Genomic DNA, 144,179 nt, shown 5'->3' on the forward strand with positions numbered 1-144,179 from the left:
AAAAGATCCACAAATCTGAAGTAATAACCAATTTAAAAATCATCGGTCTGCTTTTAATGTGATGGAAATAATACAGTCAACCAGATGTACATTATTTTAGAATTTTAATATTACATAATAACTGTAATTGCAGCCTATGTTTATTCAATTATAAAAATACAATTATTTGCTTCATTATCGTTTTCATCATAAGGAAGTTCTTCTGCATACAGTTTCAACCGATAACTAATGCCTCCAAGATATCTGTCAATGTCACCTTTTCTCTATATACATAGTAATTTGGCACCATTTCCTCAATGTGTCTTGAATTTAAAACATAGGACTTCTTTATGGGATGACGTATTGCCATATGACCTTCCATTAATTGATATATTAATAACTGATTATCATTTTGATCCTTCTGCAAGTTTTCGATGAACTTCCGTATGTTAGCATGGTGAGTTACTATACATTTTTGAAATTTGGAGTGTCATCTTTCTATTGTATTAATTGTCCTTTGATTCTCATTCAAGACTAGGTTATAAACATTCCAGACATGCGGAGGAAAGCGAGGCAGCACCTCTCGTCTTCTTCTTCTGGCAGGTATCCCTCTTACGAAGGTCCTTTCTACGTATAATGATAAATCTAATACTGATTCCTCTACACTATCTGAAACTTCATCAAATTTATTCACAATATGATCCAGTGATATGAAAGGAATGGATATTAACTTTCGGATGTCATTTCTTACTCTGTCATTTTCCCTGTTATTATAAGCAGCCTTTAATCCAAGTTGAACAACATGACGCCAAATAGCCTGACAGAAGTGGAAAAGACAACCTTTTATTTGTGTTCTGTAAGATGTATTACGAACATTATAATTAAAGTAAAAGTCATTGTATATAATGAATATGGACAAAATTTCTTGTGGACATATTTGTTTGTCGATTAAATGTCTATGGACGTTATGTTCACTGAACAAAACGCTTGTGGACATAACGTGATTATAGACATTTGTTTCTTTGGACTTGATGAAATTAATTGTAATTAAGTTAATATGTAATTAATTAAGATGATATGTAATTAAGTTGATATGTAATTAATTAAGGTGATATGTAATTAAGGTGATATGGTAATAATTGGATGAAAAAATAGAAGAACTTATAAGAAAAGTGGACATAGCTGTAGTGGACCAATCATCCTGGAACCGTTGAAACTGTGCCTTCCGTTATGCAAGGTGTACATATTACTTTTTAAACACTCTTACAGGGGCGAGCTAAAGTTTTTCTGTATATATTATATGTTATGTTATAATTATTAGCAAATAATAAATAAATAAATAAACAAAACAAACCCAAACAAACAAACAAATACATTTTAATACTTTTAAACTGATAAGTTTTATAAGTTAAAAATTAATTCAGGTATTAAGAAAATGTAATGGTGATTATAAAAGGGATACATAATGGGAAACCTGAGCCTATTTTCATAGAATAATGTACCGGTAATTTATTCTTCTCTTAACTGCCCTTACAGCTAAAATTAAATAGTTTTCTGTGTTTAAACCGTTTCGTACCTAACTTTTCACTTCAGTTAGAGTAAGTAAGTTCCGCGACGCACTGGCAACATAAAATCGTAATATATAATGATTATTTATTTATTTATTTATTTATTTTTAACACCTGCCACATTTACAATCTGTCTACAATAGACAATAAGTAAATATTATAAAAGAATATGACATGAGTGGAGATGTTATTCCATGACAACACTCCAAAAGAAAAATAACAATATTTGAAATAGCTGTAGTGAAAATGAATGGAAGGTCAAGAGCATTGGTTCTTTTACGTCTTCTTATTGTTTGACTATTATCCAGCAAATTTAATGCATAATGATTGGAATGTTGATTTAATCAGTGCAGGTATTTTATACTGAACTTAGAGATTTCACAGTTGGAATATTTAGGTCACGATGAATGACATCATTACGGATATACCATGGTGCAGTGGCAATGGAACGTAAAGTTTTAGACTGATATCTCTGAAGTATTTCAATGTTTGAGTTGCTAGCAGTCCCCCACAGTTGAATGCCGTATGTCCAGATTGGTTTTAGTACGACTTTATAAACAAGAAGTTTATTTTCTAATGACAGTTTTGACTTAGATCCCAATAACCAATAGATTTTTGATGTTTTAAAATTTAATTCTTTACGTTTAGTTTCAATATGTTTACGCCATGTTAATCGGCCATCTAAATGCACACCTAAATATTTAACATCGTCTGCTTCGGGAAGTTCTTTGTTGTAAAGTGTTACAGGAGGACAGTTTTCAGTTCTGGTTCCAAAAGTAACAATATAATGATTATGCAGTAGAATATTAACAGTATTATAGTACTCGTACAAAAAATTTCACCCCTTCCAACCTCTCCATGTACCCTAAGGGAAACACTTACTACTGGAGTGAAAATTTTAAGGCGTTCGGAACGAAAATTGATAAAATTAAATAGACCTATGGTAAAATAATACAGCGCCAGTGTTTAGTTATAAAACAGCCTGTTATAATCTAATTCGTGTTCTTAATATTGAATTTATTTAACAGTTCATTATTATTTTCTGCTTTATTATGGTTTATAAAAAGGGTTAAGTTTTTCAAAGATATGATTATGATGTATACATAATAGTTTCCATCTGAATCTGGTTTTATGAAGTATTAGTTTTGTTGACTACACTCCTCTTGTTATTCCTGTAGCACCCTCCTGGTGATTCCCCTTGGATTTGTCTTTCGGCTGCCCTCTCTACTTGTCGTTTTTTCCCGTCCCTTTAACTCACTCCCTAACAAAACTCTTTACTTTTTAAACCCTCACCATGAAGTTGAGGATTTTCTTTTTTATAATATACCATATTCCGATCAGTCTTTCAATTCCCACCTGAGGTGCGATTTTCTACTAGTCATGCTGAAAATATAGTACATTTTTTCCTTTACAATACAAATAGCAAAATGTTTATCCTCTTTATTTTCGACAAGTATGTTATTTGAAGAATTTACTCAGTTGTTGGCAAAGGTTTGTGTTATTTTTTTCCTTGTGAAAAACTAGGAGCTGTAAAATATGTTTCAATGGAAACAGTCTGGAGTTATACTGTATAATGTTGTATGTTTTCATATTTCTTATCATGGTAACCGGAGCTTTTACGCCGAGAAAGGTTACGGTCATGGGTGCGAATCCCACCTAGGAAACGGATGTTTTGCCGTTGTTAGTGTGATGTTCATCGGTGGAGGTTAGGAGTCGTGTTGATCCCACGTCACGAGAGTCTCGGCGTGTATCTGCCTAATGTAGCCTATTAGATCACGGAAGTTTCTGAAAATGGCCAGGACCCATCCTGGACTATTCAGTCGTTGATTATGATAAAATAATGATGATGGTTTAAAATTTGTTGAAGTGGAATGCACCGGTCAGCTATGTATTCTCAAGTCTCGAGAACATTTTTCCTTTTATTTATTCTTTTATTTTGTCTTCTTTTTTCAATTTTGTTGCTCTTTTCCGTTTATTTTACTTCTCTCTTTTTCTTGTTTCTTGCTCTGCTCCATTGTCTTGCATTTATAATTTTTTTTTATCTTACTACATCACGTCTTGGATTTTCTCCTTGTTTCTTGCTTTGTTTCTTTGTTGCTTGTATTGTTTATTTGTTTCTTGAATTGCTTCTTTGTTTTTTTGCGTTGTTTCTTTGTTTATTGCATTGCTTCTTTGTTTATGGTATTACTTCTTTGTTTACTGTATTGTTTTTTTCTTACATTGTACCTTTGTTTTGTGCATTGGTTCTTTATTTTTTCATTACTTCTTTATTTTTAGCATTTATTCTTTGTTTATTGCATTGTTTATTTAATTCCTGCATTGTTTCTTCTTTTTTGGGGATAAAACATGCATAATACATATTTAAACAATTTTTAGCTTAACATGCATATGATATATATTATATTCATTTGAAATTCATATTTTAATCACAGTCTACTATATACAGTCACAAAGCTTGAGTTTTGAGGGTGCTAGAAACAAAAGACTGTGACAGTTCTATTTTGCATTGCCTGTAATGAGGCGATATTAGCGATCCTAGTGGTGAGTAACTACCTAATGTTTGCATATTTACTACGTATTGAGCTTCGCGATTGTATATACTAGACTGTGTTTTAATGGTTTTGAGTGGACACTTCAGTTTTTCGATTTCTATGTCCCTTATTTTAGCTTCAGGGATCAGGAGTGAAGAAGGAAAATAAAGAAAAAACTAAATAACGGGAAAAGGTTCAGTCATGTTTCCACCCATAATTTCTTGCGAGTCAACCTGGTTGGCGAGTTGGTATAGCGCTGGCCTTCTATGCCCAAGGTTGCGTGTTCGATCCCGGGCCAGGTCGATGGCATTTAAGTGTGCTTAAATGCGACAGGCTCATGTCAGTAGATTTACTGGCATGTAAAAGAACTCCTGCGGGACAAAATTCCGGCACATCCGGCGACGCTGATATAACCTCTGCAGTTGCGAGCGTCGTTAAATAAAACATAACATTAACATTTCTTGTGATGTAGAGAGGTCATTCTCTGCCTCCAGGAACATATTGACTGACAAGCGCAGGAACCTCACAGAAACCAAGTTAGAAATGTTGTATGCTGTTAGTTAACTGTGCAAAAAAAGTGAAGTGAAATGAAATAAGAAATTTGGAACAAAAATTAAAGTGCATATTTTAGTGTATATTTAGTTGATCGTGCATGTTTCATAGTTTGATAGTGCATGAATGCATGCATATTTTGGAATTTTATAGTGCATGAAATTGTCATCTCTAGTTATAAGAAATTACAGATTTTAAGACGTGGTACACCAAGACAGTACTATAATCATAAGAGTGTTTCTTTCTGTCTTAAAGCATACTTCGAAGATTCTAGTTTGAAGCTTTTCCAAATATTAAAACTCATATTGGCAGTTATTACAAAACTGCCCGATCTCAGTTCATAATGAAGGCCTGGATTTAGAATGCATTTTGTTCAATTGAAGACTGGACGATACTTAAATTTCCTCTTAGATGTTTCTGTATTATCAAGCGACGGTTACTCAACAAATACCAGCCTTAGTCTGCAGTATCGAAGTGTGACTGAAGCTCACTCACGAGGGACAAAAGACGGGAAGAAAGTTAAGGAGAAAGGAAACTACGAGAGTGGATTTATTTGCTCCGTAGCTGTCTTCGAGAAGAACAAGGCTGGTCATGGAAGGAATAAAAAAAGGAGAGTAGAAAAAGAAGTCTTTTGAGAAGTGGATTTATGTCCCGATTTAGAGAGGAGATGGTGGCCGGGTGAGGAAGGGACATCATGTCCGCGAAACTTGCGGACAATAGCGCAGAAAAGTGAAGATTGACTGACATTCGTGAGAAACTTTCTACCTAAACAGACGTCCGGGTAAGGCAATAAATATAAATATAACTCGGATAAATCCCATCTATGAAGCGTGTTTGTGGCAGTGAACTGTGGCGGATAGGAAGGTAAAAGGTTTCATTGTTTATGAAAGCGAGACAAGGAATTACATGTGAACACAGCTATCTACATGATAATTTATCCCGAGAAAAGTGTGTTCTTATTCTACTTGTGAACGTCCAAAATCTATTGGTCATTGTGAAGAATTTACTGGAAAATAAATATTCTACTTTCCCATTATAAAACGTGTCCCGCGCCGTGGCGTCGTGGTCTAAGGCATCCTGCCTAGGACTCGCGTTACGGAATGCGCGCTGGTTCGAGTCCTCATGGGAGAAGAAATTTTCCCATGAAATTTCGGCCAGTGTATGGGACCGGTGCCCACCCAGCATCGTGATGCACTTGGGGAGCTACGATAGGTGGCGAAATCCGGTTACGCAAACCATCTATAACGGCTAACCACACGATATCTCCATTCTGGTTGGATGATCGTCCACCTCTGCTTCAGCATGTGCGTGAGGCCAGCAGCCGGCTGGTCGGTCTTGGCCCTTCGTGGGCTGTAGCGCCACGGATTAAAAAAAATTATTAAACGTAGAAGATAAATTATTGTTATGCTTCAAATATCGACTTCTAGATTTTCACCTATATACATTTTTTTAGGAAACCTATAGCGTACTCGGAAAAGTGGTACCCAGTATGATGTCCGCCTGCCTACCCTTCCGTGTGCAGCGATTTTTGCTAACTTATTGATTTCTTCTCTCTCCCCATATTCACTATCTACGAAATAATTAATCATAAATACATACATACTGTAATAGGCTATACATACACAATCGTCCTGGGTAGCGTAGTCGGTATAGCGCTGGCCTTCTTTGCTCGAGGTTGCGGGTTCGATCCCGGGCCAGGTCGATGACATTTAAATGTGCTTAAATGCGACAGGCTCATGCCAGTAAATTTACTGCGGGAAAAAATTCCGGCACACCGGCAACGCTGATATAATCTTGGCAGTTGCGAGCGTCGTTAAATAAACCATGTCTTTTAGATAGATAGATAGGTAGGTAGATAGATAGATAGATAGATAGATAGATAGATAGATAGATAGATAGATAGATAGATAGATAGATAGATAGATAAGTGCATTTATTGATGCATGATAAATTATACAAACTCATGTACACAAGATCCTTCGCACGAGCCCGTACGGCCATTCGTGCTATAACTATGCACAGTTTGAATCTTCAAAGAAAACAAAAATATTACTACTAATAATAAAATAGTAAAACAACAGTTATTATTATTACTACCGTTATCATTATCACAATTACAACTAATCTAACTTCAAACCAAATTTCACAAAAATAATAAAAAAAAATAAAAAAATAAATGCAAGATATGAAAAGAGAGAGACATACATAGGCCTACATAAGTGTTCTGCCCGTGAGTAGGTCTTTCACTGCAAACCCAGCATTCTCTAATCCTTCCTATTTTCAGTCTTTCTCTTAGTCTCCGCATATGATCTACATATCTTAATGTCGTTTATTATCTGATATTTTCTTCTGCTCCGAACTCTTCTCCCGTTCACCATTCTTTCCATTGAATTCCTTCCAGGCAATTTCTTCACAGCCAGTGACCCAACAAATTCCTTTTTCTCTTTCTGAACAATTTCAGCATCATTCTTTCTTCACCCACTCTTTCCAACACAACTTCATTTTATTATTCTGTCTGTCCACTTTACACGCTTCATTCTTCTCCAAATTCACATTTCAAATGCTTCTATTCGTTTCTCTTCACTTCGTCATATGTCCACGTTTTTGCCCCAATACAATGCCACACTCCACACAAAGCACTTCACTAGTCTCTTCCTTAGTTCTTTTTCCAGAGGTCCGCAGAAGATGCTCCTTTTTTCTATTAAAAGCTCATCCAGAATATTGAAAGTGATATATCTGTACATTCATTTTTACTAAAAATAAGCAGTGTTACCAAGATAACACATATTTTCGCAACATACAGTGAAACCCTACTAACTCAGACTTCACCAATTCGGAATTCGCAATAATTCGTACAGATCTTTTTTTTTTTACACAATACACTTGAAGATTAGTATTCAACGTATTGAAGGTAGAAGTGAATGCGAACAGTATAAATATATATTTTTCTTTTTCTTTTATTTTTAGTGGGTTATTTTACGACGCTGTATCTACATCTCTGGCTATTTAACGTCTGAATGAAATGAAGGTGATAATGCCAGGGAAATGAGTCCGGGGTCCATCACCGATAGTTACCCAGCATTTGCTCATATTGGGTTGAGGGAAAACCCCGGAAAAAACCTCAACCAGGTAACTTGCCCCGACCGGGATTCGAACCCGCGCCACCTGATTTCGCGACCAGACTCGCTAACAGTTACTCCTCAGGTTTGGACTCTTTCTTTCTTAATCGATGTAACCTTCCCCTTTTCCATGTTGCACGTCACTGCCGGTAGAGGAGTGAGAATCACTAAATCACACACTAGACATCTCACAAGTACGGGTCTGCCTGATCATGGGATTAGTATGGCACAGGGACACTGCAGAGACATCACAGGACAATCACAAAACAACGGACAAACACCCAGTTCCGTGGACGGAAGATAAATTTTTTCTTCCATTGTCCACGCAGGAAATCAAACCTCGGACCGTTTTTTGGTTTTCATAACATATTGAATCCTTAATATCACATCTCCCTCCTCACAAAATACTATTTCCCTCAAACAAACACAGCTTCGTGCAGAAACATTTGAATGTCGTTCCGTGCAACGCTGTTATACGCCTACCAGATCTAAAACATTTGATGCTCTGTATCTCAAATTCAAGATTTCGCACTTAAGTTGTTGATCCAGAGGACATCTCAGTTGTTTTTAATATCACGTGAATAAGAGCAACAAGAAAACTCAACGACAGATAGAATATGTCAACCTTCGTGTTGGTTGCGAAAGTATAGTGATCACCAGGGAACGGATTTATATGGACTAAAAATATATGAAATATGTAAATATATATGTAGTTATTTTTACCAAAATATGGAATTAAATATGGATTTTTACCAAAATATGGAATTAAATATGGACTTAAAATTATAAAAAATGACTATGTACGTTAAATATTGGTACATTTTAATCAAACTAAACAAAAAATATAATGGACGTACCTTATCTTCCAATGTAGTTTCAACAAAACACAATTTTTATTGTCTGTTACCATAACAATAGGTTACAAACATTTCTTTCAAGTGCTGAAAAGTGAATCTTCTTCTATTGTCTCTGAGGATAGATTTATACTGACTAAAAGAGCGTTCGACGTCACAAGAAGTAACTGGTACATAATTCAATTTCACAATGTCTGCTGGGGATAAGTCCAAGTTAATCTTCACTGTTGATTCACCACTCATCACAGCAACAACCTTTTGTAGTTCTTCATATCCAGGGTTTTTTGAAAGTACAGTGTCCACCTTAGCTCTTACTGCATCTGCAACTTTACCTCTACCACGATTCAGTTGTTCCACAGTACTATTTATAATTTCAAAACTTTCAGATAGTGAAAGGTGCCTATTTTGGAGACTTTTGAGCGTTTTTATGATGCATGAAAATGTATGCTGAATGTGAGCTAAGTCATTCTTCACACTTATGTCACAGGTAACTGTTTTCGCAGTATCAATTGAGACTGCATCTTCAGAGTCCAATGCAAGGAGAACATTGTTAATAGAGTCTATATGTTCGGCATAATATTCAACTGCTTCTAGCCATGTACCCCATCTAGTTAAAATTGGCTTTGGTGGCAATGGAATTTCAGGGTACATTTCTTTCAACACGTTAACTCTACTGGGAGCTTTGAGAAATACTTTTTTCACTGATGAAATCAACAAATCTACTTTAGGGAAATTGTCTCTGACCACTTCTGCCACACGATGAAATGCATGCGCCACACAAGTAAAATGAGTCAATTTAGGATATACAACAGATAATGCTTGTCCAGCTTTGACCATATAAGGGGCAGCATCGCTAATAAAGAATAACACACATAATGCCCTTTGGCCACAGGATACCCATAGCTTCGTTGAACAGTTTAACTATAGTTTTGTTATTGCACTTTTCTAGAACATCACAATGTAAAAGAATTCGTTCAGAATATTGTTCACTTAACAAACCGGTAACTACATTACCAACAAGTCTACCTTCTTTGTCGGGAGTCTCATCAATGGAAACCCAAATTGAACTATCTTTAATTTCATCTCTTATCTTCTGTATTGTCTCATCGTAGATGGATGGAGCATACGTCTTCCTAAGTGTTGACTCATCCGGGATTGTATGTTGAGTATATTTTTCAAGGAATTCCCTGAAGACCTTATTCTTTAGTTTGTAGAGAGGAATATCAGCAGAGATGAGAGAACGGCACAGGTCGATGTTAAACTCAGATCTTACATTCGATGTTGTTGGTTGTGTTAAAAACAATTGTCTCTGCTTGGAATTTAGTTGTTTGTTGGCCTGATGTTTACTAGTTGTAATGTGTTGTTGCACCAGGAACTTTTGTGTAGATGATACTGCACACTGACACAAATTACAAAATAATATTTTATTGTCAGTTGATAAACCATCTTCTTTAAATTCTGAAATGTAACTTGTTAGTTTTGATTTTAAATTGACTGAATGACGTACTTTTGGCATATTTACCGTCTTTATAGTATGATTTACAAAACTGAACCTATGTGTACTCTGACTGGCATTTAACTGTTGAGCTGCACAACTGAAGTCTGTTAAAAATTTTAAATTAAATTAATACAGTTTTGTAACTTACTTTCCCATTGTTGATAGGACTGCTAATTTTCAAATAACTCTGATGTTAAAGGGATTACTGAACATGTGTTTAAATCTCTATTGTTGAAATGTATTTTTAAAAGTTAATGGAATTTTGTTTTGTTTTATTGTTAAACCTAATATAATATGGACTGTTTTATATGAAATATGGAAAATATATGGAAATTAACGAAAATATGTACTAAACTCTAAAATATGGAAAAATATGGAAAATAAAAGTAGGATTTTTCAACCCTACACATTGTGAAACATAAAGATAATGCAAAATATAAATTATATTAGCTTTATAAGTAAATATGTATTTACATATAAATCCTTTCCCTGGTGATCACATAAGAGCAGTTCCTAAAAGGCTAATTTGGCCGTCTCTTCAGTGTTGCCAACCAGTACCAGATATCACCAAAATGGGTAAAATCACAATGATCTAATATTAAAATGTATTTTGTCTGACAACATGAAATTTATTGTTTTGACTAAACAGTTTACGATTCACGAGATCTAACCTAAAAATGTATTTTGTTTGATCACGTGAAATGATTACCGCAGTACAAACTCCGAAAACCGAATGTCAGTTTGAAATGTATGCTTAAGAATACTTATTCCTAATAATTTTGTTATTCTAGTTATAATTGCTGTCTCCGTACGCATAATTTCTTCTTCATTATCTTCTTCCTTCAGTTCATTATACATATGAACTGTAGATTCCTTAAGAGTAACCTACTCTGAATGGCACACACTTTTTTTTTTCTTGAAGGAGTCACTGCCATGCTATTCCCTCTCTTTGACATTATTGTAATAACAATCTAAACACGAGAGAAATTAATTAAAAACAATGTGAAATGGTATTTCTATTGATTACTCAAGTGCATGTATTACACCGTTTGTTATATTTATTTACATATTTACACTTACCTGGCTATAATCTTGAGTTGTAACCACAACGCAACGCTACACATAAAATAACTATTATGTATTAATATTAATACTTACTTACTGGCTTTTAAGGAACCCGGAGATTCATTGCCGCCCTCACATAAGCCCGCCATTGGTCCCTATCCTAAGCAAGATTAATCCATTCTCTATCATCATAACCCACCTCCCTCAAATCCATTTTAATATTATCTTCCCATCTACGTCTCGGCCTCCCTAAAGGTCTTTTTCCCTCCGGCCTCCCAACTAACACTCTATATGCATTTCTGGATTCGCCCATACGTGCTACATGCCCTGCCCATCTCAAACGTCTGGATTTAATGTTCCTAATTATGTCAGGTGAAGAATACAATGCGTGCAGTTCTGTGTTGTGTAACTTTCTCCATTCTCCTGTAACTTCATCCCTCTTAGCCCCAAATATTTTCCTAAGCACCTTATTCTCAAACACCCTTAACCTATGTTCCTCTCTCAAAGTGAGAGTCCAAGTTTCACAACCATAAAGAACAACCGGTAATATAACTGTTTTATAAATTCTAACTTTCAGATTTTTTGACATCAGACTGGATGATAAAAGCTTCTCAACCGAATAATAACAGGCATTTCCCATATTTTATTCTGTGTTCAATTTCATTAATATTAATACTGATATTAAATATTAGTATGTTCAAATTTCACTAGCTTCCAGTAATCGGCTCAGAAATCTAGAACAATTTGAATTTTGAGAATTTGCAGTACCGACAACTGCTGTCACTGCTGCCAACATAACAGTTTGAACATAGATGTCCAATTATAACTCGTACGAGGTAATCTGGCTTAAGCAACCCGCAGCGCATATTCTTTAAGGTCGTTTTTCCTATTTTATATGGAAAGTTATTGACCTTAGCAGAGCATGCTTGACGTACAATATCTCCTGGTTCTATAGGCGTTTGGACATCCATGAGTTAGAATATCACTACAAGTTGTAATATTTCTCAGTACTGAAGTTCGAAACGAAGTTGGCAAAAGAAAATTCAACCTTCAAACTAGAAAATCACCATAATCCAGTTGGGGGGGGGGAAATGGTTATGTTTCACCCTTACGGTATTAAGTAAGCTGATCCGGACTATACTTCTCGAACATCACGTGTATAGTTGAGTCGAGAATCTGCCATTGTTTTCTATTTTGGAATTGGTTTTTGTTCTCACAGTAAAATGTTCTCATGTTCTCTTAAATGTCGTATGAATAATAGTGAGAAATATGAAATGTCATTCATGCCAATATTTATCTTTTTCTGTGGAAGTGTTAACATAATTCATATGGCGTAATGTGACGCGGAAGAAAGTTTCTCACGTTAAAGTACCATCTTGAGGACATCAGTCAAGCGCTGGTCACGAACTGCAGTCCATTGCCGATTTTAAATAATGAAGCCATTTCTTTTTGCATCCTAATCGGAATACATTTTAAGTACACACTGACTTACCATTTATGCTGTTACGGGAAAATTAATTTTGTAGATTTATTAGTACAATATTTTGAACTTTTATTGAGAACATAATTGTAAATATATATAAGAGGTTTTAGAGCTTGAACATCCCGGCTCATACTAGCTATAAAGAATTTCATCCAATATCAGTGATTTATTTTGTTGAAATTTAAGGCTGCTAACAATATCTCTAGCAAATATCTTCCTTCGCAGTTTGACACACGCAGTGCTGGTAGCAACAGATTCTGCAACAGTTGGATGCTCCGTGACTGAAACAAAAAGTGGCCGTCTGCCACGGAAAGTAGCGACATGAATTTTCAATTTAAAACCGACATAAAGTGAGAGGAAACGAGAGTTTTTATGTGTCTGAAATAGCAGGCATTTTTATTTTTGGTTAGCTGAGAAGTATCTATCCTCGAGGAAATACCTTCTTTCTCACTAGACACAGCGAAAGCGGAGGCAACGATTCTGTAAAAAAATCGTATTCGAAATCCAGTTTTGAGGAAAGCGAGTGCTGATATTAAATTTTCGTTTCTCAGCGATTTGTGGTTTACATGACACGAGCAACGATAATATGTGAAGCTTTTGTATTGCCAAACGGATTTCCGCTAGCTAATGGGAAAAGTTACGCGATGTACAAAAAAATTGGAACATAACATAAGTCAATTAGCTAGCCAGCATCTAAAATGCAAACTTAAACTTCTCTGACAAGAAGTTATGCTTTTGTAATCACTGATTTAAATAATCCAGTGTTTCAGTTAGCTTGGGAGCTGTAATTTTTTTTCTAGCATTGGCTGGTACAATGCCATATATACATTTATTTTATTTACTCTGGTGGAGTTAAGGCCATCAGGCCTTCTCTTCTACATCACAAAAAATGTAATACACCTACAAGAAAAAAATTCTTAGTTTTCAGAGAATTGTGAAAGTTTTAATTATGGTTTCGTGAATAAAATGATCCATTGCAATATCATTTTAGTATCTGATATTTTAAAATACTTTAAAGTAACTTACATAACAATATGGCTTTTAGTGAAACCCGGAGGTTCATTGCCGCCCTCACATAAGCCCATCGTCGGTCCCTATCTTGAGCAATATTAATCCAGTCCCCAAAATCTTAACCCACCTCTCTCAAATCCATTTTAATATTATCTTCCCATCTAAGTCTCGGTCTCCCCAAAGCTCTTTTTTTGCTCAGATCTTCCAACTAACACTTTATATGCTTTTCTAGATTCACCCATACGTGCTACATGCCCTGCCCATCTCAAAAGTCTAGATTTAATGTTCCTAATTATGTTAGGTGAAGAATATAATGGTGCAGTTTCGCGTCGTGTAACTTTCTCCATTCTCCTGTAACTTCATCCCTCTTAGCCCCAAATTTTTTTTAAACATCTTATTCTCAAACACCCTTAACCTCTGTTCCTCTCTCAAAGTGAGAGTTTAAGTTTCGCAACCATACAGAACAACCGGTAATATAACTGTTTCATAAATTCTAACTTCCAGCTTTTTCGAGAGCAGACTGGATGATAAAAGCTCCTCAACTTATAATAACACACGCTTAGGCTACCATATATATTCTGCGTTTAATTTCCTTTCGAGTGTCATTTATATTTGTTACTATCGCTCCATGGTATTTCCACCTCTTGAAAGGATAAATTTCCAACTTCTATATATTTACATTTAGTACTATTTTTTGGTCACGAGACATGATTATATACTTTGTGTTTTCGGGATTTAATTCCAAACCTATCTCAATACTTCCTTCAAGTGAAGTTCCCGTGTTTTCCTTAATCTTTGTGGTTTTTCTCCTAAAATATTCACGCCATCCGCATGAACAAACAGCTGATGTAACCCGTTGAATTCCAAAACCCCATATGTTTTCCTGGACATTTTTAATGACATATTTTACAGGAAAGTTAACTAAGGAAATATTTTCCTTGGTGATTGTTAGTAACTAGGTATGTTAATAGGAAAAATGCTGCATCATTTATCTAAGCCAGCAAGTTGATGAAGTACCTATGTACTTTACTAGAGTGTAATTAAAACTTTCCTTTGAAGGAAAACTATGAACATTTTTTGTTGTTTTAAAAATTCACTTAGCACATATGACATTAAACTTCGTTAAATAACGGACTTACAGTTATGTGCTATGCAGTGCCATTCGAGACATACATAAAAACAAATTTTCCTTTTCAATTTATAGGCTACACAGAAGTAATTTCTGCAATCCCTAAAGTTTAATATTTGATTTAATTGATAAATTATGCTATTGAAGTCGATATACGTAATTCATGTTTGCAGAAATACACATAACATTGCTACTGTGTATATCAATCTCTTCTGATATTGTATTACCATTTTCAGAAGTCTCTATTTAAAATTGATAGATATATTGCCATTTATTAATTTTTGCAATGGGTTTGTTTATTACTTAAGGAAAAACCTACCAGTATGTCTATTATAAAGGGAATTACTATCTCGTTTATACATTTTTTCGAAGAGTAATGAATTAATATAATATATATTGATCCGTCAACGCGTAGTACAGCTATCTCTTAACAACTGTCTGGCTTTTAATTTACTTATAACATTAAAGAAACTTACAGCAGAGTCCGCATAGGCCAGTTTCTTTCTGATGCTTTTCCAATTCAGTGCGGGTTAAAGCAAAGAGATGCACTATCACCTTTATTTTTAACTTCGCTCTAGAATATGCCATTAGGAAAGTTCAGGATAACAGACAGGGTTTGGAATTGAAAAAATTATATCAGTTTCTTGTCTATGCAGATGGTGTGAATATGTTAGGAGAAAATCCACAAACTATTAGGGAAAACACGGAAATTTTACGATGAAAGAGTAATAGAACGGAGAAAAATTCTCTCCGGCGCCGGGACGTGAACCCGGGTTTTCAGCTCTACGTGCTGATGCTTTATCCACTAAGCCACACCGGATACAACTCCGACGCCAGATAGAATCGTCTCAGATTAAGCTCCAACTCTTGGGTTCCCTCTAGTGGCCGCCCTCTGCACTACGTCATAGATGTCTATGACGCAGGACCGAAGTCCACACATGTGCTGAGGTGCACTCGTAATGAGTGACTAGTTGGCCGGGATCCGACGGAATAAGCGCCATCTTAAATCACGAAGTGATTTACGCATACCATATAGTCACTAGTCACTCATGCGAGTGCACCTCAGCACATGTGTGGACTTCGGTCCTAAGTTCATAGATATCTATGACGTAGTGCAGAGGGCGGCCACTAGAGGGAACCCAAGAGTTGGAACTTAAAACTGAGACGATTCTGTCCGACGCCGGGGTGGAATCCGGTGTGGCTTAGTGGATAAAGCGTCTGCACGTAGAGCTGAAAACCCGGGTTAAAATCCCGGCGCCGGAGAGAATTTTTCTCCGTTCCATTACTCTTTCATCGTATGATGACGCAGAATATCTGCATGGAAATATCATATGTACTTCGGTACATTAAAATAATATATACGGAAATTTTACTTGAAGCAAGTAAAGCGATAAGTTTGGAAGTAAATCCCGAAAAGAGAAAGTATATGATTATGACAGAATGTTGTACGAAATGGAAACATAAAAATTGGAGATGTATCCTTCGAAGAGGTGGAAAAATTCAAATATCTTGGAGCAGCAGTAACAAATATAAATGGCACTGGGGAGGAAATTAAAAGCAGAATAAATATGGGAAATGCCTGTTATTATTCGGTTGAGAAGCTTTTGTCATCTAGTCTGCTGTCAAAATATCTGAAAGTTAGAATTTATAAAACAGTTATATTACCGGTTGTTCTGTATGGTTGTGAAACTTGGATTCTCACTTTGAGAGAGGAACAGAGATTAAGGATGTTTGAGAATAATGTGCTTAGGAAAATATTTGGGACTATGAGGGCTGAAGTTACAGGAGAATGGAGAAAGTTACACAGCGCAGAACTTCACGCATTGTATTCTTAACCTGACATAATTAGGAACATTAAATCCAGACGTTTGAGATGGGCAGGGCATGTAGCACGTATGGGCGAATCCAGAAATGCATATAGAGTGTTAGCTGGGAGACCGGAGGGATAAAGACCTTTGGGGAGGACGAGACTTAGATGGGAGGATAATATTAAAATGGATTTGAGGGAGGTAGGATATGATGATAAGGAGTGGATTAATCTTGCTCAGGATAGGGACCAATGGCGGGCTTATGTTAGGGCGGCAATGAACCTACGGGTTCCTTAAAAGCCATTTGTAAGTGTGTAAGTATAATATTAAAGAAATACTACAAATGTTAAAATAAACACTTGATCTCTAAAAATTGAAACTTTTACAAAATAATATATGCTTGCTCCGTTTCCCTATAGTTTGAGATATCGGTATGTTAATTTTATGTACTAATTCTTGTAGATATCTTTAATCTTCAAATTTTGTTTCAAATGGTTACAGTTGAAGTAATAATGTGTCATTACTTAATACTTTTATATAAAATCGAAACATGTTCTTCCTTTTTTTGTAACGTCTAGGAATACTTTAATCTTGCAAAGAAATTACCAACTTAGCGTTAAGTTCTTATTCTTGTCTGAAATTTTTTATTTGTATGTATGTATGTATGTATGTATGTATGTATGTATGTATGTATGTATGTATGTATGTATGTATGTATGTATGTATGTCTATGTATTTATTCACACTGCAAATGGGTATATACCCGTTGGCAGTGGTAACTAATTACACTCAATAATGACAATTAATAATAAACACAACTAATAAAAACAATAATTAATAATAATCATAAAATAATAATAATAATAATAATAACAACAAGGAGCATCCTAAATTTAATGAAGCATGGTCACTTAAAATAACATTTAAAGTAAATCTAATTTGTATCTTAACCCTAAGTTCGAACTAAGACCCACGAGTGTGACAGGTTCATACCTGCACAAGTACCTTTCGGCACTACATTTATTTCGCTGTCAGCTCACTCACTGCACTGGTTCTACCTGATTTCACTAACACTTCTAACCATTTCACTGTTCAAATACTTCGTACAACCACTTCACTGACACCAACACACTTCACTTACATAATAGACTTCACTGACACTACACACTTCACTGACACAACACACTTCCTCACTGATAGAAAACTTCGAATAACAAGATATCAATTACACCCTTTAAGTAGTGTGTATAATATGCTACCGTCTATTAGTAAAGTCCTTAAGTCTATTTTTAAATACATCTTTGGTTATTGGTAAAGCCTTTAGTAAGTCTGCAGGTAAAGCATTCCAGTCCCTGATAGTACGATTGAGAAAAGAAAACTTTCCAGTGTCCGTCCTCTGTCTTCTTTCCCTCAATTTATATGAGTGGTCGTTCCTTGAAGAGTAATTTGGCGGCTGCAACCAATTTTTATTTCTCTCCAGGCAGGCTCATCTCTGTATGTTTTGAACATTGCGCATAATCGAATTCGAGGGATAATTATGTAATTTTTCTATCATATATGTTTCTGGAGATGTAATGTGTATGGGTATTATTTCATTTATAACTTCACCTTGTTATAAATATATAGAAAAAATGTTGGAGTTTATTATTATATTATTTTATAATGCAAGTAATAGCATCACTTTGATTAAACATTTCAACCTTCTTGTCTTAAACCGTTTTACCATTTTCGTTAACATCTGTTGATATGAAATCTCCGGATTCGCTCTTGTATTTAAAAATTCATATATCCAATTATTCTCCTAATAATATTGTAACTGTCCCATTCTAAATTGATCTCCTCACAGTTTAGTATCTCGCAATAATAAACTTACGTTGGGATGAACATGTTCTTTTTCTGTGCAGTATATTAAGAAAAATTATACACTGTTTTGTTATACTACGAAATTACTTGACTATCCATAATTTACGAATGATTTACCTCGCATTAGTACAAGCTATATTACAATACGGCATTATAGGATGGGGTAGTGCTTATAGTACTTCCCTCATGCCAATAACACTGCTACAAAAAAATCTTAATAAGGCATTATCCCTCAGAACTGTTCTATTCTGAATTTAAAGTATTTAATCTCCATGAAATTTATGTCAATGTCTTATTGAATTTCGTTCATAAAAACCGTGATATATTTAATGTGTATTCACATAAATCTGTACCTCAGAGCGAAATGGATGGAAGGCACAAAGAATAACTTTTCAGGAAAGCAAAAACACCCCAAAGCAAGTATATGAAGATCAATGGTCTTTCCATCCTTTGACATCTGAATTTAAAGAGAATACGGATTTTGTGCACTTCCATCTTTTTCCAGCTGACAGAGGAAGAAATTCTGATCAAAATGATGCGCTTATCTGAAAATCAGTACAACTGAACTTCCATTCTTTTCCCTCTTAGGTACAGAAAAATAAAACTAAAAGATCAGACAACATATGCTTGGCAGAACCTAAATGTACCACAACTGTGGCTTATAATCACAATAGCAACTCCGGTCCAAGACTCTATAACAAGATAACAGCTAAATTACCAAACATTCAATTTGCTAATGCTCCTTACTTTAAAAAGTCAATTAAAATTATTGTTTAGGGAGGAAATATTAAGTTTATATTACTGTAATATCTGTGTTTTTATTTTTATATTTCTATTTTTTATGTTTGTTAATTAATTCAATACTTTTAAAATTTTGTGTAATGTTCCCTGAGCATGAGTATGTACTCTTTCTGGGCGTGATAGAGCGATTTTTATTTAAAAAACAGTATGTATCTTTATTCTAACAATAAAAATTATTATTATTATTATTATTATTATTATTATTATTATTATTATTGTTGTTGTTGTTGTTGTTGTTGTTGTTGTTGTTGTTCACATGTGTGGAGTAACGGCTAGCGCGTCTGGCCGCGAAATCAGGTTGCCAGAGTTTGATTCCCTGTCGGAGAAGTTACCAGGTTGAGGTTTTTTCAGGGGTTTTCCCTGAAACCAATATGAACAAGCGCTGGGTAACTATCGGTGCTGGATCCCGGACTCATTTCACCGGCATTATCACGATCTCATCTCATAATCTAAGATGTTGATAAAGCGTCGTAAAACTACGTACTTAAAAATAAAAATTATTATTATTATTATTGTCCACACCTATGGAGTAACGGCTAGCGTGTCTGGCCGCGAAACCAGGTTGTCAGGGTTCGATTCCCGGTCGGGGCAAGTTACCTGGTTGAGGTTTTTTCCGGGGTTTTCCGTCAACCCAATATGAGCAAATGCTGGGTAACTATCGGTGCTGGATCCCGGACTCATTTCACCGGCATTATCACCATCTCATTCAGACGCTAAATAACCTAAGATGTTAATAAAGCGTAGTAAAATAACCTGTTTAAAAATAAAAAAAATATTATTATCATTATTATTATTATCATTATTATTATTATTATTATTATTATTATTATTATTATTATTATCCACACCTGTGGAGTAACGGCCAGTGCGTCTGGCTGCGAAACCAGGTGGGCCGGGTTCGAATCCCGGTCTGGGCAAGTTACCTGGTTGAGGTTTTTTCCGGGGTTTTCCCTCAACCCCATATGAGCAAATGCTGGGTAACTATCGGGCTGGGCCCCGGACTCATTTCACCGGCATTATCACCATCTCATTCAGACTCTAAATAACCTAAGATGTTGATAAAGCGTGGTAAAATAATCTACTAATTATCTAAGGTAAATAACCATTTTGTGTTTCTCTTAAATGAAGGGACATTAATGTTTAGGAGGGTTTGTTACATTTTATTCCCACCACGGTCTGTTGAATTTATTTATAAATATTGAATATGAATAAAATTCGTCCAATAGTTTAATTTACTCGTTGTACAGAAAGACAGGTAGGCCTAAACAGGCAAGTAGGTATAGGCTACAGAAAACTGATTTTTTTTCCGGTATAAAGATTGCTGAATTAGTATATTTCTGCGAGATTCTTGTAATCAATTATTTTGAATGAATGCAATACTTTTTAATGCTAATGAGAAACTGAAAACCTAATTGCAGTTTTATAGATATAAAATTCCTATCGCTATTGTATTATTTATCCCTATCATTCAGATATTTTACTTCATAATGTGAAAACAGGTTCTAGAGTAAGTATTTAATGCAGTCAGTCGCTTAAAATGTTAGGTGCTGCAATATTGCGGCTTAAAGGTTCCCCTAAATCATAACTGAAAACTTTCCTACAAGCGGATTTTAAAGCAATTACGGTGCCTTTATGTAAAGCACTCTTCAACTTTAAGATACTTCAATGAACAAGAGTCTTCGCTTTCACGCGCTGGCCTAGACAGCTCTGGTAATGCAGTCTAAAGGTTATGAAGCTCGTTCTAGAGATCCCCTCGTTCAATAGCTGCTAAGCTCGTAATTGGTAACAGGAGTACATGTGCTTTAACCCCCTCTTCCTCATAGTTTACCGTTCGGATGCTTCTATATGGGACGGTTTGTTTCAAAGTTAAATTCAGTTTGTATGGCGGGTTGCAGACAGTTACTGAACTGCACTGCAAGGAAGGGTTAGAGTAATTCCTTGCTGCATGTTGCCATCAACATCTCCCGTTGACTTGTTTTTGAATGTTTCCTCCCTCAGGTATTTCCAGAGTTTGGACGTACGTTCTAACATTTACTCATCCCCGCTTCTCAGTTCCTATTTCTCTCGTGTTCTTCACTGTACAGGATGGTTCATAACGTGTACGTTTAATTACAGTTTTGAATGTTTTGCAAGCTGCGTCTGTGGCTAAGCGCTAGCGCTCTGGTCTTCTGTGCTGACAGCCCGGCTTCGTTTCCCGGCCTGAAATTTGCTGTGGCAAAAGTACACGTTGCAGAGAGTTTTCTCAGGGGAATTCAGTTTTGGGGTCTGGCTCTGTGAAGGTTAGGGAAGGGTAGTCCGTCTGTCAGCATCTAATGAGCGAATACCATTCTGGCTCCTTGTTAGAATGGGCGCAAAATAGAGCAACTTAAACCTTAAGGGGTTAGGTACAGCTTACAGCAGTAAACTTTTGGAAATATTCAACATTTTTTCCCTCCATTACTGTATCTTGTACAATAATGAAAATTGGTATGTGTAAAACACTATCTCTCTGCTATATGAAAAAATATTTTTACGATAAAAAAAAATACATTTTTTTTTCAAAATTAATTTCACTGTGCAGTGATGAAGCTTTTCCCATATAACTCAAAAACTATCCAACATTCTGTGATGAAATTTTTTGTGTGCATTTATGCATATTATATCTACAATATGATACAAGATCACTTCTCTACCTTTGATAGATTATTTGATAAAAAATAAATTCATTTAAAAGTGGTGAAGTATCAGTACTTTCTTCTAACACAAAATTTAAAAAAAAATATATTATTTATTAAAGAAAGAGCATAATATTGTAAATATGAGTTCCAGTAATAAAATAAAAGAGAGAGAACATGTAAAGTTAACAAGTTTATGAGTTATGAGGGGAAACGCTTCATCACTGCACAGTAAACTGCCACCATTTTGAATTTGTAAAAAGATATAAATAATTTTTTTTAAATCGTAAAAATATTTTTATTTCATATAGCAAAAGGATAGTATTTTACACATATTAATTTTCACTATTGTAAAAGATGCAGCAATGGAGAAAAAAAATGTTGCATATTTCCAAAACTTTTACTGCTATAAGCTGTACCTAACCCCTGAAGCAGAATCTAACTCGGGTTCGGCCTTCCAAAACAAGGTAGTCAGCCATCTTTATACAAAAATAGGCTAGTCAAAGTAATGGTAGACTAATGCTAATTTGTTATGTATATATATGAACGTCATGATCGCCGGAAAACTCAGTTGATAGAAGAGCTGGCTTCGGACTGGAAGGTCCGGGGTTCGATCCCTGGAGATGACGGGATTTTATCGTTGCCAAACTTCTGTCAAATTGAGTACTGGGTTTTTCACGGAGGTGAAATGTGATCGTAGCGTGGTGCCGACCAGACCAACTCATTCTAGTACGTAGGTCAAGAAAACCTGATGCTCTACCTCCATGTTCCTCAAGTGTCTTCATGGCATGTGAAGGGACTACCGTTACCGCTTTATGAACTACATACATTACATTGAAGCAAACGGTAGAATTTAAAATACTTGGGGGCCCAAAAATGTATACACACTTTCACAGATGTTATACAGAGTGGACCAAATAAAGTGAACCCTTTTCTTTTATTTATTACTAAATAACCTTAAGAGGTACAACAAAAATAGAGATGTGCTTTGGAAACCAATATATATGAAGATTATTTATGAAAAATAATATTGGGCATATGACCACTATTCATGTCTTGACATTGACGAATTCTAGTCACCACTCCTAGTATAACCTTCTCTCAGCCATCCCTTGATGTATCAATTTCGTAATACAAATTTTACTCAAATATTTTGCACCTTGAAGTGTGTACAGTATGTATAACTACATTTTTGGAGCCTTCTGTATATGTACTGTAGAAATATTAATCCAGAAAACTCTATCATAGAACTTGTTAAGATCCATTCAGAATATTTATTTTGGTACAGCACCATCGAAACCAAATGAATTAAATTTTAGTAGAATCTTTTCGACTTCATCCAGTATTTTTCTTGAAAAGCCTTTATTTTCTCTAAATATTTTGTTTGGTTATGTTCATGTATGTATTATTTACTTTAGGTTTTACTTTAAATCATTCTTTCAGTTTATCATAAAGAGAAAGAACTGTGACGCTAAAGTTCTATTTAGTAATTTTTTTCGGAAATATAGGTTTTTAACATCGCTGATATCGAAAAAGTGGTTCCGGTCTTCCCGTTTAAGGAGTACCTATCTATGCACACCTATTGCTCCTGAACTGTTGTCGGATATTTTTATATTCAATAGTCCTATCTCCAAATCAATTTACCCTAGAATGATGCTCATAAGATGTAATAATTTTAGAAAAAATTAATGGATTTTTATTTTAAATCGGAATCACACTCTAACGATCCAGTCCAAATCAAATTTAAAAATTCTCTTGCTTTAGTAATTTTTTGTATTAAATAGATTGTGAAATAAAACGAAGTGATTTGTATTAAAAAGACTCTATAAATAAATGATTGTGTACAGAATTCTTTATGCATTTCGACTCGCAGTTGCAGTCTAAAAAATGTTACCCTCTTCGGTGAGGTGGCTGTACACGTAGTGAAAAGACCGTTCTTATCATGAAAGATAAATAAACGATAGGCTACCAATTGAATAGGGTATTTGGAAAAGGTCATTCTTCCAAATTCTCAAGTTTTACAGGAGAGAATAAAAATTAGACAGCGTAAAACCTGTAAGTGAATAATTGTTTTCTTTCGGATTTACTAAATCCTGTTTAGTACCAGTTTTGTTATAAATTTTCCATAAAAAGAATATCAGTGAAAAAAGCACATTTTTATGAAATGAAAAAAAATAGTCTTTTCTAATTAAATGTAGACACATTATAGTGTAAATAATCAACTTAGTGTTAAGAAACATATATAATAAAATAAACGATAAAGAAAGATAAAAAAGTAAACAAATTCCACATTCTTCAGTAAATTAGAATCATACTGTCATGAACCGCTTCAGTCTGTAGTAAAACACTGACTCAGGTTATTGTATAGAGGAGTCTACAGCATTCTGATTTCTCATTGTAGACATTTTATATTAAAATAATTTGATAATTTCTTAAGTTAAAATGACATCGTGTAATTATTCATCTTCAGTTCTAGATACCACGACACGGTTAGTTGCAAAATTAATATTGTGAAGATATTGTTAATTGGAGAGATTGTCCTCCATAGAATTACCCACTGTTCTTCTACTTCGTGATTGCAAATGTATGTCGTTTGTAAATTATACAGTTCTGAATTGGTTACAGTATGTTATATTCTTGACCAAAGGGAAAGGTCCTTTTGTTGTGTCATAAAATGTCAAGTGAGAATATATTTTTATAATTGCTTTTTAATTTAGTTGGAACTTTCATGTCAGTTGTGACTGCAGGTGCTGATAAAAGATTTATAAGGAAATACTATTTTAATTTTGAAAATATAAAAAATGCTTCAGTTAAGAATTTAATAAATAGCCTACAGTATGGTCGGTGAAATAAATTAAGTAACATCTGGCGAAATGAATGGCGAGTACAGATTCACACATGATATGTATCTTAAATAAAAATATGTATGCTAATAAAGGGAGCTGGCTAAGCAGATGAAGAAATAGCGTGATGCATTCACTTAATTCAGGATCGGAATTTTAGTGACCTGTATTTTTTTTAGTTCACATAGTCAAAACTAAGCTTCATAATGTCTTGTAATAGTGTCCTGCCCGCGTCTGTGAGTCAAGTGACAGCTAGTTTTCAATCCAGGCAACTTGGATTCGGTCCTCATAGGTTGTGATGGATTATGTGATGCAAAAGCAGGCGTTTAGGTTTTTCTCTGGATAATCTCGTTTCCGTTTATCATTCCACTAATACTCTTTCCTATCCCCTCATTTCATCTATTATCTATCATCTACAATAGTTGAAAATAAGCTGGCGTGAAATCTTTGGAGTATTAAGGACTTCCGAGGTTTATATAGGAAGGACTTGGACTTCCGGGTCCTGATACTTATTAGGTACTCGTCTGAGCATGGGACGTGTCTCTGTCAGGGCTGAGGTACGATGGCCCATCTGTCAACTTAGGATTCACAAACCCTATCCAGGCCATATGTTCAACTTGGACAAAGCGGGAAGAGTGCTTCTTGTGACATGCCTATGGTGTTAAAATAATCTCCGGTTTAGATGGACATGAAGCATTCTTTTTCTGTGGCCACCAATTTTCAAAGCGACTTTCCATACGACTCGTATGACCTGTTTTTGCGTTTCATGTATCGGTATGGCATAGTTGCGCCCGCGGTCAATTGGGAGACCTAGGCATGGCATAATTGCGCCCCGAAGAAATCAGGTAGCAGAAGGGACATGGCATAGTTGCGCCCCGAAGAAATCAGGTAGCAGAATGGATATGGCATAGTTGCGCCCCGATGGGCATAGTACACACGAAAGTGATTGTCATAAAATAAATAAATTACTTAAAAATATTACAGTGATAGCTACATTAAAATCAGGTAGGCCTAACATATGATCAATTTTGCTATTTAAAATAACACTTTTTTATTGATCACACACAATAAATGAATTGAATTTTTGTTTCTACATCGATATGTTAACCCTACGGTACAGGGTTTCGAAAATTTAAACTTAGAACTATTGTGAATTAGTAACTCTTTACCCTTTTCACTAAACTTAACATTCATTTTAAATTAACCTCACTATACGCCACAGACGGTGTGAAAATCACTAATAAAGTGTCAAGACTGCTAAGGCCCCATATTCAAACGGCTCACTTATTTGAATAATTATGCCAGTTAATAAAGTACTGCCAACTTCATGGTGTTCATTTTAACAGTAGGCTATTGATAATCACTGCATAAACAGTAGAAAAACAGTCAATGAACTACTGCCAACTTCATGGTGTCCATTTTAATAAATATTAAATCGAATAAGAAATCAATAAGGTTGGTTGATTATGAGACTCGATTTCCCGTAGTGTCTTTTTCTCTACCTATTTCATCGGGGCGCAACTATGCCATCCCCTTTTCTCTACCTGATGGAAACGGGGCGCAACTATACCCACAAAACAGGGTCCCTTTTTTATGTGCTGCATCTTATCTGACCGTGGGGCGCAACTATGCCCTGCCCTCATGTATTAGGCACGTGATAGTGTTCATGTTAAGCCTATAGGCCTATACGGCAGCATCAGCTCTTTTTGCAACGAAAAGTGGATATGGAGCATTTCTCCTGCTTGGTTTTCATATTATATATATATATATATATATATATATATATATATATATATATATATATATAGGCCTAATGGGCCAAAGTAAGCTTTAAGGGTAGGGATCTGTCCCGAATTGATCCTAGAAAAGCCAAGTCAAGCCGAACAGTGTCCTGATTGCAAAGATGTATAGTTAAGTCTTTTTATTTTTGCGTATTTGAACACTTCTGCAGTTTTTTTATCACTCTGATGTCGTATTTTCCAGGGAGTTGCTTGTATATTTATACATATTTTTGTTCAACTTTAATTTTTATTTAATTATAATTTTAGCTCATGTCTTTCAGTAAAATTCTTAACAAATGTCAAACTAACTCACCAGTTCTACAATATCTCGTCCCAGTTTAAGCAACGCGTAGAAATGATTTAATGAGAAGCAATATAAAGCACATAGCCTATTTGAATAATTCAAAAGAGAATTAAATATGTGTGTACAAGAAATACACTGTTTAGGCACAAGATAAATTACTGAAGCACAAGAATTTTTTCTTACATTTTAAACATTAAAAGACATTTATTTAAAGTGCTCTAAAATGAAACTTATCTGCAATAGATGTAATATAATATCTTAAAATATTAACTGAATATTTAATTCAGTACAGACATCTTCAAAACCAGATTTCTGTGAATGACATCGTGGGAATTATATCTATAATTTAACTTGAATTTAGGTACTAGATAAATTACAGAAGCACGAAACTTTTTTCTTACATTTTAAACATTAAGGGCCGTATTCAGAGACATTCTTAGCGCGTGCTTCCGGTGGATGATCAGCGAACTAAAGTTTTTCATATTCATAAACCAGTGTTAGCGATATGAATTGATATGAATCCCATAGAAGTAACCAGTCGATAGTCGAGGCTAGTTTAGCACGCTCGTAGCGCGGGCTAGCGAAATGTCTATGAATAGCACCCTAAATGACATTTATTTGAAGTGTTCTAAAATAAAACTTATCTGCAATAAACGTAATATGATGTCTTAAAATATTAACTGAATATTTAATTCAGTACAGCCACCTTCAGAACCAGGTTTCTGTGAATGACATCGTGTGAATTCTATCTGGTATTTAACTTGAATTTTAATACCTTTACCTGGTCTGCATCTCATTCATTCACCATCTTTCGTTTCTTTTTTAATTTGACTTATCCGACTTACAACATTTTTATTAATAGGCCTATACGTACGAATTGAATAAATCTGATTCTATTGATATTTCTTTTCGCCAATTTTGTTTCTTTTCATCATTATCAATTTAAAACGTGACTGTTGATTGCATCCTCTGATTGAGATTCTGACTGATATGTACATCTATTATCAGGCAGTATATCTCACTTGACGATATGTGTTAGAGGAAGAACAATTGTTTGTATGCATCTGAAGTCTGATTAGTGTAATATGTAGCTAGTCGGCGATGTATGCAATGGAGGAGGAAAGGAAATGGCCACATTACTCCATTATCTCCTGGCCTAGTTGCCTTATAAGTGGTGCCTTGTTAGTATCGCTTGCGAGGTTCAGACCTGTCTTCGGACAGTTTACTACACAACAACAACTGTTGATTGATTACAACTGCACAGTGGGCATACACACGCATTAAAAAAGAACGACTTTTGGAGTGTATAAAATATGAAATGTTACTGCAATGTAGGCTGTTAGCATATGTTTTGTACATCGTTCACTAACTGAGGATGGATAATATTTTGACATGTTGTATAGCATAAAAAACTTGCATAACATCGAAATGTTTTTCTTGAGATTTGAAATTTTATAACGTGAAGTAACTTGCTATATGCTCGTATGTCATATTATAAAGACTAAAGCTGGTTTAAGACAAAATGGGACATATTGTACAAATTATGTATGTATGTATGTATGTATGTTATTGTATTGTATTTATTGTGTTTTGTGTGTATGTTCAGTAGGCCTATGTGTGTGTGTGTGTGTGTGTGCAGTAAGAACATATATATGTGAATGTGCACCCATCATGTATGTACATATATTCAGTATGTGCGTGCGTATTAGCTCATAAATTAAGTTACTACTTTACCTTATAGGTTTATCTAAATTTAAATAAATATGTAGTCTACTAGTCGTTAAAATTGAAGAATATAGCTGGAGAACCTTTTAAGTGTAGTGTAAATATTTGTAATTTAAATATGTATTGTATTGATTAAGGCTGGTTGAGTGGAAGAGAAGGCCTTATGGCCTTAACTCTGCCAGCGAAAATAAAACATTATTATTATTATTATTATTATTATTATTATTATTATTATTATTATTATTATTATTATTATTATTATATGTATATCTGTGTACTTACTGTGGTGATGACTTCAGAATAGATTTACTTCTTTCTGGGCGAATAATTTTATTTGGTTCGTGTTATCATCAGATTATTGAAGACTAATATTTTGTCCCTTGTTAACCGGAAATAAAAATGTAGAAAGTATGTACGATTGTGTTGCTGAGTCCGTAATGTCCATATTCTGTTTGCTTTTGAACGCTATGCTGTCATGCTGAGAAAAACGGGGAAGTGTGAAAGGATTTTGAACAAAGTAATACAACTTTAACAAAAGAAATGATAAATAGTAATGTAATGCCTACATTGAAAATATTATATCTGTTTTACTTTGTGACTATTGACCGTTTTCTTCGTGTGAACTCTTTGTCATATCTTCCGTCAAACAGGAAGCAACGTTAAGGTTTTGTTACTTTAATTGCCTACTGATGTCGCATTCTGAAGATGCTTTGTAATATTTCCATCCGCTGTCTTTTATCTAAACGTTATGCTAATTAAGTATACGCTATAATTTTCTTTCTTCTATTTTCATCGAGCCTTAATTTTTGTTAATATTCCTTGTCGAAAATTTCGACATTTCGTATTCTCTTCCCCTCTTTCTTTTAGCCTTAAATTTAATTTGAACATTTCCGCACCAGTAACCAAAGGAAAGAAAGGAACGAACAGTAGTTACGTGGCTTCACGCTAGAGTGCAGCTCCTGCTATATTGCGACGTGGTAATCTTCAATCACGTGACTCCTTGACGAATAATTGATTGTCTCCATATTCTTCCGTCTTCAAAGGGAGAGAAGAAAAGTTGGAAATGGCTTATTCAGAGACACAATCATCGTATCTTTCTCAAACTATTACTTTATTCCAAGCTATGTATTCTGTTAGAAGCATGCGAAGATAAAGCTTTTGGTTCTGTTATTAGAATGTAAATTCACATTTCATTCTGTCAAGCAGCTGAAAGTTTCAACCGCTTGATTGAAGTTTGAAGTATCACATTAAGATCAATGATGTAAACATTAGTGTAGGAAATTCATATTTAATAATAATAATAATAATAATAATAATAATTGTTCTTTCAGATCCTTATTTTAACCAGAAATTCCCAAACTGAAATCGCAGAATTAAGACTGCCATCAGAATTAGTTTATACACCGTGTCCCGCTTAGAGGGATCGAGAAATAAATGCTCACTATTTAAAATCAGTTGAAGATATTGTTTTGATTTATATCTGACAAGATGCAGAAACTGTCCAAGTTTATGCACAAACTGTTTTTGACAGTTGCATGTTCATGCGCATGTGCACTAACGTTTATATTGGAAACAAGCCTGACGCCATTCAGTAGAACATTCCGTCATTGGACCATTCTCCTTCTTCGAGGCGACAATCATAGGAAGTGTGTATCTGGACATGTGCAGAACTTTTGTTATTGATCAACTCCCTTAGGGTCGGTTTTTCAGCAACAAGGAGAACCCTTGCCTGGCCACCTAGGTCACCCGATTTGACGCCCATTGATCTCTTCCTGGCACTTTATGACGAATTTTTTTGTACCAATGTGGTACAGTTGACACTTTGGAAAAACTGTGACAACACATTTTAACTCCAGCTGCGTTAATCACTCCACAAATGTTATGAAACACTTGGCAGAAGGTTGAGTACCTTTTGAATGTCGTCAGGGTAGCTCGAGGCGCACACATCGAGTTGCACTGACCATTCTCCGAAACTCTGGGAGTTTTTACATCCAGTTGTACAAAAAGTTATGTTATAAAACCATTATTTATACTTTAAATGAGCAATTATTTCTCGATCCCTTTAAGCGGGGCACGATGTATTTTAGAACCATTAATGGGGAGAGTGGTTTCTTATGCAGCAAGTTGTAGAAACTGGTTCCTGTGGTTTGGGTAGCGTTGCATCAAGGAAGTTTAGCTAAATATTTTATGTACCAAGGATGGAGGCATGACGACAGTAGATATAGATTGAATGCGGATTGTGCAAACAGGATTGATTCAGAATATTAAAAACAGCAAAGAGGATTGGATCAGAACATTACGCAGTCATCGTGCACGTAGAGGAAAGAGCTAAGAAAAAAGTTCTTTGTTAAACTCAACAACGTCAACGAATTTAGATAAACGTAATAAATGACCAACATATTCCATTAATGCGGTCACATGTCGAAATTGTGTTTACATTCAGTACTTCATTCCCTCCCGCTGCTATGCTAGCAAAGTATGTATGCAAGACATACAGATAGCCATTTCTATGAGCAGTGGCATCCACTGCACCTCTGAAATGTTGGCGTACTTCGCTAACGAATTCCAATTTGTGATGATGGCGCAGCTGCTACTCTAGCATGAACACCACTGAAAACCAGAATACACCATACAGGTGAATCAAGCAGTATTTGCACGGTAGGGATGGTGAGTCGAAGACGTAGTTTCGTTGTGATTAAAGAACGAGACGGTATTAATGAAATCCAGTGTGCATGCAGGCTATTTTATGCCTGTTTTTCGGCAGTAAATAAATGTAGTTACTTACCATAGCATGAAGCCCTTTATTTATTAAAGCGAATAAATGAAGCAATGTAAAATTCATTTGCAGAACGAAGAGTTACATTTGTTCGGATCAAATCTCTGCACATTTAAAGGACAAAACTAAAATTATTTACTAATTTATTATCATAATACAGCGCTTTCTTAAATTGACTGAGCATATTGGGAATTCAATCAATGGCTTTCCCGAAACATGTTGTTTCAACACACAAACAACACAAACAAATATAACCACACAGCCGTATACGAACTCAAAGGCAACACCTGCAACAACTTCTACATAGAACAGACAGGCAGATCATTTGAAACACGTTACAAAAATCACATCACAGCTATAACAAAACTACAAAACACTTCCACATATGCAGAACACATCACAAATGCTAATCACACCTACAGCGACATAAACACAGATATGAAAATTCTACATATTCAACCAAAAAGGCAGAAACTAAACACACTAGAACAATACGAAATATACGCCTATAGATACACAAAAACACATCCAAATGAAATTCACGATACACAACACAAATTCAAAACACACACACTCCTTGACTCCACATTACACTACACAAACACACCCCCACAGGAAACACAAACAAAAAGTGCCAAGACCAGCATCAACCAGTTCTGAAGATGGCCCATAACAGGCTGAAACATGTTAACCAGCTACGGTAAAATTTAACACGAGAAAGACATGTAATACACATTCCGTCGGAAAGAAAGCACAAAACGAGCAAAATTGTATTAAACTTTCTTATTTGAAATATCTCAAAGAATAACTCCCTGAAATTAATGACATTATTTGCGATTCAGTCTGTATATGTTTAAGATTTATTCTAACGTTTCATCTTTTTATTCATTGATTTTGGCTATGAAAATATCTGAATATCACCTTATAAATCCTTATATCTACTCTGTTTCGTTTTCTAGTGTCATTTACGAATATTAAGCTAATTTTTAAGACTCTTGTACAAAAATAACTAGCAAAATATCAGAGGTGTTGAAGAGACGTTGTAGGACACTGAAATGCCCAGCTTCGTCTGAAGACACAACAAACCAATTAGGTCTCATTTTTTTTAAGTTCTATTGACAATGATAATGAAGGTGTTTTTGATTATGATGACACCCATAAAGAATTTTTGCTTTAAATTTTGAACTGCGGGGGAAATGAACTGGTTACAAACTTTTCACCTTGAGGAGCCAGAGTACAGGAGATTTTTAAGTCATTATAAAGCTCGTGTGTAGCAGCGCTTGAGTTCCAGGAATGAATCATTCGGGGATCTTTGATCAAGCTCCTTCTCTTCATCAAAGAAGAGGTTTCCCCATTGTATGGACTCTCTGCATCTTGAAACCATTTCGACGCAACCGGTGTTGAAAATGGAAAGCAAATCGTAAAAGGAATCGAGGCAAGTGGAATGGCGCACAAGGGGAGGGTGAAGGAAGTGCGGCACAAGTCATTTAAATTAAAACGTTGGTACTAATTAGTACCGTTAATTAAAAAGCTATTCAAGGTACGTTGCATCCATTGTGCGTGCTGGTATTGGGGGATGAAAAGGAACAAATCAGAAGGAGCAGAGGTAATGAAAATTGGTGTAGTCTGTCTTTCAGGGCTGTCTAATCTCAGTTGTGAGATTTGAATTGTAAGACATCCATAGTTGGCCATACATTTTGTAGTATAACACTGTATATGAATTACATTAGAACCTACCCTTCCTATAGCCCTATAACTAATGGTAGTTCAGCCAGCGAATAGGGATTATGTGGAATGGACACCAAGCGAATTTTCCGGTGTTGTTTCTCTGTGCGCCGGCGTTTAGTTCCACTTTCAAGCGCTAGAGGTTAGTGTAATCTAGCACACACTAAGATAATAATTGAGTATAGGGTTGAGACACAGGATCCAAACATCGCCTACCTTATTGCATAATCCAGTAACGCTTTGCTTCAAATAAATTTGAGTTAACAGCTTTTCCTTATTTCTCAATGACAAACTAGTTGTAATAATAATTTTCTATATTTTATATATAATAAATTATATTATAAAATAATATACATTATAAAATTATGTATCAAATTCGTTTATTATTTGTATATACAATATAATATAGGTATATGGTTTTACATAGGAATTTTGTTTTTCCATTTTCAGCGCTATCAAATCATTAGGCCTACATATTTTAATTGTTGTTGCGATCAACGTCTCAACTCTCATTATAAAGGAACTCTAGAGTCTAGACATTACAGTTAATGACGGATTTATTATTTCATTGGTTCAATTTATTTTATTTGAGTACATGATTTACCTAGATGTAGTAATTGTGTTATATTTCCGCTGTGTCGACTGCTAGCTGGTGTGATGTCAGTGCCAACTCATGGGAGAAAGCAGAAGCTCACGCTCAAACTGGTTTGAAGGTCATTGAAATCAATCCTCCTACATCAAAGATACCGACGCGAAGTGTCCATACTGTATAATTATCTACACGCTGATTCAGCTGCGTTGTCCAATTATAATAGTGCACTCTTTCACTGTGTTTGGGTCCACACCTGTGGAGTAACGGTTAGCGCGTCTGGCAGAAAAACCAGGTGGCCCGGGTTCGAATCCCGGTCGGGGCAAATTACCTGGTTGAGGTTTTTCCGAGGTTTTCCCTCAACCCAATACGAACAAATGCTGGGTAACTTTCGGTGCTGGACCCCGGACACATTTCACTGGCATTATCACCTTCATTTCATTGAGACGCTAAATAACCTGAGATGTTGTTAATACAGCGTCGTAAAATAACCTACTAAAACAATTTCACTGTGTTTGGATTATTATTTATTTTAGTGTGCGGAGAAAAAGATGTACTCACCGTAAGTTAAATTAAGAAATGTGGTTGAGGAGAGCTATTTACACCATGTCACTAAAGTCCCATTTTCAGTAATTTATAGCAGGGGCTCCCAACCGATGTGTCGCGAAATTTTGTAATTGAAAAATAAATTTTATGCCATCCAGAAAGGCTCTTTACAACGTATTTTTTTTATTTACAACGAAGTCTTTGATATGCTACATTTTATTTTGAGACAGACTTTACCAATGAAACGTGAACACGTTCACCTGCAACAAAGCTCAGTTTAATTTTTCAGCCTTGCGATAATTCGAATGAAAGTGAACACTACAATTATGCTTAGCAATTCGTTTACTCTTCCCACTTAGTAGTAGAGTTTAGAATCGTCAGAACATAGTATTGGTCACTTTCGTATATACGTGCGACTATTTTATCAAAAGTGCTTTACTCAGATTTTATCATGGACAAATTTTTAATTCGAAAAAGACAATTTAAATCAAGTTCTGGGTGAGATGACAGCAGTGCTAATTCAAATAATGTGAGCGAAAATTCCCTTCAGGGTTCACAAAAACGTAGTGCGTTTCGTAAATATAGTGATGAATACTTGCAATATGGTTTTACGTGGCGTGGCGATGAATATAAGCAAAATCCCGAGTGTCTTATATGCGGAAGTGTTTTGTCAAATCAGTCGATGGTGCCGAGTAAACTAAAAAAATATCTATAGCTATAGTTTTCATTGTCATAATTGTGTGAATCAGCATTTTCTACCATGAAAATAGTGAAATCTGAACAAAGAAACAGACTGCTGCATCTTGAAAATGATTTACATGTTGGTCTCAACCATAAGGCCACCTATAGAGAAACTCTGTGCAACCCACCAAGCGCAGACGTCATATTAATTTAAATAGGTAAGTTTTCAAAAACGATAATAAAAATATTTTGTCAGACATCCAGCATAGATAGGTTGGGAATTTTGACACATACCTTTGTTTTTTTTAATGCCAATCAAGTTGCTGCTTGTTTTTTTTTCTATAATATTCGATTGCGTGTTAACATCGACTTATGTACAACACTTTTTTTTTTCTGGCGGAACACGCTTAAACGATGTTCCGGCACCTTTTTCTTGCGTTTTTCATCGTGAAACCGAAATATGTGTGAATAACTAAGTGTTTAATATAATTTTTCTTTGAATTCCGCCTAGACCTTGAAAGTTTTAGTTGGACGAAAAGGAGGAAAAAAAAAAAAAAAAAGACAAAATTCCCGTGCAGTGAATAGTAATAATCTCCCCGTCCGCTGTAAACTATTTACACAGGGTTCCACCATCTTTTTCTCCAGAAGAAAATCATTCGTTTTCATTATTATATTATCTAATATATAAAAGTGAATGTGGGTATGTATGTATGTATTGTATTGTATTGTATTGTATTGTATGTATGTATGTATGTATGTGTGTATGTGTATGTATGTATGTGTGTGTATGTTCTCTATCCAAATCTACACGCTTTGACCGATGTGTCAGAGTTTGTACCTTTAACCTTCATAACCAGGAGAAGAAAATAGGCTATATTAAAATTTTGCAAATGGACGTTAAATTAATTAAAAAATAAAAGTAAATACGATTAAATATTCATGTGTAATACTAAAATGCAATTTCTTACAGTCGATTTTTTTTATAATTGTCTGTTGTATTTAACATCGACTTTCACGAGGCCATGGAAATTATAACACGAAATTAAATAACATTGCTGATACATATCATGAAGGCTAAAACTAGATAATTCGTGCAATAAGTAGGCCCTACATATTGATTCGATGCTGAAACTGACCAGAAAGAGGAAAATGAATCATGTTTTCTTTGGGTTTTACTTTGTTCATAGTTTGATTTTTCTATTATTTTATTTGTATTTCTGGCGATGTGGAAGAGAAGGCCTAATGGCCTTAATTACACGAGAATAAATAAATGGGTAGATAGATAGATTAGATTAGATTAGAATAGATTAGATTTAAATAGATAGATAGATAGATAGATAGATAGATAGATAGATAGATAGATAGATTAGATTAGGATAGATAGATAGATTAGATTAGGATAGATAGATAGATTAGATTAGGATAGATAGATAGATTAGATTAGGATAGATAGATAGATTAGATTAGGATAGATAGATAGATTAGATTAGGATAGATAGATAGATTAGATTAGGATAGATAGATAGATAGATTAGATTAGGATAGATAGATAGATTAGATTAGGATAGATAGATAGATTAGATTAGGATAGATAGATAGATTAGATTAGATTAGGATAGATAGATAGATTAGATTAGGATAGATAGATAGATAGATAGATAGATAGATAGATAGATAGATAGATAGATAGATAGATAGATAGATAGATAGATAGATAGATAGATAGATAGATAGATAGATTTAAAAAAACCGTTGAATGTCAGGCACATGAGATATGTTTTCTTTTCGGTGCCTGATTAGAACTGTTTTATATTGAGTTAACACTGGCAGGCATTTCGCTAAGGAGTTCATCAATTTATGTAAGTGACGTTAAGTAAAGATTCATCTTAGCTTAGTGAAGACAATTCGTTTCGGTTCTCTATAGTTAGGTTTCCGAGATTTCCGAAAATGTAATAACCAGTTTAATTAAAAATAGAAGCGGAAAGGAAAACTCGTGCAACGCCGGGTGCTTTCAGCTAGTTATTAATAAAAACAAATAAGTGTGTCGCGATATAGTGGGCGTTTAGCAAAGTGTGTCATCAGTCAAAAAAGGTTGGGAACCACTGATTTATATAGCAAATGCCTGGCGGACAATTTATGGTTGAATCAGGTACAGTTTCTCTGGTTACGCACAAGCGGCGCTGTGCGTAACAATCCAACAATGGCGTTTAGTGACACAGAAAAATCATATTGCATCTTGCAATTCGATAAAAATGACTGTGCTACGCAAGTGTAACGCTCTTCTAGGATGAGATGTGGAGAGGAGGCACCTAGCAGAAAGGAGATAAAGAATCGTCTGACTTTGACCACAGAAAAAGATCGGACGTCCAGGAGTTTCTAATGAATGTGTTGAGCGTGTACGGGAGTGTTTTCAACGCGCCGTCAAAAGTCTTTGCGGAGAGCCTCTCGTAAGCTTGGAATACCGCACCAGACAGTGTGAAAGGTGCTACTTAAACCCTTATAGATCAAGCCGTATAAATTGCAGCTTCATCAGAAGCTCAATATAACGATAGAACAACTGTATCATTTCGCCTGTGAATTTAAAAAGTTTGAGAAGGAAGATGGGTCTATTGAGAACGTCATATTCAGCGATGAGGTGACATTTCAGATAAGTGAGAAGATGAATCGTCACAATTGCCGAATGAGAATCCACACACTATCATTGCACATGAACGAGGCTTACCAAAGCTCAATGTGTTTTGTGCCATGTCACATCGCAAACTCCCGTTTTTTTATGGAGGCCACAGTCACTGGCATAACTTACCTTGACATACTCCAAATGTGATTAGTGTCTCAAATGAATGAAGATTCCAATGATTGCCGGTACCAGCAGCATGGCGCACCTCTTCAATATGAGTGTGAAGTTCATTATTATCACAGTCTAGTATATACAGTCGCGAAGCTCAATACGTAATAAATAAGCAAACATTAGATAGTTGCTCACCACTAGGATCGCTAATATCGCCTCATTACAGGCAATGCAAAATAGTACCGTCACAGTCTATTGTTTCTAGCACTCTCAAAACTCAAGCTTCGTGACTGTACAGTATAGACTAGACTGTGTTATTATCTTAATCTCAACTTCTGCAACGTTGAATAGGACGAATAGGAGACATGGACAATGCTTACATGAAATGACCGTCTCGATCTCCTGATTTAACCACCTGCTGTTATTTCTTATGGGGTTATATAAAGTACAAAGCCTATGTGTCACATTTACCACGAGACCTGCAGGATTTACGAATGAGGATTGAAGAAGCAGCAGCCACGGTGACGTCTGACATGTTATCCGAAGTCTGGCAGTAGTTGGAATATCGCGTCACACATGGCGCTTATATCGAATCGCTGTAATGAAACAAAAACCAGTGAACCTTGTGCATCGTATGACCCATCAAACATTGCCTAAGATTAAGTATATTTGAATAAAAAGAATATTAAGGTGAGACCTACTTCAGAGACACGGTGTATTTTGATCCTAAGTATCCAAGAACAAAATTTCTGCGATAAATGGTTCGTGTTCTGTCGTGTCCAGAATAAAAAATCAATTCGCATTATAAGACATTGAACTATTTTTCTGTCTATAGTGATTATGGTTTTACATGTAGAGTAGCCACCGGCATGGCTAAGTCGATTAAGGCGCTTGCCTGCCGGTCCGAAGTTGCGCTCGGACACGAGTTCGATCCTTGCTTGGGCTGATTACCTGGTTGGGTTTTTCCGAGGTTTTTCCCAACCGTAAGGTGAATGACAGGTAATCTATGGCGAATCCTCGGCCTCATCTCGCCAAATACTATCTCGCTATGACCAATCTGATCGACGCTAAAGTCGACCTGGTTGGCGAGTTGGTATGGCGCTGGCCTTCTATGCCCAAGGTTGCGGGTTCGATCCCGGGCCAGGTCGATGGCATTTAAGTGTGCTTAAATGCGACAGGCTCATGTCAGTAGATTTACTGGCATGTAAAAGAACTCCTGCGGGACAAAATTCCGGCACATCCGGCGACGCTGATATAACCTCTGCAGTTGCGAGCGTCGTTAAATAAAACATAACATTAATATTCGACGCTAAATAACCTAGTAGTTGATACAGCGTCGTTAAATAACCGACTAAAAGAAACTACACGTGGAGTACACTGGCATTCAAGGATACCTGACTCCTACTAATGGATAGTGTTGGTCATTTGTTCGTGTAAGTGTGGCTTCATTTGTTAATACTTGTACGAATAGATATCGTAGATAATATTCAGGGTTTCCAACTGTATGTAAACTAATGTTATAAAACATTTTTGAATAGACGCTGTTGCTAGCATTTGATCCCCTTCTTAATTGTCGTTTTTAACCTTAGGACTGCAAAGTGTATGATGTCGACAGGACGCCCTGCTCCCCACATGCCCAAAGTGCGCCCTCGGGTGATTTCGTTAGTAGATCTATAACTAGAGTCTGTAACGACAGAACTACGAAAATGAATATAGCATATTGCACTTCTTGTAATAACCCCAACCGTTTCTTACCCTTCCCAACTCTTTGTAATGAATTATCTTATAGATGCCTATATATGAACAAAATGTGGAGTATGTTACGAATAAGTAAATAATGGAATTTTAAGTTATTGTTTCCAGTCTACAATTTTATACATTTTAATATTTTAGAGACGGAGAAATATATTGTGGCACCAGTTTAGATTGTTCTGGTTGCCTCAGGAGTGTGCGCGCGCATCTAGCGAGAAGGAAGGCGCGGGAAAGGGGAAACTTGGACTTCGGTAGGAACTGTAGCGCGGTACGGAGAGAGGGGAGGAGAAAAGCTATGGTTAAAGCAGAATAAACGTCACAATATTATTGTACGAATGTGCTATAATGTTTAAATTTCCTTTAGATATGAATATCGGTTTCAATGGTCAACTCATCAGTCACAAGCCATATAACGTGTTGATGGGTTGACTTCAGCATCTAACTCTGCTCCATCTTCAACATCGTATTACTAGAAAAACACTATTGATGCTTTCCAATTAATTCTCTTTTCCAACTATTGTTCTTAAATTACTTATTTCAGATGTCTTAATCACCTCATCGACTCGAGTGACAAAATTCCATAGAACTTCCATAAAATTTTCAACTACCATAAAATATGGCATCTTAAATTGTAACTTAGCATACACATATTTTAAGTTTACATTTTATAAATTATTAACAATCCAAAGGTTATATATGTATATGCATCACTTGAATACATCTCATCATTGATTTTTAAGTTGTTTTAATATTCTGACATATGATAGTGTTTTCTTACTGTTTTACTCATTATGTATGCATTTTATATACTTTGTTTGTGTTTCATTTGTGTTCGACTAATATATTGCTTCCACCTGATGATGATTTCTTGTAAAATCGAAAATATTTGTGGATATTACTAAGAATTATAATGTGACCATTGTAACAAAACTTGTTTTTGTACCAATCTGATAAGTTGTTGACTGAAAATGTGATAATGTAATAATTTTTATTATCAGGTAACTTGTCCCAATCAGAATTTGAACCCGAGCCCGCTCGTTTCACAGTTAAACATGCAGTGGATATAATAAAACCAGTGGATATAATAAAACCAGTACAGCGGTAGTGTTTTTATCAAGAAGATTCTGGCAGTCATGATAGCTGGCTTGCGAAACCGGATTTCACTGTTCACTGTAGCTTCCCCAAATTCGTCACGATACCTGTGTGCACCGGTCCCATACGCTGACCGAAATCTCACGAGAAATGTTTTTCTCCCATTAGACTCGAACCAGTCCTCATTGCATGTTCTCTAGTCCAAGACATGACGTCTTAGACAACGCGTACGGTATCTTGGAATAACGCGTAGGTTCGTTCGTTTGTTCGTTATTAAGTCTAGAAAAAAAGTTAAGTGCAAAATTTCGTTAATGGAAACGTAAGTGACTTATGTGTCTCGTTAAGTTTGGACATTCATGTTTCTCATTATAAGAGCGTATGAAATTGACAGAATTTGTGTTCGTCAATATTTTTCCTCATTACACTCAGTAATATAATTGGAATTACAGATAATCAGGCATGATTAAGGAAAAAACTTGATACGCGAGTACAACATTGCAATTACGTATTTTTTTAAGGAATTTTCTTGTGAAAACGATAGGGTAACAGCGGGTTTTGTGTTTACTCATAAACGTAAGCTTCAGTCTGAGGCGTAAATATTTTATCGTGCTAGAAGTTAATGATAGAATTATTATCAGTACTTGAATTCTATGAAACAAAATTTCTTAAAATGATCATGACTATTTTAGGAAAATGATCTCAAATAAAAAATATATAAACTAAGTTCATTAAATGAAACCATTATCAAAATATCAATGCGTTTGAAGCAAATTAAGTTTAATGAAGCATTTTTTCTCTTTTGAAAACTTTACTGTAACACATCAACATATGAAGTTTCTAAAAATTGAAAAATATAATGTGTAACGATCCTCAGAAATTCAGCAAGATTTCTCATTGTAAATTTATTTAAATATTACATACTTACTTACTGGCTTTCAAGGAACCCGGAAGTTCATTGCCGCCCTCACATAAGCCCGCCATTGGTCCCTATCCTGAGCAAGATTAATCCAGTCTCTATCGTCATATCTCACCTCCCTCAAATCCATTTTAATATTATCTTCCCATCTACGTCTCGGCCTCCCTAAAGGTCTTTTTCCCTCCGGCCTCCCAACTAATACTCTGTATGCATTTCTGGATTCGCCCATACGTGCTACATGCAAAACAAAAATAAAAAATATATACAGTAGCTCATAATTTAGCATTACAGTAGGCTACATCACTGTGAATGTGTGGATACTGTCAAAGGTCGTGGTCACTTTAGGCACAGTTAATTAAATGAGAGAAAACAACGGCTGCTCTTTCAATTCCAATACAAAACGAACTGTCCTGATTGAAAATATTTTAACAACTGAATGTCAGTGTTTGTTCATTATCTGTGCTAACAACTACGTATAAATAATAATAAAAAAGTGCCAAAAATAGAGTATATGCCGAGAGGGAAAATTTAAATCGTAAATGATTTTATTATGGTTTACCATGAAACTCTCACATTTTCTGTTTTGATCTGTTTATGCCTCTACGTTCCATATTGATTAAATGTGTGGAAGTGATGGGCACTTGACTTTTTCAGAATACCTAGATTTGAAATGTTATCTAAAATATTCAATGCTAAATCAAAAATATAAGAAAATTGATATGTTATAGAATAAATGCTCAATATTGACCAAAAACTTTGTAAGAAATTTAAATATGCTCACAAACTTAAAAAATAGCGAAGTTCCAAAATAATAACAAATTACAAAATTAGCCAATGAATAGCTTATTTATTAGCCATTTATAATTACATTATATTATAATGAAAATATATTTTTTTAAAATATAATTTATGAAACATTTATTTGATTTAGGAAAGCCGTTGATAGTCTTCAAAATCCCTGGATCTGTTGGTTATAAACTTGCAAGATATGATTTTAGGGCAGCGGTGGCGAAAATGCGACTCACGAGCACATTGTGGCTCGCAATGGTAGCTGTGCTTTCTAACTCTTACAACCCCCAGCCTCTCACTCACTGGAGTCAAACTCCGTTCCATTTGTATTTGTCTCTGACCTGCGAGTGGCGTATCGTCGCAATGTCTCTCTCGAATACATGTACATCTACAAAAACTAAAGTTTCAAGTGGGATGGAAGGACGCATTTTTTTGCTGTCGATATGATGAGAATATTAAATGTATGATTTGTTCACAAGTATTACGAGGAAAACGGTGGTATAACATAAAACGGCATTATACTACATGTTACTGATGAAACATTAAAAGGTTAAGTGTTGTTGTTATTATTATTATTATTACTATTATTATTATTATGATTATGATTATTATTATTATTATTATCTCTGTACGTCGATCCTTTTTCAGTAGATGTACGAATTATGTGGTTAAATCTTCAATTTAAACTCACAGATTTACAATGTGATGTTAAATGAAAGCTAGATGTAAGGACTTGACAAATGTTGAACTTTTCAAATCTTTGCCAAAAATAAATATCCGAAGCTTCGTTCTTTTGCTTGCTCTGTTGAAGCCCTGTTCGCTACAACTTTCGTTTGTGAAAAATTATTTTCAACAATGAAAATAGTAAAACCCAAATTTAGATCACGACTGACAGACAAATACCTTCGTGATCAACTACGATTGGCAGTAAGTGACATAATTCCTGATTTTGAAACTCTGTCGCAGAGACATTCTGAAGACAGTTAATTTTAGGTTGTGATATTGTTCATTTCTTTCTTCGTTACACGTACTAAACATTAGTTTGTAGCCTTGTATTGTATAAAATTATATTTAAGTTCTTGACGTAAGGAAAATGAAAATCCGTTAATAAGTCAGACAGTTGCTTGACTTCCCCTTCGGGTGTCCGCCTCCCTCCATAGGTGCTATGCACGTTGCAGGTTACACAGTGACTCGGCGCACGATTACATTTTCGCCACGGCTGTTCTAGAGACGACAAGGAGACTGTACGAAAGAGAAAGCTGAAGATGATGATGGTGACGGTGGTGATGATGGTCGTGACGACGATGTTGATTACGATGAAAACTGGTGGCTATTCCTTTTAGAGTGACTGCATTTTAATAATTATTATCAGAAATTATAAACAATAATTATAAAACCTTTTACTTTAGAGGCATTTGTTACTTTTTGTATTCGGTTCATGTACGGTGCAGGCAATATAAGGCTAGTCTTTTATTACCTATCTTCTTTCTCTCTCGCTGTCTTACTTGCGCGCGGTAACGAAGTGATTAAGGCATAACGCTACAAGTCGGAAGGTCATGGATTCGGTTTATGATGAATTCATGGATATTCTCTATTGATCTAAATCTTCTGGTCACACTATGACCCTGGGGTTTACTATGTCTCTAATAGGAATGAGTACCAGGCGTATTTCATAGGAGTAAAGGTGGCGGGCACTTAAGATTGACTTCCCTACTGCCATTAATGTCTTATCTCTACAGATTGGAGTCTTAACCTCACGCTATGCTGTAGGCATTAATGGTCTGTATTGGGGTTACTTTTACAATCACAAATTGTGGTGATACTTTAGCTTTTGTTGAAAAATATACAGGATGTTTCTAAACTATTGGGGCAAAATTATGGAGGTTTGACAGGTGAAGAAAAAAAATCAGTTCCATGTACATATGTCCGAAAATGCACAAGGAAGCCACAATATAGCGTTTATTACATTACAGTACATTGTAGAACAGTGTGACATACTGTATATATTTCTGTCCAAATCACAGTAGATATTCAAAGTGTCCTCCAGAGCAATGCAAGCGCCCACATCTTCTCATTATGGATTGACGCATCATTTTGTCCTGTACCGTATCCGGACGTGTCACACGTTGTTTCAGAGTCTCCACATCAGGAACTGGCTCCATTTACACTACAGTTTTGAGATACCTCCACATATAAAAGTCAAGGGGAGTTAGATCCGGTGACCAGGCGGGCCATGCAAAAGGATCTCCTCGGTCGAGCCAAGTGCCGAAAAACATGTTGTTCATATGCTGGTGAACGGTAACACAGTAGCCATGTCGCCCGTCATTGAGACATCTTCAAGCGAGACGGAGGAACGGCAGACACAGTAGGCCTTTGAGTCGTTTCGGCAGAACAAAAATTTCAAGTAGGAGAATCCGAGCGAAGACTTTGATGCAAAACTTGTGATGACGAGCTTCGACCATTCCGTGGGATTTTCCTCAGCGTACAGGTGGCTGTTGTGAAAGTTGTTGATGCCATCCTTATCAAAGTTTGTTTTAACCGATAGGATATGGGGATATGACACTGTGGCTTGTTGCAAGAAACAGAGACGGAACTTTTCGCTTGGGGAAGATCAGCTGGTGCACACATTGCAGGTAATATGGATAATAGAGGTTCTCGTATAGCATATACAACACAATATTAGAACTTACACTACGCTGACGAGCCACATTCCTGGAAATTACACTGGGAATCACAATCTCTTGTAGAGCAGGTCAGGTGTACCTACTTAAACTGAAGCGACCGCCCTTCGTCTGCATGTACTTCCTAGGTCAAATGAATCCATCAAGCACAAACAAAGATACAAATTCTGAAAATTTTTATGATGGGATTGCTGTCCGTGAGAGTGTGTTTCTTGGTACCATATTCGTAGGTACACTCTCCAAGCAATTCTCATTCCCTTGTCTATAAGTGAATATCGTCTCCGCTTGTCTCCGATAGGAATAACAAGCCATTATAACAGCACTTTACAATACACGTGTGCAATGTGCCTAAGACAACGCGTGTAGACTCGCTTTCACTAATACGATCGCTGTTAAGGAAGACCAAAGCTGTAAACCACAGTGTTGCCGTCTGTCTTCCAAGAGGTGCATTTCCGATACATGTTCATAAAACCATAAATGTTTTTTTATTGCTCTGGGTGGTGCAGTCGATATAGTGCTGGCCTTCTGTGTCCGAGATTGTGGGTTCGATCCCAGCCCAGGTCGATGTAATTTAAGTGTGCTTAAATGCGACAGACTCATGTCAGCTGATTTACTATCATGTAAAATAACTCCTGCGGGACAAAATTCAGGCTATAACCTCGGCAGTTAAATACAACATAATTTTTTTTACATGTTTCTTGTCCTGTCAAGAATCGCTTTCCGGAAGTTTGTCCCCACAGTTAGGAACCACCCTGCATATTTTGTGTAATGAAGTAGTTTAAGATAAAGGAAGTGAAATGACTATGTGAAATTTAGGGCTCTACAAAATTTTCGATCCCAAAGAATCCATGACATACTGGTGAAATGGATACATATTGTATTAAATACTATTGATGAATATTTTGAATAAATTCACACAGTAAACTCTTAACCTTTAAACGTCGGAAGATAGCCAGGAGTTCGTATACCTGCATAATCGGGAAAGTCGTGTTGAGTTCGTTAGCCAGGCGGTTTAAGGCGCAGAAGGTATGCCCGACCAACACATCGTGCCTAAGGACGCAGGTTCCCATCCCAGCCACTGTAGTCAATTGAGTCTGTGGTAAAGGATAGGTAGGACCAATGTAAAGCAATCGGTGTAGGCTGACTGAGTTTCAGTTGACTGCAGTTGAAATGATTTTAGTTATTGTTTAATGGTTGTAATTAATATTAGAGGAGAAAAATTCGCTCCGGTATTGTTTAATGAGTTAAGAAGGGAAAAAGTATTACAATATAAAGAAAATTTAAATTATTTTAAATTAGTTTAATTAAGTCTAATGTTACATAAAATTTAAGAATACTAACGTGGTTTATAAATAATACATACTATTACTACTACTAATATCCTGGCTAACTCATACAGTATGTTGTTAATATCTAACCGCCAATACGTAAAGGGTTGAGAAATCGAACACTAATTTATGGTGTAAACGTACTTTAATATATGATACAGCAACATGTCTCAGCACAAGGAGACGTGAAATGACGTTATGCACTATGAATAAAGCTTACGCATGAATTGCATATAAGGAAGCAACTACAGTACAGTCTATGAGTAGATTTGCATGAGAAGTTTATAATCCTACTTTACATTGTTACTTGAAAGAATGAAGCTTCATGTAAAAAGGAGGAGAGATTAAGACTAGTTTTAGCGTACAGACTATGGATCGGCAGGCAAGATAGGAGACTGAGAATTCAGTGTACATTAGGCTTCAAGCCTTAGAGAAGACAGCTTGTCTGCCGAAAGGGAAGTTCTGAAATGAGAAACTCTACCCCATAGAAAAGATGTAACTTGCTAAGCTTCTTCTCTCGTGTGGAACTCTTCACTCAGCATGGTTGTAGTGTATTTTAAGTAAACAGTGCGACGGGTGAAGAGATGCTGTTGCAAAATTACTGTGGGATTACTGCAGTTGAATGAGATAGCCTACTCATCGGACGTTGACACCGATATTACTTTAAAATCGAAAATTTTGAAAATATCAAATGGTTAATAAACAATAAAATAAAAGAAAACAGCATAAAATATCGAAATGTTTTAATAATAAAGAAAATAGCTATTCATAAATTTCGAAAACATTGCTTATGACTAATTCGTTTAAGTGATATGGAAACCTAATTAAACTTAAACTAAATTCAATATTTGACATTTCGAATGCAATCAGTTTAATCACTTTTACTGAAAAAGAAATGTATTTTAGATTTAGCTTACATCCTTTTAGTTAAAGACTTGTCCGACCTGATTATTTTTCTTTCTGATGTTTCAGGTTGTTGAAAAGCCTTCATCTACGAACCTGCGCTAGACGCAAAATTTAAGTCACGCTGGCAAATAACATCTTTACTTACTTACTTACTTACTTACAAATGGCTTTTAAGGAACCTGAAGGTTCATTGCCGCCCTCACATAAGCCCGCCAGCGGTCCCTATCCTGTGCAAGATTAATCCAGTCTCTATCATCATATCCCACCTCCCTCAAATCCATTTTAATATTATCCTCCCATCTACGTCTCGGCCTCCCTAAAGGTCTTTTTCCCTCCGGACTCCCAACTAACACTCTATATGCATTTCTGGATTCGCCCATACGTGCTACATGCCCTGCCCATCTCAAACGTCTGGATTTAATGTTCCTAATTATGTCAGGTGAAGAATACAATGCGTGCAGTTCTGTGTTGTGTAACTTTCTCCATTCTCCTGTAACTTCATCCCGCTTAGCCCCAAATATTTTCCTTAGCACCTTATTCTCAAACACCCTGAACCTTTGTTCCTCTCTCTGATTGAGAGTCCAAGTTTCACAACCATACAGAAGAACCGGTAATATAACTGTTTTATAAATTCTAACTCAGATTTTTGGACAGCAGACTGGATGATAAGAGCTTCTCAACCGAATAATAACACGCATTTCCCATATTTATTCTGCGTTTAATTTCCTCCCGATTGTCATTTATATTTGTTACTGTTGCTCCAAGATATTTGAATTTTTCCACCTCTTCGAAGGATAAATCTCCAATTTTTATATTTCCATTTCGTACAATATTCTGGTCACGAGACATAATCATATACCTTGTCTTTTCGGGATTTACTTCCAAACCGATCGCTCTACTTGCTTCAAGTAAAATTTCCGTGTTTTCCCTAATCATTTGTGTATTTTCTCCTAACATATTCACGTCATCCTCATAGACAAGAAGCTGATGTAACCCGTTCAATTCCAAACCCTGCCTGTTATCCTGAACTTTCCTAATGGCATATTCTAGAGCGAAGTTAAAAAGTAAAGGTGATAGTGCATCTCCATGCTTTAGCCCGCAGTGAATTGGAAAAGCATCAGATAGAAACTGACCTATACGGACTCTGCTGTATGTTTCACTGAGACACATTTTAATTAATCGAACTAGTTTCTTGGGAATACCAAATTCAATAAGAATATCATATAATACTTCCCTCTTAACCGAGTCATATGCCTTTTTGAAATCTATGAATAACTGATGTACTGTACCCTTATACTCCCATTTTTTCTCCATTATCTGTCGAATACAAAAAATCTGATCAATAATCGATCTATTACGCCGAAAACCGCACTGATGATCCCCAACAATTTCATCTACGTACGGAGTTAATCTTCTCAAAAGAATATTGGACAACATTTTGTACGACGTCAACAAAAGTGATATTCCTCGAAAGTTACCACAGTTGGTTTTGTCCCCTTTTTAAAAATAGATACAATTATGGACTTCTTCCATTGTTCTGGTACAATTTCCTTTTCCCAAATAGCAAGTACAAGTTTATAAATTTCGCTATATAATGCACTCCCACCCTCTTGTATTAATTCTGCTGGAATTTGATCGATACCTGGAGACTTGTACTTTTTCAGATTTTCTATCGCAATTTCGATTTCTGAAAGCGTGGGTTCGGGTATAAATGGCTCAGCAGTTTGTATTTCAATTTCGTCCCGATCATTTCTATTTGGCCTATGTACATTTAGTAGTTGCGCAAAATAGTTTTTCCATCTGTTTAGGATTGATGGAGAGTCTGCAAGCAAGTCACCATTCTCATCCTTGATCACGTTTACCCTTGGCTGATATCCGTTCTTAAATTCCTTTATACCCTTATATAAATCTCGAATGTTTTTATTCTTACTATTTGTTTCTGCCTCATTCAGTTTTTCCTTCAAGTAACCTCTCTTTTTATTCCTAAGTGTACGACTTGCTTCCCGTCTTTCATTGAAATAATTATCTCTCTTCTCCTCAACTGGATCCTGTAAGAATTTCAATTTTGCCTGTTTCCTTCTTTCTACTACCATGCAACAATCTTAATCAAACCACGGTTTCTTTTTCTTAGTTTCATAATAACCTATGCTCTGCTCAGCTGCAATTTTGATACTATCTCTGATATTTTCCCACACGCTATTAACATCTAATTCTTTCTCAACTTCGTCGGAACTTTCTAAAGTGGCAAACCTATTCGAAATTTCGACCTGATAATTTTGCTTAGCTTCCTCGTCCTTTAATTTCAAAATATTGAATTTAGTAATATTAACTTGTTGCTCTACTCGCTTGGCTACTGATAATCTTTCTCTTAGTTCTCCAATCACCAAATAATGGTCAGAATTACAGTCTGCACCCCTGAAAGTTTGAATATCTACTATACTGTAAAGCACTATAGAATTTTGTTATTGTAGGTTTAATTTGTAATTTAGTAAATACAAAAATATTCTTTGTTCTTAACTTCTATGATAAAATGTCTAGCTTTCATTAATCAGGTATTCTTGTCGTACTTTAATTTTTATTGTAATTGTAATTGTAAATTTAATATTAATTGTAATCTTATTGTTCATGTTATAGTTGTAATCCCCTGGTAGAGGGGCAGAGAAGGCCTGACGGCCTTATCTCTACCAGGTTAAATAAATAAATCTAATCTAATCTAATACTAGTATGTCTCCGTTTATCTATCAAGATGTGATCTATTTGGTTGTGTGTCAATCCATCTGGAGAAGTCCAAGTATATTTATGTATATCCTTATGGGGGAATGTTGTACTTTTGACAATTAAATTTTTCGATGTGGCAAAGTTGACTAATCTAACTCCATTGTCACTACTAATTGCATAACATCTTTAACTGACAATAATTCAATACTTGTAAAAGATACACACCTATAAGTATATTAAACAGTGAAATAAAGAGCTTTCTATCTCCTGGCCTAGTTACCTCATAAGTGTTGACAGTTTAGTATCACTTGTGAGGATCAGACCTGTCTTCGGACAGTTGACTAAACAACAACAACAACAACAACTATCTATGTAATTTTATTCTATAATGAATATTTTACAAAATGTTATATAATTACTGAAAACATGCAATAATTTTCGTTCACTCTTCATCTTCAATTGCTTGCCACGCTCAAAGTACAAGAGTTGGATATGTACGTAAAGGCTAATATTGCAAATAAAATACATAAGTAAACACGAGCTTTTGAAATACGTACTTTCTGACTCTACTAGCATAAACATATAGCCGGGACGGCTTTGTCATCGAGATATGGCAACATTGTGAGACGCTCGAGCTGGCGTTAGGTCGAAGGTATTCATGCATCAGTCACCCAGACGGTTAAATTTTGTGTTAAACTCGGTAAAACATTTACTGAGACTTTGGCTGTCACGAGCCAAGCATATGGAGAAGAAGCAATGTCTCGGACCCGAGTGTATGAGTATGTACTGGTAAATCTTGGTTATTACTGGCCTAGTTTTCTGGATTGTGTTTCATATAACTACTAGAAACAATTTTCGTTTAGAGAAGACTTGTAATACAGTGCAGATTCGTAAGTATATTCAAATATACCAAATTTTGTCCTTGGGCTAAATCTTTTCTTCCATAATATCTTCATCATTATCAGTTGATTCTGAAGACATTTTTTTTTACAATTTTGTTTCTTTTACTTACATATTATGCACTAGTAAGTAATTTTACTCTGCTATGGAGTTTAGTAAGAAACCTTAGCATTTAATTAAAGTAAATTGTCATAGTAAAATATACGAAAAACCTTCTTATTTACCTTAGTAAAAAACCAAAATAAATGAGTATCTCTTGGTAGTTACTATAGCAATAAAATTATTTTTATCCAGGTAGTTACATGAAACACAGTTTAGTAAATACCATAGAAGGGGAAAATTTACTGTAGTAATGATTTATTTTAATGTTACCTCTATGCTCTTTCAAGCTCATTTTACCACATATAGCTACACGTCTTCACTAAACGAACTACTAAGAAACGAAGCTACAGTACACAGTAAATAGAGAGAAATGCTACAGTCAGTCAACAGGTGCTACATATTTGTGCAGACAAAAGTACCGGAACTTCGGGTGACAACACCATGCTCTATAGGCAACTTCTCTGCCTTGTCCGTGTGGTACGTGACCTACTCTCCAGGCGTATAGACTGAGTGCGGCTGCGCATGAGAATGGTGGAGACTAACGTAACCAGAAACCAATCGAAATAAAGTGTAATTCTCGACTTCTCAAGTGACGTCTTTCAACGGATGATGATCCATCCAATTTCAGGAAGATCCAGATCGGCAAGAACGGAAGAAATGTATGTATGTATGTATGTATGTATGTATGTATGTATGTATGTATGTATGTATGTATGTATGTATGTATGTATGTATGTATGTATGTATGTATTTTATTGGGTTATTTTACGACGGTGTATCAACATCTCAGGTTATTTAGTATCTGAATGAAATGTAGCTGATAATGCCGGTGAAATGAGTCTAGGCTTTAGCACCGAAAGTTACCCAGCATTTGCTCGTATTGGGTTGAAGGAAAACTCCGGAAAACCTCAACAGATAACTTGCCCCCCCCCCCGGGATTCGAATCCGGGCCACCTGGTTTCGCGGCCAGACGCGCTGATCGCTACTCCAAAGGTGTGGACTGTATGTGTGTATGTATGTATGTATGTATGTATGTATGTATGTATGTGCATTTATTCACACTGAAAATGAGTAAATACCCGGTGACAGTGGTAACTAATTACACTCAATAATGACTAATTACACTCAATAGTTCGAGTTGCACAAGAAACCAGACGAGACCGCAGACAGTCAATAGATGATGTGGCTACTTTGTTAGGCATTTCGCATGGTTCTGTGCAGTCCATTCTCCACAATGATTGGAAAATGTAACGTGTGTGTGAGCACGTTATTCCAAGAAGCCTAACAAATGAGCAGCGGGAAGAGCGGCAACTGGTTAGTGGAGATCTGATTGGCAGGGTGGACCAAGATCCAACCCTCTTACACAAAGTGATCACAGGTGACGAGACATTGTGTTTCCTTTACGACCCGCAGCCAAAGCGACAGCTTCAACGTAGAAATCTCCCGGCTCACCACGGCAAAAAGATTCCGTGCCGACCGATCAAAGGGGAAAGTAGTGCTTTAAGTGTTCTTTGTTATCCAGGATCTCGTACATTTCGAGTTTATTCCTGAGGATTGAGCTGCCCGTAAGGAGGCGTATGTTACAATTCTTCGGCGTCTTCGTAGAAGACCCAACTTGTGGCAAGGACAGAATTGGTTGTCCATCATGGCAATGCCCCAGTACATCCGTCGTTCTTGGTGGGCGAATTCCTCGCACAACACAAACTACCTGTCTTTTCACAGCCACCATATTCACCAGATCTTGCTCCATAAGATGTCTACTTATCTTCAAAGGTCAAATCCCTGCTCAAGGGACGGCGGTTTACGTCAGCCGAAGAGGTGAAAATTCATGCGACAAGTGCTCTGCGGGAAGTAACCAAAGATGCGCTGCAAGAATGTTTCGAGAAGTGGTATGGACGCTGGCAGAAGTGTGTCACTACCCAGGAGGCGTACTTTGAAGGCGGTGTTGTGTAAATGGTTACATGCCATCTGCAACAAAGGTTTCTACACATCTTCGCACTGAGTCTATACGCCTGATGAGGTCACATACCACACGGACAAGACAGAGAAGTTGCCTATAGAGCATGGCGTTGTCACCCGAAGTTCCGGTACTTTCTGACTCTAGTATGACAAAATCTATTTATTTCGGAATACAGAATACTCTGGTATGATCACTAAAAATAACAAAGGGATTTCGTATGAGATGTGTATATGATAAGCTAAATGGATGAAAGGATGTATGGATGTTTAGATATATGGATAAATTTATGGCTCAAAAAGGGAATGTACATACAGATCGTCGAATTTGTGAATCAGTGGCTGGATGAACATATTGGTAGGCGGAAGAAATTACGAAATTTTCTTCAGATAAACTAAGAGTATTTAGGGCACTCCTCTATCTCCGCCATAACGTATACACTCATTTCAATACACAGGTAAATTACCACTGATTAATTAAATTAGAACCTAACCTATTCTCCCGAGCTGCATACCGTAACAAACCGCCACTGAACTCTACTATATTGTCTCTACGTGATTGCTGTGCTCCTCTGCAGATACTCTCTGTCTATGGAGAAACTGTTAACATATCTGATGTGAAACGAGCGGGCTCCAATTCAAATCCTGGTTGAGACAAGTTACCTAGTTGGATTTTTTTCCCCCCAGGTTTTCCTTCAGCCAACAAAAGCAAAATTGCTGGATAACTTTCGGTGTTGGGCCTCGGACTCATTTCGTCATCATTTATTAACATATAGTCAGGGGCGGACGCAAGATTTTTTTTTCGGGGAGGGATTTGATGAGATAATAAAAATGGAGTAATGAGAAGTAAGTTTATATACTCACAATTTGTTTCCGAGTCACAAATATTTACAAGTTGGCCTGAGTAGCGTAGTCGGTATAGCCTTCTGTGCCAGCTCGATGGCATTTAAGTGTGTTTAAATGCGACAGGCCTCATATCAGTCGATTTACTGGCATGTAAAAGAAGTCCTGAGGGAAAAAATTCCGGCACACCGGTGACGCTGATATAACCTCGGGAAATGCGAGCGTTGTTAAATAAACCATATTTTTTTTTAATTTTAACATTTACAATGACTGCAATACAAAAACAATGACAGAATGACATTTACAGAAGAAGGCGACGAGGCTTCTTAGAAATTTCATCCAGTACTTCATGAGCTTTTACTTCTACATTTTTATGTACATACATCAAGACCAGTCCATTTAATCTGTCTGCTCCCATCATGCTCCTCAAGTAAGTCTTCAAATACCGCAAAGTTGAGAACGACCGTTCTGGTGTTGCTGTAGTTACAGGCAACGTGCAGAAAAGTTTCAGCGCCTTGCGAGTGCAGGGAAAAATAATTTCATTGCACCTGTTCAAAGATGATATAAAATCAGTAGTTAGTAGGTGAAGATTTTTCTGATCTAGGAAATTTCTTCTCCACATCTTTAAGTAATTGAAGAAAGACTATGGTGATGCATCAACATCATTGGGCCACTGATCACTACAGCCTCAACAGCAGTTTCTAAATCTTCATCTGATGCTCGCACTATGTTTTTAGACAGCGAAGTTTGTATGGACTTTAGGATTCCCTTATGATTTAAAAACCTGTCCTTGAGCTGACTAATGAAATAGTCTAAGAAGAGAAGGAAAATTAAAAGCCTAAAATACTCTTCATGACTCTCTGTCTTGAAGTAAGAACTCTGTGTTTGTCTTCCTGCAGTTCTTGGAATTTAACATTTTAGCAAAGAGAATTTACGTGGAAAACTCTCAAATTCCTATGTACATTCACGAATTAAAATTAATATTATTTTTGTTTCTTGTTTCGTATTTTTCTAAAAATTTCGGGAGGGGATATATCCCCTTAATCCCCCCTTGCATCTGCCCCTGCATATAGTCATTACCAGAACTGCGATTTCTTGAACCAAAACATTGAAAATAGATTACTGGTGTCTTGACTATAGCTGCAGTTTGACGTATAGAGTTACGAGCGCACACTCGCAATGAGAATACGATATTAAAGAAGGTCGTCTCTTGAAGGTTTGCTTTCCTTACTCAGGTACCTGTACATTTAGTTTGCTACGAGCACAAGCGCTAGTCAGGATGTAGTCTTACGTTGTTCAGAAATATGCCGAAAATAAGAAAATACAACATGCAACAAATATGGGTAAAAGAATTTGGTTGTGAGTACTTTTGTGTGATATGACCTGTGTAAAATGTTGGTAAGTGCCAATATTCCCATTTTCAAAGTTAAAAATTTGGTTTTTAAAGATTTCATGGACAAATACATAGGTAGGAAACTCCCATGTCAATCAACCCTTCGCAAAAATTATGTGCAATCATGTTACGGAACAGTTCTCGATAATATTAGAAGCGTGTACTGGTATTTGTTATGCATAGAAGTATGTTTTATTTATGTATGAGAAATTGTAAATACTAGTTTTTGTTATCCATAGAAGCGTATTGTATTTATTTATTTTATTTGATTACTTTTGAAAGTGATATGAAGTTCTCTGTGTTAAATTCCAGTTGCCAATGTTACTAAACAATGAAAAAAAAAATAGTACACATGGAAACTTTGTTTCATTGACTTGCTAGAATATTTTTCATCCGACTGTACCTGTAAACACGCGAGCACTGCTTTCGAATGGGATCGTAAAGGTATTCTATGTCTCTTTCTTTTCTCTATGAACATAGTCGCTGCGTCGTTCACAGCACCGCGCAGGTTAAAGGAATCTCAGCACTGTTCATTACTATAGTTCACGTTGCAGCATGCACTTTAAAAGCGCGACAATATCATTTACATGCATTCCCCGAACGCCGGTGGCAACGGATGGAGTGGGCTGGCCTAGGGACGAGTGGAGTTGCATGCTTGGAACATATGTATGTGCCGACCACTGAGATGAAACGGTCACTGGATGAACAGATGGTTAGTTGAGTGGTTAGATTGATAGGTGGATGGATAGATTCATGGATGTCCTCTAAAACGCCTGTTGAAAAAGTAGTAATTCGAGCTAAAGCTAAATTGTCTTTCCCACGGCATTTATTTACGAAAGTTTTTCGTCTTATTTCTGTAAGATTACTTATCATAACTACTGATATTAGGCAGTTTAGTAAGTTCGTCTGCATACATTGAAGGAGTTGGTGAGAGGGAGAAGGAATCTAGAAGAGGAGTGATATCAAAGCACAATCACAAATATTCAATTTGTGTTAAACGTCGGATCTACATTAGAGCTATGAGAGAGATGTAGGGAACATCTCAAAGCAGCTAGCGTGAGCACTTGCTTCATTCCATAGCGCTGGGGAAACCTTTAACGTACAATACGTTTCGCGATAAGTAGAAATTATTTACAGTTTACATTTTCGACTGTATTTTCTCATATGAAACACATGTATATAGATGTACAATGTTTTGTAAAACGCTAATTTGTTCAATTACGCCATAATACCAGTGAAATATGCTGTTCTAATTCCTTCCAGTGATCGAAGAAGCAAAATTGAAAATAAGTTTCAAATTTAACACGGCAATGTGCTCACCATTGTCTAACTAATATAAACTAGAGATGGGAACGATATATCGGTTTTTACGAAATACCGATATTTTCGTTTTGATATATCGATATATCGATATCGAAATTTTGATTCAATATATCGGTTTTCTCATAAATTTATCGGTTTTTTATATTTGTTTTTGTTTATATGGAATTATTATGAACAACAAAATCCACAATAGTTAACTCCGATAATTCCCTGAGAGATGGCGTTAATGAAAGTGGGTAGTTACATAATTGTGCAATCTTGAAATATCCAATCCAATCCATGCCTTTCTCTGATTGTCTGGTCTAGAATTCGAATTCAAACTATTTAATATGCGGTACCAAATTCAAAATCCAACGTGTGCGAACGTGAGACTGAGACGGGAGATTTATCTACTACTGATTTAGTATTAATTTCTCCAGGGCAGGAGTAACTGCCACTCTGAAAAGGAATCGTTTGACTTCGAAACTTTTATTTCTGTGTTTTTAAATAGAAAGAGAAACAAGGATGTAATACTGGTTTGAGATTTGTTTACAGCTAGGATTTCTATGCACAACCTAGTACTGACATTGTTTCCTTATTAGAGCCTATATTTTAGTACTACATAAAAATTTTATCCCCATAATCACCATCATCATTATAATTATCATCATCATCACCACCACCACCACCACCACCACCACCACCACCACCACCACCACCACCACCACCACCACCACCACCATTGAGATTTTGAATGTTGGAGTGTAACAATATCTTGCAATGGGAACTTACTATAGAAGGTATGTATCAAATCAATTGTGAAGTTTGTTAAAACTTGTAACATTCTAAGTACTGTTTCTTACATTTAAAAATGAATACAAGTACTGTTTACTTAGATTTAAAACTGATTACGTTGTTATCTAGAAAAGAGCATTATATTTGTATCCTCGATTGAATCCTATATAAAATTGGAATAATTGAATCGTGGATTGGAATAAACTGATGGGGATCCTAAAGAAAATTGGAGTGGATTGGAAAGAGAGAAGGTTTTTCAGTAACCTACAAATGAAACGAGTCAAAGGAGAAGAAATGTCAGAAGCAAGTGACATAGGGAGAAGAGTACGACGAGGATTTCTTTATCACCTACCCTGTTCAACATCTGCTTGGAGGATTTAATGAAGAACTGTTTTCTGAACATGGGAGGAGTGATAGTAGGAGGAAGAAGAATAAAGTGTTTAAGATTTGCTGATATGGCGTTGTTAGATAATACTAAAGGATAAGCTACTGGAGCTCAATGACAGCTGTGGGCAATATGGAATGAAGATAATTGCCATAGGAAGAAAAGTAAAGAAGGTGGACTTGTGAATTCTAAATGAGGCAGTAGAGCAAGTGGACAGCTTCAAATACTAGGGGTGTACTATAAGCAGTAGCATGAACTGCTGCCAAGAAGTCAAAAGGAGAATAGCAATGGCAAAGGAAGCTTTTAATAGAAAATGGAGCGGACCTCTGGAGAAAGAATTAAGGAAGAGACTAGTGAAGTGCTTTGTGTGGAGTGTAGCATTGTATGGGGCGGAAACATGGACATTACTAAAAAGCAAATAGAAGCATTTGGAATGTGGATATGGAGAAGGCTGGAACGTGTGAAATGGACAGACAGGATAAGAAACGAAGCTGTGTTGGAAAGAGTGGATGAAGAAAAAATGACGCTGAAACTGATCAGGAGGAGGAAAAGGAATTGGCTGAGAAGAAACTACCTACTGAAGGATGTACTAGAAGGAATGGTAACGGGAGAAGAGTTCGGGGCAGAAGAAGATATCAGACGATAGACGACATTAAGATATATGGATCATATGAGGAGACAAAGAGGAAGGCAGAAAATACTGTCGGAAAGAGTGGAGAATGCTCTGTTTGCAGTGAAAGACCTGCCTTCGGGCAGAACACTATGAATGAATGAATGAATGTTTCATTGTCAAATTCTGACCCATATAGAGTTCACTTAACACTTTCCCATTGTATCATTTAAGCTCATCTTACCTCCACCATAATTTTGATTTAGGTTAGGAACTACATAATAATATAATTATGATATTGAAAATTTATTGTTTATCATTACAATTTTACATTTAATATTCTGATTGTTATGATGTTAATTTCACTTCTAATATGGAATAGGCTATTAAAATTTAAGTTTATTGTAATAAATGTACGCCCACAAATGTAAATGCATTAGTAGCTTACGGGATAGCGATATATCGAATTGTTTCGATATACCGATATATTTTCTGCAATATATATCTTTTATCGAAATTAGGTTTGCAATATATTGCAATATCAACATATCGGTATTTAAATTATTTCCATCTCTAATATAAACAACCCCAGATTAATTATGAGATATATTCTTTACGTTGCCTATGAGGGTTCGATCCATGGATATCCATGGTTCGATCTGCGGTTCTTATTTTTGTACTCTTCAATGTCAAACACCGATAGCAGGTGGTTCTAAAAGATTCTAGTTAATAAAATTTTAAAACAGAAATACTTAATCGATGAAACATCATTCTTATGAATCGGAATGTTCCACAGCAGTAGATGTAAAAACTTGAAGAGATAATCATTCACGGTTCGAATCTCTGAAACTCGTGACAAAAAAGTGAATGATAGCGACAAAAGAACTTCATGTAAGATATTCCAGCAAACAGTATACATTGACATGGTCCAGCTCCATGCGAGTTGTCATTGATCTTGTAGCCAATGTGGTAGATCATTAAGTTATGTCCTAGTCTGAATCAAACGTTTGTCATCGTCTATCCAGGTTGTGACGTTCTCATGGTAGTGTCGCTAGAAGTGACATGTTCAAATAAAGTAAAACATGGATAAATTGTGTTAAAACTGTACGCTGTCTGTTCTCTACAGGAACCTTCTTGTTATGTCCGCCACTTCTTCCGAATGAAACAAAACACATTAATTTGAGGGACTGAAGATAACTTACCGGTACGTATTAAGAAATAATATGAGAAGAGAAACAAATTACTTGATAAAACACAATACGATGAAAAACGCGACTATAAGAAAAGTTAGAAATCTGAAAAAAAAAAAAATTAACATAACAGATTGACTGCATATGTTTAACATAAAATTATCACACGAAAACTATAATTTGTAACATTCACGTGGCGATGTCAGTGAGCATTATACCCTGATTCCGCCTGCGAACCCATTAAATGAATCCTACATATCTGGATTGATATTTGGGCTGCCTAAACAAAAATTAATGGCTCAAATCAGAACTTTGTATGAGTATCATCATCATCATCATCATCATCATCATCATCATCATCATCCGTGGCGCTACAGCCCGTGAAAGACCTAGACCGACCAGCCGGCTGCTCGCCTCACGCCCACATGCCTAAGCAGATGTGGACGATCATCCAACCAGAATGAAGGTATCGTGTGGTTAGCACGACGATCCCCCCAGCCGTTATAGCTGGCTTTCGCAACCGGATTTCGCTACCTATCGTAGCTTCCCAAGTGAATCAAGATGCTGGGTGGGCACCGGTCCCATATACTGGCCGAAATTTCATGAGAAAATTTCTTCCCCTATAAGAATTGGAACCAGCGCGCATTCCGTAACGCGAGTCCTAGGCAGATGCCTTAGACCACGGCACCACGGCGCGGGTTTGTATGAGTATATTCACTTTAAAAGAAATTAACTACATTGTAGGGATATATAGGCCTAAAATATCATGTTTCAAATTTTTCAATGACTATAAATTTTTATTGACTTTTAAGAAATTCGTTATATATTATTTATTCGCTCGCTCGCTCACTCACTCACTCAGATGAAGCGTTTCCCACATAACTAAAAAACTATCCAACATTCTGTGATGAAATTTTTTGTGTGTATTTATGCATGTCATATCTACAATATGATGCAAGATCACTTCTCTACCTGTGATAGATTGCCTGATAAAAATAAATTCCGTTAAATAAATGGTCAAATATCAGTATTTTCTTCTAACACAAAATAAAAAAAAATATTTATTAAGGAATGTAGTTGAAAGAGCATAATATTGTAAACATGAATTTCAGTAATAAAATAAAAGAGAGAGAACATGAAAAAAAATTACAAGTTTTTGAGTTATAAGGGAAACGCTTCATCACTGCACAGTGAACTGCCATCATTTTGAATTAAAAAAAAATATATATATAATATATGGATAATTTTTTTAAATCGTAAATATATTTTTTCCTATAGCAGAAGTACAGTATTTATACATACCAATTTTCATTATTTTAGGCTACAAGATACAGTAATAGAGGGAAAAATTGTTGAATATTTCCAAACGTTTTACTGCTGTAAGCTTTACTTAACCCCTTAATACATTATGCAGTGAACAGAAGTTAAATAACTGCACTATTATTTCATTGAACTAAATAACAGCCATTGTCAGTACACAACAACTTACACTATTAGGATGATGTCATAGTTTGTTGCTGTAGATCGCTTCAGGTAGGCCTATTTAGAAATGAAGGAACGTAAGAAATACTGTAGATGGCACTAAAGTTAGACCTTTCAGTTCGAAATTTGTTCGAAGAATAACAAATACTTGAACTCCTTTAGATACAAAGTAAGTTTTTCACTATCAAGACCGAAGTTCGAATGGCTAGTGTTTAACTCTACGCTATCGATTTCTAACTTTCGTCTCTCTCCTTTTCTACCCCCTTAATAAGAAGCTGGGGATCCATTAGTCTATAGAGCAGTTTTTTAATTAGATCTACCCTCCCGGGGACAAGAGTTATTCAGAGTGAGAGGTGGAAAAGGGTTCTGCTTGGGGTGTGATTTTTCATTGTATTAAAACAGAATCCCCAAGGAGCGTAACTGCAATATCGTTAGTTAAACGCTGGGTAATCAGGAAACAGTTATATTTTATGTTACGCCTATAGCAGCAATCTTATCTCGAGAAAACAATGGCGAGACCAGAGCAATGATCGTTGGTTCTTAACATACTTGCCAAGAAATGCCGTTAGCTTTTATGTCACTGGAAAAATCTTAGAAAGTGAAGACATTTTGAAATCGAGTTTCGCACAGTTCAACAAAGTTGTAACATTTGAAGTTAACTCCTTGAACCTACATTTCGTTTAGTTTAGTATGAAGTTCTGCAGCACATAAAAACAAAACTGCGCCACTTTTTATATGACTGGCACAAGAAGTCAGCGTGCTGATACTAAGTTAAACAAGAAGTTCACGACGGCACTTCCGCTAGGAGTTTCCTTTAAATGCATCCAAGTGTCTTAGAAGAATAACAGCTTCTGCGCAAGACATTTTTTCTGCTTGCTTCAGCGTTCTGTAAATCGATTGACTCTGGGAGATATTCTTAATATAGAAAATGGTAATATGCGTGATTATTTTATAATAAAATTATTTTTTATATTTACAATTGTGTATGTGAATAAATATATACTTTATACTTTATTTCATAGAAATGATTATATCTTATATATTAATGCAAAATATAGAGACATTTATTTATAAGAGAGTATTATTTTCAAATGTTATGAACAATAGCTACGTTGCATAATACTAAGTATTATAATTAGTAATCACACAGAGTAAAACTAAGTAATGCCATTGATTTCAGGGGGTTATTCTTTGAGATATTTGAAACAAAAATTTAATACAATTTTGCTCGTTTTTGCTTCCTTTACGAGATAAAAATATTTTGTATGAAATACTTCATAGCGTGTTTTGGGAAAGCGATTGTTTGAATTCTCAATATGCTCAATCAGTTTAAGAGAGCAGTTTATTATGATGATCAATAATTATTGAAAGAATTTTAGTTTTGTCCTTTAAATGTGCAGAAATTTGATCCGAACGAATGTAACACTGTAAAATTCCTTTTCAGAACCAAACGTTACATTTGTTCCGATCAAATTTCTGCATTTGAAGGAAAACAACTAAACTTCTTCCAATTATTTATTACCATAATACACTGCTTCTTAAATTGACTGAAAATGAGTATATTGGGAATTCAATCAATGGCTTTCCTAAAACACGCTATAAAAATGTTTCATATAAAACAATTTTTATCTCGAAAAAGAAGCAAAAAAGAGCAAGTTTTTATTAAACTTTTTTGTTTGAAATATCTCAGAGACCAACTCCCTGAAATTAATGACATTAATTACGGTTCACTCTGTATATATGTCGGAAAATATTAGCATGCTTATTGGAAATAATTCCTGTTTGTGCATTCACAAAGAGAATTTTTTCATTTTACATCCATAATGTGTTCAAGCGCATTCGCAACTGGTAACCTCTTGGCCGTGCTGAAGAAAGAATTTCGACTCTGGAGGACAAGGCTACATGCATGTTATAGTTAGCCGAACTGAAGATATGTTGCAGCTCTTATGCGTCGTTTTGGAACGCAATATGGACGTGGACCTCCAATAAGAAAAAGCATCCAGTCCTAAGTCATAAACTGAGGAAAGATTACTGGAAGTGTGTCCTTTTTATTTTTATGTTCTTATATATTCCATCCGGATATTACAGAGTGTCGGACTGGCTCACCGTAACAGTGGAATATTCAATTTCTGTCATGGATTGGGGATATGTGTTGAGGAATGACGTAAGGAGACTAGATTGTAGGAACTTGGCCACGAATAAATAAAGACTTGAGATTGAACATACATTTTTACTGCTCACTGATGACTTAAGCCCAAATAGTTATGATCTTATATTTCAACCTGGTTGGATTTTTGCCGACGTTTACCCCAACCCTGTGGCGATTGTTAGGTAATCTAAGGCGAATCCTCGGCCTCATCTCGCCAAATACCGTCTCACTATCACCAATCCCATCGACTCTAAATAACGTTGTAGTTGATACAGCTTCGTTAAATAACCAAGCAAAAAATGGTGTCTGAATGTTCTGTTAGTGAAGTGAAATTTTGGGGGTTAGGGAGGCGTAGCCCCCTAAAATATTGTTTATATTTTTTGTGAGATTATATGATTTTCATTAAGTTTGTTAAAATAACGGCTATAATATATTAATCCAGTATGGATACCGTACATTTTAATAAAACTTAACAAACTTCATCAGTACAATTTTTATATGCATTTGAGTTAAAATTTAATCATAGTGGGCTTAATATTATGACAGAGTTAGTATTGAAATCATTGTGATGCATAAAAGTAGTAATAAATTAATAGCATGATATTTATTACAGAATCGGTAAATACAGTATGTCTTGTTCCGCAGCCGCGTGGTTGAAAGCAATAAGTATCTAACGAGCTCTGGTTCGAGTCCACATGAGAAAAGAAATATTTTCTTGATATTTCGGCCAGAGTATGGGACCGGTGCTCAGCTAGCATAAATATTAAGGATATTCAATCAAATTAAAACGTTGTAAAATTTGGGAGAGTTACATTAAGTAGCGAAATATGGTTTGTGCTAATCACACGTTACCACCGTACTGAGACCTATTCCACAAAGATATTATGTTGTACATTACAAGTAAATTCTCTAGTAAGTAGTAGAAATACTAGTTTTTCTGTTCCACAAAAGACTTTTCTACAGTAGCACTTTTCCTTTCCATACTTACAAATTACCAATGAAATATCATGATTGTGTTCCGCAAAAGTACTAGTATTTGTATCTTACTAGTGAATTGTGAAGAATTCTCTACCAATTAAAGGAGACTAGTACACAAGTGTGCGATTTGAATATATTTATTTCATAATATTGAGATATATTTTGATAAATATGTGGTATAGAATATATTTTCTTCCTTCTGTTTCCTTCAAAGAAGCAATTTCATCTCCTTTGGCACATTTCAATAATTTTGCAGTGTCTGTAATTTCTTAAAAATTAGTTTTTTTCATATGCTGCACTTTATTGAAAAAGTTTCAAGACATGTATTTTACCTTTAACGTATTCATTGTTGAGATACATAAAAGTTATACAATAATTGATATAAAAATCTGGTAGTCAGCATCCACCAGACTGTGATACATTATTACAATTGTAATATTATGTAGGTAATTATTATTAGGTTTGGGGGTGAATATCGTTATTAGTGGCATCTATTGGCTAATATGGGAAACTATCACGGAGAATTATTATGCTGGGATTGCGGAAGAACATATTGATAGTATTCCTGGTCAGGACGAGTTGCCTGGATGAGGTTTTTTGGGGGTTTTTCCCTCACTCCTATGGATGAATATCAGTAACTTTATCAGGCGATTGGAACTCCACTCATCTTCGCCACTCCCTTTCCTCCCCCATCATTCTTTCCTCATCATCCCGTTTCTGGTTTTTCAGATCACTCTACAGGCGGCCTCCCGGGACTGCTGGCTCTCTCGACCGGCCTCCGTGGAGTGTAGTTAAATGATGTTGGATGGCTTCTGCAACGAGCACCCGAGGCGGATCTACTCGGGGGAGGAGTTTCGCCTCGGACCGAAAGGGGGGCCTTGGGGTAGGTTGCCGAAGCAGGAATGGTATATGGATTTCTGTTGGCTGTAGGGGCCGGTCGTTAAGGAAGTCATGTGGTTAGGGCGGTACGCGTAGGGGATCTATGGCACGCAACTCATTCCAAATCGAGGATTAGCGCAATAGATCTCAATAGGTCGCAGTGCTGGGCCATCCGTGCCCCCTCAGTAAATTTCATTCCATTCCAATTCAACAAAGAAGTACATTTTTTATTATTTAAAAAGTGAACTAAAGTAAATAACATTGAGGGTTACAAAATGTACCTATAGAATATTGAAACACTACGAATCTTTGACACAATCTACCTTTTAATTACATTAAAATCGAAGAGACAAAAATGTCGTCGAATGAAATATAAAGTTAAAGAGCTGTTTAATGTTATGACGTAGTGTGTTTATTGATATGACGTCACTTGTAGCGCTTCATTGGTAACGTACGAGACACTATAATTCTTTCGTGGAACAGAAAGGCACAGCTACATATTTTACAACATCTTTTATCAGTAATTTGTGATGTACAACAGCATACCTTTGTGGAATAGACTCCTGAATGGATATAAACGCTCATCACTGCTGAGGCATGTGGACGTGAGGCCAGCAGTAGACTAGTCGGCTTTGATCCTATATATATGTAGTGTCTCGCAATTTTATTTTTTGTAATCGATGAAGAAATTCATAAATCAAAACAATATATTTCTTGAAATAATATAAAATGTACTTATAATTCATAACGATGTAGTTCACAGATTTCATAAAAATGTAGGTATTTTAGATTGTGTTGAGACATGGATAATTATTTCAATAGAAAGTGCAATTTTAGAGACAATGTTGATTTTATTTCTGTAGATGATCCATTCGCTTATTCTAAGCAGGAAACCTCTCTCCTTTGTTCTGGTAAAAAAAAGTAGAGCCACGAAATTACTGCGACAACATAGCAGTGTTTTGTTTACCTTAATTGCATCATTGATCTTCTCCAACAATAATTCTAGCGTCCCTTATACTTTGTCCGATGTCAGAAAAAATATATAGAGCCTTCCCACTCACGCACGTATCTTGTTCACAAAATGCGACAGCCGGTCCTGTTTTGTCTCGAACCTCCCCGTGGCGCCTATAACTTGTGTCCTAGCCACGCCAGCAAGAAAGCAAGAAGCAATACTGCAGCGTTGGTTGGGTTGCCTAACGCCAAAGGTTTTTTTGTTCAATTTTACATAGGGAGTGGAAGAGAGAAAGACAGAGGGACGAAAAAGGAAAAGCGGTAGAAATAATGGAAAATAGCATAAAGTTGGCAAGGGGTTACCAATTAGTGTCAAGATGACACTTCGTTAGTTTCAACTTCTCGCTTCAGATGGAGTTGCTTTCGCTTCTACTTTGCCAACAAATGTATACTAGGTTATTAGGCATTCTAAAAACATGAGCTCAAGTAATATAGAAGGATTAGCTTAGTTAAGTTATCTTATAATTGTATGAAAAAGCATATGTGTAAGATTCCGACGTTTGTGGAAAAAAAATCACTATACTATGTAAAACTACAACGAAGCTGACACATACTTTATGTTACATTTCACGCATTTCTCATCAATTCAACTTCTTTATCAAGTTGCGAATTCTGTTACTAAATAGTTTTTCTTTTGCTATGCCTTAAAAGAGATCCGTAAAATAAATAAATTAATAAATACCCCAAAAAGTACGATAAAATTTAATTTTCTGGATTGCACACAATCTCAAAGTAATAATTTTTTATTCGTTTTAGTTATTGTATGGCTTAAGTACATAAAATTAGACGATGTTTTTTAATGTACAGTCAGTTCCATTAATGCCGTCACGTTTTGAAGTTGTGTTTACAATTAATACTTCATCTCTCTACCACTGCTATGGTGGTGATCTGTATACAACAGTCACATAGACAGCCATTACTACGACCAGTGCCGTGCCGTGCCGCTGCATCTCTTGAAATATTAGAAAACGTCACAAATTATTTCTAATTGCGTAGCTACTACTCTAGCATGAACACCACTGAAAACAGGAATACACAATACAGGCGAGTCAAGTCGCACGTACACGTTAGGGCTGGGGATAAAAGAAGCAGTTTTGTTGTCAATACGACTAAAGAATGAGACGGCATCAATGGAATCCATGAAATAACTGCATACATATTGCAGTCATATATACTGTTTTCTTGCCTTTGAAAATCGCCATTTAAAGGTGATACATATGTTCACATGCTTTGTTTCTGTGTTTCAGTCAGACGTAATAAATTTCTTTACAAGGGATGTTAATCCAGGAACAATAAGACTCTTTCCTCTTCCTCTTGTACGTGGTTTGATGTAGCCTGCGGAATTTGATATATAGAAAATCACAAAGAAAATTACATATAATTCTGTGTATATATAATAATAAATTTCTCCGACAAAAAAGTTATCCATATATATGGACCTCACAGTTAAATTTATCAGTCTATTCTAAGTAACACAAAAAATCACAAAGAAACTCGTTGTATGTCATTGAGACTAATCGACCAATATGTGGTTTTGATTTGAAATAAAAGCCTATAGTTTTTATTAATATTATTACTATATTTCACGTTTATTATTCCCAGATATAGTAGGCTGCGTAGCTTAGTCGGTATAGCGCTGACCTTCAGTGCTTGAGATTCCAGATTCGATCTTGGCCCAGGTCGATGGCATTTAAGTGTGCTTATGTCAGTAGATTTACTGGCATGTAAAAGAATTCCTGCGGAACAAAATTCCGGCATACCGGCGACGCTGATATAACCTAGGCAGTTGCGAGCATCGTTAAATAAACCATAATTTTTTTTTTCCAAAAGTATTCATTTGCAGATACTGGATATGAAGAAAATCAGCCAAATGTTTTATAACAGTGATGAGCAAATTTCTGAACTAGTTTCATGCACTGTGCAAGACTGAAACGATATTCCGTTCTCAGCCGTAGCGGTACCGTAACACGTGAGATGGGTTAAGATGAACGAGTTGTTTACATAGTGCACACAAAGTGAAATGTATCACGCATGTAATTTGTAGCTTTAATAGTTTAAACAATGCAATTATTTTATACTGTAGACATTTTCTTTAATAGAAATATCTCAACTGAAGCTAAAACTTACAGCATATAATATCACAAAGTAAGTAAATATTTCTTTGAGAAGTAGATTAAAATGAAATCAAATTTTTCAGACGAAAACCACCACTAATGTGACATATTTAGGGTATACAGTAATATTAAATAAATTTACTTCTACTCCACGTTCATTATTACGAAGATCATTCAGAATGATTCATGCACGATTCACTCTACGACGTCTCCATACTGACCAATATGGTATGTTTTATAATGGCACTCTAAAGGAATTTTCTAATAACTATTCCACAAACTGAACACTGTGCCACATTTTCTACCTCCAAAAATAAATAATCACTTTCTCAAGGAGGATTCATTTGAGACCATAAGCGTCGTTTAATATCACTCATCCTCTAAATACTGTAACAGACTCACAAAAGCTCTGTTTAGATTATAATATCATCGCTTTGTAAATATAGCAATCGATGTTTGTCTATCACTGACTTCAGCGAGGCAATGAAGTGAATAGTGCCTAGAGGTTAGGCAATCTTCAGAACAATGTACACGAGTGAAAAGACTCGGTGCATGCGGTGCAAAAACACAAGAATGCCTATGTCTTGTTTAGAAGATTTCAGAATATATTATTTCTTTTATTTTGTATCACGCGAAATGAAAAGTGTACAAATAAACCAAAATAGCGTTATGTAAGGCAATGGAAGTTCTTGTTGTAATACATGCTAGTGCGCTTCTGAATGGTGTAATAGAGATATAAACAAATAATACAGACAAAAGAAATGAGATTTCTTGGATAAGTGAAGTATGTTTCATGTAACTACCAGGATAAAAATAATTTTATTACTATAGTATCTACTAAGAAACTCTCATTTATTTTAGTTTTTTACTAAGGTAAACAAGGAGGTTTTTCTTATATTATATTATACTATGGTAATTTACTTTAATTAAATGCTAAGGTTCCTTACTCAATTTCATAGCGGGGCAAAATTAATTACTAGTGCAAAATATGTAAACAAAAGAAACAAAATTATCAAAAAAGTCTTCAGAATAAAGTGACAATGATGAAGTTATTATGGAAGAAAAGAAGGTTTAGGCCAAGCACAAAAAATACTTAAAAATTCAACAAACGTTTCAAGTTAAGTTTTCAGCAATTTAAAAACATACCAGTACCAGAAAACATTGCTCCATACCTTCAGCATGAAAAGTAACAATGACCTCCTATTATATTGACATGTCATGCTACTAGATGGTGTATTCGTAAGTATTGTTAAATAGACTGTAGTTTGCTGGAGTAAAATCTTTACAAAGGTAGTAAAAATGTTATGAAACATGAAAATGAACTTAAGTAGAAATCTAAATTTACTACAATAAGCTACTTTTTTTACCATAGTTTAATGACATAGACCCTTAGTTGTAAAACTTATCTATGCTATAGGCATCCCACTTTGCATGCACGTGAAATGGTTTGCTTAGCTTTCTGATGAAGTTATTTCGGGTAATAATTCGCTATCCGTGAGTAGATTACTTTTTCTCAATTCCTTCTTAATAAGAATGACCCTCTAATATTTTTAGATATTTACGATTGCTGAAATTCTCTGTATGTTCAGATTGAAGAGAGATTGGCGGACACTCACTTCACCACGCGAGTCTTCCGTAAAAATCAAGAAACCTTTCAATGTACAGTATTTCCCAATCTTGAAACATATATAACAATACTGTATATATTCTTTACTAAGGATTCTTTCAGGGGGATAATACTCTATGATGTAGTTTTGAGGAATTGTTAGAGTTTTGACATGAGAACAGATTTTCGGGCTCAGTAGGCCTACTCATAACTAGGGAACGGATATCTAGGTGCTAAAAAAGAGAAATTTAGGTTTTTATAAAAATCCAATTAGCACTTTTAGGAGTTTATATAAAATTAACAATTTAGTTTTAGTAAATATGTTATTTTAGGTGGAATTTAAGCAAGTACAAATAACTAGTGCTGACAATGAGTACTACTGAACTGAAGAGACAAATTACTGTATGTCAGTGAAAGAAACTGATTGTTGATTGGTCAGTTTCATTTCCCATAATGGGGGTGCATTGTCTCGAAAACTAATTTGCAAGCTCTCGTCTAACTTGAACAATCTATCATTGCTTTTACACAAGGATAGACTTTCTCTCCCCTTCTAAGACCAATATAATAATAATAATAATAATAATAATAATAATAATAATAATAATAATGATTTATTTTAGCTGGCAGAGTTAAGGCCGTAAGGCCTTCTCTTCCACTCAACCAGCAAAAAGTGTATATACATATGCATGAACTTACAAAGAATCAACAATTTGATTTATATGAGAGTTACATACAAGAGTTATTTACGAATTAAACAAAATACTATGAACTATTAATTAAACACGGAAATAAACTGTGTAGCAGAATCAAGCTGAAATAAATAGAATGTTAATATATACTTAAAGTAATATTAGATAATAGAAGGAGATTATTATGAGACAATTTTGAAAATACAGCACAATCAGGATGATGTCTAAAGAAAGAAGTAACAATGTAGTGAGTGATAGTTTAAATCAGTATGATTGGAGTGAAATGCTAATAAGGTTATCTTTTAAGCTGTTTTTAAAGGTGTTTATTGTCTTGCAGCCCCTAATACTTTGTGACAAGGAATTCCATTGACGCTAGGTGGATACAGTAAAAGATGATGAATAACAAGATTTTCTATGAAGAGGTATACTTAGCGTGCCACAGATAAGTGATCTGGTATTTATGTCGTGGTTAAAGTATAGATAAGAGAAACCTGTTTGTCTGAAATATATTTTGTTTTACATTTTAAATATTTTTTTAGTTTTTTGGTGTATTTTTGCATTTTTCGTACCGGCATTATTATTTTAAATATACGCAAAATACTAAAAAGCCGTTTTTCAGGCACAAACACAGTTTTTAGACGTTTATAAAAGATTATGTTTCATTTAGGCGTTTTAGGTCCTATACAGGGTGTTAAAAAGTATCCAATATTTTAGGGGTGCCAGTATGCATCAAAACAAGAAAATCATGTTTAATAAACATGGGCCCTACAACACATACTTTCTGAGATCTGTACACTAGTTCATAGGAGGTACTCAATGTGACGTCCATTAATGGCAGTGCATTCCTCTGCCTTCGGCGTAAGGAATCACGCACTCTTTGAAATTGATCTGGTTGTTCTTGATAACCAAAAGTCTAGGAGATTTGGGTTTGGGAAACGAGCAGGCCAAGGTGTAGGTCCTCCCAATCAATCCAGCGGTCCTGAAATGTCAGCGTCAGGTGTTCATTCTCATTGGGGAAAAAATGTGCTGGTGTGCCATCATGCATGAACCACATCTGTAACCTTTGCTGACATGACACATACTCCAGTAAGATAGGTAATAGGTTAATAAGAAAATCCTGGTAACGAACTCCAGTTAATCTCTGTGGTAGCACGTAGGACCTTAATCTATCACCAAGAACGCCTGCCCATACGTTGATTGAGAATCGGTGCTGATGCCTTGTTTCTTCAACTGCGTGGGAATTTTCATCAGCCCAAACATGGTGATTACGGAAATTCACAACACCATGTCTGCTGAACTCCGCTCATATCTGCAACCAAACGTTTGTTTTCAGTATTCTTTGCGACGTATCAGTATTCCATACCAGGGGTGTCAACTACGGTATGATTATCTGGTAGCCTGCTGTATTGTAGGGTAGAAAAATGCATTGCCATAAATGGACGTCACATTTAACACCTCCTATGAGCAAGTATTCAGATCTCAGAAAGTATGTGTTGTAGGACCCCAGTTTATTAGACATTTTCTTTTCTTGTTTTGATGCATACTATCACCTCCTAAAATATTGGATACTTTTTTAATACCCTGTAGAATTTTAATAGGAGGTTTTAATAGAAGATAACTGAATAAGATACGTTTAGGATGTAACAAACAAAATAGGTAGGGAACTATAAATCATTTCCCTACTCATAACTTTATTTTCGGTTTTATTTGAAATTCTAAATCTTTTTTGTCTTGATTTTTGCAATGTTATTGTTAGTTCATATTATAAATATTAAAGCAAGAGAAGTACAATAACGCTTTCTGAAGTTAAATTAACCATTTTGAAATATAAATAACGTTTTCCGAAATTAAATCGACCAATTCTTAAATACATTCGGAAAAGGTGTAATATTAGAGTATAGATCGATGTATTCAATTATACTGTAAGTCTGCATGCTCTCGTTTTGCTATAATTAATTCTTCGAGAATGCGGTTGCTGCGATTTGCTTCGCGGACCATGTTGTGAAAAAATTATATGACAGCTATGAGGAGCCAACGAAATTCACGACGCCGTAAAAAGCTTCAACATCGGAAGCACATTTATTTTTTAAAGTAGTGTCATTTATATATTTTTTTTTAATTTCGAAACTCCGATTGAGCCAATATTAGAGTCCAGCTGTAGCTGTTCTTTTGATGTGGTGTAGGGTCAACGTTGGGAGGAAGCCAAACACTCCCTCGGTGGAGGGGCCGCGCCGCGCCGGGTGTTTACCAAACACTGTGACTGCTGCGTCTTTTGGTCCAACACAGAATTTTTAAAGAGTGCAAAAGAGAAAAAGTAAACCAAAGACACGTTAAATATGGAAATAGAGAAGGATTGTAAAATATGCAGCAACCGTGAAGGTCCAGGTAATTCCAGTTACCTACTCGTTTGCCAATTACCTATGCACGTAGAATTACATCAGTTTTCTGAGGAAGGAAAAAAATACATAGAACGTAGCTTTCTTGATTTTGAAACAAGTTGTGCCAATCCTATCCGAGTGGCGCGTTTATAAATATTCCACACCAGACTTTCCTCTTCAGTAATAGACATCATGAATTATAATATTATTTATTTATCACGATTCTATTCTACAATTCAAATGATAAAGAGTCTAGCTACACATTCAACGGAAACTCGTTCGATTTCCGGCAAAGTACAGCAGACTTATCTTCCTGCTATAGAGACTGAATGTGCAGATCATGTCTCATATTTATGCTGTATTGCCTTAATCAAAGAATAGTGATGATTCATAATCACTATAGAGAATGGAACTGACCAAAATATTGTGCGTCGATGATGATTATGATTATCTAATATTGTACTTGATTAGGCCATTTGTATGCCCAGATATTTGTCTCAACTTATTCCTGCAGCATTCCTTTTGTTGTCCTTTTATTCTCTATAGAGCGACTCTGGAGGAATACTGAATATTTTAGTGGTTGGTTGTACGGATTATTCTAAGTAAAAATTTCATACAAACATATGTCTGAGATTTTCAATGAGTGTGAAGATACAGCTTTTTGAATGTTACTAATAAAAACGTTACAATTTAAAATAAGGAAAGACAAATGACTTAATGATTGCATTTATTACTTATTTACATGGTATCAATACATTTCAATTGTTCAAAGCACTTTTCCGCTCTATTGGCAATCGTTTTTTAAGAGCGCAGCATTGTTCGTAGTGTGACCGAGTAATTTTATTCCTCCCTTCTGGTTACTTTATTTTCGTAGACTTCGCCACATACAAAAATATGGGGAAATTGGTGGTCAATGCACGTGACCCCCGCGACCGATCCATTGTTCGGAGAACGTGAAATTTACATAATGTGTCACATGACGGCTAAAATGTAGCCAAGGGAAATACAAACAGCTGTTTACATCCATTATGAACAGTAGGCCTACTGTCTCTGACGATCTCAGAAAAGCGACATGTACTACTTCTTTATACGTAGTCAATAGTACGTAAGTTTTTTCGCTATCAGTCTAATCCTAATGTAGACACAAGCACGTGGCTGTTATACTCGTGATTTTCTCCTAGTCGAAACACTCGCACGACACAGGGAACTATATTCCATATTGGAGACCATAACCTTGTATTTATTTGAAAATAAAATTTTAATTTTAAATGCTAAATTGATTCACATGTACAACGTTATCTGAAAGAAAATATAATACTATGTTTATATTTGTTATTTACTATGAAATCGGATTAATGTATGTATGTATGTATGTATGTATGTATGTATGTATGTATGTATGTATGTATGTATGTATGTATGTATGTATGTATGTATGTAATGTGTATGTGTGAATGTGTGTATGTATGTGTATTCACACTGCAAATGGAGTAAATACCCGGTGGCAGTGGTAATTAATTACACTCAATAATGGCAATTAAAATTAAACACAATTCATAATAATAATAATAATAATAATAATAATAATAATAATAATAATAATAATAATAATGAGCATCCTAAATTAAATGAAGCACGATCACTTACAATAACATTTAAAGTAAATCTAATTTGTATCTTAACCCTCAGTTCGAACTAAAACCCACGAGTAATATGTTCATACCTGCACAAGTACCTGTCAGCACTACACTCATTTCGCTGTCAACTCACTCACTGCACTGGAACTACGACACATTTCACTGATACTATCCTGATTTCACTAACACTTGAAAGCATTTCACTGTTCAAATACTTTGCACTGCCACTATAAACTATAAAACTCCACTGACACAAACACACTTCACTTACCCAACACACTTTACTGACACAGCACACTTTACTGACACAGCACACTTTACTGACACAACACACTTCACTGACACAACACACTTCACACTTCACTGACATAACACACTTCTTCACTGATACAACACTTCAATAACAAATATCATTTACACCCTTTACATATTGTATATAATATACTGCCGTCTATTAGTAAAGTTTTTAAACCTATTTTTAAATACATTTTTGGTTATTGGTAAAGCCTTTAGTAAGTCTGCAGGTAAAGCATTCCCTGGTAGTACGACTGAGAAAAGAAAACTTCCAGTGTCCGTCCTCTGTCTTCTTTCCCTCAATTTATATGAGTGGTCAATCCTTGAAGAGTAATTTGGCGGCTGCAACCTATTTTTTATTTCTCTCCAGAGAGACTCACCTCTGTATGTTTTGAACATTGCGCATAATCGAATTCGCGTTCTCCTGTCCGTATCTCCATAATTATCCCTGTTTTGTAATAATTGTATTGGTTTTGTAATTTTATTGAATCTTTTTTATGTTCTTTAGAACAAAATAGTACCTCCGAACACGAGCTTGCTAAAACGAGTGTGCGCTACGTCAATAATATGTATTTATTTTGTTTTTTATGTAGCAGTAAATACTACATATGTATAAATCATAAAAATGGCCAAATGGACTTAGCGAGTTTTGGACTCACATTCTTCAATTCAGGAGCTTATTTTGAAAACGTATCTTGTCCACCTGAAAACGAAAATGAGCTTCCTGTGTCCATGCATTCTTCAAATATAGCTCCACATACAACTGTCATGATTTGGCTTCAGGACACCCTCTAAACCACTAAAATATTGAATTAAAAGTGACTATTGGGATCAAACCGACTCCTGTTCACAGCAAAATTGCGAAAAAAATATTAGTTCAAGCTTTGAATAGAGTCTGATGCTCCCATTTGATTCTAAATGCACCCAGCATCTGTGGTCTAATAATGTCTCTTGCTTAGCTGGTAAGAAATTTTAGACCAAAAAACGTTTTTCGTGTTTTCCAACATGGGTGGTTTTGAAAATAAACTCCTCAGTTGTTTTTTAGATGAAAGATAGAAACTTCTTGTATTTGGATCTAGAATATAATCTGCTTGAATTAGCATAATTCGAAAATATTCTCAGAACTGGAACAAACTTAGATTATGGAAATTAATCCTAATTTTATACATTCTTTCTTTTGGGGTGGAGTTCTTTGTCGCTTGAACTACTTAAGCGTAAATGCTAACTTCTCATCATATTTCTTCTCTAAATGATTTTGAATCCAAAGCAAAAGTATACGGAATATTATGAATTTAATCTTAATGACAAAGGAACTTCATTCTTTGCAGAAATTATTTTCACTTTTCATCATACGACTTACTTTTAAAAATTATTTGAAAAGTTTCCTTTGCTTTCCCTTTTCACTTTTCGAACTAGTTTTGAAAAGTGATAACAAAACAGAAACTGCAATGGCAAGTGCAAACTGCAAGTGAAAATTTGAAATGTTCAATATTGGAATAGGCCTGTGGTCTACTAAAGCCTAATTTATGATAGATGATGGTTATTGTGATGATGCTGATTATTGTGATTATCATGAACTCACGATAGGAATCACTATATAAAAGCTAATTTCTGTGTCCCTCTTTTATTTTTTTTATGCTTATTGTGATCTTATTTTGTATATAAAATTATTATTACAATATAGGCTATAGACGAATAATATCAGCATGGAAAAAGTTTTGGAGTTTGTCCTCCATCATAATGGACAAGAGCCAGAAATTGCAGAACAAGAGGCAAATCTTCAACAGCTGCATTGCACCTGTACTTCTATATGGGGCGCAATCCTGGTCACTCACCAAGAAACATATATTAAAATTAGGAAGATGTCAAAGAAGAATGGAAAGGAAAATACTCAGAATAAGCCTGAAGTACAGTCAGAAACGAAGAAGTACGGCGAAGAAGCGGCATAGAGGACGTGGTCACACTAGCTGATAGGATGAAATGGCGTTGGAGAGGACACGTGGTAAGAATGCAACCTACCAGATAGGCACACACGGCGACACTGTGGGATCCAAGAATTGGCTGGAGAAACCGTGGACGACCGAGAACCAGATAGGGGGACGACTTCAAGTTGCAGCTAGGAGAACTGTGGACAACAATAGGACGCCAAAGAACACGGTGGAAGGACGCAGTCAACGAACTTTGAGCGGCAGCAACAACCAGTGCTAATATAATTGTGGACAATGAAACTAGGAATGTAAATATAGACCATATCAGGTGGCTCTTCTGATGGTCAAGACTCGAGCCACCCCTGCCCAAGCAGGAGGCTGGGGATAAACGGCTTATATTATTATTATTATTATTATTATTATTATTATTATTATTATTATTATTATTATTATTATTATTATTATCATTATTCCAGAAATTTAAAACTGTATACTTTTTCTAGGAAGTTTGTGATGTTATGATATAATCTGCTATCGTTAGTTCATATATTCGATTATATTGTTAAGCAAATTTTATGCACTTAAAATTTTCATTTCTGTAACTAGTTGTATATAATTTTCAGATTATGCAGTTAGTGTAATTATAAAAGGAATTTCGTGTTTTAAGTTAGAAGAACAAAATGGAAGTCTACTAGTTCATTATCTAAGAATTTCATCTAGGTATACGTTAAAACGAGTTGACGGTATTGAACATTCTTGTCTTGGATCTAAATTTACGTCTGCGCATTTTTCTTGACTGAATGAAAATACAAAGACCAATAAGATACGGTTGGCTGAACCTACTTAACATTCGTGTATTCCAGTACTTGAAAACTCCAGCAATCCGAACATAGTTGCATAACCTTCGTTTTCTAATACCGACCCCACACAATGTTCCTCTTTAATTAATTACGGGGATGGCTTCCTCAAGCCACGAGAAGACACTTGAAAATATTGGAAGAAATTAACCCGGCATCACTGAGCACAGTAATTAAGAGGCTAAAGAGAGATCGCAATTTATACTCCGAGATTATGGATATTTCATTACGAGGTCTTGCTGAAATTTAATACGACTGGCTGGATCGAAAAAGTAGTCTTATTCTTAACTGAATAGATGCGAGAGACTTGCTACGGTGAACTGCGCTATCACCGCTAACTTTATTTAACAAGGCTTGTTCACTTTCAAACTAACCCATCATTTTAATTAAACTTCATCCTGAAAATTTTTAGGCCATAAAAAATATAAACTGAAATTTAAAATTCAAGATTCCAAACATAGTTTCAGAGTAATTTAATGTTGGAAAACCGAAGAAATTGTCTTCAAAATACAAGTTGATACAAGGAAGAAATTAATGGTAGTTAAATTGTCGAATAGGTTTATTCAATTCCACACGAAAGAAAAAAAATATTTAAAATAACCTATGTTACGAAGATGGCACATAATTTCTCATTGTATTTTCCACATGTATTGCAAGAATCCAATTCTTTTACCAAGCTCACTTATAGTTTCTCATTCATGTGACATCTATCCATTGATTCCAAATTGTAAGGCTTTATCCTTGGTTAAACCCTAGGTCATATACATAACAGATAACTCATCCCTATGTTAAAATCGGTAGCACTTTGAAGAGAACAACCGCCAGGGTCACCACTCGTCCGCCGTAAACGGACACCAGATGGCAGTACAGTCGCTAATGCAATTCAAATGGGAGTTATGACGTGACTCCTTATGTAATAACTAGATGGCAGCATAGTAAACCTGACAAAAGTTGTTATTGTCAAAGCCTATAAGGCCCGGTCACTGACTGGGAAGAAACTTCCTAATGAATGATGCACTGGAAGGAATGGTAAACGGGAGAAAAGTTCGGGGCAGAAGAAGATATCAGATGATAGATGATATTAGGATATATGGATCATATGCGGAGACTAAAAGAAAGGCAGAAAATAGAAAAGATTGGGGAATGGTGAGTTTGCAGTGAAAGACATGTCCTTGGGCAGAAAACTAGGAATGAATGAAAACCTATTATGCAATAGATTCTATGCGATTGATCACTTAGTGTGAAAGGGTTCTTACATGTCTGAATATCGCATAAGTCGTCAGCGGATGTGGAATCTAATGAGCAGCATATCACACTTCATAATCTTCATATACTAAAGATCTCTAAGCTTTTGACTCATGCTGTATCCATAATTACGATTATTGTATGAAGCCACACCGAGTGTCCTGCAGAATACTGACGTGCTGTTGTGGGATTATCTTTCCCGAGGGGGATGTCCTATTTGGTGCAGTTTATATGCTACATGTATTGCTTAATTAGGATTATTCTAAGATGAAGCAGTACCGCAACTAAAAATGTGTAAAAACAGTAGTCACGCACAAGGCAATTGTTTTAGAGTGTAAGGTAAAAAAGTAGAATGCACAATGTAGTGAGTAATTGAGCTTCCGTTGCTATGGCAACAACAGAGCGAGACAATTCTTTGAAGCGACCGTCCCCAGGTTCTGCCGTTCGTTAGACGCGGTTGATGATATAGTAGAATGGATGTTGCAATAACATCCTTACAATAGAGGCTGATTTCAATAAAAATGTGTATGTATTTGCATAGATAATTTCATAAATTCGAGCATAATTAACCATTTTTTCTTATTGCGCTCCATTCATTCATTCATTCATTCATTCATTCATTCATTCATTCATTCATTCATTCATTCATTCATTCATTCATCTACCTACCTACTGGTCTACCCATCGATGTATCTGCCTACGTAATCATCTGTCTCCCACCCGCACCCATTACCCAACAAATTTAATTTATATAGATTTTAAAGTATTAATTGTTGAAGAAATTTATAAATATAGTTTACTAACTTACCACCACAGAAATCAAATAAAACATAAATCTAATCGTCATGAATATCGTACTCGAAGACAAAAGTCTACTTTCCCATTAACTGAGCCTAAATGTCATACAAGTGCAGCTCTTAAACATGGTGCTAGTTTCGGCCCAAGACTTTATAATAAAATTACAAACCATTTTCCAAATTTGAAATATTTTAAAATTAAAGCTTTTAAAAAAGAAATTTATAAAATTATTCATAATACTATATAATATTAACAAATGTGTGTATTTTTTACCTTTTATTTCTGTCGACTATATTCATGTTTTTATTGAATATCACTGGCTTCTGTCTGATTGTAAATTTATATTAAATGTGTTTTTTTTTCTCTTTTTCTCTTCTTTTTTTTTGCTCTTGTGTGTTATTTATTGGTCTGAATTAAGTTACTGTATTCGGTAAACTGTCCTTGTAAATTTTATGTTATATTATTGGCTAAGACCACACCGTACACGAGCCTGGCTCTTACGGTAGTGGCTAGAAACATTTTTGTTTTATAATTTTAATTTGTACTCGCTAGCTAGCTAGCTGAAAAAAAATTAGTCCATCCTTGTACCTATCCACTAAGTCATTCATCTATCTACGTATCCAACATCCAATCCAAGTAGCTGTCTGTACGTATATGTACCTTTCCATTCATACTTCCAAAAAAAATCAATTTATGTGTTCATCTATCTACCCACTATTCCATCCATATATCTGTCCACTCATCTACCCACCCATCTATCTATTCACCAACCCACCTACTCATTCACCTATTCATACCCGTCCATCCAATCAGCCACTCAACCATCTAACTACTAAGCCAATCATCAACCGACCTACCTTACTTATTCTTCAACCAACCCGCACACCTATCTACCTACCTGTCTGTCTTTCTTCCTATCTAGCAGCCATCCATCCAGCCGGTCACCTATTAATTTATTTATTTACCCACCTTTCCATTCATCCCTCTATCCACTCATCAATCCATCCAACAACCTATCAGTCCATTCAATATTCAATCCACATATTCACAAAGCAACTCATCCATCTGTCCATACATCCACCTACCAGCTCAATCGTCAGCATACGCCGATACTCAAAGATATGTCCGAGTCACAATATACAGCAGGATGACTAGGGTTTTGAGTGTGATTGTGGAGAACTGATATTAAGTTCGGTTTGTCGGTCTGCCTTTATGTTGTTTGAAATGGGCTTGTTTGTATTGATTAACTGAACTAGGTACTTGTTAATTCTGTAAATCTTTATTAAATTTGTTTCCAATGTCTAATAATTACTGATGAATATATGTGTAATATAGAAGCTAATATTTTAGGTAATTTATGAATTTATTACCAATTATGATAGTAATAAATGCAGAGAGACGACTTCTTGCTAGAATTTGTGAAACTTCAGAACAGTTTATTAAAATATAACATATGATTGAGAGAGTTACTGTGTTTTTGACAACTAGTATCTACTGTACTCTAAAGCTCCTATAACACAGTAATATGAATACTTTAAATCTACTCAAAACATCGTGATTTTTATGTTTTCATATGTAGACTTAGAGTAAAGTTCTGAACGTCGCTGAAGATGGTTCTTATCTATTTCCTCTTGAAGACTGCACAATAGGCAATGCTGTGAAGAAACAATTCAAATATTGTTCAAGTGCTTTAATAAACAGTTATTTCTTGTAAGTAATCTTGCATTCTTCCTTAGATATTCAGGAATAATATTTTGTTTTGCTTTGAGACACTCTCATCTTTTATTACTTTATATTTCGTGAAAACAGTATCTTGATATTTTGAGTTGATTAATCTTTTAACTATCAGGAATAGTAAAATTGGCATGGAGTTTTGTAAGATACTACTTCCCTCTAAGCAAGATGATCAGCAGCTTCAATTACAGATAATCTACATGTGCCGGTACCCACTGAAAACTATCCTTTCGCAAACATTTGTTCTTTTAATTTTAGGTGACTGATTGGTTGTTTTCTAGCAGTCATAGTTGGTATAGAATCACTGAGTATAAGAGATTTTTGAAAATAAAAAATCCGATGCAACAGATTTTGAAGTGTTGAATAGATGGCTACAACTTCATCAAAATTTGTAGCTCCACAACCTAAAGATTTATAAAACGATAAGAAGTAGACATATAGCACCAGCACGAGCTCCATTTTTGGTTGGACAATATGGCTCTATCAGTATAAATACGAAATCATTCTTTGAAAGAGAATATACTGTGAATAGTTTCTAATGCTAGTAATTTTTAGGAAATCTTTTGGACTGTCACTTTTCTTGGTATTTTGGACGAGGTTCAGATAATACTCCATTTATATTGCTTGTATAAGGTTCTCATGCTTAACTGGGAGAGGTGTGACTACATAAATTCTTGTAACAAAGACAGCAGAGCAGGTTTAGCGTGGCTAAGATTGGGGGCATGGAAGGGTAATAAAATTGTCAACGAAGAATGGGAGCGTCTTTGTCCGCTTTGCAAAGAAAAGGATTCATATAATCATATTTTATTACTGTGTGTCGAATTGGAACAGGTGCGGAGAAAATATTTACCACCCTCGATGCTAAGTCAGAATAGGAGTTCGCTTGCATGTCTTGACCTCATGGGGAATAGAGAATGGGAACAAAATACTGGATTGTTCCTCTTGAAGGCGAGAAAGATTAGAGCTGCAACTGCCGAAGTTTGCGACGCGAACTGAGGAAGGGATAATAGTATCCACCCAACTGTACACTTTTATGTCTTTTAGGTTAGTACATATAATATAATGTGTTTTATTGTGTCATTTCCGTTTTTAATATGTGTGTCCTTTTAGAGAGTAGTTGGATGTAATCATAGGTGGCGGGGACCTACAAAGGAGGACTTGTTTTCGGTACAAAGCACGTACGGTCAGAAGACCCGTGCATTGGATTTTAGACAAAATTATGATAATATAAAATTTGTATGTATAATATTAGTCAATAAATCTGTCTGTCTGTCTGTCTATCTATCTATCTATCTATCTATCTATCTATCTATCTATCTATCTATCTATCTATCTATCTATCTATCTATCTATCTATCTATCTATCTATCTATCTATCTGTCTGTCTGTCTGTCTGTCTGTCTGTCTGTCTGTCTGTCTGTCTGTCTGTCTGTCTGTCTGTCTGTCTGTCTGTCTGTCTGTCTATCTGTCTATCTATCTATCTATCTATCTATCTATCTATCTATCTATCTATCTATCTATCTATCTATCTATCTATCTATCTATCTATCTATCTATCTATCTATCTATCTATCTATCTATCTATCTATCTACCCATCTATCTACCTACCTACCTATCTATCTATCTATCTATCTACCTACCTATCTATCTGTGTCTGTCTGTCTCTCTATCTGTCTACCTGTCTGTCTGTCTGTCTACCTGTCTATCTATCTATCTATCTATCTGCCTGCCTGCCTGCCTGGTTTTATGAATTAGATATTATTTATTTGTTGGAAGAGTTACTTCAGAGAGAAAGCTTTCCTGAGATTTAAGATTAACTATGAAGTTTTTTAGCACCAAATTGCTAAATGGAACCCTGACAATTTTTTGTATTGAATAATAACATCCATTTCTATTGCATATTCAATAGAAGACTGTTGAACTATTAGTTTCAATATAGCTGTACAATCTACTCCATCGGGATGCATCTCAAATTGAAAGGCGGTATATAGGAAGATGATCACGCACTCTTTCTGTCTACTTTTGGTTTCTTGTTAGAGAGAAATCTTCTAGTTAGAAGAATCTACAAAGGAAATGCCATGTATAAAATCATTCTAACATTCTAAATAGAATTATAAATTTTAGTAATTATTGCATGCAGAAGCAATTTTATTAATTATAGTTGCTGAAGTTCTCATAATATATTTATGCTCGACACATTCTTTTAAATTAAAATAAACAATTTAAAATGCATGATTTTAAATGTGCAAGGAACAATATAAAAAGATTGTATTGTTTTAGAAAAAAAAATACGATTTCGTAGGAAAATAGGTGACAGCCTATTTTGGATTTAGAGTATACGAATTAGTAAGAATCATCTACAAGATAAGGATTTAAAATTTGTTCTGTGTAATCGACTGCATTCAATTACTCCTAAGCAGTTTCCTTTATTGTACGTGCGTTTCTTAGCAGAACGCCTCTGTATGCCACTTTTGTAATGGAATCAGAAATGTATTTCGTTAGGCGTTCTTGTTAGCTTCGTCTCCTTCTGGAGATGAATTTGTAGTACAGTGGCTGTTGCTTGAAATAAACCGACTCCCGTGTATTGTTTGTGCTTCTACTAGCCTAGTGTCGTTACTGTTCCTCCAATGACAGCTGTCTGCCTCCGCTGCTACTTACTGTTGCCACTTTCCGATATTCAGGGGTGTCAATCCTACAGCTATATAGTCTGATTAGTCAACAATATTACTAGCTGGCATTGTATGTAATGGAGGGAAAAAGGAACTGGCCATCGGGGTCTAGGACATTTCGTAACCGCAAATTTCGTCACCGTTATAGTTTGTCACATGTTTTTCGTCATTAGTTTTTTGGTCATCAAATACATTTTGTCATCATGTTTTTTATCACTGAGGGAGGATATTTTGTCACCGAACATATTTCGTCATCATATACATTTTGTCATCTTTTCTTTTATACTGAGGGGATTTCGTCAACAAAATAATACAGGCCGTTTTTGTTATGAGTCCAAAACCATCACTGTATAATTATTTTACTGCTCAGTATTAACATGGCTTTTGAATTGCATACATTCATCCTGTTTTATGGAGTTTCAACCAAAATTCCCACTGAAGTTGTGCTCTGTAGGTCCTTTTATAATGGTTTTCTTATCTGAGCAAATAGTCATCAGTGAATTACAAATGTCGCTCTGGTCACATATCCATACAATCCCGGTTTTCGTAACTTTGTGCTTTGTATACATACTGTATGTCCATTATATGTCGATTAACTTATCTCTTGCTCTATTGCTTTTTACGATTCGAAATAATTCTGCCATACCTTAACTTGAAGATTTTGAAAGCAATGAGGCCTGTAACTTGAAGATTTCCTAAAATCAATGTATCCAAATGAAATGTACAATATGAACACAATGAATGCTGTAACTTGACGATTTCGAAACCAAAAAATGAATGTATCCTAGGAAACGATGATTTCCGACCCGAGCTCGAATCCCGAAGATGGCGAAGTCGAATTTGTAGTGGACAGAGCCAAGATTCCTGAGCGTTCTTCTCGTGGTTCTCCTATTTCCCTCCGTCTTAAACTGCCACATTTTTATTACAATAATTTCAATGATATACATCTAGAATCGTGTGACTTTATGTACTATGATTGGCGACAGATGGCATCAAAACTTGAAACCTACGTGGCTGAATCGTTAAATGGAATCATACAGGGTGTATCAGGACCTCACCAACAAACTTTGAGGAATGATAAGTCACACAGGGAAAATTATTTTTTTTAAGACTGAGTGAACCTCGGGGTCATTCTGGCATTATTGGCAGCCAGAAAATCTCGCAATCACTCGGGATTGAAACCACGACGTTGCAGCACGTAGCACAAAGCGAGTTGCTCTACCAACGAGCTTTAATTGTGTATCTAGAAAATTTCAATTATATAAAGATATAATATGTAGCTAATCGGCGATGTATGCAATAGAGGGAGAAAATAACTAGCCACCCTACCCCATTATCTCCTGGCCTAGTTGCCTCATAAGTGGTGCATTTTTGTATCGCTTGTGAGATTCAGACCTGTCTTCGTACAGTTTACTGAACATTAACAAAGGTATAATAAATAAAATTACAATAAATATTGCCAAGGCCGCCATGAACTAATAATGTAATTGCTAATAATATAGTTTTTAATTTTCATTTCTACAATACAATAATATACAACTTTTACTAATGATAATTAAAACTTGTTAAATTAACAAATCTTATGTTTAACTGTGTTAACTTAAGAAACTTAATATGCTACTTTATTTTATTGATTATACTTCGTTTCATAATATCTGACAGGCGATGTAAACAGTACGGCAGAGAGAGAGAGACAGAGTGAGAAAAAGTATAATTGATATTGAATCAATGATAGAGTTCTCACTCCACGCTTAAAGCTAGGCAGTCTGAAGCGTTCTACCTCTTCCCACCTTCAAGACAAGCGTGGAATGAAACCTCTGCCATTGGTTGAAGAGCAATAATAATTTTTTCCCCTCTCTCTGCCAGCATTGTTTACATCGCCTGTCAGACATCATGGAACGAAGTATAGTTTCGGCGTGATTTGGCTATAAGTTCGAAAAATCACGCCGAAATTTAGTCACTAAGGTAAAGTACCATATTAAGTACAGAGAAGTACAGAAGTTGTTAATTTAACAGATTTAAATTATCATTAGTGATATACAGGTGTTAAAAATTTTGTGAATCAAGAATGAAAAACTTTTATCTGTAGGCCTAACGTAAAAATTGTTACTCCATACCTATTCTTGTTCAATAAGAACTGGAAGTTGTGCGAGGTCGAACTCATGTCCTTAAAGACTTCTTCGTCTATGTCAGCGTTGTCAGACAGAGACTAAACGGAGCGGAGCGCTGCACTATGACTCGTTGCGTGCTCCGGTGTTTCCACAGACATAAGCAAGTTCACGCTCCGACTGCACTCTCTAGCTCCACAACCGGTTTTGGATGTTACAACTCTGACACTACTGGTCTGTGTTATGGGTGTACTATATCGGGAAAGAATTCATTGTAATGGCGTACATGGATGCGATCTCGGCGACTGTAACTTCAGCTTAGTGAGCTATCAACTAGTGAAGTCTGACACATCGACGTTGGATACCCCTATTGTGCGAGAACTACGTTGCAAAGAGTAGAGCTAGTCTTTAAACTTGTCATTTCCAGATGTACACTGCTTTCCCCTCTATTTGTCACCGCATTGCATACGTCATTTGCATCTCTCACGTAGTCAACTGTTTCCCCTTTTAGCCGTTTTATACAGCTATTCGGAAAAGAGAGATGTAAAAATACAAACATTCTGCCAATTTCAACAACGAATGCAACACTCGCGTATTTTTCTTATTCAGTTGCGCTAGCGAGCAACCCGTATCTTCATTTGTGGTATTGTGTATAAAAGTAAATATACACCGTTACTAGTTTTAAGGTACCGTGTGCTCCAAAAATATCTTTACATTAAAAATGTAGTAGTGTTGATTTGTTTCAAATGTTAGTCGAGAAAAAGATTTACAACAAAAAATGAGATATTATCTTGATGGATATATTTAAAAACAAAACGTATATTGATGTTATTTTATTAATTAATTAAAATTAAATTTCGATAATTTGAAAGCAATATGAAGTAAATATGGCTCCAGTCATGTTATCTGCTGTGGAAGTAATAAGTGCGAAAATAATTTAAAACACAATTTACTCAATATTACTTTTAACACCAAGAAATTTTTTATTCAGCCTTGGCCGAAAATATAGTTGGCTTGGTAGAGGGAGTTCTTCGAGTGAAATGGCGAAGAAAGAAAATAATGTTTAGGACAGGGATACAGAACTGGCAAGAGAGGGGTGGAATGCGTTGGTTCCCCGTCCACAGTCCACCGGCGTTGAATGACGTATCTGTGGCCCGTACACAATCACATAAGACAGACACAGAATACAAATATCCTCCCCTACCAAGTCAATGACGCGGGGATGGAAGGAAGGGGTGAGTGACGTATCCGATGAGTGACGCAACGCCACAATTGTCGCCTAGTTCTGCAAGCCTGGTTTAGGAGCTAACAATTACATATGTAATTATTATTGGAAAATGGATTCATCCATAGTGTTATAACCTAGGGCAGGTCTTTCAGTGCAAACCCAACATTTTCCAATCTTTCCTATTTTCTGCCTTCCTATTAGCCTCTGCATATGATCCTTATATCTTAATGTCGTCTATTATTTCATCTTTTTCTGCCCCGAACTCTTCTCCTGGTCACCATTCTTTCCAGTGTATCCTTCAGTGGGCAGTTTCTTCTCAGCCAGTGACCCAGGCAGTTCATTTTTCTCTTCCTGATCAGTTTCAGCATTATTCATTCTTCACCCACTCTTTCCAACACAGCTTCGTTTCTTATTCTGTTTATCAATTTCACATGCTCCATTCTTCTCCATATCCACATTTCCAGTGCTTCTATTCGCTTCTCTTCACTGTCCATGTCGTAATGTCCATAATTCTGCCTCCTACAATGTCACACTCCACATAATATGAAGTCTTAATTATACAGATCACAATGTGAGCAATGGATATCAGATTATCAGATGTGTTTTTCTAGGTATAGGACATAGGGTTGTAAGTTTTCCGTAAGAAACCTATGTATAAAAACAATGAAGAAATAACTTAATCAGTGGGTCATATTTTGGAATTAGTAGGCTTTTACGATTTGTAAAACAAGATAACATCAGATTTTGACCTAGTAACTATAAATTATTTTCCCTCGCTTTACAAATTGTCAAAGCCTGCTAATTTCTAAACATGGACCACTGATTAAATTATTCCTTATATGTTTTTAAAACTGTTTCCCTGGTTTTAATATGGTACGGTCTAAATAAATGGAAGGAGTCCATAATTATATCTATTTTTAAGAAGGGTGCAAGACTAACTATGGTAACTTTCGAGGAAAATCACTTTTGTTGACGTCGTACAAAATTTTGTCCAACATTCTTTTGAGAAGATTAACTCCGTACGTAGATGAAATAATTGGGGATCATCAGTGTGGTTCTAGGCGTAATAGATCGACTATTGATAGGATTTTTTTGTATTCGACAGATATTGGAGAAAAATGGGAGTATAAGGGTACTATATATCAGTTATTCATAGATTTCAAAAAGGCATATGACTCGTTTAGGAGAGAAGTATTATATTATATTCTTATTGAATTTGGTATTCCCAAGAAACTAGTTCGATTAATTAAAATGTGCCTCAATGAAACGTACAGCAGAGTCCGTATAGGCCAGTTTCTGATGCTTTTCCAATTCACTGCGGACTAAACCAAGGAGATGCATTATCACCTTTACTTTTTAACTTCGCTCTAGAATATGCCATTAGGAAACTTCACGATAACAGACAGGGTTTGGAATTGAACGGGTTACATCAGCTTCTTGTCTATGCGGATGACGTGAATATGTTAGGAGAAAATACACAAACGATTAGGGAAAACACGGAAATTTTACTTGAAGCAAGTAAAGCCATAGGTTTGGAAGTAAATCTCGAAAAGACAAAGTACGTATATGATTATGTCTCGTGACCAGAATATTGTACGAAATGGATATATAAAAATTTGAGATTTACCCTTCGAACAGGTGGAAAAATTCAAATACCTGGGAGAAACAGTAACAAATATAAATGACAATCGGGAGGAAATTAAACGCAGAATAAATATGGGAAATGCGTGTTATTATTCGGTTGAGAAGCTTTTATCATCTAATCTGCTGTCAAAAAATCTCAGTTAGAATTTATAAAACAGTTATATTACCGGTTGTTCTGTATGGTTGTGAAACTTGGACTCTTACTTTGAGAGAGGAACAGTGATGAAGGGTGTTTGAGAATAAGGTTCTTAGGAAAATATTTGGGGCTAAGAGGGATGAAGTTACAGGAGAATGGAGAAAGTTGCACAAGGCAGAACTTCATGCATTATATTCTTCATCTGACATAATAAGGGACATTAAATCCAGACCTTTGAGATGGTCAGGGCATGTAGCACGTATGGGCGAATCCAGAAATGCATATAGAGTGTTAGTTGGGAGGCCGGAGGGAAAAAGACCTTTGGGGAGGCCGAGACGTAGATGGGAAGATAATATTTAAATGGATTTGAGGGAGATGGGTTATGATGATAGAGAGTGGATTAATCTTGCTCAGGATAGGGACCGATGGTGGGCTTATGTGAGGGCGGCAATGAACCTTCGAGTTCCTTAAAAGCCATTTGTAAGTAAGTACGGTCTAAATAATCGCAAAATGTTTCTTTGATTTTAAGTATATGGTGCGATCGGTAGGTCTATTATTATTATTATTATTATTATTATTATTATTATTATTATTATTATTATTATTATTATTATTATTATTATTATTATTATTATTGTTGTTGTTATTATCATCATTATCACCATCACCACCATCATCATCATCTTCGCTGTACGAGGCAGAGAAGAAAATTTTAATTATTGAAACAGCATATTATGAATAATTTTCATGGCGCACGATGGATTCCAACATTTTCAAGGAGAAACGAGTAATCCATTTGACTGGTACTTATCGTCATACAGTGGAGCACAGCTCTTATAGATAATATGAATATTTCTGTTGGAATTCCTGGTAGTCTGATATATCATATTAAATGTTGAGTGTTCTAATGTTTTCTAATGCATGAGGTTTAGGTAACTTCAGATGCGCTTGCCGAACGTACTTTGGTTACCTTGTTGGTAAATGCGGTGCGTTTGAAATACATATCGTGTTTAATCCAGAAAGAGGAGGATCACGTCTTTCATATGGACCGCCGCATATATCCGAACTTGCTTAACTCCGTTCGTTACTCTTGATTATTGATGAAACCACTGTTGGTGAAGCACTTCTCCTGAAGGGGTCCCGTCAAAGGATTCTGTGGGCAGCGACCCCAAATGAAGTTAACTAATTAGTTAATAGTCGAGATCTCTTGGCCATCAAACACAAGTATCTAGTGGTGCTCTCAGATCGTAGCAGCGTCAACGTTTGGAATTCCAGCAATTCACAACATTAAGTATATTACTGAAATTGTACTGAGTTTATTTATTTAGCAGGTTGTGCAATATTTTCACATCTTCTGCTTCCACTTGAGTATCAATTTACCTTAATTCTTCAGTTTCTCTCCCTCTGTCAATCCTTTTTTCCTCTTCAGTTCCTTGACACACATTGTTTCCAATTAAGTTTCGACTTGACTCGTTTCTTTATTCCTGTGGATACCAGATCATAACTTATTTTATTATCCTGCCCTCTTCCAGCTCTGATCATGTCCGTACCAGTTTAACTATTGTATTTAATGTCATCCAATATAGACCTAATCACATTAATTTTTTTGTTTAATGGTTGTATTATTAATTTTGTCCTCCTAGAAATCTTCGCTGAACATTCTTGCAGATAAAAATCCATGGCGCTACAGCCCTGAAGGGCCAACTTCGTCCAGCCGGCTGCTGGCCTTACGTTTACATGCCGAAGTAGAGGTGGACGATCATCCAACCAGAATGGAGGTATCGTGTGGTTAGCACGATGATTCCCCCAGCCGTTACAGCTGGTTTGCTAAACCGGATTTTTGCTACCTATCGTAGCTCGCCAAGTGCATCACGATGCTGGGTGGGCACCGGTCCCATACACTGGCCGAAATTTCATGAGAATATTTCTTCCCCCATGGGGACTCGAACCAGCGCGCATTCCGTAACGCGAGTCCTAGGCAGCATGCCTTAAGACCGCGACGCCACGGCGCGGAACTTCTTGCAGATAAATATTCTGAAACTTGGACAGTGGAGTCGAACGCTAAACGCAGAACATTCTGGAGAGAATTGGAGGAAGGACGGACAGATTAAAATGTGATAGGGGCTACGAACAATACTGAGAAGACATACGGACATAGTTAAATGAAAAGTGAGTAAGTCTTGGCAAGAGTAGCGTCTTTGGCAAGTACCAAAGAAAGGACATGCACATGCAGGAGACCCTTGTTCTAATGCGATTATGTGGGTTATCTTATCTTATGATTAAGAAGCGTAATGGTAAACTATGTCATGATATTGATTCATCCTCTCTAAGAAAGTGCTGATTTCTATACTAATTTAAAAATATCGAAATAATTTTTTACTATGATCATATGAATGTTAAATAAGTTTATTTGAAATGGATTTTGGATCCGAAACTTACGTGTGACTCATATTGAACATTAGAGAATTAGATAACAACTCTGAATAATTTTGAAGATAATACACTCTATGTCCCAGATAAGGTAGCTTATATTTGGTCTATCCTGAAGGGGTCTACACAAAAATTGAAGAAAATAAGACCCAGTGGGAATCAAGTTTATATGTGAACAACTTAGGCTACTGATGACTAATTAATGGGCTTAGGCAAGCAGGATAAGGCATCGGACATTCTGTCTCGGACAAGATCCTACATAATATGAATGAACTTACAAGCTACAAAGAATACAACAATTTGATTTCGATAAAAGTTAAGTGTACCTATACAATAGTTACTTATGAATTAAACAGTAAAATACTATGAACTATTAATTAAATAATGAAATACAAAATGTGTCGCAGAATTAAACTGAAATATATAGAATGTTAATATATTTCAAATAAGATTATAGTATACTATTCTATCATTTTATATTATTAATTACTTTTTAATGTCTGTTTGAAATTGTAATGAAACATTGCGTAATATTATATAAACAAGAACAAAATATAATTTTAAATTTCCTATTTTGTACTTTGACGTAATATACAAAGAGTTTAGCGAGATGCATGGGACTACAATCGCCTTAGTATGTGACGTCACAAATTTTGATATCCGGCCTATACTGTTACGAAGGTATTTCTTGTAATTATTGTTAGAATTCTAACATGACGAATCACTTGTGAATGTTCATGCGTGGAAACTAATGCTAAGGAAGTGGTTGAGTCGATATAGACAAGAGCACAATCAGCCTCATTCTTTGGGGCTCAGTATTGATTCTATTTTCTTTTTCACTACGAAGTGACAGTCTGTTTTACATTCCACAATACAGCACCAATGAAATTAGGGGTTTATTTTCGTGTAGGTAGTCGTGGGGGACTCAATGTTAGTAAGAGTTCTTGAAATTTGCCATCGAGGCCTCAGGGTAAAGAGAGCACATACGAAAGCACGCATCTCGCTTGTTTCTCTCTTTTTCTTCTCATGCTATCAGCCGTCTTCTGTTTTACAATGCGGAGTACCACTGCCACAGTCTCTTCCCCCTCTTCTTCCATCAGCCAACTGCTGCAGATCCAATCCAATCTGAACAACTACATGTGCTTTATCGTCCATGGCCTCCTATATGTGTTGTGTGTGTATCCCTCTGGCGGCATTTCATGCTAGGATCTTTGGCCAGCTCCATCCCAATGAAGAAAGGCATTTCTATGCAAATTTTCCACTAGCGCTATCTACTTCCTTCTTTGTTTGTGCATTTCCTTCTTTGGTCTTCTTCTTCTGTTCTTTTGTAATGTATCTCTCTCTTTCTCTTATATTCATTTGTTTACTCTGCAATGTTTCATGTTCGTTCTGCCTACTTCTTTATTCCTGTGTTTTTGGCGATTCGCTGTTGTTTTTCCGGTCTAGTGCACGTGTTGTCCGTTATTGTTCCGTGGCGCTCCAGCATCGTAAACCAATCACACACTTTGACTTAGAAGATAATCTTCTTTTATGTGGTAGCATATATCTCATCCTCTATAGAATAGATTACAGAACATTAAGCTGACATATTATCTTTATTTATGGACTTAAAATGCGGGAATTTGTAAGCTTCTTTATTCCTGTGGTACAATAATTTTATTTATGGAATATAATCTAAACGTAATTTCAGAGAAGAGGGATGCACTTTTGAATTTATGTTCCTTCGGTACTCTAATAGTGCCAAGAATTTAATATAAGAGATTGATTGTTTACTATAAATAACTATATAGTACATCCCTCGTAATTTAGCGATATTTCCTTTTATCTGCAGTTCACATCCCTTCAGCACATGGTATCTCATTTTTCAGAAAGTTTTCCGCCATATTCTATTACTACTCGCGTTAAATCAGACATTTATTAAGTGAAATTGCTTAGAATGTAAGATGAATAAGAAGACAAATTCCAACACGCAAAAACTATATCTGATGTAATTTACATTTGATTCTAAATATCATGGAATATTTTTGTTGCATGTATTTGTTGTCGTCTTCACCATAATCATAATCATCGTCAACACTGTCGCTTTCATTGTCATGATCGCCTGCATCGTCCTCTTAGACCTGGTGCACACAGAATCAAAAGAGGCGCGACGCAACATTTTGTCTGATGGCACTTCACTCTCATTGATTTCTTATGATGTGATGCACACAGAATCAGACGCGACAAGATTGTCGCGAGCAGAAATGAGGAGACAACATTGGATGACTGACTGAACTTGGTCGCGAGCAGACGGTCTTATGACTGAAGCGTACTGCGCATGCGTGAGTAGCCATGTCCACGATTGCAAGCTTCCACTACCTACAGATACTATTATTGTTGTGCACTGCACATTATTCAGAATGCGGATAAATTAGTTGCTTTAGACCAATTCTGTACAATCCCACATTGAAAATATAACAATAATGTGCTTTCTAAAATGTAAGAGGAAATTGCAAATAAAAAATAATGGAGATAATTATTACTGAACGCTATTTATTGATGTGTCGTGGTACAACCACTGAAGATGGGGGAGCATAGACCCCGAAACATGTATGGTTTCTAACCAGTTTTATTATTTTATTTATTTTATCAATAAATAGCGTTCAGACAACTGTAATAATTATCTCCATTATTTTTAATCTTCACTTATGAACATTGTTGTATTTTGACCTTTTAAGTATTTAATCAAGGAAATTGCAAATTAGATGAAAGCACCAGGTGAGTAAAAACTAAATAATAATAATATTAATAATAATAATAATAATTTATAGTAGGTGTGCTTTTCTGCTCTGTACTATCACTCATTGATTTAATATAGTTCATAATTAAAAGTAGCAATACTAAACCCAGTGAATTTTTTTAAACGTTTCTTGTCACTTCTCAGTTTTTGCGTGAGCCAATTTGGATCACGTCTTTTATTTCATGTATCTATCCAAAATCTACGTTTAGTCTGCTCTTCTTCTTCTTCTTCTTCTTCTTCTTCTTCTTCTTCTTCTTCTTCTTCTTCTTCCAAAAGAATGATAGTGCACCACAAAAGCAAATCGTCCTCATCCATTGACGACATTTTACAGTCTAAAGCCGTTTTCCGAATCCACACAACCAGCAGATCAGTTGTCGCGAGCTGATAACGTAAGCTATCGCGAGGAGAGTCACTATGAAGTAAAATGTCCTGTCGCGACCCACCTCGCCGAGCCGCGTCTAATTCTGTGTACCCGGCCGTAGACTCATTCGTCGTCGTCGTCGTCATCATCATCATCATCATCATCATCATCATCATCATCATCCATCGTCTTCATTGCCAAGTACATATTGTCTGAATAAATAATTACTTTTAAAATGAGCATATACCGTACAACTTGTCTTATATAATTCCAGCTCTTTAGAGCGCTCAGGTTTGATTTCTCACAGGCAAAGGAACTCTTCTGTAGAAAATTGACTTCAAAACCTTCTCTTATGTTTGTCTTACGTTGTGATATAGCCTAGTAAACTTTTACCTTCCTGACCATATAACAAGGGAGTCCAAATACATTTCGAAGTAGCCTATAATATTTTGCATTTTTTTCGTAATGTGCCAAATGGTCAACCTCTTTAAAGCAGATAATTATGATGGCTTTACTTCCCATCTTGGGGATATTGTATTGACTAGTCGGCGTTCACTTTACGTGAATCACTTTACGTGATTCGGGTTCCGCATACTGTGGATAGATGACAGGACTGTGTTCCATTTTCAAATTGCACACCACTTCGGCGGGCCACGTTATGCATGATGTGTATCTGTGAAGAGTTATATCGTGTACTAGGGTGAGTGTATGTGTAAGTGTTCGTGTAAGTGTAGTGTAGGTAATGAGCGAGGATAATGATGAAGGTGAGGAAGAGAGAAGGAGAAACCTGGTGCCGGCACGTAGCCTACTCTTGTCGAATAACACCAAGGGGGCCACCAGTCTTAACGTCCCCATCCGACGGACGAACCACTATCAACAGTGTCATATGCCTTCCCTTCATATGCATTGCGGAGAGATTTGGGATTTAATCCAGGCATATTGGTGCACAATTTAGTGATTAGAAGTTATGCACCGCCATCTCTCCTAGTCCCGAAGTAGAAATTGTACAAGAAAATTTCTGATCCCGCTGGGAATCGAATCCGGGTCGGCTAGTCCGGAGGCAGACACGCTACTACAGAGCTAACTCGGCGGACTATACCAAATGGGGTAAAGGTTGGTAAATTGTGATATGAGTAATATTGTGATAGTTCTTTTTGAGAATTTATTACAATTTTATTGAGCGAGAGGAAGATTGTGTTTTTTTTTTTTTTTTTTTTTTTTCCGTATTAAGGGAATCTTCGTGGACAAGTTTCTGCACAAAACCTGTCCTTCTCTCGCTCAGTAAAACTGTAATAAATTCTCAAAAAGAACTACTACAATATTACTCGTATCAAAATATTACCAATCTTTACCCTACCGTAATAGGTTCTCCAGTTTCATTGTACGAGTAAATATAATTATTGTTACATATAACGATTTTATACTGTATTTACTTATATATACAGATAAGATAATATGCAGTAATTGAAGGGGTGAGAATGAGATGGTTTAAAGCCACCCTTTTGACAAAAATGTTTTTTTTTTTTTGTGCAAGTTAATTTCTTAAACTATGAGGAAATATTATGCAAATTACTCAACAAATGACGTAAGTATACGCAGAAAAATTATGATATCACAATTAATAGCATTGTACTCTAAACCTTTAATACGCTCTCCTGTAAAATTTTGTCCGTATGACTTAGGACTATATCATTCTGACACCTTCAGTATCTAGGATAGTGACTTTCAGCTGCATTCAATGTGAGGATTAATATGTGTTCAACATTGCAGTAAATATTTATCTTATTTGTTGCATGTGTTTGCTTAGAAAAATGATTTGTAGGTCTTCATACAATTGAGCATTACGAATGTAATGTTCCGCACTTTCGATCGCCCTACACAGATCACTTTGAATATCATCAAGTCTCTATAACAGGAGAGTGGGGTTTGCGTCCACATTCACATATATAGACAATATTACGTGATTAGATAGAGATTTATAAAGTAGTACCTTAATAAAATCTTGTGGAAAATGAAATGCATTGTTGCTGATTATATGAATATGATATTTGAAATCTGGTCGTTATCTAAAGAGGACAAAGATATTTCGTCGATAAACTGAAGTTTGTTGATGTTGAGTTCGGAGGGCTCTTTCTAGGCGGGGAAATCTTCGTGTGAATACAGCAAGCTGTGACTGAATTTCATTGATTTTTAAGCACCATTTCTTGGACCATTGGGACAGTAAATCAAGTGTCTCACGCATTTGGTTACAGGAAAGCTGTATATTGAAGTGTGTTACGTATAGGAGTTTATCGTCTTTGTATAAGTCATAATTACATTATTGATGTACGGGCATATCTAGGACGCATATTGAGTAAAATGTTGAGCTTAATACAGAGCCTGGAAATACTTCTATTTGTATGGGTTTGAAATTAGAAATGGATTTGTTACGACGTACGGTGCTCGAAATCTTCTGTAGTGAATGTAGCTTACAATGAAATGAATATAGGCCTACACGTTTAAATTGTTTAACATATATGATCTGTATGAGAGGCCATCATGCCAGATTGTATCAGAGTCCCTATACGATATCCAAAAATATAGCAATCATATGTTGTTTGTATTGAAAACTATTTTTATATAGGTTGTCAGTCGGAGCAATACTTCTTTAATACTGTGGCCGGATTTGAATCTAAACTTTTCATTTTGGATTTTAATACTGTGGCCGGATTTGAATCTAAACTTTTCATTTTGGATTTTGTCTGGATGTTTATAATTGAATAGCTAAGCCCAAAAAACTTTGCAAACGACATTTTATTTCCTCTTGCAATGTTTAACATAAACACGTTGCACTTTGCTCAATTCATTGCTTTGCTAACGGGAGATTTTTGTGTATATCTTATGAGACGGATTTTTATGTGGTATGCTATCTTATATTTATTTCATTATATACAATACATTCCGTTTCTGCGTATTTCCTATAGTTATGGTGTTCGGTATTCTGGCATAGGGAGGAATGTGCACAATAGCTTTGATGACATTTAACATAAAAGTATGTCCTGTATAAACTCCTGAAGTTTCCAGTATTTATTATGATAATATGACTTGCCTATGAGATACTGCAGTTTTTATAGTTCTGGCAGTTTCACCCCTATATCTTTCCTTTCTTTCGAATTTTGAATGTTTTAGATTATAAATATATTTCGGGAACCGATGGCGAACTTACGTGAGGGAGGCAATGAACCTCCGGGTTAAAAGCCGTAAGTAAGTGAGTGAGTGAGTGAGTGAGTGAGTGAGTGAGTGAGTGAGTGAGTAAGTGAGTGAGTAAGTAAAATCTTTATCATATCTAATAAATATTTTTTGAAGTTAGTAAGGCTGAACTTAGTCCACCACTATGGAGTAATGATCAGCACGTCTGGTTATGAAACGAGCGGGCCCGGGTTCAAATCCTGGTTGAGGTTTTTTCCGGTGTTTTCCCTCAACCAATTGAATCAGAATTGCTGGATAATTTTCGGCATTGGGCCTCGGAATTATTTCGTCATAATTAATTCACATATCATCATCTTCCATACAATAGTTCGGGTTAAGTTCACGGTGCGGCGTGCTGTACTTGTATAAGGGCGCTGCCGTTCGGCTACTCAATCATTCACAAGAATAGGAGTGGTAAACACAATAAGCCTCAGGTTGCAGTGTAAGCTTTCGGGTCTCTCCGTACAAGAGGGGGGGGGAAGGCTGAACTGGTGAGTCATTATCGTTGAAATTAAGTAAGTATATATTTTATGTAGGCCTACTATCAATTGTTAAAGGATAATGTACCGTATAGATCATGCCAGTGAATTGGGTGAATCCTTCCTCCAGAACTAGTCATTTGGAAATAAATTTGCAGACTATTTTTAAGCATTTGCACGTATTGTATTCTTCACCTGACATAATTAGGAACATTAAATCCAGACGTTTGAGATGGGCAATGCATGTAGCACGTAGGCTATGGGCGAATCCAGAAATGTATATAGAGTGTTAGTTGGGAGGCCGGAGGGAAAAAGACTTTTGGGGAGGCCGAGACGTAGATGGGAAGATAATATTAAAATGGATTTGAGGGAGGTGGGACATGATGATAGAGACTGGATTAATCTTGATCAGGATAGAGACCGATGGCGGGCTTATGTGAGGGCGGTAATGAACCTCCGGGTTCCTTAAAAGCCAGTAAGTAAGTATTTTTAAGCGTGGCAATATTGCGTTCAATATACATAGAATCCCTTATAAGTTTATTCCACATAAAGAACAGAAGTATTTTTAACGATTCAGTAAGAGACTCGCCATGTCCTTAAATATTGATTTGAAAGTATTTTCAAAAACTCTCAGACTTCTCATGGATGGTTGGCTTACAGGAGAAAAGTCCGAATGTGTTGGAAGAGTAATATTTCTTTTGCTTAGAAAGATTATCATTATCAGTTTCTCAACTTCTGCTGCAGTAATGCACTTCGTTCGTTCCGTACAGGACATAGTTTGTAATCTGCGGTATGAATTCCCTGACAGTTTGCACGTTTGGCTGGGTAGCTGAACTCTTTTGATGGGCAGTCTGTAAATAAGTAGACCCCAGTTATTGGCACATTTTACACAGTGCGTTTCTAAATCACAACGAAGTGATATATGGCCGAAGTCTCCGTATTTATGACAGTGTATGACGTGCGGAGTTGATCGGTATAAATCTATTTTGATAGTAGGATTATTTGTACCCTTTAGTTGAAATATTGTTTTTGAAAACCCTGTGTTGGAGAGTGTCACGACCCAGATCGGAATAGGGCGGCACACAGCGGGACAACGGGCCCTGAAAGTTGACATTAAATAAAAAGATGAAATACCATACAAACTTTCATTTCTATAATTTTTCAATACGCTACAATCCTGTGCATAATGAGAGCGCTATCTTACGATCGGAAGTGCAGCTCTCATCTCCTCCAGAGCTCTCAATTGAAGAGTGTATCTGCTGTCTTGTTTGTGTGTCATTTGTACATTGCATTTGTGATTTATTTGAGTCTTACTGTTTGAATTATTCAGGTTATTCCTTATGGAACCTTCATATTCAGGTAAGTTATATAGTGGTATTTTAATAGTTATAAGCTTAAGTTGCGTGCAATTTATTGTATAAAACAGCTCTGTAATATCATGACTTTTAAATGTTATACAGTATTTTTGTAAGAAACATTGTGACAGTTAGTTGTGTTTCAGGGCAAATAAAGTTCAGAGTTTTAGTTTATCCCAATGTACAGTATATTGATTATGTGTTATAAATTCGTTTCATTTATCTGCTCGAATTTGCTCTTTTCCTCGCAATATGCGATCTTCAAAGGATAATTTAAAGAATAAAATTATATTTTTAGATTTCGTGTTTTTACTTCTCTATTTTCAGGAACAAGTTCTAACACAATTCCTGTAAAAAGAAGAGAATTTATTGATGTTTGAGAACTTACGGTAGCAGTAAAATTGATATACAATTTCATTTCTTGGTCGAAGAGATAAGCTCGGATTCAGAAAGAATTCAGAGAACGCTGTAGTTTGATGGTAGACAAACCTAAACCGGAATTCGGAAATTCAAATGATGAAAATAGCTACACAGACGAGCTTTAAGAACGCAGAACATTTAGCCCAAATTACGAAATGAGACCTAGACTTGATAACTAAAATGCATATTAGGCTATGATGATGGTGTCCAGTGAACATGAAATAGATGTGGAAAATTTTAGGGAATTTGCCCAAAATAACGCTAGGCACTTCCTTAAAAAATATTCATGGTACTTTATGTTACTGAGTTCACATAAATACTTCATACATAGTCCTGAAATAATATCCATCTGCATTGCTTCCTATAGTACAATTGGGTGGGTACCGACTGCGCACGAAAGAGTCAATTTTTTTCCAACTGCGCGCGAGCGACTGAATGTAAACAGGTCAACTGCGCGCGAGCTACTGAATTGTAAACAGGCCAACTGCGCGCTAGCGGGTGTACCGCAAATACGTCAAATACTTGCGAATATTTCTCGTGTAACAAGTGTGGTAGCACTAGTGGTAAATAATGTTAGTCATTTGTTTCGAGAATAGTTGTGGCTATAGGGATGGTAGCACTGTTAACGACTGTCGAGTGTTCTGAGTATATAAATTTAAATTATGGTTTATTTTAACGACGCTCGCAACTGCCGAGGTTATATCAGCGTCGCCGGTGTGCCGGAATTTTGTCCAGCAGAAGTTCTTTTACATGCCAATAAATCTACTGATGTGAGCCTGTCGCATTTAAACACATTTAAATGCCATCGACCTGGGCTGGGATCGAAGTAACAGATGCCTTTGTAGGAGATTTAAATTACCATAAAACCCAACAATCCGAATTTTACAAGTTTTGTAGATTATTTAACAACAACTTTAATAGATTCTGATTCTGTATTTGCTCCAGAAATTTGGGCTTCTGACACTATCACATCAGAAAGAACAACCAAGGCTTGTGAAGCATTCCACAAGGATTTCGGACTTAACTTGAACAGTGCACATCCACATACAGTACATATATACAACTTTCTTGACTATCATTCAAGACAAGCACTTTACATGAAAATGAATAATACAGGTACTTATAAATCTAAATCTGCCTGCGAAAAGCGTAGGCAGTACATAGAGGAGTTAATTTTAAAATACAGGTAAGGAATTATCTCACGAATGCATTTCCTAAAGAGTGTGTGTTATTATTACAAGAAAGCCACATGATTTAAGTGCATGTTTTAACTTCTTGACAATTCTCTGTTCTAATACGGATATGCATATATTAACTTCTTGACAAATGCCCTATATATATTTCGGCATGCATATGACATTGCATTTTTAATCATAGGCCTACCTAAGAATGGAAAATAGGTTAGCATTCATAGATAGTCCTAAGTCTAAAAAAAAAAATGGGAAGGAAAATGCAAGAATAATCGCCACGTGCAGTTGATCTATACCCAAAGCTAACCGCCGCGCGCAGATGGGAGGTAGAGATTTATCTTGCGCGCAGTTGGGTTCCTCCGGGACAATTAACTGAAGAAGCTCAAAAAGCGCGCCACAAGAATTTCAAGAAATACATTGAACATTACTGAAGAAAATGTAGTCAAGAGAAAGCGAATAAGGACTTTTTAACATATTTTTAGTCAGTTCTGATCCAGTAATCACAAGTAAAAAAACTTTACAAAATAAAAACGTTCAACTTTCCAAAAGAAGCAATAGAGTTGCTGAAACTTTCAACCTTGCATATCTTTTGCCATAATGGCTGTGGTGAAGACAGTGTTGATGACAGCAGCGGAAACGATTGCGATGGCCATGGCGTCACTGCGGGTTCTGAAGATAAATTCTATCTTTACACTTTAGCACAATGTTATGGTATTACAAATTAAAGTTTAAACTTTATCCGTACCCTTTCATAACACCAAGTACTAAGAAATCTGAAAATAAATATGTGACTTAGAACTCCAATCATAAAGTTTTTATTTAATATCAACTTTCAGGGTCCATTTCCCCACTCTCTGGCGTTGTGTAGATTCTAAGTTTTTCTAATTCCTCTTTAAATATTGCGGGTGTAACCACCGTATAGATAATTATACAGTATGGACGCTTCGCGTCGGTACCTTTGACACAGCAGGAATGATTTCAATGACCTTCAAACCAGTTTGAGCGTGAGATTCTGCTTTTTCCCTGGAGTTGGCTCTGACATCACACCAGCTAGCAGTCGACACAGCGAAAATATAACACATACAATTAATGCATTTAGGTACATTATGTACTCAAATGAAACAAAATTGGACCAATGAAATAATAAATCCGTCATTAACTGTAATGTCTAGACTCTAGAGTTCCTTTATACGGATAATGAGAGTTGAGACGTTGACCCCCAACAACAATTAAAATATGTAATGGTTTGATAGCGCTGAAAATGGAAAAACAAAATTCCTATGAGAAGTAAAACCATACACCTATATTATATATATTATATTGTATAGAAATATTAAACGAATTTGATAGGTACATAATTTTATAATGTTTTATATTATTTTATAATATAATTTATTAGCCTATATATAAAATATAAAAAAAAATATTATTACAACTAGTTTGTCACTGAGAAATAAGGAAAAGCTGTTAACTTGAATTTATTTGAAGCAAAGCGTTACTGGATTATGCAATAAGGTAAGCAATGTTTGGATCCTGTGTCTCAACTCTATTCTCAATTATTATCTAAGCGTATGCTCGATTACACTAACCTCTACGCTTGAAAGTGGAACTAAACGCCGGCGCACAGAGAAACAAAACACAGGAAAATTCGCTCAGTGTCCATTCTATATAATCCCTATTCGCTGGTGTAACCATAATGTGTAGTTTTTTTATTTTTATCTAAAGTAGTTTATGCTCTTTGGCTTCATGAGAAAGGAAAAGATTTTGAGCTTATAACACTGTACAATTTGTTATACTCGGCTCTACAGGCTGTGTAAATCATTTTCATAGATTGCCTTGAAAGTGCTTGAAGTATTTTATGTGTCTTTTGCAACGAAATTACCGTAACATGAGGAAACATTAGCAGGTTTATTTTATATTTTCTTTTTTCTAGTTTCTCTAATCCACATACAATAATTCCTATTATAGCCTAATGCAATTAAATATGACATTCAAACCTTCCTTTGATTTCTTCGTTAATTATTTATCTTCCATTTCTTTTAATGATTAGCTTTTTATTGTTTAATTGGCACCTGTATACGTTTTAAAAATATTTTATAATTTTTGCTAATTAAGCATTCACAATCAGTGAGTTGGAATATAGTACATATATTCAATGAAAATACTGAAGTCACTACAGAATTACAACTATTTAAAAGTAAGTAACAAAAAGTTATAAAATTACAAAACTACAACACAAAGTTTTGGAATTGTATGAAATTACACTTTTTCCAAAAATAAATAATAATAATAATAATAATAATAATAACAATAACAATAATAATAATAATAATAATACTTTATTACCAGAACAAAGATAAATGTTTTTTATAGCCTATAAGAACTCTCTAGCATCCCAAGAAAGAGTAAGTTACATTCCGTGCTCTGGGAGCATTCCATGTAAGTTAATGTTAGGACATTTTATTGAATAACAGAGTAAAAGGCAATAGAAGATAAAAGAAGAAGAAAAAACACATATCACAATAATTGATCTTTAAATTTTCTCTGTTAACAGCAGTTTTTAAATAGGTTTTTAAAATAAGGAGCATTAGCAAATTGTATGTTTGGGAATTGATCTATTATCATGTTATAAAGCCTTGGACCGAAGTTGCTACAGTACATTTAGGAACTGTCAATCATATGTTGTCTGATCTTTTGGTTTTATATTTATGTGAATATAAATTAAATATATTTCGGTTTTTATGTAAAAAAAATTCAGTAATACATTGTTATAAAGTTGATGGAAGTCAACCTACTTCATATTCTGAATACAGCAGCTCTGAAGGATAATCAAGAGGTTTATTAAGGCATATTTTTATTATTATTTTCTGTAGCAGAGTTATTGGCATGAGGGAGGTACTATAAGCACTACCCCATCCTATAATGCCGTATTGTAAATATAGCTTGTACTAATGCGAGTTAAATCAGTCGTAAAGTATGGACAGTTATGTAATTTCGTAGGATGACAAAAATGAACTCAAAATAATATTTATTATTACATTATTCAGTCAGAATCAAAGCAACTGGAACTATGGTAATAAGGATCTGTAGTAATATCATTGCAATCCGCAAATACCCAGCGAAAACACTTCACACATCTAACCCAATCATAATTATCCCAGAGACACGAACAATTTTCTCAAGTACAAGACGGCGACAAGTTTTTCTGTCCTAAGCTATACATGAATATTGAATGAAGGAATGGAAGAATTAGAACAGACATTACAGGACAGAGAAAAATTAAGGCAGGGACAGTAAGACCTTACTGCGTCTGCTGTGCTGAGGAACGCTGCTGGTGTGCGCCCTACTGCGTTATCAGTAGTTTTAATGGGGGCGTCGTAACTCAGCCCAGCAGCAGGATGAGTGACGTGTGCATGGTGCTGACGTTTATGGGTGTTAATGTATGGCTGCATGGTACAGTCCTGCATGGAACCATGTAAACAGAGGAATTGTTGGCATTATTCTTACATTTTGATTAAAGTAGGAACATCAATTCGAGATTTTTGGTTAACGAGTACGTACACTTTCACAATGTTAATTAATATATAATTATAATAATTATTACTATAATGTATATAATTATTATAATTATAATTTATTTAGCATTATTTCAATCTATATTTATGTATGGTATTATAGGTTGGGGTGGAACTTATAAATCCAACCTATATCCGTTAATTTTACCACAGAAAAAGTAACAAAAATTTGTTTAAAAAAGCAGAAAGATTACCCGACTGAATAATTGTTGTTTAAACATTTCAAAGTTTTCAAAATTAATCAAATACATTATTTTATTTTATGAAAATATTTTCACAGAAATCTTAATAACTTTGAAAAGTATATACTGTACATAAATATAGAACTAAAAATATGAATTCTCTGCGTTTGTCTGAACCCAAATGTAAAAGCAATGCAGATTTTTATCATAGCATAAGTCAAGGTCCCAGATTATTAAACAAATTATATTCTAATATTATTTTAACCACGAGTCCTCTCCAAGTTAATAAAAAATAATGATACAAATTGTATTGGATTTATAGTTTGCGTTTAAACATCTTAAAAACTTTTAAATCTGTATTCAGTCTCAATTTTAATTTTAATATTTTTCTCTATTTGAATCCCCTCCTGAGCACGAGTTTACTCATTCAGGAGTGGGCTAGTTTATCTTACATTGGATTAACTTGTATTCAATTAAAACTTGCTAGAATAAATAAATAAATAAATAGATAGATAGATAGATAGATAGATAGAACGATAGATAGATAGATAGATAGATAGATAGATAGATAGATAGATAGATAGAACGATAGATAGATAGATAGATAGATGGATGGATGGATGGATGGATGGATGGATGGATGGATGGATGGATGGATGGATGGATGGATGGATGGATGGATGGATGGATGGATGGATGGATGGATGGATAGATGGATAGATAGATAGATAGATAGATAGATAGATAGATAGATAGATAGATAGATAGATAGATAGATAGATAGATAGATAGATAGATAGATAGATAGATAGATATTTTTTGAAAAGGAGAGTTACGTTTACTGCATATATTGGAAATAAAATAATTCATTCTGTACTGTAGGTCTCTGTACAATGGAATAATAAACACATAGTATGCCTACACAAGCACAAATTGTCCGCTATTTTTAAGACTTAGCACTGTACAGTAGTATGAGTATATCCTTCTCGAACTGTGTTTACGTGACAATGCAGAAAGCATTAGTTCTAAGGCAGAGAAGTTGCCTGCTTAAAAGGCGTCATTGCTGGAAGCTGTTTCGAGTTGTAGTTTGCCTGTGCCTGTAAATCCATTATATAAAAAGTGATGTGCTCATGAGGAGGATTGTGTGCACCTCCTAAAAAACGCAATTTAAGTGTTTTTGATAACTGAAAAGTTCCTTTATTTTTACTTCCCTCTTGATTCCATTTCCACTACCACGCTTATGTGTGTGATCAGCTGCTGTATGTTCGCTATCGACAACGCATAACACCTTTGAGGCAGAATTTCAGTGCGTTCAGTGGACAAAGTTTATCTGTGATCTCTGCCATCGGAGCAGCGTTCTGTAATCGATAGTCAGTCGTCCTACACGTCACCATTAAAATAATACACACTGTGTCCTACAAGCTCCGGTTTGCTTGTAATGTCGAGGGAGAGGCAACATGTAAATGGAGAGGGGGCTTTGGAATGGGGGTCATCTGATGACCTGAGTGATGCGTATAACACCCTCTCTCATCCCCTAAACGTGTGAGGGTGTAAATCATTGCAAGTGACATGGAACTAGACCCGTTCTGTTTGAAGTACCGCCTGTATCTTGTCTGGCCGCCATCAGTGCAGATATGAATCATATACCTGCTACTTGGTCACTCAGGCTTAATTCCTGCGGGTACACTGATTCTCGCAGCTAACAACTGTCGGGGGGAATGACAGTAGTATGTGAAATTCCATGGACAGTTGCAGCCATGTCGTCCACCATCTGCTGTAAATCATACGTTTATTTTCTTTGCGCTTTCTCTTTAAATTTTGTATAGTCAGAAAGTGTTCTAGTGCTCTAAAAAGAGAATTCTAGATTCTCACAGGAATACCGTTTTCAGCATTATTCATAAGAAAAAAGTGATTTTAGACGTGACTTCTTTGTGTGCTACCAGTGTACAGCGATTTGTTCTGAAGTAATGGGAGTGTTCTGTTTACTTCAATATCTGCGAGTGAATAATTCAGAATGCTACTCTTAACACATATGGGTTTTAGTTAAAATTTACATGAGAAACTATACTACGTTCCGTAAAGTCTGTTAGGAGGCCGGTACAGAAGGAGAGAAGTATAATTGAACCAATGGCAGAGGTCTCAGCCCACGCTTGACTTGAATTTGGGCGGTCTGAAGCGTTTTACCCCCGCCTAACCTTCAAGGTAAGCATGGAATGAAACCTCTGTCATTTGTTGAATAGCATTAATACTTCTTTCTTCCTCTACCGACAATATTTACTTCTCCTCTCAGACATTATGGAACGAAGTTTAGGTTCCCAACTTACCTTTGAATAACATTATGTAATGTGTCTATGATTGTTTATCTTGAATTTTACTTAGTACTAAGTTATAATAATAGTGATATTATAGCAATATTATAATTAATATTATATTAGCATATGTACATTTATGTCTACAAATGATTGAAGCGATTTTAAAATATCGCCTGGCATATTATTTAATATATGATCACAAAACTGTTCAGTTACATAGAAAAACGCACTAAGTTTTTTTCGAAGTGTTCCAAGTGCTCTATATATGCTCCTCTAGTGACTCTTCATAAATAATTTCTGTAATAAAGTTCGTTCCACATTCGATGTAGCATGTTTGCGTTAATTTGAGTAAAGACGTTAATGGCGTGAGCCCGAAGTTCTGGCAGATGAGACAGTAATGGTGATGCAAGCACTAAATTCTTCACATCACGTACCTTTATACAAAAATGTTGTAAAGGGTTAAGCCGGGGGAGCGAGGAGGCCATGACAGCATTTTGTGATCATTATTCTCGATGTGACTAGTCCATCGCCTTTGTAGTCTGCGTTTAAGAAGTCGCGAAAGCGAAACTGGACCGTACGCGCTCAACTGTTTCCTCAGGTACAAAAGAATAGTGTAGCCGAACTATTGTAACAGATTGACTTGAATGAAATTCGAAGATAGCATATTCTTACGCATTGTTTGTAGCCATCTTAGAATTGTAGCGCTCTCGCGGCCGTAGGCGCAAACATGTACTTGCCCGGCAATACAAAGAAAACTCCGAGAGATACGTACTTTATAACACCAAACGCGATCACTATATCTCTAATAATACGATCATAAAAATCACAAAATCGCTTCAATCATTTGTAGACACCCCGTATTATAATAAATTATACGCTACCATGTTCAATATGTTATTTATGATCATTTATTCAACAACTTCTCTGAGTTTGTCATTATGAGTGGGATTTCGGTAGTACTGGTAGTAGTTTTCTGCGTCGTCGTCATCGTCTCACCACCATCATCACCGCCGCCACCACCACCGCCACCACCACCACCACCACCACCACCACGATAATACTCGAGCCGTTCAGAGCAGAAGTGGTGTAAGTCAAAAATGGGTAGTGAGGGTTAAAGTAAACTTTCTGTAAAATACAGCGCAAAGTAGTAATTAATATTCAATTTATTTAAACTGTTAATAGTCAGTGGATAGCAAGGAGGACATATTAATTGCTACTTTGTACTGTTATTTTTACAGAATTTTTACTTTAAACCTCATTACCTAATTTTGACTTACACCACTTTTGCTCTGAACGGCTCACTTATTAAATGTCATACGAAAATACGTGGGTTCGATTCTAGATAGGCTAAAGACCTTGCTAGGTGTGAGAAGTAGACCTCACTATGAAATTGTTTAAATATGAATAAAATATGACTTTTTATAAATGCAAAATTTGACGCCAATAGTGATATCATAAAAGTGCTCTGGTGTCGCCTAGCCTCGAAAAATAGTACCTTGACGCCGCCAGGCCTGAAATACAAACCTGGTGGTAACTGAAACATGATAATATAGGGTATAGTTCGTGTGCAAGAAAGCCTTTCTCTACATTATTTGCAGATAATATGTATATGTATAAATCTGGTCTGATTGTTCCATATTCAGTGTTTGAAATAAGTCTAATTCGAAGGCACCTTTCATAAAGGTAATATGTAATGTAGAAAAAGATAAAAGTGCCAAGCATTCACATTTAGTTATGATGGCTGCCCAAAGAATGCGCTTGGTATACTGTTTCTCCATAACAGAGTCCGCTCCATAACATTTTTTTTTTTTTCATTTCCTGAAAATGTATCATTTTGCACTTCTACCGTTTCCCATAAACACTGCTGATTGTTGTATATTTAACGCGCCTTCCTTCTACATAGAGGCAGAATCCTGCACCATCTTTCGGATGTCGCATAAGGGTCCACCGCTGTGGAGTAACGGTTAGCATATCTGACCGTGTAATGAGCAGGCCTGGGTTCAAATCCTGGTTGGGAAAATTTAGTTGGTTCAGGTTTTTTCGGAATTTTTTCTCAACCCATTGAGAACAAATGCTGGTAACTTTTGGCGCTAGACTCCAGACTCATTTTGCTGGCATTGTCACTCAGACGCTAGATAACCCTATACCTGTTTTTTTTTTTAAGAGGGGACATGACACTTAAGCGGCCGAGCTTGGAACTACAGTCCTATGTTGCCAATATGGACTACCACGCTGCCAGCTGATGCAAGCTAGCAATTCACGTTAGAATGGCTGACGTTAAAACATTCATTGACAATTGACAATACAAAAATCGACAGAGAATCAAAGACGAAACGTACCAATGCTAACATTGTGTGCACAATAAATGTCGCCAAGAGAACTATTAAGCACTCGGCACGTGGAAACTGTAAGTTTGGCATCTTAACCGTTGTTACCATAGCAACAGGCCTACTACGCTATGTGACATTCAGTTGTTTTTCCGATCGCAACGCTCCTGTCATGTTCCATCTTAAAAAAAAACAGGTATAGAAATTGATGAAGTGGCGTAAAATAAACCAAATAAAGAAATGTCGCACACAATAATCATCTAGACTCGAATCTTTTTGTTATTATTACTTTTTAATATTATTAAGAGCAATTTAAGAAGAGTTGGAACGATTTTCTTTTACTTTGCTTGTTTGACCTGCAGGTTAACTGCAGTCAGCATTTAGGGGAGACAAGCCGTACATGTAGATTGGGAATGAACACACTACGTTGTCATTCACTAAAAGTGGTTCTGCGGACAAAAGCAAACATGCGGCCATGAATAATGTGCTTGGCTTGGAAAATGAGATGTGAATGCCCAACTATTCGTCATAACACCTCTCTCTGCTCCTCTGTCTCTCTCACTCTTCATTCACTCCATTGTTGGGTCGCTCGCCATTAATCACTAATAAACAGAATGTTCTATCTGTATTGAAAAAAAAAAAGATTATATAACAACAGACTAATTTGCATTTGTACATGGAGGGATAAATATCTCTTTCCAATGATAATTGATATTTTTAACACATTTGTTAACCGTATCGAGTGATAGATTTTATTATAAATGACATGGTCATAGGATTCAGTGTTTTGCACAAAACAACGGCTTTGTCCCATTACCTGACTGGCAACAGTGTATTGTGTGTAGCCTACGTTAAGGGGAAACGATAAATAGTGTTGGGCTCGTGTTGATGTTCAGGGATTTTTAAGTTATAAAATCAGGATTGGGATGAATTGAAGCTTGAAGTGTTGTTACAGATAATTTCAAATTGTTTTAGAAATAAATATCGTTATGGGAAATCCAACTGTGTAAATTGAAGTTGCTCACTTGCTATTATTACGGGGTTGTGGGTTAAACAGATGTAATTTTCTATAACCTACGTTTATTAAAATTAGATGAAAATAAATATTTACAGTAGAAACCCGATTATCCGTCACCCTATTAACCGATTGGCGGATTATCAGACTGTCTTTCTCTCGCATTTTTTTACTATAGAAATATATGAAGTACTGTAGGCCTACATTCATTAGCACGTTCTTTTTCTAGAGAGGGTTATTACAAGACTTTAATCTTTACACATTATGGTCTACTATTCGAGTTGTCGTAATGTATAATTTCTATATTAAATGTCTTCATAGGTATCAAAAGAAATCGTGTTGTGTTAAGTATAAAAAGTGCAAATAACTGAGTGGATTTGGGAACGAGAAACTGTGACTCATCTCAGAATACGAGATTCAAATCAAAACTATGTGAAATTCAATAAAAATAGAGGATAAAGTGTCTAATGTATGTAAATCTACAACATGAGACTCCACTATTCGTATCTTTCCACAGACAGCCATTACAAAGATTTTCCTTTTCTCTTAAAAACCCGTTGTTAACAATCAGACATAAATCGGTGACCTTCTGGTCCACTACCTAGCTTGTTGAATAAAATACCATAGAGGAAATCACGAAAACGTAAGCATTATTCACTAAATTTACGAAAATATTGTATTGTACGTATTATCCGATTTTTTCGATTAACCGTTCAGCCCACTCCGTTCATTACCGCGGATAATAGAGGTTCTACTGTAATTTGTTTCCTTTCTTCGGTTTCGTTTACTGAGACTGTATCCGATTATGCTTTCCGCCACTTTGAAAGATAGGATGATGGCAAAGTCGACAATGATGATGTCAATATTGCTAGTGAAAAATAATGAACAAGAATATAATTTGACTACCTCTGTGGTGTAGAGGACAGCATGCTAGTTTCTTACGCAGAGGGTCTGGGTTCGATTCCCAGTCGGGTTGAATTTCCTGGTTGAGGTTTTTCAGAGTTTTCTCTCAACCTGGCAAATGCCAGGAAATTCGGGCCACAACATCCCTGAATATCACTGGCCTCATTCATCACTGAAATCATATTCATAACAAATCAGTAATACATATACAGTCGCGATCTAGTTCACAACAGTACAACCAGTTTCAACAATAGTACACAGGCCTTCGGATTTCACACAGAAAGATTAACTCGCTATATGACCAGAGGTGTTAAAGCGAGTATAAATGAGTAGCTTAATATGAAAGACGGACATCTGACTTCAATCGAAATTTAGATAGCTGTGGTTTTTTATACAAATTTTCATGCTGTTGCCAGTTATTTTGAAACCATATGCAAACTCTAACATTATATTTATAAAATAAATTCCCTTAAATATTACAAAGAACACTGTGAATTAAAAAATTGCCTCTAGATCAAAACTATGGAGAAGACAGATGTCCGTCTTTGATATTAAGCTACTCAAATAACAGCGAGAAAAAATATCATTACAAACATTATTATCTCCATTATTACTGTAATAGTAATTGTTATCATCATCATCTTCTTCATCTTTAGCGTCATCACTTCTTGTTTGAGTCAATTTAAATGGTTTCATTTCTGTCTTTGATGTGACACTTAAAGAAAAGCACCTGCAATTAAAATATTATCATTAATAAAATATAAGAAAATTAAATTGTTATGACACTTGTGAAATATAGAATATAGTGGGAAATCATAAGTATTACTCGGAATACCTATTTTTTATCAACCTATTTAATACGGAGCATCGGGCATCCCTTTAGGCTAAAACGAGTCATGTTGAAAGTATGACGAAACTAAAGCCATCTTTGAATTGCAAAAAGAATTAAAAAAACATCCGAGTCGACAACGTAAGTTCCATTCTGGCCGTATTGGTTATGTGACTTGAACGTAGTGAGATTTTCCTCAGATGGGCTTACGAGGGCCACACTGACATCCTACGGGAGCTGAAAGTTGAACCAATTTTGCATTACATATTGTAGTTATAGAACTCAATGAAAATATTCTATGGATAGAATGAACAACCTTATATTTCCTAATATACCAAGAGGTCGACGACTTCCTGGAAGGTCTGAAAGAAGATGGCTAGAGAACGTAACGAGCCAGTAAGGCCCAATACTTGCACGTCGATGATGATAAAACAATTATTCTCTTTACATAAGGTAAGTGAGTCTCTCTTGGCCTCTGCTGGTTTGGATATGTAAATCTCATATCTGACGGAAAAACTGGAATACTTTACGGATACTAAACTATTCGTCTTTAGTACCGGAATACTGGTAGCAAGGTTATATCTACTTCTATAAATATCTTGGCACCGTTTGCGCACCGTTAGCCGAGTGGCTAGAGCAGGCTTGCAGAGCTGGGCGAAAATTGTGGCGTTACGTCACTCACCCCTTCCTTCCACCCCCGCGTCATTGACTTGGTAGGGGAGGGGATTTGTATTCAGTGTCTGTCTTATGTGATTGCGTACAGGCCACAGATACGTCATTCAACGCCGGTGGACTGTGGACGGGGAACCAACGTTTTCCCCATGCTTTGCACCCCTCTCTCGCCAGTTTTGTATCCCTGGGCTAGAGCATGAGCTTTCCACGCTGTGAAGTGGGGATCGAATCCCGGTAGGTATTATACAAGTGGAATAATATTTGTGGTGTACAAAGACGGTGCTTGATGGTAGCTTTCAGCACGGAACTCCAGCTCCCTTATTGGAATTCCACCATTACTCCATTAATAATGATCATGGCGTGCTGTGTAGATTGGATCCAATGATGCACCAAGGTGAACACTATTGCGACAAAAATATCTACAGTTGCGGGTCGTCCATCTTAGAGAGGGACACTGGGATGAATGACGCAGTCAAGTAGCCCCATATTTGATACCGTTTATTTGATAGCCCATTACACTTCATAGGATTTTAAGAGACGTATTTCATGTCCTTAATATCCTTTTATCCTCTGATGGCAGTATTCTCATGAACATTAAAAATTTAAGTGGTCTTCGTGATACGAGTAAGAGCATGCTCCAGTAATAATCTAATTATATAGCGCCCATATTGAAACGTATGTCAAAAAATAATGTTAGGATGCTTTACTTTATGGGTATTAAACATATTATTATTATTATTATTATTATTATTATTATTATTATTATTATTATTATTATTATTATTATTATTATTGCATTATCATTTCCAGTTCTAGCTGGAACAATTGTGTTGATGCTTACATATCGTGGAATATACGTGTACGTACATCACATCTTGCAATAATAGCCTATCTGTGGTTTTTAGTCAAAACATGATAGGCCTAACTAAAAAAACCTGTTTGGAGATAAAATAATTTTTATTTTCACTTTTCCTATACAAATCTTAATTATAGTTTACATACAAATATGAATGAAAATAACATAAAATTAGGTGGAGGTATTAAAGCTATACCAAACGAAAGAGAACTGTTTTTATATAGGGCTGCGCTTTCAGCTAGAAATACCATTTTTGGAGTTATCATGTTCTCACCAAACACCACAGATATGTACAGATACGGAATGAAAATTTGGAGCGAGTTTTGATGGGAGTCCACCTGTATGTAGGCAACAATCTGACACGACTGTCCACAAGTAGCATATATACAGGGACCCTAGTTTACTGAGCATGCGCAGTGTGTTGTAAGCGAAAGTTCCTCAATAAGGAAACTCCAAATTTTATTTCCGTTATCTGTACATACAATAAATACGTGCATGCATACTACGTACATACATACATACATACATAAATACATACATACATACATACATACATACATACATATTGTGTTCACTTGTAGTTCATTTGCTCTATAGCAGTGGTTCCCAAAGTGTGAGTCGCGACCCTCTGGGGAGTCTTGTAAAGAGCTGAGAGGGGGCCGCGAAATGATTTACAGAAAAAAAAAAAGAACAAACAAAGAAACGCCTTGTTAACAAACATTTATTTTGTATTTAGCAATATAAATATAAATAACGCTGAACATACTGTAAAATAAAAAAGTTTCAGTAGTTATAAAGCAAAAGTAATTAATGCGATAAATGTGTCCGTTTCTCATAAAGTAGCTTCTCAAATCTGGGTTCGATGTTCGATACACACACAGTATTATCATTTTCACATTCAAGGAAATTTTTCGCTTTGTTCAATGGTAATCATAAATGACAAACTTAATTTGCATAAAAACGAAATACATAATGTTACCAAACATTTAAGAGCGTCTTTTGCAAGCTTTGCATTATTACGATCCAAAACTGGACGATGCTCTTAGGGAAAGAATTCGAGTTTTAATATTCCGATAACGGGTACCGGTACTTATTTCTATGAATTTATTTCAGTGAGTTCAACGCCTGTTTAAAGAGAGATTCAGTACCAGTATCCATCTGTGACTGTCAAAATAATTGTTTTGAGTTACTGCCGGAAAATATTGAAGACATTCTTGTTTAAGAATTTGCATACTTAATAATTGAATGTTTGCAAAAATTAACTTAGTATTTGTCGTATCACACGTAGCGAATCAAGCTGGAAAGAATCAAATTTGTTTTTGTCAAGAGATGTCGAACAAAAAACAGGTTTCTTTAAAAATGCAGTCCTTTTATTCCTGGCTGTTGTTGTTATCATCTTGGCCTTGCCAACTACTATTCAAATGTGTAAGTGTTCGAAAATATATGCAGGGACGGTCAGTCTAAGAAGTCAAAGAGAATTGGAAAGTAGGCTTGCATATTCGGTGTCCCATCATTTTGTGCCATTGTTGCACCATATTCTTCTATTTTTAGTTGTTCTTTGTGTGGTATACACTGGTTCTGAGTAAAATTATCATTGTTTTTGATTTTATAGGAATTTGTATTTTTCGAATGGGCTTAAGTACCGATACGGTAGTAGGGGGTTGTAGACAAGGGTCTCGCCCAAAAGTGTGCCGTGTCTTCAGAAAGTTTTGGAAACAGTGCTTCATAGTGATCGTGAACTGTTCTAAAGGCAAAGTTCTTTTATTGGATATTTGTGATTTACATTATGTCCTTTCCCAAAATGATTTTATTTTATTTCTGGTAATAGTGTAGCCTATTATACGATTAGTAAAGTTGGAAAAGTGGTTTACACAAACGTAGGGCAGATTAGAACACGACCATAGGGAGTGCTCAAAGACCCACGCGTGAAATAAAGATACTGTTGAAACTGGTCGTATAACATATTTTGTCTATTTGTACATTTCGTTTAGGTTGCCTAAAATGATAGAGAATTCCATGTTAAGTAAAAAGCATTGGTTTTATGGTCCTTGCCTAGTATATTGTAGAAGCTCTGTGGTAGGTACGAGTTTCTATGGCAACTGGCATTTGATTGATTAGCCCCATATACCCATATAAATTCGTATTAAGAGTGTTAAAATTTAGTTTCTCTTATGTAGGGCGCGTACAAAAAATTTTTCCTGTTTCGAACACATGTAATTTACGTTCTATGAACCTGAGGTGCATGAAAATAGTACCAATGGAAAGAGAAAGTCAAAATTTTAGTTCCCTATCTTAAAGATGTCCAATGTGTCCACTCCTCCTTGGGAACACTTCACACACATCAAGCCTATAGTCAAATTCCACGTAGATACGCGGATTTTCCGATTCCCAGATTATGAGATTATGTCTGTTCAACTTATCGAAAGATGAAAAGTGGCTTCGTCAGAAAACACCACGGAAAGGATAAATTCATCATCGTTTTCAATTAAAGTCTGCATACTTATGCAGGAATTTCTTCGTAGCACTTTGTCCTCTTGGTTTTAGGGCTTGCAATAACTGTAGTCGCAACCGTTTACGAAGAATCTTGCCTTAAAATCAGTGTACCATTTACGGATTGTAAGTCCACTGGGTGGATCTGTACCAAACTTTGTTCGGTAATGCCGTTGCACATTAATAATCGACTGGTTCACATGAAAATCAAGCTTTTCTGTCCTCTATAGCAGCCATTTCGCCTCAACAATGAACAAATTTGTTTATATGCGCTATTATGAGGCAGTGTTACCAACTAGGAAAACAATGTTGCCACAACTAAACTTTTTGAGTTTTTCTTTGCATTGGTGCTACTTTAATGCACCTCAGATTCATAGAACGTAAATTATATGTGTTCGAAACCTGAAAGATCTTTTATAGGAACCCTGTATAATTCAGGATACCACGCTAGCGTTTATTTATAACCATAATAGAGGACCATTCTAAATGATTGATACAAAAAAATATTCCTGTGACTGCTGTAATAAATTTATATCACAAATACAAATGCAACATGAAAGGTTAACTCTTTAAGTTCCGGTGGGCAACAATGAAAATACTGAAAGCTCGCCGTTGCTCACTCGAGGCGCTGTGAATCACAATGACGACATCAGCAATAAAAAAGTTAGTGTCCTGAAATACGAAAAAAAAGCAATAAAAAAAGTTAGTGTCCTGAAATACGAAAAAAAAAAAAAAAAGTCATCGATAATCGTTGTTCAGAGACTTTCCGGACCAGGTTTGCTAAAGTAGTACGCCATCGTCACGTCGTTATAATATGTGTGAAGCAGTTTGAGGAGGCAGATAAATGCAAGAGGGAAAGCATAGGACAGCCATTATTAGATAAATGTGAAATCTTTTGAACTCCAGTTAATCTCTATAACTTGCTAGCATGTCTGCGATTCAAAGCCACTTTCTGTACAGTGAGAGATGTTTTAGGGATAAACGAATAGAAAACGAAAATGCAATCAATTCCGGTTATAGTGAACCTCTGCGGACCAGCATATTTCGTTCACTATATCCGAGGTTTACTAAAACCGAAGTGTCTGTTTTTATACTACTGACCTTGCTATACATACAGTAGTATGCTCATTTGGGACAGATCACGTTCAATATCAGTACTAATGTTCGCTTTATCTTTCAATTTAAACACTTTACGCTTCGACATCCTGAAGTTCACAATTCGAAACTTGAATCTAATCTGACCATGTAGGTAGTAGGCAATGATCAATTTCGCACCTCTTCCCACTAGAGATACGCTATTGTGTACTCGGCCTTGGAATTTACCCGGGTTCGCTTTTACAAAAACGCGGGAGTAAGGGTTGAGGACCATTATTCTGTAATCCTTCTTGTATTTACCATTTGATTATCACTCTAATCTCTTTTACAAAAGGAAACATTTTTCTCTTCCAATTCTTCTAATAACCACTTTTAAAGAAGTAAGAACTAATCTTTCCTTTATCCCTCACTGTATACACTATTCTCTTTAAAACATGTTTCAAGCTGACCAGGAAGCTGAACAAATCCTTTGTCTTTCAATGCACTTAAGAAGTAGAAGGTTTGAGATTTTATTCTGAACATATTCTTGGAAATTTATAGGAGAAATGGTTTCCAAAATTACTATTTTGACCATTTCAAAATTACATTTTCTTGGAGAAGTTCCTGTTTTAGGTTCACTATAACCGAAGCGAGGGTTCGCTATAAACGGAAATGTTAATGTACTTTTTAATGTATGCGGGTCGGGACCAACGATTTAGGTTCACTATAGCCGAATGTTCACTATAACCGAGTCCACTATATCCAGAGTTGACTGACAAAGTATTAGGGGCTGCAAGACAACAAACACCTTTAAGAACAGCTTAAAAGATAACCTTATTAGCATTTCACTCCAATCATACTGATTTAAAATATTACTGACTACACTGTTGCTTTTTTTCTTTAGACATCATCCTGATTGTGCTGCATTTTCAAAATTGTCTCATAATAATCTCTTTCCATTATCTAATATAATTTGAAATATATTAACATTCTATGTATTTTAGTTTAATTCTGCTACCCAGTTTATTTCAGTGTTTAATTAATAGTTCATATTATTTTGTTGTTTAATTCGTAAATAACTCTTGTATACATGTAACTCTCATCTAAATCAAATTGTTGAATTCTTTGTAAGTTCATGCATATGTATATACACTTTTTGCTGGTTGTGTGGAAGAGAAGGCCTTACGGCCTTAACTCTGCCAGCTAAAATAAATCATTATTATTATTATTATTATTATTATTATTATTATTATTATTATATAACGAACGATACGAGATTTTGTTATAGAGTAGCAGGATTATTTTTTTATTTCAACTTAATCCTTTTTTTTAAATTATGAGTTATCTATTACTAAATTAGATTGTCTATATCGGTAGCTCATTCTACGATGAATATCGAGTATAGAAGAAGAGCATTTTTGTCGCATGATAGCGCTCTCTCGGTTTGCGTCCTTCTTCCACGGAAGCGTTGACTTATGAGGTGAATCTTGTCAGTCACTTAACGTACGGGCTTGTCTGTAAGCGGTTAAGCTGCTCTAGGAGCACTCATTCAGCCTCTGAGGAGGGACACAGGCAGGTAGCGACAAGTGGCCGAGAGAGCAACGTGACTGGCATGGGGTCACCGCTACAGCCTGCCCCACCATCCACTCTGAATATTTTATAACTCTCGCATCCCTTGGCATTTCTCCCAGCAAACAATTCACTTATACATGAGCCTGAGTAATGCAAAACTAATATAGGAAGCATGAACCAATATTAAATTAATAAGTACTGTTTGTCATATTAATATTCGGCCACACTCTCCATTTTTTATTTCTTTTTCGGGGTATATTAGCTAATTGGTGATTAAAAAAATAGTTTTTCTTATGAGTAGTGATACCCAAATATGAAATTTTATATTTATTTATTTATTTCTATAATAGGGCAAAGCCCCAATTACAATAGCAATTGCAGATATTTGCTTAGAACATAAAATTGGAGATAACACGAAAAAATAGATGAAACAGATACAGATGCAAGATACAAGTGTAAATACAAATTAAAAATGAAAAATGAAAAAAAAAGGACAAACATATTGTACTTAATAAAAGACACAGATACATACATTTTTTTCCAAACATCTAAAGCATTTCTGCTAGTGATATGGCAACAGCAACGATTTTCAAGATTCAAGATTTGTAGAATGCATTTCACACTAAAAAAATTCATATTTCATAATTTACTAGGAAATGTTAATATTTTATGAAAAATCTCCGTATGTTTTCATATTTTGCATAATTTTTTTTATTTCCTTTAATATCTCTATAAATACAGTACCAATGAACCGGACTTTCCAAATGTTACAAGGAGACAATAGAGATGCAAATCTGGTTTTCAGGTAGAAGTTCCCTGTGAAGCAGGCTTGAATAATTTCAAGGTAAAAATTGTTCCGAGGCCGGGTATCGATCCCGGGACCCTTCGCTTAGCGCACGAATGTTTTACCGACTGAGCTATCCCAGGAACCATACACGACAGAATTGTATGTACTCAAAGTTGAGTTTCAGGCGTCTTTTCAACCCATTGAGGTGTGTGGATATAAAGGGAAGAATTGTGACGGTGGCGTGTATGGTTCCTGAGGTAGCTCAGTCGGTAGAGCGTTCGTGCGCTAAGCAAAGAGTCTCGGAATCGATACCCGGTCCCGGAACAATTTTTCCCTTGAAATTATTCAGACAATAGGGATGTTTTCAAGAAAACACTTGAAAAATCCAAGCCACCCATTCCATCAACATTTTGGGGTTTCCAAGATCAAGTGAAATCTATAAATTTCCCTTTAGAGTCAATGAACGTGTGGCGTGAATGAGTCGGAGAAGTAAAAACAAAATACATTATTCTTATTTCACCTCTTCTCATTCTTTCGAATCCAGAGAAAGTCTTTTCAGTGTTGATTTCGCACTCTGAGTAAAATAGTGTCGTAACTCGAAAATTGTGATATGTAAAGGTACGCTATTCCCTAGCAAAATAATGCTGTAAAATATTTTAATAAATAGGTATCAATACCTTTGATAATATACTATTTTATTATTAGAATTTCGTATCTCTAACCAGTAAAATAGTGTTAAAAAATTTACGAAATTAATTATGTTATTTTCGACATACGACAGTATTTTACTGGGAGTGCGAAATGTCTATGATTTATATTACACTTAATGTTTCAAAACCCTTGATTCAGCTTCTGGCTGATACGTACATCTATTCAGTCAGTACATCTCACTTGGCGATATGTGTTAGAAGAAGAATATTATTGTTTGTCTACGTCTGAAGTATGAGTAGTGTAATATGTTACTAGTCAGCGATGTACTGTATGCAATAGAAGGGGAAAAGAACTGGCTACCTTACCCCATTATCTCCTGGCTTAGTTGTTTAGTGAGTGATGCCTTATTGGTGACACGAGGTTCAAACCTGTCTTTGGACAGTTGACTAAACAACAGCAATGTTTTAAACGAGCCATCAATTTTGATATCTTACGTAATTTTAATGTTTTTGCTACTTTTTGGGTTTTTATAGTACGAAACAATATTAAGAACTGACAAAAGGTACAATTTTTTACTAGAGAGTATGAAAAAGTAACTTGTGTTATGTTGTAATCAGTGTTGAGTCTAGCCAATGTAAGAACTATTTTTTCTTCAGTGTAAAAATTTGAGTTACCGAGTTCTTGTATTCAGATAGGTAAGGATTTGATGATGGTAACTTGTTTCATTGTGAAGATTGTATTGTTTTTTATTTGGTAGCATATTAAATATAGACAAAACTGTTAATCTCTAAGGTCGTATTTTGTTAATAATGATGTAAACCTCCTTTAAATTGCTTATGAACGAAGGTATTTTAGCATTGAAATATTTATTTCATATTTTGCCAAAATACGTTTCATATTTTGGCTCAATCAATCAATCGATCAATCAATCAATCGTTTATTAATATCATGAGCAACAGTTTGTTGCAATAGACATAAAATATACTAAATTACAAGAAATATAAAATAATATTTGACATAAAATCTAAAAACAGATGAGTACTACAACAATCAACAATACAAATGAAATACAATGATAATAAAGAGCAATGCAGCTTATAAATTTAGAATACAGTTACAGTGGAGTCAAGAAATTTACTAATACTATAGATTGGATGTTCTTTTTTTTAGTAAGTTATTTTACGACGCTTTATCAACATCTTAGGTTATTTGAATTCTATAGATTCAAAATCCCCTATATCCATTTTCACAAATTGAACAATTTTGACAGTAATTGGTTCCAATTAGAGAGAATATTCAACCTAACAATGACTTTTAACGAACCTTTTCCTTTAAATTTAGTTACTTTTCGAATTCAAACTATGTAAATAATTAGAATTCATTCTTAGCAAGCAATATGTGGGCATAACTAAATTATGAACAAAATGGTCTTTAGGGGGTTTTGAATCTAGAGGATTCATTTAGCGTCTGAATGGGATGAAGGTGATAATGGCAGTGAAGTGAGTCCAGGGTCCAGCACCGAAAGTTACCCAGCATTTTCTCATATTGGGTTGAGGGAAAACCCCGGAAAAAACCTCAACCAGGTAACTTTCCCCGACCGGGAATCGAACCCGGGCTACCTGGTTTCGCGGCCAGACGCGCTAGCCGTTACTCTACAGGTGTGGACTAGAATGGATGGTTGATTAACCAGTTATACAAAACAGATTTAAATTGTATATAACTTGCATAATGTGCCTTTTGTGGTAACTTATTAAACAGTGTTATGGCAATAGAATTGAATCATTTTTTGGACTTACTTAGTCTAACTCTAGGTTGTGAAAAAGAATAATTGTACATTGTATGCCGCCAGTCTTTGCTTATAATGTATATTCTTTAAACATAACGCATAACAATGCACAAAGCAACCAGTGTAGCTGTGGGGTAGTGAGCTCGACTTAAGTTTCAAAGCTGCGCTGGATTTATTCCGAAAACTTCCCCAACTGTAACGCAAATGTCAGTTAATTCACGACGAAGCCTCGGACTCAATTCTTCAGTAGACATTCATCCGTGAGTGGGAGACCGCGTGTGGCGCCCGGAAGCACGCTGCTTACCGCTAGAGTCGGATATTCATCCCTCTAAGTCAAGCAGATAGATTGCTCATGCAAATTACAATAATTACAATAACCACCTACCTCAGTTGACTTTGGAGATGTTGTCCTTGTACCGCCCCACATCTTTCACACCTTTTAGGAAAGTTTGAATTAACACGCATTACTTCTTCCCAGACCTGACAGGGACTCTAACCCGGACCGTTTGCGTGACAGGCTGAAGATCTGATCACTCAGTCACCGCATAGAATAATATATGCAGTTATATAAAATCTGGACTAGAGATAATCGCAGAAAATTCACATTCAGTAGGCTTATCTATATAGAGAATCAATGTAATTCCACTGAAGAATGAAATGAACTATGTTTAAATTTATAAGAAGATTAAAATTAATCAAATATGGTAATTTGTCAGTATTTTCCCGTAATATACTTCATTTTAACTGAAAACAGACGAATTAAAACATGACTACATTACAAAATGCACACACAAGTAGAAAAATAAAAGAATTTAACCGCATCAGTATTTTATCCGTTACAGAATCCTTAAATAGAGAAACAAACTCACAGTACATAATATAATATCAATACTGCTAGCCATGCCAAGTTTAAATTAGGTAATTTATTTTGCCATAACTGAAGAGCTCGGTAGATACTAGTGAACGTAAATAAACTGCTAGCATCCAACTGAACTCCGTGCCAATAATAAAATAAATGTTCTTTTAATACGAAATCTGCTGATACATTTTTGAATAGCTACAGTATACACTTTAAAATTCTAAAAGTTCGGTTGTAGGTATTGATATATTAACTAGGTGATCTTACTTTATTTTCCTGATCACCAGAACACGACTGACCCAACCAATTCCTTTTCCTCTTCCTGATCAGTTTCAGTGTCATTCTTTCTTTACCCACTCTTCCCAACACAGCTTCATTAATTCTTATTCTCTCTGTTCATTTCACACGCTCCATTCTTCTCCATATCCACATTTGAAATGCCAAATATTACATGCTGTATTAGTCATGCCCAGGGATGACAACATATAAACTCTTACTTCATTTAGGACTGCAAGAAAACATCATACATTGCATATAAAAGAGTCGCTTTGTTATATTAGGCATTCCTTTAATTAAAATGCCGTTGAATGAATGGTATATAATGCCATTCCTGCAAAATGAAACTTTTTGTGATTTTTTTTTAGTTTGATGTTTCTATTATTCTGTGGAGTATATTTTCCAGCATCAGCAATTTATTAGAACTCCCCATTAGCGTCCGACTACCGTAATTTCGTTGGAAGCTTACAGAACTTGAGCAGTTGACACTGATAACGTCTCACATGAATTTTTCAGCTGCGATCGCTTGGTTTGGGAGTTCACATTACAGTTCACAGTTTTCGTATTTTTACACAATCAAAAAATCTGTTTCCTACACTTTAAAAATTTGAATCGACTGTGTAGGCGTATATAAAAAAATGTAGACAGAAATATTTCTAATAATAATTATTGTTAACACTTTGCATACCCTTTTCCAGAAATTTCTGTACTTTTATGTGTCAATAATTATTTGACATTTCTTTGTCTTTATAGTCAAAGTGCTTTTACTAGGAAGACATGTAGTTACATTTATTTCTCCTTCTCTTATTTTGACACTAAAAGTTTACATTTGAAAAATTTAAACAGTATATCTATTTTGAAAATACTAACAAAACAATGAAAAATATAGGCTACGGCAGTGGAATATGACGGTTTTTATACCCCTGTTATGGGACACTCAAGACGAATTAAAAGAAAACACATATACTGGAAGTAATCTAGTACAATGCAATTTATTAATGTCGGATTACTTTTTAAAAACTACATTTTGTAAGTAACCTCCACGGCAACAAATACATTCCTGCAATCTGCTATGAGGGTTCTGCATAACTCGCCCCAACAAAACAGGTTCGATGGCACTAATTTCGTTCCTTATGCTTTGTTTCAGCTGGATGATGGTGCGAGGCTTGTTGCGATACACCCTACTTTTGAGGTAACCCCGTAGGAAGTAGTCAGCGCACACTGCTCAAGGTTCAATGAACTGTCTGCGAAATATGTTCCCAGGACGAATAATTTCACGATTTGGAGACATTGCCTGGCCGCCAAGATCTCCTGACTTGACTGCAGCTGATTACTTCCTATGAGGTTACCTCAAAAGTAGGGTGTATAGCAATAAACCTCGCACCATCATCCAGCTGAAACAAAACATAAGGAAAGAAATTAGTGCCATCGAACGTGTTTTGTTGGGGCGAGTTATGCTGAACTTTCATAGCATATTGCAGGAATGTATTCGTTGCCGTGGACGCTACTTACGAAATGTAGTTTTTAAAAAGTAACCAGATATTAATAAATTGCATTATACTAGATTACTTCCAGTATATGTGTTTTCTTTTAATTCGACTTGAGTGTCCCACAACAGGGCTATAAAAACCGTCATATTCCACTGCCGCACCCTATATAACAACATTGATATAAAGTTACATTCTCACAGTATTTCACTAGCAGTAAAATAATGTTACTGGCGGAAAATTTCAGGTACCATCATTTTATACATAAACTTTCAGATTCCTATACAATTTACGTCTATGAACTTAAACATTTTTGTTCTTTATTGTTTTGCAGAACTCATTAATATTATATCAGATAATTGGGACTTCTGTTTATGTTACTGTGAATGGGGAGTTCAAGAAAAAATGATGCGCCTAATTTAGGCCTATCTACGAGGACGCACGTTGAAGGTCGGAGTAGGTAGGAGTACACACCTTTCGTAATTCAAGCAGGATTACCTCAGGTATCTGCCATTGGTCCCCCACTAATTAATTTATATAACTTTGAATCCCCAGCTGCATCCCCGAAAAAAGAGTATATGTAATTAGTTGATTTTAGGTTACTACAGATGTGGTTGCGTTATTGAAGGCTTAGAGGTAATGTGCAGTAGAAAGACATCAGACCAAACTCTTTTCATTAAGAGCGATGCTCGAAAAGGTATTGTAACCATCCAAACTTTTCGACCAACGAATTCAGTGGTTGCAACAGATCAGGAATAATGATGGATTTTTATCTTACCTTTCAAGGTCACGTCCTGTCCCATGTACGTAAGGCCAGAAATTTATAGTCCGAATCTATCCGGTTCTGTTTGCCGTAAATCCTGACAATCAATGAGTAGCCTATACTTAATATAAACAAGGCTCTCTTTCGCTCTTTGATAACCAGGCAGCGCATTTTCATTCCAAAACAAGTTACAAAAGTTACTGGTTAGTATACACTGGAGTTTCAGGGTTCAAACTCTGACCCTAAATGATTAATTTAGAGCTCTACGAAAGATATAACGTAGTTCAGTATATAATAATAATAATAATAATAATAATAATAATAATAATGATGATGATGATAATGGAGCATGACAACTGTAAGTGGGATTGGTACTAGATTGAAATGGTTTGTTCAGCTACTTTTTAACCATATAAACGCACTAACACTGCGGAACTAGCGTTCAAAGTATTAGTACTACATATGACAGAAAATATAATTAGATCGATAAAAATATTGAACTAGTATATACAATATATATTATAGAACACGATACTAAACTTGATACACATTCTATGTATACAATATATACAATTAATTAATTTAACGAAATCAACTCCGTTACGGGCGAACAAAAATATAATTATATTCTGAGATTATGAAATTAATATCTTTTGCCATAACTGTCACTAAAAATTTGTTTAAGCTATGAAAATGTTATTTCTACGTCAAATTACGTTACAGGAACACAATTATAATAATGAAAAACGATATACTGTTGTCAGAAAGTGTATAACTTTCTTTACAAATTAAGTAAAATTAAATTAAGCTCTAGCGACATCGGAATGGGAAAAACTTGTGTTCAGAGACGAACCCACTTACAAAATTATTAAAAAAAAATGCAGATCAAAGTGAAAAACAGTATAACATAGATTGATAAATTAAAATAATATTAACACAAAAGTCCGAGTAAAAATGCAACTTACTAAGTATTAGAATCAATGCAATGTGGTCTTAACTTGGTGTTTTACATATACAATATTAACGATGGAGCGCCTGTATTGTACTCTGATCCATAATCTATGCATACCTGCTTTCAATTCTACCTTGATTTTGCATTTATGTGACGTAATAGATGTACCAGAAGAAACTACTCGATCCGCTGTACGTTTGGAAACAGAAATGCGCTGCCTGTTGATAACCTATGCCTCGTCCACATGGAAACATAAGGCGTTGTCCCACATCTGGAAACTTCAAGTTATCCAAAATCAGATGATTTGACTTATAATTTGTTTCCTTAGAGTTGCCTTGAGAGTTAAGATCCATGTTGAGCTAATTTGTTTTGTTATTGAAGAATTGAACAATCGACTAACTGCTCATATCTGGTTTCGGCCTTTGTGAACCTAAGAAACAAAAGAGGCATAGCCACGGTTCGCGAAGTATTCTACTGAGATAGGAAGACAAGGAGAATGATGTAATTCCCCTGGTTAGTTAGGTAATTTGGCCTTCGGAGTACTGCGGCAGCTGCTGAAATAGTTTGGAATAACAATTAAAAAAACGTAATCTTACACCCAGTCCTAATTCAAATTTAAACTGACAGGACTGAATTAGAAGACTCTGACAGCCCTAAATACAGCATTAGGAGGGAAACGTCAAGCACCCTTTCTATACATAAGTTCGCCGACCATAACTCACTCTCAACTCATCATAAGCCAGATCTCCCACTATTTCCTTAAACCTGGACCAATTTTGGCTAAAATCCGTTCCTGGTGACCTGAAATATAGCATGAGAAATTACTTGAAAGAGAGAAATTACTTACTGATTGTTCGAGACTTCATAAGATTCTCTTCACAGCTGCCTTGAGCTAGAAACACTTCTCTCTAATTCTTGATTTACTCTTTTACTTATATACAAATGGCTTTTAGAGAACCCGGAGATTCATTGCCACCCTCACATAAGCCCGCAATAGGTCCCTATCCTGAGGAAGATTAATCCAGTTCCTACCTCCCTCAAATCCATTTTATTATTATCCTGCCATCTACGTGTCGGCCTCCTCAAAGATCTTTTCATTATCTTTTCATCATCATTATCGTCTGCAGATAATTGAATGGACATTACAAGAGCTGCTTCAATGCTGTTTCAACTCTTAATATAAGAGATAATAATAATAATAATAATAATAATAATAATAATAAAATAGCAATCAAATTTCCTTTCATGTTGGATATTCACAGTTTCATTCTGATAGAACTTTTGGAAGTTTAGAAAAATCTCAGACAACACTCTCTCCTAGTGTACGGTATAATGAAAAATACCTATTAAAATATTATGTAAGCTATCATATAATAAGAAAGGATTTTCTAAATGCTTCATTTAAGAGGAGTTGGTCGTAATCGGTTGCAAAATAATGGTAAAAATGGCCTATCCTCAAGAAATCAAAAATATAATACTGTTTGTCTGAGCTCTTTAATTTTTTTAGTGATGTGTGTATACCTATTAATCTTTAAAATGAAAAACAATGGTTACTCTAGAGTAAATCTTTACTCTTAAATTAATTTTTGAACTTAAACATAATTTTTTTATAAATTCACTACATGCCTGTGATTAGGTGCACTCTATTCACTTATCATAACGTACATTTAATTGAAATTTTAGCCACTTACTGCTAATAGATACTAAAACATACCCTACTAAAATTATTAATATATATGTAATATTATGGGCATAGGGCTTATACCAATCATCATCGTCAATAAATTAAAAAAAAAGTTTTTTTGATGATGAAGATTGGTATAAACGCTATGCCCATAATATTGTAGATATATTAATAATTTTGGTAGGTGTATTTTAGTATCTATTAGCAGTAAGTGGCCAAAATTTCAATTCAGTGTCTGCTATGATAAGTGAATAGAGTGCACCTGATCTCAGGCATAAAATGCCATAATCATAAATAAATTAATTAATATAAAAATTATTTACTAATAAAGGAATATATAATAAACCTAAAAATTATAAATATAAAATATACCAACCAATAAAGGTAGAGATGCTAACAAAGTATAAAACATTTTAGTGAATTTATAAAAAATTATGTTTAAATTCAAAAATTAATTTAAGGGTAAAGATTGACTAGGTTGTCACGTATCACATACAAAAGTAGAGATGTAAAATATTGTAAGAATGACATTTCCTGCAGAGATCATTGCTATAATGTTTTAATCTGAAAATTTTAATGATCCACTTCTATTCTTCATACAGAGAAATGTTCAAGTCGCATCCTGATTGTTGAATAGTATTATACTACCCCTTTATCACCTTTCAATGAATAATCTTCATGTGCAATAAAAAGAATGTGTTATTTTAGTATTACAAATAACTTTTCAGACATTTCTGCGAGATATGTAATGAAATTATGTTGTATGGTTTAAAGATGAGATTGAATTGTGAAGGAAATAAAAATAAGATGATGTCTACCGGCAGCTTTACATGTACTCCGTCGGAGGCTCGAACAGAGTGCATTGGCCTACTACATCCAGAGAAGTGAAGACAAACAAATGGTAGGAGGTTGATCTCTAACACAAACAGAAGCTAAAGTCATTTATTCCAAGTGAGTTCTCTATGCGGTCCGGCTCGAGTAGTTGTGGGAAGTGGGTAGTTGTAAGCCAGGAGGGAAAAATAAATAAACATTCTAGGATTGAAAGTAGCGCTCTTTTTCTAAGAGCTTTTATGTGACTTCAAAGTTGGCGAATTCGCTGACAGTTTCGAACGGAGCTTACACTACACTTACGGGAAATAAAGTTCCTTTCCCCACCATTTGCTTCGTACATAAAAGGTAGACGTATGATTAAATGAAAGTCTAGAAAGACAGGCTAATTATTATGGTTTATTTACTTGGTAAAAAATACCATAATTTGTTATTTTAGTTACCTATCATGACATACATCTTTTAAAATTGAAAATCCTACCCAAACTACTTCATATAATTTGCTTGTGCATAACTCCTACTGCTTTTCTACTCGAGGTAGCCTTCATAAATGTAGCCACCGGCGTGGCTCAGTCGGTTTGAAGTTGCGCTCGGGCTCGGATTCGATTCCCGCTTGAGCTGATTACCTGGTTGGGTTTCTTCCGAGGTTTTCCCTAACCGTAAGGTGAATGCCAAGTAATCTATGGCGAATCCTCGGCCTCATCTCGCCAAATACCATCTCGCTATCACCAATTTCATCGACGCTAAATAACTCAGTAGTTGGCACAGCGTCGTTAAATAACCAACTAAAAATCTTCATAAATGTGTGTATGCATACAGTGTGACGCAAAAGTCATTTTACACCGTTAAAAATAATTGTAGCGGTACGTGTAGTAATGTTATGAAAATAATTCAAGTTATGTGGCTCTAGAAATTCACTAGTGGCGTTTAAGTTTGATATCATAGGTAGTGAATGTTTCGCAGTTTGTTAATAACGGAGAAAAATTCATTCCGGCGCCGGGAAACGAACACAGGACCTCCAGCATGCTCTACCACTGAGCTGCGTCGAGGCTCAGTTCTCGGACCGGATCGAACTCTTCTCTTTTGACTTAGAAAGTATGATGGAAATATTCAGATTGTCAATTAATATAGATAAACACAATATAATATTTGTTACTCAGTCAATTCAGTCAATACAGAATTAGTTTTTCAAATTCTTCAAAATTTTTATTTATTTATTATTTTCATTACAGATAACTACTTCAAACATAGGATTTTTTATAGTGATCTATACAGTTGCCACGTTCAAACGACGTGAGTACTTTTAATTATCCAATCCGATTACACTTTCACAATTGATAATTTCCTATTTCTATTTCGTATTTATATATATATATATATATATATATATATATATATATATATTTCAGAGATAATTCGTCACTCATTGGACTCTACTGAACAAAAGTCCCACAGAATATTATGAAGTTTAATTACAACACTACGTGGTTTTTAACATTATTTTAATTTTATGACTTATAATATTACATTTTAATTATGGAGATGTTTTCTACATCATCAATCTTAAACAGTTTATCTACCACCAATGTAATAGCTACACAGTTTGATATTGAGATATTGTATAATTGTGCCTGAAGATGCCTGAATGGGCGAAAACGTTTGCAATTTGTAGCTCATGTATATAAAACTTAATGACCATATAATATAAGTCATGTTTTTACATTGATTTGTCATTTGATTGAGTAACAAATATTATATTGTGTTTATCTTCTCTTTTGGTTCCCCCCCTTTTTTTTGGCCTACTCCTTGTTCGACATATACTCGTATTATGTCATCATACAGGAGCGCACTCAATTGAGTGACTTGGGCGGCCGGGATCCAACAGTTATGTACTGTTAAACGAATGATTTATGTGATGATATTATTATTTTTTGTTCTTACAGAATTCTCTTTGTGGTTATTATTTATTAATAACGGAGAAAAATTCGCTCCGGCGCTAGGTTCCCGGCCGCCCAAATCACTTAAATTAGTGGTTTTTTTTTTTAAATATCTGGGTAATTTTCTAGAAGATGGGCAAAATCCAAAATGGCTGACGAAAACTACCAGAAAACGCTCTGCGAACTATGAAGTTCAAATGCCACCAAAGATCACAAAATCGAAGATGCAAAAACCAAACATATATTCACATTTTTAAAGAAGAACTAGCCCTTAAAAAATGAAAATATGTTCAATTTTCCATCTTTGATTTTTTTGGTGTTTGATGGCATTCAAACTTAATAGTTGGGAGTACTTTTCTGGCAGTTTTCGTCCGCACTTTGCCCCCAAATATCACTAAAACATAAAACAAAACATAATAATTGATCACCTTATCAAATAAAATTCAATCCTCATTGACGTCTTCAACGACAATCACTTCACTCCCAGTATACGAGACAGGCTTCGAGGCAATCTAAACTTAAACCACATGCAGGCAATAAAGAACTAAAATAACACTTTATCGTACAGTCAACTTCGCATAACTAAACCATGTATTTACACAAAAAAAAAAAAAAAAATGAAATTCTCTTCGAACACTTATTACACCTTAACTTATACGGAAAATTCAGTAAATAATTCCTTTACACCACAGAAACACAGTTTTCTCCTCAACAATCAACACAAGTCTTATTCACCAGCGAAAGAACTAAACCAAAATCAACACAAAATTTAATACTCTGTTCTATGTTCACACATCTTTCACAAATACAGAGTGTTAAAATAAAGTAGCCAATATTTTAAGAGGTGCTAGTATGCATCAAAACAAGAAAAAAATGTCTAATAAACATGGGTCCTACAACACATACTTTCTGAGATCTGAACACTTGTTCGTAGGAGGTGCTCAATGTGACGTCCATTTATGGCAGTTCCTCTGCCCTTCGACGTAAGGGATCACGCATTCTTTGAAATTGACCTGGTTGTTCTTGATAATCAAAAGTCTAGAGGATTTAGGTTTGGGGAATGAGCAGGCCAAGGTGTGGGGCCTCTCCAATCAATCCAGCGGTCCTGAAATGTCAGCGTCAGGTGTTCACGCTCATTGTGGAAAAAATGTACTGGTGTGCCATCATGCATGAACAATATCTGGCACATACTCCAGCAAGGTAAGCAATACATTAGTAAGGAAGTCCTGATAACGAGCCCCAGTTAATCTCTTTGGTAGCACGTATGACCCTTAATCTATCGTCAAGAACGCCTGCCCATACGTTAATTGAGAATCTGTGCTGATGTTTTATTCCTTCAAGTACATGGGGATTTTCATCAGCTCACACATGCTGATTACGAAAATTCACAACATCAACTCTACTGAGCCCCGCTCATATTCGCAACCAAACTTTTGTTTTCAGTATTCCTTGCAACGTATCATTATTCCATGCCAGGGGTGTGAACCATGGTATGATTATCTGGTAGTCTGCTATATTGTAGGGCAGAAAAATGCATTGCCATGAATGGATGTCACATTGAGCACCTCCTATGAACAAGTGTTCAGATCTCAGAAAGTATGTGTTGTAGGACCCATGTTTATTAGATATTTTTTCCTTATTTTGATGCATACTATCACCCTAAAAATATTGATATATATTTTTTTAACACTCTGTGTAATAAAATGACAAACTTTCAATAGCTTTACCCATCAGACACAATAAAATATAACATGTCTAACAACCAAGAACAACTGACAACGTCATTACCCATTCAAAATTAACGAAAATCATAAAACAAATGGCATTTATAACCAATCAAATCAAAAGAAAATCGCGAAAGTCATAAAATAACAAACTTTCAAATCTTTAGCCATCAGACACAATATAACACCACTCACGCCAAACAACCAAGAACAACTGACAACGTCATTGCCCATTCAAAACTAACGAAAATTATGGAACAAATGGCATTTATAACCAATCAAATCAAAAGAAAATCACGAAAGTCATAAAATGACAAACTTTCAATAGCTTTAGCCATCAGACACGATATAACATCATTCACGTCAAACAACCAAGAACAACTGACACGGTCATTGCCGATTCAAAATTAACGAAAATTCTAGAACAAATGACAACTATAATCAATCAAATCGAAAGAAAGTCACGGCGACATCTAGTATAAAAACCTGGAACTAACATATAAAAGTCACTAAAAACTCACAGACATTTAACTCTAAAATAAACAAAGTTGGTAATACCACAGTCATTATATACAGTCACGAATTTGAGTTTATGAGGGTACTAGGACAATAGACTGTGCAGGTACTATTTCGTATTGTCTGTAATGAGGCGTTAGTAGCGATCCTAGTGGTTAGCAACTATCTATGGATGCATATTTACTACGTATTGAGCTTCGTGACTCTACAGACTAGACTATGGTAATACTACATCCAACCAGGGGCCCGTCTTCTATGAAATTACCAAGTGATCTGTTTTCATATGAATGCACACTGTGATGGCGACTTTTCTTACATTTTTTCAAATCAGAGTAATTAATTATACTTAAAAGTTGAGGAAACTCAAAGCAAGAACTGTAGACCAGTGCGGATTATGTTATTTTAGTATGCGTAAGTGTGTGGTGATTGTTGTCCAAGCAACTAATGGCAAACTCAGAGGACTGACTAACGTCAAGAAATCACCTTATTAGAGTGCAGGTGTTTGACCCGCAGTAACCTTATTGGTGCCCATCCTATGACGAGGCTGCTGCCCCTAGAGTAACTGAACAGCAACCCGCTTGACAGCAGTTGATCATCTCGAAGAAGATTGTGATGGATGTAAGTGCAGTACAGATGTGCCGGCCACATGATGTGCCTTAAGGGGGTAGAATCAATCAATAGCAGCGGAGTGGAGAGGCCTTGTTACTGCCTTGCACCGCAAACTCTGGAAGGAGAGAGAAATGCGGGCTGCGAAGGCATGCTCCATTGGTTACTCGCTGAACGAGGACGGGAACCGAATTTTATATTAGTTGGAAATCTTTCTTTTTATTCTTTTCTTCTTCCTGTCTCTAACTGAAAGTAACGGCTTCAACATTAACTCTGAAGAGATCCATTCACTATTTAGTAAATCAAACTGACATGGAACTAGCAGCCAATTTAGAATATAAATTGCATCAGGGTTTTTACTACATCGATCTTAACTAAATATACTTTCCGCCGCGCCATTTGTATGTACTCTGCGTACTTTACCTCGCGGTGCCTTGAAGTATCTGCTGCCTCCAGCATACATATTCCGTAAGACAAATGGGGCAGCCGCTAATGTTCTAATATTCTGGACGCCTGTTTGAGAACGTAAAATCCAGTGGATTGGAGTCTAGGCCCTGAATAATTTAGTAAGGTGCTACATTTTTGTTAAAGGCGAAGAAATAAATGTATGATATTAGTTTTAATTTTCTTTACTACGGATCATAAGTTTGATATAATATGGAGCATTGCAGACGTTTCTGGAACAAATATTTTTCAATATTACAAAATGCATCTTAGTCAGGATTTTAATATTGATCTCTGTACATGTCCTAATTTCCCATTTCTTGTTTATTTTTTGTTTTATTGCGTTATTTTACGACGCTGTATCAACATCTAGGTTATTTAGCTTCTGAATGAAATGAAGATGATAATGCCGGTGAAATGAGTCCGGGGTCCAGCACCGAAAGTTACCCAGCATTTGCTCGTATTGGGTTGAGGGAAAACACCGGAAAAAACCTCAACCAGGTAACTTGCCCCGACCGGGATTCGAACCGGGGCCACCTGGTTTCGCGGTCAGACGCGCTGACCGTTACTCCACAGGTGTGGACCTCAAATTTCCTGTATACAAGCTGTAAGGGATATAAGTGTCATTATTTTAATTGATGATTATTAATGTCATAAGGAAAAAAAAATGTCCTCACAATTTTTTATAATTGCAATAATTAACGAATTATTAAAATTTACAATATTAGACGTTTGGCAACGTTGCTGGATGGAGAGGAGGAGATTTACAAGTACACAGTACAGCTCAAGCGGGTACAGACATATCGGTACAAAACAGACAATCGGTTCTAATGCAGGGGCGGACCAGAACAACAGTTGTTTACATAAAACGAGCAGCAAATACAAACTTTCAGTCTCATTAAGAGAACATTATGTCAAATTTAAATTTTATTTAACAATATTGTCCCGTTTTTATTGTAGTCTAAAAAATAAACAATAATGGATTACTGCACAAAATCACATGGACTTTTTTTCTAATGCTAAATTTTAATCTCTCCCGTTTCCGTAAAGCAGTATAATTTTTAAAGAAATTTCTGGTTATGTGATTTTCGAAACGGGGTAAGAGACTCCCAGTTTCTAATAAATGCTGCAAAAGTTCGCCTATTAGGCAACCTTCTTTGCGGTAAACGTTGACGGTACATCCTTCTTGCCGCACTTAAATTACGACGATTTTCTGCATAAACATCATGATATTCCTGAACTGTGAATGGCATTGTTAGTTGTTTATCGAATACCTGTACTGAACTGCCATCCTCTCGGCAGCAGATCTATGGACAGGGAGCTTGAACTCAGCTGATCTGTACGTCTGTGCATAGTACTGTCAGCAGCATGAATCCTGCTGAACATGTTGCCACGGCTCTCACGCCAGAATATTAACGAATTTATGCATCCATTATTATTTAACTTCACGACAATGTAATAGAATACACAAATATTTATTTAAACTAATATTAACTTTTTGCTACGAGTAGATATACCTACTGATGTAATTGTTTTCGTAATTTTACTAACGATACAAAGAGTATAACGCAAATAAAATAAGGAAAGAAAAATTTTTTTCTGAGAAAACTAAAAATTTTTTACTCTATATTGTATGAACATTTTTTGATTCTATAGACCGTCCCCGAAGACTGTGTAAAGGACGGCACTTATACCCCTTACACCCTGTATAACCTATGTAAGTTTACAGTATGTCTACTATTTATCTTTACATGCACATCTCTTTTACTAACTACAGCTACATTTGTATCTACCTTCCTACCTACTTATTTACTTAACTATCTAATTATCTTTACAGAAAAACTACATAAGTATGCTTTTACTTACGTACCTTTCTACTATCTCTTTACCTATCTAATTAGCCACCGGCGTAGCTCAGTTGCCAGGCGCGTTTTCCTGCTGATTCGGAACTGTGCCCGAGCTTATGTTCAATTCCCGCTTGGGCTGATTAGTTGGATTTTTTTTAGGTTTCCCCAACCGTAAAGCGACTGTCGGGTAATCTATGGCGAATCTTCAGCCCTATCTCGCTATCATAAATTTCATTGACGCCAAATAGTTTAATGCTCAACGACAGAGCGCTGGTCATCCATAGTCAGTCGTGCTGGAATTTGTGGTGAACGAAGCAGACGTTGTAGAGTGGTTTTCTCCGAAGACTCCTGTTTCTTTCATGAAAAACGTATACAGTAGAACCTCTATTATTCGTGGTAATCAAGGGAGTTGGTTAAATGGTTAATCGAAAAATCGGATAATCCGCACCATAAAAGATTTTCTTAAATTTAGTAACTAATACTTACAATTTCGTATTTTCCTACATGATCTTCTATTTAACACGCTAGGTAGAGGATCAGAAATTCACTAATTCAAGTCAGGTTGTCAACAACGAGTTTTTAAGAGGCAAAGAAATTCAATGTAATTGCTGTATGTGGAAAGACAGGAATAGTTAAGATCTCGTATTGAAGACTTACATACCTTGTACACTTATCCTTAATTCATATTAAGTTGCACACAGTTGTAATTCTCGTATTCTGATGCGGGATGAAGCATAGTTTCGCTTTCCCCAAATCATTTAATGATTTGCACATTTTTCGGTACTTAACATGAAAAATAATTCATATATAAGTTGTAGGGTCTATGAAGTACAATTCGAACAGTAGACGATACTGTGTAAGAGTATATGCTTGTAATAACGCTCTATAGAAAAAAAACGTGCTAATATAATGTGCAGTACCTACTTCATATATTTCTGTAGCAAAAAGAGAGAGAGAGAGAGAAGAAAGGAGGAGGCAAGATAAAGATAGGCGGATAATCCATCAATCGGTTAATAGAGTGACGGATAATCGAGGTTCTACTGTAGTTCAAAAGAAATAATATTATAAAAACTCACTTTAAAATGATACAACTGTCCGGTGGTAATAAAGAAAATCGCCCACCGCTGTGGAGAAAAGGTTAGCATGCCTGACCCTGGACGAGCGGGCCTGGGTTCAAATCCTGATTGGGACAAGTTTTCTGATTGAGATTTTTTTGCGAGTTTTTTTTCTCAACTCATTAAGATCATATGCTGGGTAACTTTCGGCGCTGGACTCTGGACTCATCCCGCTGTCATCATTTTCATATCATTCAAACGTTATATAACGATAGCAGTTGCTAAAGAGACGTAAAATAACCCATTAAAAATAAAGAAAATCATGCTCAATCGTTTATATGGGAATCTTCAGTAAACAATAATGTGTAATTAAGATATTTCGATAGAAGTTCGTTAAAACGTAATCTGTAGTCTATAAATGAAATAGGGAGTAAAATTCCTGAAACATCGGCTCAGGCCTAAATCAAGTAGGAGATGACTCATATTCTAACCCATGGCGGATTGAAGGAATATGTCAATGTTGTACTCGTAAATCTAGATATCCTCACGTCCTCAACACAGAATAACTACTTAAACCTCACTCAGCGTGAACGGGATCGCCGTAGATTGTTACTCTTTCGGTAATCTAAGGAAGACGAAGGGAAGAAATCCTAAGTGATGTATTCAAACCGTGTGCGGTGCTTTACAATGTACGTAAATAAGAGCTTAACAAAATACCATAATGACCATACAAGAGATGTTACCTCTGACTCTCAATACAGGCTGTTTATGAGACTTGACTTGTGCTGGAAGCATGTTGCGTGTTGTAGACCTTGCTGATTATGGATATATTTTTTAAATTCATTATTTAATGACTTTGTATCACCTCGTATAATTAGCGTCGATGAGATTGGAGCCAGCGAGATGGTATATGGCGAGATGAGGCCATGAATTCGCTATAGATTACCTGACATTCGCCTTATATTTGGATAAAATCTCGAAAAAAAAAAATCCAACCAGGTAATCAGCCAAGTGGGAATCGAACCTTCTCCCGAGCGCAAGTCCGGATTGCCAGACAAGCGCCTCAGCTGATTGAGCTACTTCTATGGCTATATATATATATATATATATATATATATATATATATATATATATATATATATATATTAAACCGTGATTAGTAGCCGTCAGAAACAAAATATAATAAAGCATTAGCCGAATTATTATTTGGTAAATACATCAAAGAATGTACGTTCTGCTCCTCAGATTACCACTAACCCAGGCATAATACATCCAAATACAGTGCGATCAGTTATGCTTTCCCCCGCGGCGCGGGGATTTTCTTATGAGCGAGCCACAACTCGTTTGCCGCGCACTGGAGGGAGTATTTTTTTAATTGGGTTATTCTACGATGTTTTATCAACATCTTAGGTTATTTAGCGTTCTGAATGAAATGAAGGTGACAATGCCGGAGACCAGCACCGAAAGTTACCCAGCATATGCTAGTATTGAGTTGAGGGAAAACCCCGGAAAAAACCTTAACCACGTAACTTGCCCCGACCGGGATTCGAACCCGGGCCACCTGGTTTCGCGGCCACACTCGCTAACCGTTACTCCACAGATGTGGACTCTTTCTTTTTTTTCTGCAGCACCGCAATATTTTCGTTTTGTACGTACGTAGTACAACAAGTCTGACTCAAGGCGTTCATAAATTGTTTTAACATCACGCACAATACTACTAGGTGTGAACACAGTACTTTTCGTTATTGAAATTCTCTGACTCGCAGCGCTTGTATTTTAGTTTAAGTAACGATTGAGAACTACTAAAGTAATAAATAGCCATAGGTTCTGTAGACTATTTGACACATTAATTCTTACGATGCTTCTGAGTAAAGAAATAAACATTTATAACACGCGGATATCTCAAGGATAGTTCATGACTCTTAGCTAGAGTGATGTGTGCGTATGACTGCCTATTCGACTGCCTATTCGGTCCTCCCTTTCGTATTTTTAAATTTCGAACTTCGATTTCAGGTGATTCTAGAATATTCTAATTAATATTACTTTAAAATGGAAATACGCAATCCATCACAACTTGAAATGAAACAGAAAATTCCGCAGCAGTAATACAAAAGCTTGAATTCTACCGTCGATAACCATTCGCGATTTGAATATGTGAAGCTCGTAACAGCAAAAGTAAAAGATAGGGAACAATTAAATATAAAATGTTCCTGCAAGCAAACTACGTCGACATCTTCCAAACTCCATGCGGGTTGTTAACGATCTCGTATGTCTTAGAACATATGGTCTGTCACAGTCTGAATCCAAATTTTTTCTTGGTCACTAGGCGTGACATATTAAGAATGTATTGAAAGAAATTAATAAATGTTGTTAAAATTCTGCGCTATCTGTTCTTTAAAGGTACGTTGCTTCTTCCGAATGAAACAAAACAAATAAATTAATTTGAAGGATTGGCTATAAATGACATATTGAGAAAACGATGTTATGGGAACTATAAGAAAACCAAATGACTCGATAAAACATTATCCAAGGTTATAATAAACGTTAGAAAGAGAAAGAAAATAAATATTTAACATAACATATTGACAGCACGTATTTAATACAGAATTATCATACCAAGACTAAAATTCGTAACATTCACGTGATGATGTCTGTGAACGTTACACCTATCCCTGATTCCGTCTATGAAACCATTAAATACCTCCCACATGTCCCGACTCTTATTTGAGCTGCCTAAGCAAAAATGAACGGTTTAAGTCAGACACTCTGTACAATGAGAAAGACATCCTTGTATTGTGCACAACTTGAGTCCCAGTGAATTTTAGGTTCTCCTTTGATGAGTGACTACACAGCATAGTCAAGGATGAATATATAATAGGATGCGAAACTGCGGTCAGCACCATCTGACGGAAGGGGGTTCAAATAAGATGATCAGCGCCCGACGTCGTGGGTGGTAAAAATTAGAACTAAGTATTGAGTAGATTACCTAGAGTTCTCTATTTATTCGTTCGTTCGTTCGAGACGTTGCTCGAAAAGGCAAGATGGTAGCCAGAAACTTGTTAATGAGTGGACATAAAGTGATACTAAGTGTGTGTATAAGCACTGTATGTTAAACAGTGATGTTTATGGATGTTGTAAAAATAGTGTTGTTGAATGTATTGTAAAGTAATGGACCTAGTAATATAACAAATTCAACTAAGTAGTTTTTGCATATTTTTCCATTGCCCTGTACTCTAAATACCCAAAGAATTCATCCCAAGTATCTAATCTTTTGCTTTAGTTTCTGTCTTTGTTTGGTTATATTTTAATCGGATAGTGTAAAATAGATCGTCTCTTTTTTATCTTCCTGTTGGCTTCGGTTAGAATTTTCAGTGGAAGATGGTGTGAGAAATACAAATGTAAATGCATTATTTTGAATAGGGTTAGTTGTGATTATCGATGAAGGTGAGAGGGAATGAATATTTTCTGCATAGTTTACCATTTTCGTCACCAGGTGCGCTGCTAAATGCATGGAGTAATTAGTTTTTGTTTTCACTACTTGATACCACAGTCTACTATATACAGTCGCGAAGCTTGAGGTGATTTTTTGCAAATCTCGTGATAAAGCGCTCCAAGCGGTTAGCAACTAGAAACAATAGACTGTCCACGGTCGACTTTTGACTGTGTCGTATTTACATCGAGTGCTAGCTCGTTGCGTATTTCACATTGATGCTTGTGAAATGTTCGTTATTGGTTGTAATGAAAATGTTAATGGCTAAAATACAATAATTTGAATAATAATATTTTACTAGAGACATAGAAAAATTAAGTTTGTTTTAACGAAATTTATTGATCACGTTTTATTTTCAATTCTGGTGGGATTGTTATTGCTTAGGCCAACTTTTTTTTTTCAAAGGATATGTTTTTAATTATAGCTGTTAATTTTGTTGTTATTTTTATTTGTTACTTTACTAGAGACGTAGAAAAAGTCTGTTACAATAAAATTTATTGATCACGTTTTATTTCCAATTCTGGTGTAATTATTATTGCTTAACCTCATCCCACTTTGTTATCTACGTAAGCCTATACTACAAGTACCGGTACACGTAAGTTACTCCATTAATTCATATTTCCAGTATTATTGTTGTAAAGGGAAATGCAAATTAATATTTATTGGTTTCATAGTTAATTATCGCTATAATCTTGAATGAGTGAAGCGATTATAGTAAATTTCAGTTCGTTTTGCACAAACAAAAATAATATTAACCTATTTCTTGCAGGTATCTTCGAGTTTATGGTGGAATTTAATATACTTCATTAAAATAATGAATTAACTTTATGCATTTAATATTTCAATAATGGAAGGAAGGTGTTAATTTTTCCAAAAGAACACAACGAAAGTGTAACATATTTTGTCGTCTACTAGGAGAGAGATCTGCGATGATGAGGCGATAGTAGTGATCCTAGTGGTGGGCAACTACCCATGTTTGCATTTTTAGTACATATTGAGCTTCGCGACTGTATATAGTAGACTGTGTTGATACGCTGCTGGATGTAATGTTCTCTACCGTCCAACAGATGGCAGCAAGATCAGTTTCTACATTCACGCCTCTAGCATGTGTTACTGGAAACTCGGTAAGTTTCGCATTCTATTATTATATTCATCCATGGCATAGTATTCGACTCATTGATGATTGATCATGTTCCTAGATACGGATTGATCATTTAGAAACAAATGTAAAAACCATATCTATATTGGAAATGGTTTTAATAATGAAGACCTTACTGTGGGTTGTAGCGTGTCGGCTTAAATAGTACAGTCCAGCAGCAAAAATAGGAAGCTTTGTGTTAGCAGGGTCTGATACCTGAAGGGATCTGATAATTCTGACATCTCTATAGAGCGTCTGTCCATTCTCTCCCCCTCGAATGCATTGTTCGAGCTAACAATACAGCGTTGGTGACGCGGGAGCAATGCATCACTGTATTCAGTTTACATACAAGTTTTTCTACTTGTTGAGCAGTCTTCAATGTGAAACACGAACCGAACTTTGATACTGCCTCCGATACAATGGCACCCCTTCCCAAGATTTACACTCACGTAAACTCTGTTTATAGTCAACTTCATGGACAAACCGATACTCACACACCTTGTGCGTATACACAAGAACAGCTTATGTGCGTACTCAGTGTACGCAATCTTGAAGAGAATCTGCTGTGAAAATAGCGTCGGCTGATAGAGTTGAATGTACTGGCCACTCTTGCTTCGATCCGACATGACATCACAATGGATTACGTAGGCCTAACAATCTTCTTCATTTTATAATGCCTTTATTAACCAATTGTACCAAAACTCTTAAAATTTTAAATCTTGTCCTCTTTAAAATATGAATAAAGGTTTGAAAATCGCGTTTACTTAGCTTATGTATTTCATTCTCAGTATACTATATACAGAGTGTTTCACAATTCAGCGGAAGAAATTTATCACGTTATACAGAAGTTGTGGACAACCAATTTGAAATATGGAATCTAGCGTCTCCGACAAAAAATATCTGACAATAAGTTATCAGTTGTAAAATAAGTTATGTTTGATACTCATAATCCAACATTAAATGAAATATTGTTATGCAAAGTAATGGGATGAATTCCAACTTTATTAGGGATTGAATGAAGTCCAGCTGTTAAGAAGTAATCAACATGTGTGAACAGAATTGTGTGTACTCAAAGTTGGGATCTGGCGTCTTGTCAGCCCATTTGAGTTGTGTGAATATAAAGGGAAGAATTGTAACTGTGTCGTGTATGGTTCCTGGGGTAGCTCAGTCGGTAGAGCATTCGTGAGCTAAGCTAAGGGTCCCGGGATCGATACCCGGCCCCGGAACAATTTTTCCCTTGAAATTATTCAAGCCTGCTTCACAGGGAGCTTCTACCTGAAAGCCAGATTTGCATAGTAATAAAAATTTAGCCGGCAAATAATGATACAATATGCCACTGCACTGCTTTTTATTTTTTCACTGCTTTGCATTTTCGTTATTGTACAACTTATGACTGGGAAAGTGGTTGCTCTCCTGTAGCGTCAATTTGTCTAAGTGTCGTTGCTGTTAACGCGAGATTCACACGGGAAAATATTAATCATCCAGGTCCGAGGATGAAATCAAGTCGTAGCAGCGACATATTTGTATGTCACGAAACGACATATTCCCTGCGAAGCCTTTATGGCTTATCGATAGAATTATTTCTTCTCGTTACAAAGGCCGGGCTTCGAATCTCTCTATGTAAAACTCACGCGTGTATTTAGTAGGTTATCTTACGACGCTTTATCAATATCTTAGGTTATTTAGCGTCTGAATGAGATGAAAGTGATAATGCCGGTGAAATGAGTCCGGGGTCTAGCACCGAAAGTTACCCAGCATTTGCTTATATTGGATTTAGAGAAAATCCCCGAAAAAACCTCAACCAGGTAACTTGTCCCGACCGGGAATCGAACCTGGGCCACCTGGTTTTACAGCCAGACGCGCTAGCCGTTACTCCACACGTGTGGACTCACGCATGTAAGCACAGCGCACACGATGATTCACGAGCTATTCCGAGGTGGGGATTATTCTCTGAATAGCGACCAATTTCGGTGTCAAAGGGTGCATCCATTTCAAAAGAGATTTATCGGCATGAAACTGTGGTATAACGGATAACGCCATACCTCAGACCAAAAGGTAGTACGTTCGAGTCTAATGGCGTACTGACCCTAAAAATATTTCACGCCATTACGTGCAAGTTTGAACCAGCAGACCCCTAGTTCCCTGTCTCAAAATGCTTACCCAAGACCTCTCAAAACAACTTTTTAAATTTCTTCGGTTGAATTATGAAAAACCGGTAGATATAACTCTGATACTTTTGGACGTGGAAAGCAATGATTGAAAACGGGGAGTGAGCGAAAATTGTTGAATGTTTTCAGTAATTATGTAAGTATTTGTAAAATATTCAATATGGAATGAAATAAATTACATAGATAGAAAATTCTGTACTTAATCTTTATTTTAATACAGATTTGTGTTGTCTGTC

This window comes from Periplaneta americana, chromosome 11, assembly GCF_040183065.1.
Source record: "Periplaneta americana isolate PAMFEO1 chromosome 11, P.americana_PAMFEO1_priV1, whole genome shotgun sequence".
NCBI classification, from domain to species: Eukaryota; Metazoa; Arthropoda; class Insecta; order Blattodea; family Blattidae; genus Periplaneta; species Periplaneta americana.